General features: G+C 43.3%; 4 protein-coding genes and 1 long non-coding RNA gene across 10 annotated transcripts in view; 2 read left to right on the forward strand and 3 right to left on the reverse strand.

Moving 5' to 3' along the window:
• Positions 1-1,323: 1,323 nt before the first annotated feature.
• LOC139746800 (uncharacterized) lies at positions 1,324-24,099 on the forward strand. Its single transcript, XM_071658362.1, has 2 exons — positions 1,324-1,629; positions 23,683-24,099. The coding sequence occupies exon 2, from the start codon at positions 23,683-23,685 to the stop codon at positions 24,097-24,099; it is 417 nt and encodes a 138-aa protein (XP_071514463.1). The 5' UTR covers positions 1,324-1,629.
• On the reverse strand, positions 24,024-40,651 carry LOC139746801 (uncharacterized). The gene is made up of 3 exons (XR_011712233.1): positions 40,162-40,651; positions 34,503-34,961; positions 24,024-24,151 (listed from the first exon to the last, which is right to left on the reverse strand). It is a non-coding gene; the product is annotated as an uncharacterized lncRNA (long non-coding RNA).
• Positions 40,652-44,379: 3,728 nt separating this feature from the next.
• On the reverse strand, positions 44,380-81,561 carry LOC139746694 (metalloreductase STEAP4-like). Of its 3 annotated transcripts, none has more exons than XM_071658141.1 (12): positions 81,507-81,561; positions 55,178-55,378; positions 53,640-53,906; positions 52,490-52,613; positions 51,959-52,111; positions 49,112-49,250; positions 48,700-48,905; positions 48,249-48,397; positions 47,525-47,652; positions 45,731-45,809; positions 45,145-45,350; positions 44,380-44,945 (listed from the first exon to the last, which is right to left on the reverse strand). In XM_071658141.1, the coding sequence occupies exons 2-12, from the start codon at positions 55,362-55,364 to the stop codon at positions 44,820-44,822; spliced, it is 1,764 nt and encodes a 587-aa protein (XP_071514242.1). In that variant the 5' UTR covers positions 55,365-55,378; positions 81,507-81,561; the 3' UTR covers positions 44,380-44,819. The 3 variants fall into 3 exon arrangements, with proteins under 3 accessions (XP_071514242.1, XP_071514240.1, XP_071514241.1); XM_071658139.1 differs by lacking the exon at positions 81,507-81,561 and adding an exon at positions 56,960-57,098; XM_071658140.1 differs by lacking the exon at positions 81,507-81,561 and adding an exon at positions 56,335-56,354.
• Positions 81,562-114,898: 33,337 nt separating this feature from the next.
• Positions 114,899-144,179, forward strand: part of LOC139746684 (uncharacterized) — a 31,623-nt gene continuing 2,342 nt past the window's right edge. The window contains exons 1-2 of one of the 3 annotated variants that reach the window (XR_011712192.1): positions 114,899-115,010; positions 135,221-135,508. Coding sequence is in view for 1 of the 3 variants with exons in the window: in XM_071658128.1 (XP_071514229.1) it covers positions 130,131-130,205; positions 135,221-135,508 (363 nt within the window). In the remaining 2 variants the exon portion in view is untranslated. Of the gene's footprint in view, positions 115,016-129,742; positions 130,206-135,220; positions 135,509-144,179 lie in introns of those variants that run through there. The other 2 variants (XR_011712193.1, XM_071658128.1) reach the window with 2 other exon arrangements.
• The window catches only part of LOC139746683 (sialate:O-sulfotransferase 2-like), a 38,483-nt gene continuing 29,755 nt past the window's right edge, over positions 135,452-144,179 (reverse strand). For both annotated transcript variants that reach the window (XM_071658126.1, XM_071658127.1), the window contains exons 8-11: positions 139,158-139,303; positions 138,615-138,687; positions 137,257-137,430; positions 135,452-136,256 (exon numbers count right to left, since the gene is read on the reverse strand). In XM_071658126.1, coding sequence (XP_071514227.1) covers positions 135,875-136,256; positions 137,257-137,430; positions 138,615-138,687; positions 139,158-139,303 — 775 coding nt within the window. In that variant the 3' untranslated portion in view covers positions 135,452-135,874. The remainder of the gene's footprint in view (positions 136,257-137,256; positions 137,431-138,614; positions 138,688-139,157; positions 139,304-144,179) is intronic.

Genomic DNA, 144,179 nt, shown 5'->3' on the forward strand with positions numbered 1-144,179 from the left:
GGTTGGGCCATTTCTTTCGTCTGTTTCCTTGCGCTACCTCGCAAACGCGGGAGACAGCGACAAAGTATAAAAAAAAAAAAAAAAAAAAATATATATATATATATATATATATATATATATATATATATATATATATATATATATATATATATATATATTTTTTTTTTTTTTTTTTTTTATACTTTGATGTGAGAAGGAGATGGAGTGAGTATTTTGAAGGTTTGTTGAATGTGTTTGATGATAGAGTGGCAGATATAGGGTGTTTTGGTCGAGGTGGTGTGCAAAGTGAGAGGGTTAGGGAAAATGATTTGGTAAACAGAGAAGAGGTAGTGAAAGCTTTGCGGAAGATGAAAGCCGGCAAGGCAGCAGGTTTGGATGGTATTGCAGTGGAATTTATTAAAAAAGGGGGTGACTGTATTGTTGACTGGTTGGTATATATATATATACGAACAATGTGCATATGAACGCGCTTATATGTATAAGCTATTTCGAAATGTTCATGAACTGGGCTTACCCGTGTCATCTCGGCTGCTATAAACGTAATGAGTTTTGCTGGTGCTGGTGGGTGAGGACTGTGGGTCCTGGTGAATGATGGAGGCAACCCTAGTGTGTGGTGTAGGTCCTGACGGGAGGACATGGGGTGAACAGATAACAGGAGACCTAATGGTCTATGGTATATCGGGGACACCTATATCTGATAGAAATCTAAGCAGGAGGGCACCTCCCGCACCCATCCCTCATCCCTCCTGCTCAACTTCCAGCAGGTAAAAAGACCATAAAACACCGTGCAATATGGTGGTATAAGACTGCATTGGAAATTCTATGGGATAGTCTGGGCTGGGAAAAGTTCCCTGTCAATTTCGTGATGTCTGCTCTGCGGCAGGTGAAAAATAGACAAGTTAAAGGGAATGTTGTCGTGTTGGGTACTGCAGACCCCCAGTGAGTACTGGTAAACACCGCGAGACACTGTAGGTCTTCGTAGAGGCCCAGATCTCAAGCGGGAGAATAGGATCTGGGAGAATCCATGCATTTCCCTGGGATTAAGTGAGGTGCAGGGATGGTGTGTGTGTGTGTGAAGGAGCGAAATGCACATCCATCCCACGTAAGGACGACCCCGCATCACACACGCAAACCTGTTGCCGAGCAACAGCTGTTCCTCCTCAGCCAGTCGGAAGGTTCGGTTCTCGGCGGCCACGCCGCCGGAGATCCATAGGGGCGCTGTTAAAGGAGGCCTCACACCCCGCCGGAGGGGCAGTTTCTGAGAGCGGCAGACACGCGCGAAGTGACCCGTGTCAGGTAGAGGGGCAATATTCTTGCCAGTGGTCTCACGGTCGCCCGCGTGGATACACACACACACACACATATATACACACACACCTACACACCCCTGCCTCCTACCTACAGCGAGAGGCCGAGATCAAGCACCAGCCACCCTGAAGGTGCCTCCAGATCATCATACATAGTTACCACGTAACGACCACGACCAATTACACGCTGAAGTTCCTCATCTGTTCGACAGTTCTTAGCGTACTTTCTACCCACGCTCCTCGGATCTGGTCGCGGTCGGCGCGCGGTCATCTGCCACCTGCTTGTCTGGTTCGACGTAGTCTAGGATTCCTGAATCTACAGGTAAGTGTGTTGTACGTGGTTCGACATCATCCCACGACCGGAGGAGGTCCGGAGTGGCTACTCTTGTTATACCGGGTGTTGCTTACGTGGCGTCGAGAGACGTTTGTTAGGTGTGACCTGAGAGGGTGCATTTACAGTGTACGGTATGAAGCATCCCCATTCATCACCATAGCCCTCAGCTCTGGCCAATGTCGCCTAAGGAGGAACATGACATCAACAGTCACCACACTCATCATACCTACATTCAGCATTGCTTTAAACCGTGTAAAAAATAGATCACACTACCTCGCTCTCATACATCAACAACATGGTCTGATCAATGAAAACCTCGACTTCGCGAAGGCAATATAGACAAAGCACAAACGTTTCTTAGAACTGAAGTTATATATATATATATATATATATATATATATATATATATATATATATATATATATATATATATATATTTTCATACTATTCGCCATTTCCCGCGATAGCGAGGTAGCGTTAAGAACAGAGGACTGGGCCTTTGAGGGAGTATCCTCACCTGACCCCCTTCTCTGTTCCTTCTTTTGGAAAAAAAAAAAATGAGAGGGGAGGATTTCCAGCCCCCCGCTCCCTTCCCTTTTAGTCGCCTTCTACGACACGCAGGGAATACGTGGGAAGTATTCTTTCTCCCCTATCCCCAGGGATATATATATATATATATATATATATATATATATATATATATATATATATATATATATATATATATATATATATATATATATTCCTATGAGTCCACGGGGATATATATATATCCTGACCTTGTTTACATGTTCGTCTGTGATCATAATCATCCCAGTCTCATTGACAAGTGGAAAAAAAAACTCCTTTGATTATAACTGTGATATCTCGAGACAGATCCTGAGTTTACCAGCTGTGAACGATATAGACCTATAATACGTTGCCTAGAGTTACAATTGGTTGATATCAAACGTAAGGCAATGATAAAAGAACGAACGAAGCCGGCAAACAAAGCCCACTGTAATGGTATTGACCAAGGAACTCATAAAGAAACAATGTGAAGGTTAAAGATATAAGCAGTCTTGAGCTCTGGCTGTGTCTTGTGTTAATGTACGGGAAATCCTTATCAAACACATCATCAGTAAAGGATGATAAAAGACGTCATCTACGCCAGTAAAGTCTGGAAGGCTAGTGGACGTTGTGTACATTACTATCTATCTCAACAGCCTGAACGTTCGTGAGCAGTGCATGTCAAACCTGACCACGAAAATCATCCAAAAAAATAATCGAAAAGGAGAGATTGATGGATGCCACACACGATCAGTTTCCTTAAAATTCTGAATAATGCATTATGGACCAAAACCACAGCTCCGCCTATCCACAACCAGACCTTACAGACCTTTCTGTGGTTTTTCCCGACCGCTTCTTACGTCTTACTTCAACCCACTGACAGCACGTCGCCCCTTGTATACCACATCACTCCAATTCATTCTGTCGCATGCTCCCTTCACACCCTCCAGCGCGTTCAAGCCTCAGACACTCAAAGTTACTTACACTCATTCTTCTACCTCTTCCTCTGTTTTTCCATTTTCCTCGTTTCCTCCTCCTCAGTCACCCTCTCTTCACTCATCCTCCCCACATGTTCCAAACATTTCAGGATACCATCTTCAGCTCGCTTATACATTTTCCTCTTACTACCACACACCTCTCATGCCCTGCCGTTTCTTTTAACACAAACCTTCCTCATACCACACAGTGTTCTTAAACATTTCTTTCCCAGTATGTCTAACCAGTTATGAACAGTTTTCATCTAAGGCCCACGCCTTACATCCAGACAACACCGTTGGGACTACTATACCATCAAAACCCATCTTTATCCCCGAGACAGTGATTTCTCTTTCCACACATTCCCAATGTGCTTAAAGCCTTCGCCCCCTCACCCACCCTATGACGCACTTCAGCTTCCATGGTTCCATTCGCTGCCAGGTCCACTCCCAGATATCTAAAACACTTCACTTCCTTTAAATTTTCTCCATTCCATCTTATATCCCACCTAACCTAATAACCTTGCTCTTATTCACATCTCTCAACTTATATATATATATATAAGGCAAGTGAAAGGATATGGCCTCACAAAGAGGCACGGAATGACGCAACACACGAGAGAGAGAAAATAATAAGTTCCTCGCGTACTACGTCACCTTCTCCCTAGCGAGCCATAGAGCGCCTGTGGGAGCTCATATCCTCGATCGAAGTTTGGATGTAATTCCGTGTCTGATGATGAGTGTTGACAATTCCCGGTAATAACAGAGCCCTGTGTACGTGAGACCTGGACATATTGGACGTCTCCCTCCCTCCCTCTCTCCCTCTCTCTTTCTCTCTCTCCCTCTCTCGTCCTTTCAGTGACATATTGGTCTATAATGAAGCAATTTCTCCAGGCACTAGTGTGTGGTGGTGTCGGATGTAATCAACTCCCATGGTCGTCCGCCGTCGCCTTACCTCACCACCATCCATCCCCCTTAGTGACGAAAGCCACACCGTTTGCCACATTAACGACCTCTCTCTCGTTCCACGTGTTTGTGTGGGTTAGATGACAAGCCTGGGCTCTTTGCTGATTCCTTTCATCTAGATCATGGAGACCTGAGATGCTTTTCAGGACGTGAAAATACTCGGTTAATTCAAATAGATTCCGTTTTTTTTTTTTTTTTTCTAGGCTCAGTGGCTTTCTGGTTAGCTGAGTACCCCACAGAGGTTCCCGTGTTCGAGTCTCATACGATGCGTTATGAACGTGTTCTATAGGACGTGCAGGTGTTCCGCACTTAGTTCATGGTTTATATACTTAATTGTAGGTGGTGTCACCATGGCGGTTTAATCTCTTCATAGGCGAACGATGAGGTAAATGTGACGGTCTTTGGAGGGCGGGCCGAGTCTAAAGTATGCTTGGGGAAGGGAGGCGCCTGGGAGATGATGAGTCAATCGCTGTTTGCTTATGACACGGCTGTAGTGGTGACTCTGGAGAGAAATTCCAAAAGCCTGGTGTCCGAAGGTTCTGGGAGCGATGAAGAATGTGTGGAGAGAACGTTATCTCGGAGAGTAAAAGTGAGTATGTTTGAAGGAATAATGGCTCCAATAAGGTTAAATGGTTGCGAGGAGTGGGTTGTGCGGAGGAGGGTGGATGTGTTGGAGATGAAGACAATATGTGGAGTGAGGTGGTTTGATCGAGTAGGTAATGAATCGTCTACATCGCCTGGAGGGTTGGTCTGTTGTGTTAAAAAGCTAATCAGTCTCCTCAGTTAATAACTACTTCATCAAATCTGGATGACAGAACTTCGGAGCTCAAGATATATTTCTCGTTCATTCTTTCGCTTGTGTATGATCTCCCTTTCTCTATTTCTCTCTTCAACTTTCTCGCATCCGAATTTTGTCTACTATTCTATCATCTTACTTTCTCCGTTCCTTTCTCTTTCTCTAACCCTAATTCTGTCAATCATCTCTCTCTCTCTCTCTCTCTCTCTCTCTCTCTCTCTCTCGCTCAATACATCACTGCTGATGGCACTGCAAACACTTAAAGGACATACGTAAAAGGTTCAGATATCTTTCTGTTTGAAGCTACATGACAGATAGGCAGTCTGTTTTACAGAATGAAGACTACAGCTGAAGCTTTTACGTAACTGCTGTTGCTAAGTGGAGCAAAAAAAAAGAAAATGTTTTTTTTTGCCAATAGTTTGATTTAGTAACAATTACGACTGATTGTCTCTGCTCGTCTGTAAGTCTGAGTGATGCCTCAGTCATACACGCAGTCCAGAGCGAAGGCTGACACAGACGTCACTTCAACTAATACTTAAATAATGATATAGAGTCATTTGATAATGCTAGGGTGGTATACCCTGGCCATTAGAATCAGACTACCAAACAAAACCGATGAGAATAAGGAGAAGAAGAAGAAGACGAAGAAGACGAAGAAGAAGACGAAGAAGAAGAAGAAGAAGAAGACGAAGAAGACGAAGAAGAAGACGAAGAAGAAGACAAAGAAGAAGACGAAGAAGAAGACGAAGAAGAAGACGATGAAGAAGACGAAGAAGAAGACGATGAAGAAGAAGAAGAAGAAGCAGAAGAAGGAGAAGAAGAAGATGAAGACGAAGAAGAAGAAGCAGAAGAAGAAGAAGACGAAGAAGAAGAAGCAGAAGAAGGAAGAAGAAGGAGGAAGAATAGACAAGGTGACTGTAGAGGGTAAGGCTGACGGCTGAGCAGCTCAGAAGGGGAGGAAGAGAGGGGAAAGAGAGATAATAAGAAAGATAAGAGGAAGGGGAATGTGGAAGGGTCAAAGCAATAGAAAGTTATGAGATGAGAGAAAGATAACATTATCTGGATGTTTGAATAAGGCCAAGAAGAGGGAGGTGAATGAGGCAAGAGAGGAGAGGCAAGAGAGGAAGTGTGAAGGGAGGGGCAAAAGAGGAAGGAGTGAAGAGAGTGGCAAAAGAGAATAGGGTGAAGGGAAACGGCTAGAGGAGAGAGAGAGAGAGAGAGAGAGAGAGAGAGAGAGAGAGAGAGAGAGAGAGAGAGAGAGAGAGAGAGAGAGAGAGAGAGAGAGAGAGAGAGAGAGAGACGGAATATAACAGAGCACCTCGACGGGTGAACTGTTGCCCGGCATGAATCATACAACACCTCAACAATGCAAACCAAGTTTCGCGTCTGACTGCTTGACGACCCGGCCGTAAATCTTCCAGGCCCAGTATCCATTCAGCGTTTCCACCCACGGGACATACCGTCAGGGAGTGTGTGTGTGTGTGGTTGTGATCTGTGCGTTACTAGGAGAGAGAGAGAGAGAGAGAGAGAGAGAGAGAGAGAGAGAGAGAGAGAGAGAGAGAGAGAGAGAGAGAGAGAGAGAGAGAGAGAGAGAGTTCCTTACGCTCATGTTGCCTGTATGTACTACCGTGTCTTTGCTTGTATACACACACACACACATCCAAGCATAAGCCAGGTGCACATTCATTGACCAGCCTCGTGTGTGTGTGTGTGTGTGTGTGTGTGTCTGGGGGCCATCACCTCACCTTACTTCGCCAGGCACAAGGACAGAGCTCCCCTGTGGCCACAAGTGTCGGGGATATAGCGATATACGACCTCCCTGGGTCGGCAGGTGCCAGGCCTAGGCTCTTACCTCCCTCACTATAGTGTGGCCTGGGCTCTTACCTCCCTCACTATAGTGTGGCCTGGGGAGCAGACCTCATACCTCCCTCACTATAGTGTGGCCTGGGGAGCAGACCTCATACCTCCCTCACTATAGTGTGGCCTGGGGTGCAGACCTCTTACCTCCCTCACTATAGTGTGTCCTGGGGAATAGATCTCTTACCTCCCTTACTATAGTGTGGCCTGGGGTGCAGACCTCATACCTCCCTCACTATAGTGTGGCCTGGGGAGCAGACCTCTTACCTCCCTCACTATAGTGTGGCCTGGGGAGTAGACCTCTCACCCCCCTCACTATAGTGTGGCCTGGGGTGCAGACCTCTCACCTCCCTCACTATAGTGTGGCCTGGGGTGCAGACCTCTCACCTCCCTCACTATAGTGTGGCCTGGGGTGCAGACCTCTTACCTCCCTCACTATAGTGTGGCCTGTGATATGAGGTTCGAAACCAATTACTCGACTCATTAAAGTAGAAAAAAAATGGGTATCAAGGTCTCTTCTAGCTTCCTCAAAAATGAGGGGCGTCTTCCAGTGTTGCTCTGCGTGAGACGGGAGTTCGGGTGAGCCCTTGGAATTTGGGTAGATCCATAGGACCAGGGCATCTCATAGGGAGCTGGCCATGTTACGGAACACTGGGTTATGTTACTGGACTTGGGAACTGTTCCTGGACCTGACGCATACAATAGGACTTGAGGCTTGCTACTGGATGTGACGTATAGGGTTAAGTTACACGCCCCTCTGTTATGTTACTGAGGAGTGTTACTGGATGTAGAGTATGTTACTAGACCTTGGACAAGCTACTGTAACTACATGCAATGCCACTAGATCTCAACATACCCAGCCATACCACACATATCCTTAAATCCTATACGATGTTTCTAGCCTTGGAGTCCCGTGGTATATGACCTGGGGGCATACTTCAGAACCCTGAATTTACGACACGAACTCAAGAGTATGTTACGGGCATGAGGGTTATGCTAGAGGACCAAGAGTATGACCAAAAGACATAAGACCAGCGAGTTTTACACAACACCTCCACTGAAGTGTGACTAGTTCTGTCGTGCGTTGATACAAGTGTTGTTAATATGAGGAGGCTCAGCCATAGCCAGGGGTACATTACCATCGTCAGACACTCGACAAAGAGCCATGGAAAAAGAAGAAGAACTTCCCATCTTATACCAATTAAAGGAAAGAAAGCTTGCGTTAATCTGCTTAAGCTGGCGACGCAGCTTGCCGCTAACAAGCTTCAAGTATTCACAGATCTCTCCCTGACAGCGCAATTACAACTTTTAAAACACTGTAATGAGTTGGTGTCTCGCACGCCGCCCCTTGTGGAATTTTGCCTCTCTCGACGTCATCATCAGAGTGACGGAGGGTGAAGCGGGGACGAGATCGAGGCCACGCCAGTGGGGGTTGACGATGTAATGTTAGATCATAAGTTAATTTGTACCCTCGCCGTGCCGAACAGTATGACAAACTGGCGAACATTTGTGAACAATCGCTCGCGTCTGGGTTGCAAATTGGTAGGCCTGCTTTCCCTCATTTGGTGGCGTCGCTAACGACACGCTCTTCATGCCACTTGTCATACCACAGTGACGTCGCAATCACGCTTACCAACCCTATACTGACGACGGGAGACGTTGTGTTCAATGCGAAATCCATCGCACCCGAGGGTAAAGTTATTTATGATCTGACTGTATCATCACCATCGTGTATATGGTGCTGGATTCGATAATCCGTAAACAGATGAAGTTCATTCGTCCCAGTAGAATTCACGCCATACACCGAAATATACATCATACGGAGATTATATTGTTATGTCGCCTTAAACAAAGAGTCTATGAGAGAATCGAAGTTTCAGAGAACTTAGGTTTTAATCGCCCATCTAAAGATACGTCTGAAAAATGGCATTTCACGGGTAAACCCTTACTCTGAAAGCAGAAGTTCTTTGTGTTGATAAAGGCTTGTCTCCACTCGTCTCAAACAATGATACAATAAATGAATACGTCATGATCATCTAACTAATTATCGTACGTATGTCGTAAACCAACTGACGATCGTGGTACATAAACTGTGAATCTATATTTGGGTTCCATACGAAACAAAACGACCCACAAAAATATAAACTCTTTTTTTGTCCTCAATGAACCTCTCATAAGTATCTTACTCCAGAGACAAGGCCATACTCATCTCAGATTAAAATACATCTTTTACACGATACGATAACTTGACCACCATCGAATGTCGCTTGTCGAAGATACTTTTGACAGATAACTTCATCTCTGTCGAATGTCGCTAACTGATGACATTTTTTTCTTTTTTGAGACTATCTATTGAGCTGTTACTTTCAAAAGGTTCTCAATATATATATAGTCACCAGATATCTAGTACTGTCAGATGGTGTGTGGATCACGGGGTCATGTGGGAGAAACTGGTCCACGACTGTGACAAACGCCCCAAGGGAGAAGAAGACTTCCCTTTCCTCGCTCCCTAGCAGATCTCTGATCCTCGCTTCCCCACCTTCATAACACGTCTCCCCGCCAGTAGCAGTCGTCATCTTAACTTTATTATAGACATTACCATGTTATTCACATAGATCAAACAATGTTGACCTGTTTGTGGACTATTTTGTCCACTGTCCTCTTTCGCGACACCGCTCACAGGATGGGCACGGGTGCACAGTACAAGATCTCCAAATCAACATATATTCTAGTCTATCGAGGCTAATGCACACTCTGCCTGCAGGCGGGCGGTTGCACCGCGAATGATAGGTCAACTTTGACAAGGCTGTGTCATCATTAATGGACGGAGGGGGGGAATCCAATACTGCTGAGTGCCTCCTCGCTCAAGAGGAATCCATCATTTCCCTGCTCCGAGGGTGTAGGGACTGCGCCTTTGAATATGTATGGAACCCTACGTAAAGGGATCATGATTATGTCTACATTACACTACGTCTACTAACACTACCTCTTCTACCAAGAGTATTAATAACAACAGTGATATCTACCAACCTACCTCTGACTGGAAGGCAACAGCTGCATTACTCTAGCACTTCTCACATTATTTTCTTACATCAGTTTTCCTCAGGACAGACATTGTGTTGAGCACGCCCAATCACACACGCAAACAGAACCAGCGCGCCAGTCTTCCAGGGTTCGTCAACTGTACACGAAAAAGATGGCTCTGAGTGACTGACCCAGCTTTAAGCTGCCGCTAGACTGCCAGTATATCACGTTTGTTGAACTGCGTCAAAAAAAAAAAGACAAAAGATCCCTCCAAAAAAACGTACCTGGGTGTGCTCCTGGTTTTTAGGTCGTGAGAAAGAGTCGAGTGTAAAGGACTGTGGAACAATAAAACATTGAGCCAGGCTGGGTGAGGTCCATTACGATGTGATACAACGACGGTGGTGACGCCACTCACTGTCGTCAATCGTCACTGAAAATACCCGAGGTTCTCGGCCAAGACCCAGGCGCTGCTAAGGAAATCAAACAAATCACGTTTATAAGAATATGAAAATTACTTAAAGAAAGGGGGAATTAATCACTATCTAAAAAAAAAGAATGTTAAATACACCATACTTAAATCTAGTTGATCTACACGGCTTTACTTTTTATTTTGTATGAGTATCCTCAAAATGGTGTATTGATCTTGATTTGACCAAGGAAACTGGCGTAAGCCAATCAGGCGAAAACGGATCGTTTCGTCGGAGCGATACGTGCCATTGAAAAACGACAGAAAGCGAGAGAGTTGACGCGTAAAGTCCTTTAACTGAATGGGAACATTGTTCAAAACAACTTGAAATTAAATTTCTGTAACTTCCATTATAACTGTATATCGAACTATATCACATGTTGATGTTTGTGATACAATGACTTCTGTTCTGTCTCTCAGATTCTGTCAGCCCCATTCCTTGCGTCAAGAAGAGGGGGCTTCAGATAGCCAGTAACGCTAACCTCTACACCACAGAAGCCCGCGAAAATAAGGAGTTGAAGATGACATCCAAAAATCGCAAGCGTTCAGCATTCTTTAACGGCATATCGCTACACACACACACACCCAACCTCATTTTTAAGTACACTGTACCCTTCCTAGTGATACATTAGCCTCTCCTTCAACATTAGCTCCCCCCGTTATGGCCTTCCTATAATCTTCACAATTTCCAGCATGTCTCCCTTCTTCCATCATTACGGCAATCACTCATTTGTCCTCTCTCTCACTGGGGTTTTCCAAAAGGGTAACACATCACCATCAGCTTTAACCATGTGTTTCTTTCCCTCCCAACACCCTGGCTTGACCAGCTGCATCAACCCTCCTGCAGCAGCTGCACCGGCCCTCCTGCAACAGCTGCACCAGCCCTCCTAGAACAGCTGCACCGGCCCTCCTGCAACAGCTGCACCGGCCCTCCTGCAACAGCTGCACCAGTCCTCCTAGAGCAGCTGCACCAGCCCTTCTGCAGCAGCTGCACCAGCCCTCCTGCAGCAGCTGCACCAGCCCTCCTGCAGCAGCTGCAACAGCACTCTTGCTGCAGCTGCACCAACCTTCTTGCAGCAGTTGCACCAGCCCTCCTGCAGCAGCTGCACCAGCCCTTCTGCAGCAGCTGCACCAGCCCTTCTGCAGGAGCTGCACCAGCCCTTCTGCAGCAGCTGCACCAGCCCTCCTGCAGCAGCTGCACCAGCCCTCCTAGAGAAGCTGCACCAGACCTTCTGCAGCAGCTGCACCAGCCCTCCTGCAGCAGCTGCCACGGCACATGTTGAAGTTAATCAGTCTCCGGCGTAAATGCAATCAGTTGCCACCGTCCACAAAAAGAAGAAAAAGAGGGGAAAAATAAAATCAGATTTGCTCCTGGGTTTGAAAAGACGAGAATGAAATGCAATCAAGTTTACAGGTAGACTAAAGTCAATATCCCGAAGTAGAGAAATATAAGAATTGTGGGAAGTGGTAGAGTTACATCTCCGTCCTCACGAATTTTGGAATATATTTAGAATATGATTCGGATATTTCTGACCGGAATATTGTGTTTGAACGGACCGTAACCGATTCTCAATCTAAACTCATACCAATTTCCGTTACTTTCTACACGATTCGAGTCGATTTTTCTTCTATCGTTATCGACTCTGAATATGGTGGCTGAATGTGGTAAAGGGAAAGAAAACACATGAAAGATTAAACTGAATACAACGTAAAAAAAAGAAATGAAAAACTAATGGGTAGTAACAAGAAATGTTCGTTCGTACAGGATTTCGTTTATTACGTATAAAGTGAAGACGCACAGTTTTCAGAAAAGAATATTAAGGAAACTATGTTATAATATTGCAGTGATCGAGATGACAACAGGAGAGCGCATCATTAGTGTTATAGATCATTAACCAATGAAAATTTCATAAAGATTGGATTATTCTTTCCATGACTCCAGCCCAAAGCCAACCCCCACCCACCACCTCCAGCTCCTTAATGATCTCTGGTTCTCGATAACCATTAAACACAACAATATACATTCATATCCTTTGAGCTTTCGTAGTTATTCTATCATCCTATTCAGAAATGTATATATAATATATATATATATATATATATATATATATATATATATATATATATATATATATATATATATATATATCCGTCGCAGGTTCGAATTTTTTTTCTATATAATGTTCTCAATCATAAAAATCTTGAGGAACGCTGAAAAACAAACTCCAATTTAAACCAACGTCATATCGAGACAATTTATCTCACAAGTTTCGGTAGCAAATTGTATAAGATAACAGTTAGACAGGGGAAAAAAAAAAAAAGATGGCCTCTAATGTTTATAATCTTTGAGGCAGCTTTTAGGTCGATTAAAAAGTTTGGCAACACATGGCAGCGAGGTAATTCCTTCCCCTCGTCTCGAAATATTTTAGATCCAGTAATCATTAGTCAATGCTGTTCCCTTATTGCTGGAAGTTGTTCACCCTCCGGGGAAGGGGATGGTGATAGGGTCAAGTCATACTTGTTTGGAAAAAAATTTAGAAGGTAACAAGTTCCAGAGATGAGAGGTGTAAGTAACGAAACAAACTCTCGATTTAGAACACCTTTGAGTTGCCGACGGCCTCACAGACAGGACATCACAACAGAGGATCCCAGAGTTGCTAGCAACAGCAGAGACAGACACCCTTGTCTTGCTAACGACCATACAAACATCACCAAAGGCTCATCCTCGTGTTGCTACGCGCTTCATGAACACACATCACAACAGGGCAGCCTTGAGAAGCTAACGACTACACAAAAATACATCACATCATCAAATTCAAGATGCGACGGGAAAAAGAAGGCAAACTGCCCTTTCTTGATGTGCTGATAAATAAAGAATCTGATCCTTTGTCCTTTAAAAATCTACAGGAAGCCTACCAGTGCTGATTCTTTTATCAAAATGTCTGTAGTTATGTCTATATCTTTAAGAGCACTACGGATATGTGATCCCATAGGCCTGATAGACGAATGAAGTCATATAAGACGCATCTTTAGGCAGTTATATTATCCCAATTGTTTGTGAACAAAGCTTACTGGAAAGCTAAGAAGACATTTTATGCTTCTTGTAACAAAATGTGACAAATAAGTATGTCTAAATGTCTAGCGTTACCCTATTCTCCCAACTTAGCTGATCTAAGACATATTAAAGAAATGCTTGTAATATCTGTTTCCAGTACAATAACACCATCAGTAAGACTTTAGTAAATAGTAGGCAGAATCATGCAACAATTGGGAGAGTTTACGCCGTCAAATGCAAGGCATGTAAATATACTCACATAGGACAGACAGGTAAAACTGTAACGGAGAGGTGTTATTGGCACCGTCATGCAGTACGCAGGGATGACCACAAAAATGCGATCGCTAAACATTATCATGAAAATGATCATCCCATAGATCTTGAAAATCCCGTTATGCTATACCCCTCTGCTGATTATGCCACACGCAACGTCATTGAATCTGTCTTAACTGATAATACTAAGAACTTTAATTTGTCCCCAGGCAATTTTAAAGCCCATCCTAGTATTAACCAAATCATTATGAGAGAATTGACAAAACACGGAATCATTAAAAAAGTTGTTCAAGACACACCCAGCTACCCAGGTCAACCCCCGCCACGTGAGCCCCCCTTAATCACTCTCCCTTACAACGGTTACTGCCAGACAAAGCGGACAGTGGTTGGTCTGTACAGATTGGTGTTGGACGGCGGGACTCAAGTGTGATGTTGGGATTTAAACAACTTTGTTAAGTACTGGCACCTGATGAGGTGGATTGTCTCCATGAAACCTGTCGTGCCACATGTATAGAAAAATTACATGTTAGATATAATTATAAGAACTCTTACTGAAATACGATTTCACCTTCATATTAATATGACACGGGGTAACGAGTGAAAAACCCATTCCCAGCATTGTACATAGCAATCACATAGAGCAATATACTTAATAGCAACCACATATAGGAATCCCACATAGCAATATACTAACACTTTGATCGGATCACAGGGAATTATCTTTATACAGCAATACCCCGAATAGATGAATGGGAAGTAAAGGATCGACACAGGCTTAACTCAAACCCCATGTAACCATAACATTTAAAATGAACCCATCCTTCCCTAGTATTACTGAAATGGCGTTCATCAAGGTGGTGGTTTTGATAACCATGCCTGACTTACTTGGAGTTTCTAATTACGAGTAACGAATCCAATTTTGCAGTATGTCAGAGGTCGAGGTGCATGGGGGTAAGGGGGCGCGGCACGCACCTGGGCGAGGCGCTCTGAGGGATCAACAGAGCTTAATTATGAACGTGTTCGTTTGGTTACATTACGCCCACCCTTCTCAATACTGAGCTCAGGAACGAAATCATTAGTGTCATTATGATTCTCAAAATTATTACTATCATTATCATTATTACTATATCATTATGACGACTAATATCATTATTACGATTATCATTATTACTATTATTATTATAGTTATCATCATTATCATCATTATTACTATCATTATCATTATTACGACTATATCATTATTACGATTATCATTATTACTATTATTATTATTGTTATCATCATTATCATCATTACTATCATTATCATTATCACTATATCATTATTACGACTAATATCATTATTACGATTATCATTACCATTATCATTATTGTTATTATCATTAGTATCATTATCATTATTATCAACATTATCATCATCACTATCATGGCTATTATCATTATTATCATTATCATAGGCTAATGCTCGGCTCACACTGCTGCCTCATTGGCTGGTGCTGTGTGGAGACTGTTAAGATAAAGTATGGTGTTGTTAGGCTTGACTAAGTTCCAGTGGCAAAATGAATTAAAATGAACAAGTTTATTAGGAAAGGAACATTAGAAAACGTATTATTCATCATAATCAACTTGATGAATAATGCCATAAACGTTATATTCATTCGTCAAAAGTGTTTATGTAAAATCTATTTCGTAATTTCAAAAATATTTCTGCTTGAGCTATATGTTATAAACGTAACATTTATTCCTCAAAAGTGTTTATGTATATATATATATATATATATATATATATATATATATATATATATATATATATATATATATATATATATGGCGAGGTGGCGATGGGAATGAATAAAGGCAGAGAGTGTGAATTGTGTGCATGGGTATATATGTATGTGTCTGTGTGTGTATATATATGTGTACATTGAGATGTATAGGTATGTATATTTGCATGTGTGGACGTGTATGTATATACATTGTGTATGGGGGTGGGATGGGCCATTTCTTTCGTCTGTTTCCTTGCGCTACCTCGCAAACGTGGGAGACAGCGACAAAGCAAAATGAATAGATAAAAATATATATATATATATATATATATATATATATATATATATATATATATATATATATATATATATATATATTATTCTAAAACGACGATTTCATGTTTAAGGCGATATATAAAGTGAGTGGAATGAAACAGGGTGATGGGAGCCTTCTTTGAGAGGGTGGGAAACACGGAGTGAGAGTACCCACTCTGGTGCTGAGGGAGAGAGAGAGAGAGAGAGAGAGAGAGAGAGAGAGAGAGAGAGAGAGAGAGAGAGAGAGAGAGAGAGAGAAACGTGATGGTCAAAGTTTCTCACCTCATGATAAAGGTTTATAAACACACACACACCGGTCACCTCTGACCACTCATCAAAATGTAGTACAACTCATATGTAACCTGGACACTGTATTTTGTATGTCCTCAGAATTCCTCCTTTTTTAATGTGTGTGTGTGTGTGTGTGTGATCACTATTCGTGTGTTACGGTGAGAATGTTTTGCACTCGTGTTATATATATATATATATATATATATATATATATATATATATATATATATATATATATATATATATATATATATATATATTTTACCATGTCTTCACTCCAGTGCATGTATATGTATATACACACAAAACCCAGCCTAAACCAGATGTGTGTGTGTGTGTGTGTGTGTGTGTGTGTGTGTGTGTGTGTGTGTGTGTGTGTGTGTGAGTGTGTTTCGCTGGCTATATCAACAGTTCATCATAAAGCGACAGAAGAGCAGCTACGGCAAACTTAGGGAGCTGCCCCAGTCCTAGGGAAGAGGCCGGCCCTATGTGGGGCAAGAGCTCCCCTTCCTCAAGTGTGTTTAACGTTATCTTTTCCCAACACGGGAGAGGGCGAGCGAGTGAGCCCCGGCCCTGCTCACCGGCAGCCACGGTAAAGGGGATTTCCATTAAGTGAGTCCCACGTTCCTCCCCCCTTGTATTGTGATGAAGTACAAACACATGGAAGAGAGAGAGAGAGAGAGAGAGAGAGAGAGAGAGAGAGAGAGAGAGAGAGAGAGAGAGAGAGAGAGAGGCGGGGAGAAATGTGCAGCTGACAGAAGCTGGTAAGAGAGACGAAAGTCCAAATCGGAACATGATTTTGAGACGGAATACGTGTTTAAACAGTTGTTTTTGTTGCTGTTGTTGTGGTGGTGGTGTTCGATGAAGAAAGATTTGGTCTTCTTTTTCATACTTGTGGATAAGCGGAATGGAATCATAGGTTAGTGCAAGTGATGAGTGAGGGGCGGGGGGTCACTACGTGTGTCGTACGACACTCTGAACGGCTTGAATTGGCAGCAGGAGTCCGGTGGCGCCCCCGCTGCCCGTCGAGAAGTTCGTATCCGCACTGCCAGACGTTCAATCAGACCACAAGCTAGAAAACTAAATTTTTGATAGCAGACGAGTGACATCGACGGTTGATGATAAACATGGTCGTGAAAATACAATGGTTACACACACACACACACACACACACACACCTAAACTCACCTGGTCCTCCTCCCTCAGACCTACACAGAGAGACCAGCTGGAGAAAATGAGGAGAGGAAGGACCCTGTAGGATTTATCCTGGGCTCGTCTTACACCAAGAAGCCCTGTCCACCCTCAGCGACCAACACCGTCAGCTCACACGGCAGCTCGGTAGTAAACTGCAGACCCTCCCTCCCCCAAGACACCGAGACCCCCAACCCACAAGACGCCCCACCCTCACTGGAGCAACGTCCGTCCTCACAATCACCTGGTAGCAATCAGAGCTCGTACAGACGGACATATGAACAGTCCTGTACCTACTGTTGTAAACGTCGTAAACAATCCATGAACAAGTGATAGTAAACAGTAGACAATAGACAGTAAACAGCTCAGTTTTCTCTGAATCTATGTGATGTGTTTACTATCTTACTGTATGTTAATCATGTAACGACCCATCACTCAATATTCAGCCAATCATAACTATCAACCATGGTATTTACTCTGTTAGACTCCCTGTATGGCTAACAGTCTTGACAATGAATGGAATGACTGGGGACATGGTTGATGCAGACGCCATACATAGATTTAAGAATTTGTGTGATAGCAGACAATATTTAAGAGATGGGTGGCCTCCACAAGTGTAACAGTACCTCCCCTGTACAGTACGAATTGGTAATCACCAATAGGGAATTATACACTCTCCTCGTAATACGCAAAAAAAAAAAAAAAATCACATATACTCTCACATTCACAAATTTGAGCCTCCAATTTTTAAAACAGGTTGATGACGCAGACGGTGAACAGTTCATCGAGACATATAGAGACAGAACAACCAGGGGGCATGACATGAAATTCAGCAAGACACACGATGAAGGATGATGTAAATAAGTACTCTCATACGGATAGGAGTGATGGATGAATTGAATGAGGACACAGTAATTGCGGACAACAATGATTTTATTGTACGGATTAGTGTTGGACTGCGGGACTCAAGTGTTTACCAAATGACGTCCTAGCTACGTCTCTTCGTTATATATCAAGTGACTTATATTTCTCTCTTGTTTCTCCCCTGATGATGTGATTATTACACGAAAGTGCACTTGGGAACTTATCGTGTTTCATTTTTCCCGTGGACTCAGAGGAATATATATATATATATATATCTTTCTTCTTTTTCTTTCAAACTATTCGCCATTTCCCGCATTAGCGAGGTAGCGTTAAGAACAGAGGACTGGGCCTTGAGGGAATACCCTCACCTGGCCCAATTCTCTGTTCCTTCTTTTGGAAAATTAAAAAAAAAACGAGAGGGGAGGATTTCCAGCCCCCCGCTCCCTCCCCTTAAGTCGCCTTCTACGACACGTAGGGAATACGTGGGAAGTATTCTTTCTCCCCTATCCCCAGGGATAATATATATATATATATATATATATATATATATATATATATATATATATATATATATATATATATATATATATATATATATATATATATATTATCCCTGGGGATAGGGGAGAAAGAATATATATATATATATATATATATATATATATATATATATATATATATATATATATATATATATATATATATATATATATATATATATATATATAAGAATAGAGAGAGTGCCTACCTGCCTGTGAATATACAGGGAGAGATTTTTCCAGGAAGCAGGACTTAGCTCGTAGCGCTCGCATAAATCGCTTGTTTAACCATCCTGATGTTTGTGTGCCAACACGCACATTGCCTAGCTGTCACCCTTAGGGGACGGGTCATGTTGGACTTTCTGTAACCATTTTTCCAGACGTCTTTTGTAGTATCCTGCACTGTATTCATTCCTCATAATTTTCCTTCTATTTCATTCGCCAGGAGAGTTGCATAACCATCCCATCCTCGCTGACGTGTCACATATCTTTGTCTGACAACTTTTCGCTACGTTCCAAAAGGGATTGTAAGACCCGATTCATATTTTCTTCTTCTTATGACATTCTAATCTCAAAAATTTTGTTTTTAATTTACCTTAAGTTTTACTTTATCGTAGACTGCCATGTAGAGTGAATGCCAGCGGCCCACCTATGTGTGAGGCAGAATAGGTGAGGCAACTGCCGGAGCCCATAGCGTAACACTCGACAGCCAGGTAGGTGGAGCGTCGGTCATACGCCTCCCTGGTCGGTGGCTGCCTACCACGTACTACCCAGAGAGAGAGAGAGAGAGAGAGAGAGAGAGAGAGAGAGAGAGAGAGAGGACTGACTGGCCATATGATGAAAGGATCTCAACCAACAACAAGGACCTGAGGGTTCCTTTATCAAGGCGGCGGGGGGCCAATACCTGACGCGGCAGGTTGGCGACGCACAGTCATATGTTCCTGCCACTTGCAGTGGCTCGTGTGCCGGCTAACGGCTCCCTTTCCTCCGTAGCTCAGGTGCCGTAAGTCCCAATAGTGACGGTGTGCCTGTAGGTGACATGGCCAATATGATTGCATAACGACTGTTGTAACAATGTCAAGCTCTGTGGGTTACGTCAGACTTTTCAGCGACAGATATTACTGGAGATCAAAAGTGTCTCATGGACTGACTCTCTTCGATATGTCATTTGGACATGATGGCATTTAAAACAACGACATCATGTACATTAAATGTGACTAATTCATTGAAAACTTACAAAGAAGTAAAGAAGTTTTACTACATATACTCACAAAAAGTATTGTCCATGAGAATAAAGGAATGGGATTCTGTTCTCAAAGCCATCCAGGCGAAGCATAACAATAATATATTGTTCGTGTGTACTAGCGGCTCTCCAGAATCGAATCCCATGACGGTCTACAGGAGTTCTGTATAACATCCTCCACAACATTGACGAAAAAAGTGGTCGACATGCCAGAGTAGCACTCACAGTGGCTTCATCTCTAAAACACTTAAACTCTACAGTGGAGTCCCCCAAGGAGCAGTTCTATCTCCAACCCTCTACAGTCTCTTCCTACACCACCTCCCATTACCATCAGCAAATCATAGCTTCAAGGTCCTCTCATATGCGGACGACCTCACAATCACATCATAACACCCTAACTCCAGAGGACGAACAACAAACAAGCAGAGCTACAATACACAATTGGAACAATAGTTCATCTCGAACACCATCTGGTTGATTTCTCTCATCATGGGGAGGGTCACACGTGGTTGGTGTATCTTAGCTTTGACGGTTACCATCTGGACGTTAAATTAATCTCCCACTAATCCAGGTGGTGTGTCCCAGCTCGGGAGGGTGCCAGCTGGTTGAATTTACTTCCCTCTATAACCATCTGGCTCGTATGTCTTACCTGGTGAGCGTAACAGCTGGACGTTGAGTTTACCTCCCTCCACCACCATCTGGCTACCACGCCTTAGCATGAAAAGATACCAGCTGGACGTTGAGTTTACCTCCCTCTACCACCATCTGGCTACCACGCCTTAGCATGAAAAGATACCAGCTGTATGTTGAGTTTACCTCCCTCTACCACCATCTGGCTACCACGCCATAGCATGAAAAGATACCATCTGGACGTCGAGTTTACCTCCCTCTACCACCATCTGGCTACCACGCCATAGCATGAAAAGATACCATCTGGACGTCGAGTTTACCTCCCTCTACCACCATCAGGCTACTACGCCATAGCATGAAAAAATACCATCTGGACGTCGAGTTGACCTCCCTCTACCACCATCAGGCTACTACGCCATAGCATGAAAAAATACCATCTGGACGTCGAGTTTACCTCACCCTCAGTCGCATAAATCGTATAATAATGCGTAGCATATTCTTGAAGGATCTCCGGCCAATGCCAGATGAGGATGAAAAATGTACCTGAATTAAAAGTTCTTATTTACGTCATTCTCACTAAAGAGTCAGGGTAGGAAGCATTAAGAAATTAACTCACATTACGACTCAAAAATCTCCAGTGTCAGCTATTTTCATCTGCCCTTTTTCTCCTCTTTCAGAGTCTTGTCGTGTAGGAGGCAGTGAATAAGACTTATATTCCAGTGTTATCGTTTTTTTTTATTTTTTATTATACTTTGTCGCTGTCTCCCGCGTTTGCGAGGTAGCGCAAGGTAACAGACGAAAGAAATGGCCCAACCCCCCCCCCCCATACACATGTATATACATACGTCCACACACGCAAATATACATACCTACACAGCTTTCCATGGTTTACCCCAGACGCTTCACATGCCCTGATTCAATCCACTGACAGCACGTCAACCCCGGTATACCACATCGCTCCAATTCACTCTATTCCTTGCCCTCCTTTCACCCTCCTGCATGTTCAGGCCCCGATCACACAAAATCTTTTTCACTCCATCTTTCCACCTCCCAATTTGGTCTCCAGTGTTATCGTATACATACAAAAACAAAAACAAATAAGACACAGGAGGAGAAGAAAAAAAATGTTTGAGTGAGCAAAGACGACGTCCATTCATCAACTCCAGGAGCCATAATCACAAGGGAGTGAAATAACTGCGCGGACGTAACCACGGACGACCATCTCTCTCTCTCTCCCCACACTGACGCAGCCTCGCATTAGCCAAAGAAAATGACCCCTAATGGATCATATGAAATATAAGAGGAATAACCTGGTGAGGGAATGCATCGTCTTGACCTGGTAAGCTCGGTGTAAATTATCCGAACGCTGGGGGTGATCGGGAGACTTTCCGAGGGATTAATATTCTTTTGGCTTCTCCAAAACACGGCGACGCCGACAGATCAGTAAATCCTGGGTTGCCATTGATGGCTGGGGATTAGCCCTTGCCAGAGGTAGGTTGGGTATCCTGCAGCAGGGAGGATAGGGACACTGCACCAGGGACAGGTTGGGTATCCTGCAGCAGGACAGGACTAGAAATATCATAAGACCTAAGACAAGACCCTAAGGTACTCAATGAATTACTACCATTAACCGCTGAGGGAGCACTCGTACAGTACTTAGATTTCTCTCAGTTCCATGTACGAATACAGTAGAGTGTTTAAGCTTCTATGGATATCATGATTCTTATAACGAATAGAGTGTTCAAGCTTCTCTGGATCTCATGAATCCATATAAGAATAGAGTGCTTAAGCTTCTATAGATCTCATGGTTGACCATACTGAATGGCAATGCAAGTTCCAGAAATGAGTGAAGTACATGTCTGGTTGTACGATGCCTTGCGTTGTAGTCTTCGAAGTTCTCAAACTGAGTTTTGATGAGAAGGGGATTGTTATGGCAGTAGTTTGTTAACTCTTGGTACTCTGGTCTTCGTAAAACTTTACCTCATTGTGAGGAAAGTGCACACACGTAGCTGGGGAGTCAGTCACAAACACAGTGAATCAAAACGCGGATAGAGTGTCCACGGCTCTCTTAGTCAAATGTGTCGATATGATTTTGTACCTTAGTGAGGTCACTTATTCTTCAGTTTTTATATTGAACTTGATGTTCAGACGGGAAAAACTGTAACGGAGATGCGTCATTGGCACCGTCATGCAGTACGCAGGGAGGACCACAAAAATGCGATCGCTAAACATTGTCATGAAAATGATCACCCCATAGATCTTGAAAATCCCGTTATTCTATACCCCTCTGCTGATTATGCCACACGTAACGTCTTTGAATCTGTCTTAATTGCTAATACTAAGAACTTTAATTTGTCCCCAGGCAACGCTAAAGCCCATCGTAGCATAAACCAAATCATTATGAGAGAATTGACAAAACACGAAAACATAAAAGAAAGTTGTTCAAGACACACCCAGCTATCCAGGTCAACCCCCGCCACGTGACCCCCCTTAATCACTCTCCCTTACAACTGTTACTGCCAGACAAGGCGGACAGTGGTTGGTCTATACAGATTGGTGTTGGACGGCGGGACTCAAGTGTGATGTTGGGATTTGAATAACTTTGTTAAGTACTGGCATCGGATGAGGTGGAAACATGTCATGCCACATCTATAGAAAAATTGCATGTTAAATGAAATTGTATGAACTACTGAAGTGCGATTTTACCTTCATGCTATCATCACGGACTGGTGTGATCATCATCATCATCATCTCTCTCTCTCTCTTTATATATATATATATATATATATATATATATATATATATATATATATATATATATATATATATATATAATTATATGTGTGTGTGTGTGTGTGTGTGTGTACTTGTATAGTCTTAATGAGATGGTCAGGCATTCAGTTACATGTTCCGTCTCAGTTAACATAAAAAAAGAAAATTATTGGCTGGAATAACTGTCTCCTCAGGGAAGGGGATCATGCAAAAGCTAACTTTACTGTGATAATCTTTTTATGATGCGATAACACAGAGGGAGAGGCCTTGGAAAAGATTACACCTTTCGAGAAACAGTAATCGTCCAATATGATTCACAAGGGCCATTCACATACTCGCAGTCCATGATTACGTGAAACAAAAAGTTTGGTTTGTTAACGTAGCCATTTATACAGTCATATTGGATTTGTTGTGTATATACGTTATAAGAATACGTTGCCAATTACTTTTCACCCACTTCTTGTTCCACAGATGGAGAACCTGTCTGTAGCAGAACTATGGTGCGAGTGTCAGGGCAACGCTAGCGCCACGCCCCACCGCGTCCTCATCAACGAGCAAATGGTCAAGTTACACGCAGACGCCCAGAGGCACGCCCTCTGGTACGTGGCCGTGGTCCTCATACTCTACGTGCTGGGGCTGGTCTTGATCGTCAAGAGATCAGGCGAGAAGGAGTGCCACAGGGCGCTCTCCTGCATCTCCTCGCCAGCGCCACCGTCCGGAAGCAAGCGCAGAAGAAGGTCTTCGAGTCAGAGGCAGCAGGAGGCAGCGTGTCCCACGAACCCGTCCACGGACCACCGGTCATCTGGTGGTTCCTGCCCACAGGTGCTGCTCATGATACCCGAGACGGGCCAAGGGGAGGAGGAGTACTGCACAGCGACCTCCCTCTAGCTGCCAACGCCTCATCCCTCACCCTCGGGGACACGTAGCGAAGGTCATAGATCTGTAGATTACATTAAAATGGCTGAGTGTCACAATGTCCTCTACTACCCTTGCGTCTATACTTAACCCCATCCATAATATAAACACTATTACTTGAACCCTTTACTCAGTATAGTACCAGATCCAGGTTCGTATAATTTGCAGTTACACATTATATTCTCATTAAAGAATCAATCGTAGAATATATTAATGATCCTAAAGCTATTTATGACACTTTATGTATTTTTGAATCAGGGAAATTTACATAGCTGAGGTGAGCATGTGTCCACAGTACAAGATAATATATGAGAAGTATTCAGTAAAATTTAATTTGCTATTAAGTAAGCAGAAATATACATCAGTTACTCCTCAAGTCATCTATTCCTCAATCTACCAACGAAAATGTAAAGAACCGCAATGACAAAAGTGATAGTGATACATGATCAACATACACACACACACACACACACACACACACACACACACACACACACACACACACGGGCTTCCGTGGCGTAATGGTAAGCATTACTGCCCATGAGTCAGCATGGGCCAGCCTCTATTCGAACCAGCATGAGTTCGAATCCTGGGTGTGGCAGTCGGCCTACACCCAACCCAGGTGTAACTGACTTTTGACTAAGGTGTATGTGTATGTGTTCATACTCACAAAGGTGTAAAGACATGGTACATAAAAAGAGGTTAGGAGACAGGTGGCCAACACGAGTGTAAAACTCCTTCCCCTTGAACAAATTGTAGTCACACATTCAGACAGATATGAAACATTTTCCCCAACACATCTCCCTCAACAAAGACGCCACGAAGGGAAAAAGGATGAGTCAGAGCAGCTGCTTCCTGCCTCACTGTCTCTCAGTAGGCGAAAATGTCCCCTTCTCTGTCCTCACGTAGTCGTCTGTCACCCGCTACCAGCCAGGCCGGGAGAGTGGCGTCCCGGTCACTCCACAACATTCTAGATTAGGCTCATTATGGAAAATTGTCAGTCCCATTATGACGACGACCCAGAACGAGGGAGGAAAAAAAAACACACGTAATAACGTTACTGTAAGTTAATAGCCGTCCATCATCCTGGGTTATGGAATGGTGTGTTTACGATATTCCTCTATCGTTGGACGAGCGTTTGAGGAGGAGTGACTCCTGTTTAATGGTTAGGTTAGCTAGCTCCCTCCACCCTCAGAGGCACCGTGTGCCGCCCCTTCGCACACCAGCAGGAGAAAATGTCGTGGAGATGCGTCATGACGACCTCCTAGCCAGCCACACTCTGGTGATAGACTGTCCAAGTGCTCGACTTTCTCCTCCACCTGTTTCGTTCATCCTTTGACCGCTGTTCGTTTTGGATTATTGATCTTTTCACGAGTCTTGACTATGGTGTTAGGGGTTAGCGTTGCTGACCATGACACATTCACGGGCCGGCCAAGGGGTCGAGTTTGCATAGTTTTCGAATCCCTGGTTGCGACAATTTTCCACAGTCAACCCATAATTATGATTATCATTATTATCATTATCATTATTAACTTCATTATAGTAATGATGATAACGATGATCATTATCATCATTGTTATCATTATTATCATCATCATCATCATCATATTCTTATAATTACTTAGTCATGAGTATCATTATATTACTATTATCATTATCATTACTATCATTACTATCATTATCGTTATAATTGTTATCATTATCATTATTATTGTTATTATTATTACCGTTACAAAGAATGGAAGTATATTTCGCCCACTTTAAGAATGTCTCCTCTTTCGACCCCTGATTCAACCATAGCCGCTTGTGGGGGCCACATGAGCAACAGGTCTGGTCAGTGAGACCTGAAGAAAGCTCTTCCTCCTCCTCCTCCTCCTCCTTCAGACGCCTCATTCGACTCTTATCCTTGCGCGCACCACAAAATCGTTGCAGTTATGTGATGGAAAAGATGTAGGATTCCTTTGTCCAAAGGATAAAGAAAGGACGTGTCCAGTGTGTGTGTGTGTGTGTGTGTGTGTGTGTGTGCGTGTGTGTGTGTTAGATTGCAACATTTCGTACCATTTCAAGAAAGAGATTGTATCCTGCGTCACCCTGTTATAAGCTGCTTGCTTCCTGCACCTGTTCAGGCAGAGTGTTTTGAATCACATTTCATACCAGTTGAAAGAGAGAGATTGTGACTTGTGTCACAATAGGTTATTAAGCTGCTTCCTGCATCTGTTTCAGCAAAGTAATTTCATGTCGTACTCACTGAATTTGCTAAGTGCCTGTCATGATCTAGAATTACTAGAAGTTATTATGTGAAAATGTTAAGCTCCAGTAGGTGATTTAAGCTAAAGGAACGTGATGAATGGACACTCAGCCTATACGAACGTGGTTAGTAGTTTGTTACGGGCGAAAGACTGAGTTTTTATAGCTTCAGGTTCTCGTAGACAGTCGGTTATCTGTGATCACGCAGAGTCCATCTCCCTACTTGGAAAATACAGAGTCCAGTCCTTTCCTTCCCCATTGTATTCAAAAGCAGACCCTGGTTCCCTCTCCGAGTCCACTCGCTTCCCTCTCCCTTGTATTCAAAGCAGACCCTATTTCGCTCCTGAGCGAAGAATTTTTATGAAGCAGATTCAACTACGTCTTCAAACTTAGTTCGACAACTTCATACTCTTTTGTACGATTCCTTTCCTCTCCATCTACGTCAAAGGCCATTCTTTTTTCCTCCCCTCCGACACACTCAACAGAGCGACTGGTTGTACCCATAGCATTATACAGGCCACCGTAGCAGCGCTCTGCTGCCAAGATGAATCTCAAGTGGTACGTTGTTCCGAAGCTTTCTCGGAATTCGTGCGGCATACGACTCTCTCTCTCTCTCTCTCTCTCTCTCTCTCTCTCTCTCTCTCTCTCTCTCTCTCTCTCTCTCTCTCTCTATCTTCAAAGGGCCCCACTAACTCTCACCACATCACCACCCCCATCACGTCCACTTGAAGCCATGGCATCCACATCTGCTCCAGAATTCTCTCCAGCACCTTCAAAACCTTTCAAACTCTTCGAAACGTCAGATAACACTGATTCATTCCCCTTGCAAAAATGTACTCTGAACTTGTACCCTATCGTCGAAGTTTCTGTTGTCACCCTCGAGCACACATCATAAAATGCCTCACTTATGAGGCAGATATTTGATACGGTAGCAATGGAGACGCTGAAGCGAATCTTGGGGGACGCCAAATGCTTCGGGAGATATGAGATAGACCACAAAGCATTTCCAAGAAACGACAGCATCGCTCACAATGACCTCCTCTCTCCCCAAGCCAGGAGTTGTCGTGTAATAAATTTTTCATCTTTCGGTTCGCCAAGAGTTAGAGATACAATGCACAGAGAATTTCGTTACTTGAGGGGATGATGAAAGGAAAATGTGGTCGACTGGGTGATGGAGTCTTTTCAACAGAGGCAGAATTAATGGTGAATTGTGAGGTTTTCAGAGGAAGATGTGAACTTTGAAAAGGGAGTATTGTGTAGTCAGCGATCCTTAATATTTTCATTTGACAGAATAAAAGCGGAGTACTAAGAAAGTTGTAAGGGAGGTGACAAAATGTTTTATATATATATTGGAAAGGATCACAATTTTGCGCGTGATCAAGATATTCCTATGAGTCCACGGAGAAAATGAAACAAAAAGTTCCCAAGTGCACTTTCGTGTAATAATCACATCATCAGGGGAGACACAAGAGAGAAATATAACAGTCTCTTCGATGTATATCAACTGACTGTTATATTTCTCTCTTGTGTCCCCCCTGATGATGTGATTATTACACGAAAGTGCACTTGGGAACTCTTCGTGTTTCATTTTCCCCGTGGACTCATAGGAATATATATATATATATATATATATATATATATATATATATATATATATATATATATATATATTTTTTTTTTTTCCAAAAGAACGAACAGAGATGGGGCCCAGGTGAGGATATTCCCTCTATGGCCCAGTCCTCTGTTCTTAACGCTACCTCGCTAATGCGGGAAATGGCGAATAGTATGAAAGGAAAGGATATATTCTTTAGCTTTCTGGCCTTGCTGGAGTAATTGGAAATGAACTGGCTCCTACAGTGACAAAAGATGAGCAAAAGGAGAATGAGCAAGGATTTTCTACACCTACTGGCTGAAGGCAATTAAAAAGAACATGAATGAAAGTAGAGACAGATGTGAAGCTAAGGGAAAACAATGAAGAAAATGGTATAATAAACTGGCATGATGAAACAGGTCGAGTTGCTGGAGATACTGAAATAATGTGCACACATATAGATCATTATGTTATGATATCGAGAGGAAACTGGTCATTACTTCACCAGTTCGTACGAGAGGGTCACAACAGCTGACCTCTGGGGAGGTAGATAACCATTTGCAACGTTTAGTTATAAAAAGATAACGTTTCACGAGATGAGAAAAAAAAAGAGGTAGGAAATCTACCATAGTGGTGTAAAGGACCCAGGGGAATGTCAGTTGTGTTCGAGTGTCCATATATTGAATTGCTGTAATTCAAGACGCGTTTACCCTCAATTTACGATCCATCTTGTTGAACTTTAACCCGACGTCTGTTTAATGTTAGCATCAAGGTAGTGTTAGCCTATATGCACATGGGTTCATAATAATACCGTCACATATAACTGTATATTCAATATATACATATATGACACACACACACACACACACACACACACACACACACACACAAACACACACCGGCTGTAAACATTTACATGAAGAATAGTTAAAGCTAAAAGTGTCCATTTTTTTTTAATTTCTTATCGTAAATGAACAGCAATACAACTTTCCCCACAAATGTCTGTGCAAAAGCTAATCTTTACTTTTCATGAGAAACATTTCGCTGTTGTTTGACTCGCCAGGTCTCTCTCTGATTGGCACAGGCCATTGCCTTAATGACGGCCTAGAATCTGTTTGTTGTTCCCTGAAAAGACTTGGGTCTTAAAGACCAGAAAGAGAGTTGGGGTTTGTAAGAGAACATAGTATGCCATCATTAAGGCCAAGGACATGGGAGAATTTCATGCAAGGCGGTTGCTCATTCGTTCTGCAAATCATTTCTGATGTTTGACTTTTGCAAGTCCTTAAACTCCCAATCTTTTATCCTTCCGGAAATGTCTTATCTCTTTTATCATCCCTCATGATCTATATTGGTTAAGACATTATAATGACGCGGTAGTCAAAAGAGATCACGATAGTTGAGATGGATTAGCACAGAAGATGTATCATAGCTAAATGGTATGAGGTTATCTTGATCTAATCGCTTTATCATTGAAGAGAATCAGTGTAAAAATGATATCACCCATCACCATCCCATGTATGATATGTTGACTAAGGCGGCTCAGGCAGCAAAATACCTTAATGATTGTTCAGTAAACCCCGTCAATGAATATTATTCAATTTCACGCCCATATCATCTTTTCAAGTGATGAAAGAAAGGAGTCCTGGCGACCACGAGAGCTCAAAGACTACGATGGGCGACCACAAGAGCTCAAAGACTACGATAGGCGACCACAAGAGCTCAAAGACTACGACAGGCGACCACAAGAGCTCAAAGACTACGAAGGGCGACCACAAGAGCTCAAAGACTACGATAGGTGACCACAAGAGCTCAAAGACTACGATAGGCGACCACAAGAGCTCAAAGACTACGAAGGGCGACCACAAGAGCTCAAAGACTACGATGGGCGACCACAAGAGCTCAAAGACTACGATAGGCGGCCACTAGAGCTCAAAGACTACGATAGGCGACCACAAGAGCTCAAAGACCACGATAGGCGACCACAAGAGCTCAAAGGCTACGATAGACGACCACAAGAGCTCAAAGACTACGATATTAGTTTGCCCAGAGGGAGAACGACTACCAAAACACCAACACTTGCCCGTCCACAGGTGAAGTGGCGGGAAACTTCAGAATCCGAAACTCATCTTTTTTATTCCAAACTTCCGTGAACTCTCCCTGCAGCCTGTCCATAATTGCAGGCTGAGGCAGGAGGCGGGGATAAAGTTGCACGTAAACACACGTTGGCTGGTAGTATATAAAGAGGGTAACGTTCCCAGCCCAGACCAGCCCTAACATAGGGTGTTCCAGGACTCGCTCAAACGGTTCAGCGTCACGACTTGCATGAGTCGCGCCTCCTCAGTCACATATCGACCGTCCCTCTCTTTCTGTGTACTCCTCTCTGCTTCTACCACACTAACCTGTATAATCTCTGATCCTCTTCCCCACGATCACCACCACAAACAAAGCCCCTTGCATTCCAGTCAGACTGGTCCAGCAACGGGGGAGTCGCCATAGTAGTCTCATGTCATGTAGCCAGGTACTGAGACGGGTGGATGACGTCTCTCATAGCCAGGCCCACGAGACGGGTGGGTGACGTCTCTCACAGCCAGGCCCTGGAGACGGGTGGGTGACGTCTCTCACAGCCAGTCCCTGGAGACGGGTGGGTGACGTCTCTCACAGCCAGGCCCTGGAGACGGGTGGGTGACGTCTCTCACAGCCAGGCCCTGGAGACGGGTGGGTGACGTCTCTCACAGCCAGGCCCTGGAGACGGGTGGGTGACGTCTCTCACAGCCAGGCCCTGGAGACGGGTGGGTGACGTCTCTCACAGCCAGGCCCTGGAGACGGGTGGGTGGCGTCTCTCACAGCCAGGCCCTGGAGACGGGTGGGTGGCGTCTCTCACAGCCAGGCCCTGGAAACGGGTGGGTGACGTGTCTCGCTGCCAAGTATTGGAGATGGCAAGCATTAGATTTCACCATTACAACAATTAAATTCTCCACCACCAGCACTAAGCTCTCCCAGCTACCAGTATCCAACTCCCCACCACCACCAATAGTCTCCCCATCCTCCCTGCTTAACTCCCTACCTTCGGCAACAGAGGATCAGGGACTATCGGCTCGTCGGGTTGTTACACCATTGAACGAGGCCGTTGTCGTGCCGATATATCCGCCATCATTAACATAATGAGGTTGACACATTGTCCCAGGTCAACCAATTCACTATAATGAACCCAATTTCAGCAGCATGTGGAGCGGCCCCTTCTAAACTTCCATGTTGAGGCAATACCGTCATACGCCAACGAATCGAAAAAAAGGGGAAAAAAAAGGAAAATGAGAATCTTATTTTCGACACTTTTTCTTTTTTTATGAGGTCTTTTCAACAATTTCATTCAGGTCAGGGGAAAAAAGTGAGGTGGGAGGGGAATTGCGAATCGGTGACGACGATTATATCACGACGGCGTCAATAAAGCAGAGAGAGAGAGAGAGAGAGAGAGAGAGAGAGAAAGAGAGAGAGAGAGAGTAGCTTCCCTGACTGCGACCTAGCAACGAAACACAGTGAACACCACACGACGTCACGTTAAAATCATCCTCTCTCTCTCTCTCTCTCTCTCTCTCTCTCTCTCTCTCTCTCTATATATATATATATATATATATATATATATATATATATATATATATATATATATATACATGTATATATATCTATATATATATATATATATATATATATATATATATATATATATATATATATATATATCGGAAAGGATCACAATTTTGCGCGTGATCAAGATATTCCTATGAGTCCACGGGGAAAATGAAACACGATAAGTTCCCAAGTGCACTTTCGTGTAATAATCACATCATCAGGGAGACACAAGAGAGAAATATAACAGTCAGTTGATATACATCGAAGAGACGAAGTTAGGATGCCACTTGGTAAACATGCGTGTTTACCAAATGGCATCCTAGCTTCGTCTATAAATGTGGCACAACATATTTCGTGGAGACAATCCACATCAGGTGCCAGCACTTAACAAAGTTATTTAAATCCCAACATCACACTTGAGTCCCGCCGTCCAACACCAATCTGTACAGAGCAACCACTGTCTGCTTTGTCTGGCAGTAACCGTTGTAAGGGAGAGTGATTAAGGGGGGTCACGTGGCGGGGGTTGACCTGGGTAGCTGGGTGTGTCTTGAACAACTTTTTTTTCTTATGTTTTCGTGTTCTGTCAATTCTCTCATAATAATTTGGTTAATGCTAGGACAGGCTTTAGAATTGCCTAGGGACAAAATAAGGCAGATTCAATAACGTTGCGTGTGGCATAATCAGTAGAGGGGTATAGAATAACGGGATTTTCAAGATCTATGGGATGATCATTTTCATGACAATGTTTAGCGACCGCATTTTTGTGGTCATCCCTGCGTAGTGCATGACGGTGCCAATAACACCTCTCCGTTACAGTTTACCTGTCTGGCCTATATAAATAATTTACATGCCTTGCATTTGACGACGTAAACACTCCCAATTGTTGCATGATTTGGCCTACTTTTTATTAAGGTCTTACTGATGGTGTTATTGTACTGGAAAGCAACCTTACAAGCACTGTTTTTTAGAACATGTCTTAGATCAGCTAAGTTGGGAGAATAGAGCAACACTAAACATTTAGACTTATCCTTATTTGTCACATTTCTTCACAGCTTTCCAGTAAGCTTTGTTCACAAACCAGTTGGGATAATATAATTGCCTAAAGATACGTCTTATATGACTGCATTCTTCTACCAGGCCTATGGGATCACATATCTGCTCTTACAAACATAGACATAACTACAGACATTTGTATAGAAGAATCATGTACTGAGAAATAATGAATATAACTCTCAGAGTTGGTAGGCTTCCTGTAGATTTTAAAGAACAAATGATCAGAATCTCTATTTATCAACGCATCAAGAAAGTGCAATTGACCTTCTTTTTCCCATTCCATCTTGATTTTGGTCGTGAGGTGGATGTTATTTACTTCATTAAAGAAAACATCGCAAGGTAAAGGGAAACAAACTTGGATTTCGTTATAAAATCTATATTAACACGTTTCTGAAATGTTACATCAAAATAGAAATGTATGTCGTCATACGAAATGAAGCATTTTCATCATTACATGCATTGCACTCTTCTAAAGGTGTTTTTAGATGGAGATGAAAACTGTCTGTGTGAAAAATACTGCATAAGCGTGTGCAAATGACCTTCTTGTGTGCATAAACATGTGTGACTCTGAAATGGACAATAAGTATGACTTAGCTATAGTTTTACATACTAATGTGTCGTATATTCATCTATACACAGCATAACTCTCATACCACAAGTGACTATCTCACAGACAGCATAAGTCTCAGCAGTCCTTCTGGCCCTCATTGCCCCCAGAGTCACCCTGGAGAGACTACATCTGTCTTACTATCACCCGGGGAAACCCTCACACAAGTGTATCATGTTGCACTTGGATGTATTACGTGGGTGGGTCGAATGCTGATGACCTACATGTTTACATCATGTGGGTACAAATCTTTATTCTATAGCTCAGATTTGTCTCAGTCACTAGCACTGTAAGACACTGGACGACTCCAAGATTGCCAGACGACATGAAGGGATGATCTGGCACTGTCATATGACATACGGGGATTACGCACGACTGTCACGTACATAAGGGGATGAGTTGGCACTGTCACATGACTCATGGGGATGACGCATGACTGTCTCACGACGTGCTGGGACGACCTAGGATTCTCGCATGAGACACGGGATGACCCAGGGTTGTCACATGACATACTGGGATGGCCTGGCACTATCACATGACATACAGGGAAATCCTGACACTGTTACATGACATATAGAGGCGACCCAGGACTGTAATGGGTCGTACTAGAGGGATGACTCAGGACTGTTATGGGTCGTACTAGATGGATGACTCACGACTGCTATGGGTCGTACTAGAGGGATGATTCAAGACTGTTATGGGTCGTACTAGATGGATGACTCAGGACTGTTATGGGTCGTACTAGATGGATGACTCAGACTGTTATGGGTCGTACTAGAGGGATGACTCAGGACTGTTATGGTCGTACTAGAGCATGACTCAGGACTGTTATGGGTCGTACTAGAGGGATGACTCAAGACTGTTATGGGTCGTACTAGAGGGATGACTCAAGACTGTTATGGGTCGTACTAGAGCAATGACTCAGGACTGTTATGGGTCGTACTAGAGGGATGACTCAAGACTGTTATGGGTCGTACTAGAGGGATGACTCAGGACTGTTATGGGTCGTACTAGAGGGATGACTCAAGACTGTTATGGGTCGTACTAGAGGGATGACTCAAGACTGCCATGGGTCGTACTAGAGCAATGACTCAGGACTGTTATGGGTCGTACTAGAGGGATGACTCAGGACTGTTATGGGTCGTACTAAAGGGATGACTCAAGACTGTTATGGGTCGTACTAGATGGATGGTAGGGTTTACCAAGGCCAGTGTGGCGGTAGTGAAGAGGAAGCAACAAGGTATCATGCACCTGTAGGGTGTCCAGGCAGGACGAGAGTCGAGTGTCACAAGTCGCTACGGTCCACGTCTTCCTGGCTACAGTCATGACAGATATCATCATCCACGTCGGTGTGGCTGTTCCCTCCACTATGACGGACGCGCACCATACGCCTCCTGAAGGATGGGGTATAAGGGGGGGCGGGCAGCACTAGTGCTGGTTCCTGCCACGTACGATGGAGGAGAGCGCCTGGGAGCAGCAGAAGGAGAGGGCGGAGACGGCGGTGTGGCGCTCGGAGCTCCCCGACTTCCTGATGATGAGGACCAGGCCAAGCAGGTAGAGCGCCAGCACCAGGAACACGTACCAGAGGGCGTGGTGCCTGGCCTCCTCGTGCATCTTGGACACCTGCTGGTGTATGAGGAGCTGGTGGGGCGTGGCGCTAGCGTTGCCCTGGCACTGGCACCACAACACCTCCAAGGGCACGCCTCCCATCTGAAAGACACCAGCGGCTCGTCAGGAGTCGTCACCTCACACTTTATGGACACCAGTCATTGGTTATTACGATATTCACACACACACACAGACACACACACACACACACACACACACACACACACACACACACACACACATGATACAGCTGTTTTCTATGCGAGCATCACAATGGGAGGATAACATCATCAGAGGGCGCCGTGTTTAGTGTGTGGGGGGGAAATAATCTGCCACATGTATAGAGAGAAGCGTAAGGAACAATGGCCTCATACAGATGATGCCTGGCTGCCGGCAATTATATGTATATGACTATTATGCCGTACAATAGTCGGTTACCGGTATTTGTTACAGCATTCATTTATACTTTACGGATCCAAATATAAAACTATATATATATATATATATATATATATATATATATATATATATATATATATATATATATATATATATTTATTCATTTTGCTTTGTCGCTGTCTCCCGCATTTGCGAGGTAGCGCAAGGAAACAGAAGAAAGAAATGGCCCAACCCACCCCCATACACATGTATATACACACACGTCCACACACGCAAATATACATACCTATACATCTCAATGTACACATATATATACACACACAGACACATACATATATACCCATGCACACAATTCACACTGTCTTCCCCCATTCACTCCCATCGCCACCTCGCCACACATGGAATACCATCCCCCTCCCCCCTCATGTGTACGAGGTAGCGCTAGGAAAAGATAACAAAGGCCCCATTCGTTCACACTCAGTCTCTAGCTGTCATGCAATAATGCCCGAAACCACAGCTCCCTTTCCACATCCATGCCCCACACAACTTTCCATGGTTTACCCCAGACGCTTCACATGCCCTGATTCAATCCACTGACAGCACGTCAACCCCGGTATACCACATCGATCCAATTCAATCTATTCCTTGCCCTCCTTTCACCCTCCTGCATGTTCAGGCCCCGATCACTCAGAATCTTTTTCACTCCATCTTTCCACCTCCAATTTGGTCTCCCACTTCTCCTCGTTCCCTCCACCTCCGACACATATATCCTCTTGGTCAATCTTTCCTCACTCATTCTCTCCATGTGCCCAAACCATTTCAAAACACCCTCTTCTGCTCTCTCAACCACGCTCTTTTTATTTCCACACATCTCTCTTACCCTTACATTACTTACTCGATCAAACCACCTCACACCACACATTGTCCTCAAACATCTCATTTCCAGCACATCCACCCTCCTGCGCACAACTCTATCCACAGCCCACGCCTCGCAGCCATACAACATTGTTGGAACCACTATTCCTTCAAACATACCCATTTTTGCTTTCCGAGATAATGTTCTCGACTCCCACACCTTCTTCAAGGCTCCTAGGATTTTCGCCCCCTCCCCCACCCTATGATTCACTTCCGCTTCCATGGTTCCATCTGCTGCCAGATCCACTCCCAGATATCTAAAACACTTTACTTCCTCCAGCTTTTCTCCATTCAAACTTACCTCCCAATTGACTTGACCCTCAACCCTACTGTACCTAATTACCTTGCTCTTATTCACATTTACTCTTAACTTTCTTCTTTCACACACTTCACCAAACTCAGTCACCAGCTTCTGTAGTTTCTCACATGAATCAGCCACCAGCGCTGTATCATCAGCGAACAACAACTGACTCACTTCCCAAGCTCTCTCATCCACAACAGACTTCATACTTGCCCCTCTTTCCAAAACTCTTGCATTCACCTCCCTAACAACCCCATCCATAAACAAATTAAACAACCATGGAGACATCACACACCCCTGCCGCAAACCTACATTCACTGAGAACCAATCACTTTCCTCTCTTCCTACACGTACACATGCCTTACATCCTCGATAAAGACTTTTCACTGCTTCTAACAACTTGCCTCCCACACCATATATTCTTAATACCTTCCACAGAGCATCTCTATCAACTCTATCATATATACATACATATATATATATATATATATATATATATATATATATATATATATATATATATATATATATATATATGATGACACTTGTCCGTGCTGGTAGTATGGAGGAGTTCATATAATTTCATTTAGCATGTAATTTTTCTATACATTTTCTATACACCGTCATGCAGTACGCAGGGATGACTACAAAAATGCGATCGCTAAACATTGTCATGAAAATGATCACCCCATAGATCTTGAAAATCCCGTTGTTCTATACCCCTCTGCTGATTATGCCACACGCAGTCATTGAATCTGTCTTAATTGCTAATACCAACAACTTTAGTTTGTCCTCAGACAATTCTAAAGCCCATCCTAGCATTAACCAAATCATTACAAGAGAACTGACAAAACACGAAAACAAAAAAAGTTGTTCAAGACACACCCAGCTACCCAGGTCAACCTCCGCCACGTGACCCCCCCTTAATCACTCTCCCTTACAACGGTTATGGCCAGACAAAGCGGACAGTGGTTGGTCTGTACAGATTGGTGTTGGACGGCGGGACTCAAGTGTGATGTTGGGATTTAAATAACTTTGTTAAGTACTGGCACCTGATGAGGTGGATTGTCTCCACGAAACATGTCGTGCCACACGTATAGAAAAATTACATGGTAAATATAATTGTATGAACTACTGAAGTGAGATTTCACCCGACAACCACATTCTTTTATATATATATATATATATATATATATATATATATATATATATATATATATATATTATTCCTGGGGATAGGGGATTAAGAATACTTCCCACGTATTCCCTGCGTGTCGTAGAAGGCGACTAAAAGGGGAGGGAGCGAGGGGCTGGAAATCCTCCCCTTTCGTTTTTTTTTTTTTTTTCCAAAAGAAGGAACAGAGGGGGCCAGGTGAGGATATTCCAAAAAAGGCCCAGTCCTATGTTCTTAACGCTACCTCGCTAACGCGGGAAATGGCGAATAGTTTAAAATAAATAAATAAATATATATATATATATATATATATATATATATATATATATATATATATATATATATATATATATATATTCCCCACCTAGAAAGTAAAAGGACGAGAGAGAGAGAGAGAGAGAGAGAGAGAGAGAGAGAGAGAGAGAGAGAGAGAGAGAGAGAGGCCGCGTGGCAGGTCTCTGAAAGGGTGTAGGGTGTGGACGGAAAGTTAACCTTACAACAGGGTGTAGGGTGAGGAACGAGTGGTAGCTCCCTGGCAGGGTGTAGGGTGAGGAACGAGAGGTAGGTCCCTGGCAGGGTGTAGGGTGAGGAACGAGAGGTAGCTCCCTGGCAGGGTGTAGGGTGAGGAACGAGAGGTAGCTCCCTGGCAGGGTGTAGGGTGAGGAACGAGAGGTAGCTCCCTGGCAGGGTGTAGGGTGAGGAACGAGAGGTAGCTCCCTGGCAGGGTGCAGTGTGAGGAACGAGAGGTAGCTCCCTGGCAGGGTGTAGTGTGAGGAACGAGAGGTAGCTCCCTAGCAGGGTGTAGTGTGAGGAACGAGAGGTAGCTCCCTGGCAGGGTGTAGGGTGAGGAACGAGAGGTAGCTCCCTGGCAGGGTGTAGGGTGAGGAACGAGAGGTAGCTCCCTGGCAGGGTGTAGTGTGAGGAACGAGAGGTAGCTCCCTGGCAGAGTGTAGTGTGAGGAACGAGAGGTAGCTCCCTGGCAGGGTGTAGGGTGAGGAACGAGTGGTAGCTCCCTGGCAGGGTGTAGGGTGAGGAACGAGAGGTAGCTCCCTGGCAGAGTGTAGTGTGAGGAACGAGAGGTAGCTCCCTGGCAGGGTGTAGGGTGAGGAACGAGAGGTAGCTCCCTGGCAGGGTGTAGTGTGAGGAACGAGAGGTAGCTCCCTAGCAGGGTGTAGTGTGAGGAACGAGAGGTAGCTCCCTGGCAGGGTGTAGGGTGAGGAACGAGAGGTAGCTCCCTGGCAGGGTGTAGTGTGAGGAACGAGAGGTAGCTCCCTGGCAGGGTGTAGGGTGAGGAACGAGTGGTAGCTCCCTGGCAGGGTGTAGGGTGAGGAACGAGAGGTAGCTCCCTGGCAGGGTGTAGTGTGAGGAACGAGAGGTAGCTCCCTGGCAGGGTGCAGGGTGAGGAACGAGAGGTAGCTCCCTGGCAGGGTGTAGTGTGAGGAACGAGAGGTAGCTCCCTGGCAGGGTGCAGGGTGAGGAACGAGAGGTAGCTCCCTGGCAGGGTGCAGGGTGAGGAACGAGAGGTAGCTCCCTGGCAGAGTGTAGGGTGAGGAACGAGAGGTAGCTCCCTGGCAGGGTGTAGAGTGAGGAACGAGAGGTAGCTCCCTGGCAGAGTGTAGGGTGAGGAACGAGAGGTAGCTCCCTGGCAGAGTGTAGTGTGAGGAACGAGAGGTAGCTCCCTGGCAGAGTGTAGGGTGAGGAACGAGAGGTAGCTCCCTGGCAGGGTGTAGGGTGAGGAACGAGAGGTAGGTCCCTGGCAGGGTGCAGGGTGAGGAACGAGAGGTAGGTCCCTGGCAGAGTGTAGTGTGAGGAACGAGAGGTAGCTCCCTGGCAGGGTGTAGTGTGAGGAACGAGAGGTAGCTCCCTGGCAGGGTGTAGGGTGAGGAACGAGAGGTAGCTCCCTGGCAGGGTGTAGTGTGAGGAACGAGAGGTAGCTCCCTGGCAGGGTGTAGTGTGAGGAACGAGAGGTAGCTCCCTGGCAGGGTGTAGGGTGAGGAACGAGAGGTAGCTCCCTGGCAGGGTGTAGTGTGAGGAACGAGAGGTAGCTCCCTGGCAGGGTGTAGGGTGAGGAACGAGAGGTAGCTCCCTGGCAGGGTGTAGTGTGAGGAACGAGAGGTAGCTCCCTGGCAGGGTGTAGGGTTAGAACCCTCCCTGGTAACAGGCCAACAGGTGGTTTATGTTGAGTACGCCTAGTAAGTATTGCCCTTCAGGTCAGCTGCTTACGCAAACGCGTAGCACTTACCACATTGAGAGAGAAAGTACTATGAACAGACTTGACTAACGGATATGATAAAGTATATATCAAGAACAGGTATAGGATATGAGTGACGCGCCTAGTCATACGACATATAACAGAAGCCTATGAAAAAAAAAAAATGACTTTACTAATTCATAAACACCAATTTCACCTTCGACATCCTACGTTACAGTTCACTTTGAGAGATGCCAACCTCGTCCACTGCCTCTTGTGGAATTAGATCTCTTAACGAAATACCTATTCACATATTTCTTACCTTATAGTGTTGGAGGAGGTGCAGATAACCTTCCCATTATAATCGCATCGATAATCGTCCTCTTGTGGAATCGAATGGTATTTAGAAATCAACAGACGGGAGCTCCTGATCAATGCCGAAGTCAGTAGACACTGAGAGAGAGAGAGAGAGAGAGAGAGAGAGAGAGAGAGAGAGAGAGAGAGAGAGATTTATATTTTCCTGTCGAGTTAATTCCTGGTGGACGCGTGTAGGGAGGGTGGGTGAAGCTGGCTGAGTCGAGGAGAGGCGTCAGCTGTTCGTCCTTCTGCTGCCGCGTCTGGGGCGCCACTGATGGTGTTTGCGGCCAATCCCGACCTCTGCTGCCAAGGCTGGGGCCGCCACTGGCCGTGATGGCGGTGACCAGCCCTGACCTACGTATGCTGCCTCGTTCGGTGATCCCAGTGTGGAAGGGTGATCCCACCGTGGAAGAGTTCCTTTACTGTTTTATATTTTCGTCTTTTTTTTTCATATATCATTTTGAGTGTCTTTCTTCGTCCTTGTGAGCAGTAGCTCATGTACGCCACAAAGTCATCAACCCCCTGCCTGACCAGGACCTTGCTCAGAAGTTCCCAGTCGACCGCTCATCACGACCAGTTTCAAACATCTAAGCCAACTCCCCCGGGCCATAACCGTCCCCACAACAACAACATTAAACACAGTTGATCATTTTACGTTAAGTCTCCTCTTGCCACAAGGGCGTGACCCACCTGTTGGTGGAACACGATTATACTTTAGCCAATGAAAGGAGATAAGCTAGGGTGACCATTAGCACTTATCACAAAAGATATATTTAGACAACTTTCATCATAGAGCTCAATGTGAGTATGTTCCTTCCTCCCTGGAATCTCTCGTGCTGACGAATTGCTATTCATCCTCCCGCAAACGCCATCGACACGGAATGTACTAAAATGACAATTGGGGTTTGTTGCAAAAGGTCTACTTGTGTTACGTTCGTCACAGAGCTCAGAGAGAGAGAGAGAGAGAGAGAGAGAGAGAGAGAGAGAGAGAGAGAGTGTATGTTGTCTCCTTTTTTGAACCTCTCGTCTTTACGAATTACCATTTCTTATCCCCATATAACCACAACACCCTTGACACCACAAAAAAAGACGTCTGCTGTGGCGTCGCCACCACCACCACCACAAGGTGCGTTGGTTCATGATTATCTTTAGCCCCAGCACCTTTGACGGAGAAAGTTTTATCCTCGCGACTCACTGTTGTGTTGACAATGCCCTTTGACCAAGTTAATCACATTAGACCTTGTTACAAATGGTTCTGGGGACGACTGAAGGAAAACTTTTATGCTGGCGACTGTGTTGTTGATCCCACCAATCCAAAATCGAAGCTGGAGTCGGAAATGTTATCTGAGAAGGATGATACACGAGAACGAAAACATTTAGTGGTTATTATTCGTAACTCTGTTGTGAAGATAACACTGGGGTCCTTCTTGATGGCTCTCTCTTTTTCTTTCTTGGCGGAGACGATCGTGCTTCAAAGATGAGTTACACCGCTGGAATATGTGTGAGTTGTTGATATATCTTCATCGTCCAGTAATGACGCAGCTGAGGAGGGAATTTCATCTTCCCATCTCCAGTGTCTCAGACACATAGGGACATTCAGCGACTGTGGCTCTGTCGCATCCGACATTCAAAGCAAGTTGTCGTGCAGTTATGAGGGTCAGGAAGTCTGGATAAAGACATATGAGCGAGTGAATAATGAGATTAATATGGAGATTAACAATACACTTGTGAGAAATAGCAAACTGACGACTGGAAATTAGATTTCCACGAACAGATAAAAATTGTGAGAAAAGCAAAGTACAGATTCCCTCAGCCGATCGTGGAATAGTGGAGAAAATCTGAACCCATGGTAAGTAAATGAAAATGATTATGACTATTGTGTGTGTGTGTGTGTGTGTGTGTGTGTGTGTGTGTGTGTGTAGGAATAAAGACACAGTACATACATACAAGGTTAGGAGACGGGGCAACACGAGTGTACAACTCCCTTTCCATACACACATAAGTAGTGATCATACACACACACACATGTGTATATTCACTTATCTCCCTTACCTCCACACACACACACACACACACACACACACACAGGCACGTATCCTATAAGCGCTCCACCACACCCAAACACGAACACCACCACTTATCCCCACGCACTCCACACACTCGTCTGAACGCGCACGAAGCGCCTGACTGACGTGTTTGTGTTATAACGCACACACACTCCACCTTAAATAGCCCCAATCCTTCGTACTGCACAGATTCTGAGTATAAGAAAAGATCCAGCCAAACCTTAATTGGATGGCAGCGACATCAGTTACCCAGCGAGATTAAAAGTGACATCGAAGTGGTGGTCCACAGAGGATATTTTGATCTGGAGGTCATGAGTGTTGGCGAAGTAAATAAAGATAGAGGCGGGTCCTCGCACAGCAACCGAGCCGAGTCCACACTCCCGCCGTCAGGAGAGTCAACATGAAGCTCGCAGGGCGTCATTTACCCCCTCGACGCCAGGTGCTGAGGGTGACAGACGGACAAACAGAGAGGTCATCTGAATATCTCACGATATCAAGGGCTCTTACTGAGCGCAGAGGACGCGAGCGTGAGGGGAAGATTCTTCGTCGTCCATTGTATGTGAAAAGGAGGAGGAGGACGAGGAGGAGGAGGATTTACATCAGGTTTACCCGTTTTGTTTATGCATGTTGAGGAAAACGGTAAGACCATACGTACAGTACTTACACTATTTCCTCTTCCATATACACACAGACCTAATTCCCCTTTCCCTTATCAAACTCGCATCTATTTCCAAAACAAGCAGTATTACTACCTGAGCGAGGCTCTCTCCACCCAGCTCCCCAATAGTCGTCTCTGGGGAGACTTATCCCTCACGAAGTCTTTACATGTTGACTTGAGTGTGGCTGGAAGGACATCAACCCGCATAACAAGTGGACGGAGACATCCGACGCTGATGAATGGGCCAATGGAAGAAAAACAGAAAAGGAAAAGTCCTTGATCGAGATGACCCACCACCTCAAAGTGCCTGATCGAGTGACCCTCCACCTCAAAGTGCTTGATCGAGATGACCCACTACCTTAAAGTTCTTGATCGAGATGACCCACCACCTCAAAGTGCTTGATCGAGATGACCCACCACCTTAAAGTTCTTGATCGAGATGACCCAACACCCCAAAGTGCTTGATCGAGATGACCCACCACCTCAAAGTGCTTGATCGAGATGACCCACCACCTCAAAGTGCTTGATCGAGATGACCCACCACCTCAAAGTGCTTGCTCGAGATGACCCACCACCTCGTGTACTAAATAAATGTACGTAACTCTGAGTTGACTGAGAGACTTCCAGACTTATTCTTTTCCCTGTCTCAAAAAACTCGACAAACCAGATAATACTTTATGATCGAGATATGTTGACAACATCTTATGTAAGATTTGGTGTCGCTATGGACAGTCTCTCAAAACCCACACTACCAAATGTCATATGGAATAATTCGATACCAGACCGTCATGTAATATCTAAACCAGACTACGTTGTATGGTTTAGGATATGTTGATGACGTCTTATGTTTTCGGTGAACCCTCTCTCTCTCAGTGAGTGTGAACTGATAAGGGAGAATGACTAGTTTCCTGCTACAAACGCCACTGTAGAAGAAGAAGTTTACAATGCTTCACCCTTCTTGGATACACAGATGATAACAAACTTAAGTATGCTAAGAATTAAAGTGTACCAGAAATTCTCCGATACCTTATGCAGTGCTCATCATATATATTTCAGTCAACGTGATAAAGGAATCTGTGTACATGTTAATGTTTTTGCAAGCTTATAAGAGTTTTTGAGTCGTAGAATTCAAGTCATATGCGACGTATGAACTTCAGCACCAAGCTCAGGACACAGCCAAAAAGTGATTCTATTATTATTCTTAACAAAGGTAAGACAATAGACCTGAGACTCTATTTACCACTATTCCATGACACTTTTGTTGCTGTTCTTCAAACTTTCAGAAAACCTGACTTCTAGGTGTACAAAGAAAAAAGAAACTAAAACATTTCTCGAAGGACGTGACTGGTAATGTGTACAGCTTTCCATGTACAGGTTGTAATAAGTTTTATGTTGGTCAGGCTAGTAAAGAGTTTGAAACACATATAAGCTAACCGAAATATGGTGTAAAAAGCGGACAGCATAAGTATCCTTTATTCTTGCACAAGGTTTCTTGTAGTCACCATGGAGATTGGAGAAACATTTCCTCCATCAGATATATACAAACTCATGAGACTGGTGTGGTGTCTACCCCGCTCGCAGTCAGTTTCAAGTCAAATCTTAATACGTGACAGAAGAGTATATCTCCTGGTGTATTCATAGGTAAAAAAAAGCCTTTGTTGTGATGGTTCCTCTTCCAGCATCGGCAGGAGCTGTGGCGAGAGATGCCTGTAGGAAGCCAGTTCTTCCCTAAACACTGGCGGAGACAGAAGCCCTCTCGTGGCCCTGTCGTACGCCTGTGGTGATGGGTGACTGAAGGGAGCCAGATCCTTCACCACAATGAGGAGGATGAGGAGTTGTGCAGGGCGCCAATAGGAGAAATCATGATGTTAGGTGCCTGGAGGTAGCCAGTCCTTTTCCCTATACATTGGCAGAGACAGAGACCCTCTCGTAGCCCTGGCGTATGCTGGTGAGTGCCGAGTCCACGCAAGGTAGTAGCAATGGCAGCTTCAGTACTAGAGTCAACAGTGGTATCACCATCAAAAACTGCAGGGGAGAGACAAGAAACAATGCATCACTGGATCTTTCTCTCCATTCATGAAACAAATGAATCATACTCGAATATATCTTATGTTTTGATACCTTCGTCCATTACAGTTATGAGTGTCTTCTCTTGCCGTTGTTTCTTTACGTTATCACATCTATCATCCTGCTTCTCTCATTCATTATGGCTTCGTCTACTCACCTGACCAACGGAGGGAAAGTAGCAAGTGAAGTGAGGAGTGAAGAGAGCATCCCAGCCTTTGAAGATGAGGTGGAAGGAAGCCAGGAGGAGAGTCAACCATCCCAGACGACTCTGAACGAAGGAGAACTCCCTCCACGTCATGGAAGCGGCCACAGAAGGCAGGGAGGCTATGCCCAACACTCCGGACAAGGTGAAGGCCAGAGCTCCTGTAGGGAAGATGACCAGCAGCTGGGTGAGTGGCAGGGGATATGGTGGCTTTTGATAGTCAATCTCTCTCTCTCTCTCTCTCTCTCTCTCTCTCTCTCTCTCTCTCTCTCTCTCTCTCTCTCTCTCTCTCTCTCTCTCTCTCTCTCTCTCTTATCCTCCCACTTAATCTAACGTCCATCATTCTACCCTCATCTCCCCCTTTTCTCTTAAATCTCTTATCTACTCTTTCTTTGGCCACTTCAATCTTCAGTCATCACTGCAGCCGATGGTCCCTTATCCATGGCTGCATCGTCTTCCCTCCCCTCCCTCTCCCTTCATCTACACCACCTGCCTCTTCCTCTTCCTCTTTCTCCACCTTGACTCATGTCCTCAGACTCACCGCAGGCTAAGAAGGTTGGTCCTCTCCAGTCGTATGTACCTCCTCCAAATTCAGTGCCCTTACTCAGCTCCAGCAGCACCTGAAATGCCCAAACGTGAGGTAAGATGTCAGTTCACTCCACTACTGCAAGCTCCCCTCCGTATGGCCATCATCATCTCCCCTAATCCCTTGGTTTAGGGAGGCTGGTTGGATCATGAGGTCCACAGCCTACCTTACCAGGTAAGCTCCTTTGACTACCAACTCCGGCAGCCAAACTCACCTGACATTTCCAGCTTTGTGCACCTCAACTCTGCACACACACACAGAGGAGCCACCTGGGGTACCCTCTGCCCACACAGAAGGACCACCTGGGGTACCCTCTGCCCACACAGAGGGGCCACCTGGGGTACCCTCTGCCCACACAGAGGAGCCACCTGGGGTACCCTCTGCCCACACAGAGGAGCCACCTGGGGTACCTTCTGCCCACACAGAGGAGCCACCTGGGGTACCCTCTGCCCACACAGAAGGACCACCTGGGGTACCCTCTGCCCACACAGAGGAGCCACCTGGGGTACCCTCTGCCCACACAGAGGAGCCACATGGGGTACCCTCTGCCCACACAGAGGAGCCACCTGGGGTACCCTCTGCCCACACAGAGGAGCCACCTGGGGTACCCTCTGCCCACACAGAGGAGCCACCTGGGGGTACCCTCTGCCCACACAGAGGAGCCACCTGGGGTACCCTCTGCCCACACAGAGGAGCCACCTGGGGGTACCCTCTGCCCACTACCTCTTCTCAAGAACTCTTCAGCCAAAGCCCAAGCAATCACCGCCAAAACATGCACAAGTCTACAGGAAATGAGTCTGCCCAGGATTTACACACATGTCACGATCACATCCATTTCCAAAGAAGTTCGTCTTATACAATTTCTCATCCTCTTCACCATCCCACACTTCACTGATATATCCACCCACCAAGCCAATAAGCCTATACCAGGCCATAGAGAAAAATATGACCCTGAATTTAACCCCTCCCAAATAATTGCACCCTCACTACCCTAATCGCTGGAAAGAAGACAGCAAACTAGTGTTTATCCCTGACTCTTCTGGACCGCAAACACAGAGGCAAACAATTGTGGCGAACGGCAAACAAAATCTTACATCTCCCATACCACCCAAATCACGCCAGAGAAAATGGGTCGTGAGGTAAACACTCTCCCGTAAAACACAAGTCGTAATCACAAGTCGTAATTGCAAACAATGATCACAAGAAGTGATCAAAACCAGTAATCACAGTAATCATAACCAGTAACCACAAGTAATCACAAACAGTAATCACAAGTAGTAATAACAACCAGTAATCACAAGTAGTAATCACAAGTCGTAATTGCAAACAATGATCACAAGAAGTGATCAAAACCAGTAATCACAGTAATCATAACCAGTAACCACAAGTAATCACAAACAGTAATCACAAGTAGTAATAACAACCAGTAATCACAAGTAGTAATCATAAACAGTAATCAAAAACAATAATCACAAACGTGTAATCACAGATGGTAATCACAGGTAGTAAGCACAAAGTACTCACAAATAATCACAAACGTGTAATCACAAATATTAATCACAACCAGTAATCACAGTAATAACAACCAGTAATCACAGTAATTACAACCAGTAATCACACGTAGTAATCACAACCAGTAATCACAGTAATCACAACCAGTAATCACAAGTAGTAATCACAACCAGTAATCACAAGTAGTAATCACAACCAGTGTAATCACAATCAGTAATCACACAGGTGATATCTCACATGGATAGAGGCATTGACAAGCATGAGGATGCCTAAGTGTTTTCTTCCCTTGAGCCATCTGTCCAACCATCTGGGGAACTCAGAGTACTTGGTACCTCGCACCAGCTGCACGTACGCCGCTATCACACCTGTCAACACGTGCGCAAGTATCTTTATCACACCTGCTAACATGTGCAAAAATATCTTCATGACACGTGCCAACACGTATGTAAAAGGATCTTTATCATAATTGACTACACATGCAAAAGTAACTTTATAACACCTGCCAACACGTGCAAAGGTAACTTTATAACACCTGCCAACACGTGCAAAGGTAACTTTATGACACCTGCCAACACGTGCAAAGGTAACTTTATGACACCTGCCAACACGTGCAAAGGTAACTTTATGACACCTGCCAACACATGCAAAAGTAACTTTATAACACCTGCCAACACGTGCAAAGGTAACTTTATGACACCTGCCAACACGTGCAGAAGTAACTTTAAGACACCTGCCAACACGTGCAGAAGTAACTTTATAACACCTGCCAACACGTGCAGAAGTAACTTTATAACACCTGCCAACACGTGCAGAAGTAACTTTATAACACCTGCCAACACGCACTTATTATATACGAAACATTCCCTCACTAACTGCCTTCGATTCACCCAGTAAAGATTTTCAACAAACATGCCAAGCATTTATGAGTCGTCTAGATACCTGTCTATCGTCTTTCACTCACCTGGTAGATAACAGAGAGCTAAAAGGATGAGTGCAGTGCCGGCACAAGACATGGAGACATTACTTCTTGCAACGGTGTCGAAGGTGCTCCAGTCGAAGGACCTGCTGCTGGACGTGTGTTTACTCCTTTCGCCCCCGCATAGCTGCCGCCTGTCGAGAAAATGCGGCAATTGTGTTACCAAGTGATGCGTGACGTCACGGTTTGTTGTGGTCTGTCAGATGTCTCGTGACGTCAAGATTGGGATGTTAGCCGTCAGGTGACTTAATGTTATGATGAAACAGCTGACTGGTTGGCGAACGTGAGGGCATGGATGGTCTCCCTCCCTTACCATGTTCCCAACAAGGCCCCAGAGACACGCATAACTGTCAGAGAGAGAGAGAGAGAGAGAGAGAGAGAGAGAGAGAGAGAGAGAGAGAGAGAGAGAGAGAGAGAGAGAGAGAGAGAGACTTACTCGTATAGTGTGATGAAGAACACGAGGATCCAGACGATGACAGACACCACGAAGCCGAACCTCCACTCTGGGAAGAAGGTGAACGGGATCTCTTCCACCTGTCGGGCGTTGTGGAGTCGACCTCGGTCTACGGGATCGAATCCCAGGTCCCTGACGATGACGCAGACCACAGCTCGGGCCAGGTCGTTGTCGCTACACACCGGCACCTGAAATGAGGACTCTCTCTCAAGTGGTTGTAAAATGATATCTATCTATCTACCTCTCTGTTTATCTCTATCTATCAATCTACAACTATATTCGTATTCACACATGCCTATCCAGGAAAGAAAAGGTGCATTTCCTTCTCATTTCCTTTCCCTCATTTTCCTTTCCCTTATTTTCTCCTCGCACTCCATCTTCTCCTGTGTCTTACCTCCTTGCTTCCCCTGATGCCTCGGGACAGGGTGTATGCGGAGAGGACATTGAAGGCCTTCACAACCCTGGCTGTCGGAACCAACGCTTGGAGATGCTCTGCCTGGCTGCGCTGGGAAGGATCCCTCGTCTTCGGGTTCCTGAAGGAGTACGACGCTTCTTATTGTGTACAAGAATTCATCTAACGTGTACGAAGTTCTATCTTAGGCATGCTACTATTCGTATCATGTGTACGATAGTTTACCTGAAGTGTACGACGATTCAAGTGTATGAGATTCATCTCATGTTTACGACAATTCATCTCAGGTTTACATTGACGTACCTCAAGTGTACGAAGATTCGTCTCGAGTGGACGTCGATTTAACTTGCGTTTTCGACGATTTGACTTTCACAAGAATGATTTTGATTTGCGACATGACAATCATGAACCTGTGACACGGTAACGAATCTCTCTCTCTCTCTCTCTCTCTCTCTCTCTCTCTCTCTCTCTCCCTCACGCACACACACACCAGTGACTTGTGATAAGGGAGGGAAGGAGGCTGCAGCAAAGTCCTCGGGACTAATGAAGAGAAACAGAGCGTAACACCTGATGCAGTGGAACAGAGATACCTGGGAAACACTGACACACAGGCGCACAGGGAATGGTGACGCGAGAGTGGAGAGAGAGAGAGAGAGAGAGAGAGAGAGAGAGAGAGAGAGAGAGAGAGAGAGAGAGAGAGAGAGAGAGAGAGAGAGAGAGAGAGAGAGAGCTATGCACTGTTAGAGACAGAGCAATCACGGAGATCTATGGTCCGTTCGGTGGAAGGCTTAAGAAAGTGCAGACCGTTGAGGAACGGTGTCTGTTGGCAAGAGAGGAAAATCTTAGATAAAGCTAAGAGACATGTAGGCTTTACGAACCAACACTGAAGGAGGAATTGTAGCAGACAAGAAGACCGCTCTAAGATCTAGTGAAGCAGGAGGCTCGTAACCGTAAATCGTTGATGGTATCTTTGCGCTGGAAGGAGGCCATATCCCAGAGAAAGAGGAAAGGGTGGGAAAGGATTGGATGGTAGTCAAACAACTAGAGGCTTTAGATAGGCTTGCCAAAGGCAGTGTCTCTTGATATGAAGATCCTTGAAGTTTACATCTATAGTTGACTGTATTCAAAATCACAAACTGGCTAGTCTTATCGGATTTGATGATGTGTGTATCTTCGTTTCTCTTAAGATCTTAAATGGCTCTCTGGAATCTTTGTGGCATGTTCCTACACTTAGAAACACTTTCACTGGTCAGGTGTTTCAAAATGTAAACTTCAGGAGCTTTTAAATGATATTGATACATATGAAAGATTAACATACAATCCCCTTAGCAATAGATGAAAGACCTTGAACTATAGACTCAACCAATCGTTGAATAAGCACCACGACATTCTGAAGTCACTTACGATGGTCAATCCTTCTCTTCTTTATATATATATGGTTTCAAAACTCACAAAGATGGATGTCCCTTCAGACCAATTATACCAACTGTTAATTCCCTTAGTTATAAGTTATCTAAATGGTTAGCAAAACATCTTAGCAGTGTTCAAGGAAAAACTACCCTTTCTTCATGTGTTGATAAATAGAGAATCTGATCATTTGTCCTTTAAAATCTACAGGACACCTACCAACTCTAAGTTATATTCATTATTTCTCTGTACATGATTCCTCTATAAAAATGTCTGTAGTTATATGTCTACATTTTAAAGAGCACAACGGATATGTGATCCCATAGGCCTGGTAGATGAATGTAGTCATATAAGACGTATCTTTAGGCTGTTATATTATCCCAATTGGTTTGTGAACAAAGCTTACTGGAAAGCTAAGAAGACATTTTATGCTTCTTGTAACAAAAATATGACAAATAAGGATAAGTCTAAATGTTTAGTGTTGCTCTACTCTCCCAACTCAGCTAATCTAAGACATGTTCTAAAATCAGTGCTTGCAATTTTGCTTTCCATTACAATAACACCATCAGTAAGACCTTGATAAATAGTAGGGCAAATTATGCAACAATTGGGAGTGTTTACGCCGTCAGATGCAAGGCATGTGAAGATATCTATATAGGCCAAACAGGTAAAACTGTAACGGGGAGGTGTTATAGGCACCGTCATGCAGTACGCAGGGATGACCACGAAAATGCGATCGCTAAACATTGTCATGAAAATGATCATCCCATAGATCTTGAAAATCAAGTTATTCTATACCCCTCTGCTGATTATGTCACACGCAACGTCATTGAATCTGCCTTATTTTGTCCCTAGGCAATTCTAAAGCCTGTCCTAGCATTAACCAAATCATTATGAGAGAATTGACAAAACACGAAAACATAAAAAGCTGTTCAAGACACATCCAGCCACGTGACACTCCTTAATCACTCTCCCTTACAACGGTTACGACCAGACAAAACGGACAGTGGTTGGTCTGTACAGATTGGTGTTGGACGGCGGGACTCAAGTGTGATGTTGGAATTTAAATAACTTCGTTAGATGCTGGCACCTGATGAGGTGGATTACCTCCACGAAACATGTGCCACATGTATAGAAAAATTACATGCTAGATAGAATTGTATGAACTACTGAAGTGAGATTTCACCATCATGCTATCATCAAGGACAACTGTGATCATATATATATATATATACATATATATATATATATATATATATATATATATATATATATATATATATAATATATATATATATATATATATATATATATATATATACAAAGTTAGGAGACCGGGCAACACGAATGTAAAACTTAGTCCCAGTGACAGACTGCAAATCGTAATCACACACACACACACACACACACACACACACACACCTGTTACTGACGTCGACGAGGATCTTGTTGCTGAGGACAGAGAGAGGCAAGGAACTGACGTGCTGGAAGGGCACTGCCACCACCACCAGGTTGCTCTGCTGCATGGCCTCCGCCTGCGTCATGATCATGCCACCGGCATCGTTCACCTTGGACCTGAAACGCCCAGAATACAACGTTATGTCATGTTAACCATTATAACGTACATCATCCAATGGGGCTTGTGAAATCTGGGCTACTTTTTATCATACATATGATAAATGATGATGGTGGGTTATGATTATGATAGAAAACTTGAGGTTTTAGCTATGGTAGGAGATGGTGTTGTATTTCTGATAAAAGACTGAGTTTGATTTGATACAGAATGAGGTTTTTAGCTATGAGAGAATATGACATTGTGAGCAGTATGACAGTTGAGAAAGTTCATGAGATGGGGTATCGTCCGAGTTTAAACACTACAAACAGGTAGTGACACACACACACATCCAGTCTGCCCACCAACCAGACCTTTCCTTCGTCAGTAGCAGCACTTACCTGTTCTTCTCAGGGTTCCTGCTGGCGACGACGACGCTGTAGTTGGCCTGCACCAGGCGTGCTGTGAGGGCCAGCCCGAAGTCCCCACTGCCCAGCACCACCAGCCTCTTCTTCCCGTCCTCTCCTGTAGAAGAAGGGAAGTGTGCCCAGTGGAAGTGAGGGGAAAGAGGGAGAGAGGGGGATGGACATTCTCTGAAATGGTCCCTGTCTAAGATGTGGTCCTTCTTAACGTGGGGTGTTCATTCTTAGGGAGGGAGAACAAAGGCTTAATCTGGGTCGGAAGAAGGAGGCCTTATGCATAAGTCAGAGGGAAATTATTCTGTAGTTGGCTAGAAGGCTCTTCTAGTGCAGACCCGTCTTGTCTTTGAGAGGTGATCGAGCTGGGATCTGACTGATCATGGAACTCCCTCAGCGGGCAGAGGTTCTTTCACTGGGTAGGACATAATCTTGAGGGATGACGGGTGTTTGTTACTGGATGGGACTTGACATTAAACTGAGCTGCCGTTCTTAGAGATAGTGTCTTTATGGAGGAAAAAGATCTTTTCGTGAGTAGCCACGATGTATCGTGGGAGGGAGGGAAAAGGTGTTTTCTATGAGGCTAAAGAATATACTGTTCACGAGGACGGATCTTACTTGCCCCTGAGGATGGAAGCTCCTTGTAGAAGATCTCTCTGAGGGTTGGGTTGGGAGAACTATCTCATGTAAAGCGATCTATTACGGGGTACGGATATTTTTCCCACACAGGGAAAAGTTTTTCTGTTTTTTTCTCCGTCGGGGGGAAATCATGTTACGTAAGGAAGGCGGGTTTCATTCAGAAGTATGTATTATCTAAGAAGGATACACAGTTAATTTAGATACGTACCATCTAGTGGTAAGCAAGGAACACACCGGCTGCACCAGTCACTAACCTAACCTATAACCCGTTCTCGATAAGTAGTCTCATTAAAAATGAAGACCTAGACATTAGAAATATTGGCAGAATCTCCGAAGCTCAAAAAGTGGCCTCATCATTGAACCATATTGTGAGAAATGCCATCGTGGCTTCAGGACTTACGTCAAAGACTGGACCACCAGAAGGAACACCACCTTCGTATACTCTACGCCCAGATTCTACACACCCTTTGAAAAATTGTGCCTGTAAGAGTCTCACCGATAGGCAGGGTGCTGTACCCATGCAAGCTGTAGGAGGCGCTGAGGGAGTACCTCGGGTCGTAAGGGGAGAAAGCCGTAGTGGCTAAGCTGAAGCCATCGCCTGTGGTGGGTCTCGACTCCCGGCCGTCGTCATCCCGGGGTTCGACGTCCCAGCTGATGCGAGGATTGGCGTCCTCTTGGGCATCCTGGGACGAGGGGTTCCACTCTGCGCTCCAGCTGGACGAGGTGGTGGTAGACGAGGCCTGGCTCAGCCTGGGGTCGCTGTCTGCTGGACACAAGTTGGTGTGAGTGAATGTTGGTCGACCTCGTCCACATACACTGGTCATTCTGCTGCTATGACAGGTAGCACAAAACACTGTTGGTTTACGTCCAGGCTATTTGCCCAAAGTAATTACAAAGTAATTATGAGCTAATTAAAGTTCTTGATTAGTCGTGATTACAGAGACAGCTCTAAACATTACAGAACCTCTTCAACACACCTTCGACCCATATCAGTAAAGAAGAGAAGTTTTGAAATTTGTCTTCACATGGACTAAAAAAAAAGCAATTTGTATATGGATGAATCCAGCTATACTTATTTCTCAAAAAAGTTTTATAAGGAAGGTAAAATGCTGCATTTGTTATGGAGTGGGGGTGGTTCTTGATCGTACAGAAGCAATAGCATATCATTTGAAATTCTTCTAAAAGTCCAATACTTTCTTTTTTGGAGCTTTCCCCAAAGCCGCAAAGATAAGGCAAATCAGACACAGATTAAGCAAATTAGTATATATTACTCAGCATCAGTGAATCTGTCGCAAATGTGTCATAGACCATGATAAAAGATAAGACTCCAATGCATAGATATGAATATCTCCGTCCCTCACTATCTACGAACATCGTGATAAAACTTTTCAGGCCGGCGGGGGGGTGCTTCAGAGGAACGAAAGGGGTGCGTTGGGGAATGGATGGAGGGGAGGGGGAGAGTGCGTTGGGGGAATGGAGGGGAGGGATGCGCTGGGGAATGGAGGGGGGGAGGGGGAGAGTGCGTTGGGGTAATGGGGGAGGGGTGAGTTGGGGAAAGGAGCGGGGGAGGGGAGAGTGCGTTGGGGGAATGGAGGGAGGGGTGCGTTGGGGAATGGAGGGGGGGAGGGGGAGAGTGCGTTGGGGAATGGGGGGGGGAGAGTGCGTTGGAGGAATGGGGGAAGGGGTGCGTTGGGGGAATGAATCTCATCCTAAAGCACAAGTCTTGTCTAAAGGTACAGGTGTTGTAGTCGGAGTTATAGACATATGAATGAATGAGTACACCAGAGAGAGAGAGAGAGAGAGAGAGAGAGAGAGAGAGAGAGAGAATATTGAGCTACGTACATCATGTTGATGTCCCGAAAGTTAACGTGTTTTGAGGAAGTTTTGTGAAGGAAGTGACAAAAATTTTTGTAATCCAGCGAAAATTTAGCACACACACACACACACACACACACACACACACACACACACACACACACACACACACAATGACAGAGCACTCAGTCTAGAGAGTTTATATAGCGTCTGACTTACCTTTATCATATACATGCAAGGTGATGTTGCCCAGGTTCAGCGGTACAGGGGGCGTCCTGCAGCCGAGCTCGTCATTGTCTCCTACAGGGGTGGGAGGACGTCCCTCCGCCTGCTGCTCCACCTCACTGTCCTGACCCTCCACTTGTGCGTCTTCCTCAGTGGGATGGAGTTCCTCCTTTTCGTCCATCGTCTTGGGCTCTCCTGTGGTGCATTCGAAGCGTGAGGTAAAACATTATTCGCCATCTCGATGTTATAGAGATGTTATCGTAAATTTCAGTCTTAATTCATACCCACCTCACTTGATGATACACCACATGAGATTATAGAACAGATCATGAAGCGACACATGCCAACGGCAGCACTGTCAGTTACTACGTATAATTGGTCATTTGAGGGTCATTGGCCCATCGACTGCCAGAATCATGGAGGTCGCTTGAGATCAAATCATAACCACCAGTCGAAAATCTCGAACACCTTCCTCACTGTTTAGATAATAACGTCAGCCACTGAACGAACGATCTTATACCCTGTGTCAGTACTTGGTTAAGGACCTATTGGAAGATGACCATGTTCCTCCCCTCCTCCTTCGTATTACCTCGATGTGACTGTAAAGTGTCCTGCACCACTGCGGTACGCTATCTACCACAGACTCAAACACTATCTCTCTCCGTCTCTCTCTCGCCTTTACTGACCTCAGCAATGCACATAGAGCGATCCAGCTCACGACACAATCTTCAGCAAAACCTTTCGAATCAGTCAGCTAAACCACAGTCGTTCATAAAGACATCAACTCTAGATTGCGGTGGAGTGTCCTATCATAGTTTTACAGCCTTCGCTCAATGAGCCTTGCCGAGCTGTGAGCCTCCGAGGAGCCAGCCGACTCCTCCTTTATAAGCCCCTCACCTGAGGACGGGCCACAGGACACGAAGATGCGCTTCCTTCATCCTGATGGATGCCCTGGTCGATGAAAGCAGGTCAAAGACCCTACCATCCCTTCTCAGCTAGTTTAGCTCATCACAACATCCTTTATAGGCTACAGAATAGATCCGTCTTTAACTCAGTCATTGTCAACCCTATCAAAATCTTGCTCATTGTACATAAGCCTCGTTTCCAACCCAATCCCACCCTACTGTCTTCACTGGTCCTCCAACACCCACCTGAAGTTGTTCAGTGAGGCATTCATCACGCTACTCCTTTCCATCTGTGTCCAACCATCCCCTGTGCCTCATCCAACAGTTGGGGAAAAAAGCTACGGCACTAAGTCTCGCCACCTTTACCTCATGCCATATGAGATCCTTCGTTCCTAAGCTGCAAGTTCGGCACCAATAAGTGCATCGAGCCCACCGGAGCTATCTCGTTCAGACCGCTACAACCATACCACGACCATTGTGAGCATCATCAATACAATCAGTAGGCTGCCTACCCCAGGACCTGTGTGAAAACTATCAGTTTTGACTCCCTCCCCCCAAACCTCATGTCGGAGTTCAACGATCTATGATGTGGGTGAAAATAAAGATCAAATGTTATTCTAGCCACAGTAAAAGCGCTGGATACGAAAGACACTCACGGGACTGAATTACGAATAAAAAAAAGAAGTAAAAGACTATATCATTCGTCTTCTGCTTCACTTAGCGATCGGGTGTAAAAAAGAAGAAAAAAAAACGAAACATTACGGTTGAAAGGTTTCGTTGAACAGAGCAATATGATAACTAGCGATGTTGAAGCCGACCCAGGAAACACACAGAGTTAACACAGAACCTACCTAGTTCCTTCCCTCCTTACCTGCAGGTGATGACGGAGCGGGACCTGCTACCCTGGTATACACACTCACTATACTGAGCACCGAGGTTTTCCTGGTAGCTAACTAAACGTGAATGTCATCATCATTTCCCCACCAGTTACTCACTATGACACCCTGGTTCAGTCATACATTAGGCAAGACGGTGTCAAACCAGGGTATGCATGTATGTAGAGGTCATAGTCCCCTCGACGTGTATCATGAATTGTGTCCTTAACACGCCTGTGATGTGAATCGTTTCTGTCCGAAAGGGTCGCTTTGGTTGTGGCCGATTGCTTCAACTGACTTACTGTTGACAGATGATAAGGTGATACGGGATATATGTATGTCTGGATAACAGTTGGCCATAGTGTCATGACACGACACATACACAGGCGCGTGTGGTGTGATGCTGAGCTTTGCTGACCATGAGTCACCACGGGCTCGCTCCGGGTGGCGCCCACCTAAGTTTGATTGAATCTTGATGGAGGAAGTATACACACAAGCATTCCAAGTTTTCTTCTTCCTCCCTTGAGGCTGGTCGACAGATGGGTAACTGGCTTAGGATGGTGTGTGTACGTGTGTGTGTGTGTCTGTGTGTGTACACACACGTAGTTGTAAAGAAATGGTGCATATATATAATGTTGTGAAACAGGGCAACGCGAGCGTTGACCTCACTGTGTGTAAAACCCAAATCATAATCACAAGCAGCAGCCACACACACACACACACACACACACACACACACATTATATATATATATATATATATATATTTCCCGCGTTAGGGAGGTAGCGTTAAGAACAGAGGACTGAGCCTTTGAGGGAATATCCTCACCTGGCCCCCTTCTCTGTTCCTTCTTTTGGAAAATTAAAACCAAGAGGGGAGGATTTCCAGTCCCCCGCTCGCTCCCCTTATGGTTGCCTTCTACGACACACAGGGAATACGTGGGAAGTATTCTTTCTCCCCTATCCCCAGGGATAATATATATATATATATATATATATATATATATATATATATATATATATATGAGATGATGATGATCATACTAGTCCGTAATGATAGTATGAAGGTGAAATCGCACTTCAGTAGGACTTCATACAATTTGTTCAGCATGTAATTTTTCTATACATGTGGCACGACATGTTTCGTGGAGACAATCCACCTCATCAGGTGCCAGTACTTAACAAAGTTATTCAAATCCCAACATCACACTTGAGTCCCGCCATCCAGCTCCAAACTTTATAGACCAACCACTGTCCGCTTTGTCTGGCAGTAACCGCTTTAAGGGTAGAGAGAGAGAGAGAGAGAGAGAGAGAGAGAGAGAGAGAGAGAGAGAGAGAGAGAGAGAGACAGTCCCCACTACCCTCTCATAGACAGTCCCATTACTGCCTTCCCCTATACTGTCCCTACTACTACACAACTCTCATCTGTCCTCTCTCTCTCTCTCTCTCTCTCTCTCTCTCTCTCTCTCTCTCTCTCTCTCTCTCTCTCTCAGACAGCCGAGCATCATGGGCGTCAGGTCATATAACATCCTGAGGGCTATTGACAAACTCATTAGTTTCTGTGACGACCCCCATCAAGGCGGGCCAGTCAATATTGACGGCATTACCAAGGGTTTTCTGTTGAAGGTAAATGAGCCGTGGACGCAATATTAGCCAGCTCGCTCCTCCCTCTTTCTCTCTCTCTCTCTCTCTCTTTTCTCTCCTCCTACCTTGTGGATCGCATCCAAACAGCGTGGGCTGTGCCACACCTAACCTTCTATACTTCAAAGCTATGGTCCAGGATGTATAATACGCCGCAGATCAGTCCCCTTTGTGCTGGATTTTGCAGAAAAGCACTCAAAGAATAGCGTGTCTTTGCATACCATCAGCTGGGAGCGAAGAGAATTATAGATAAGTGGCACCACAAAGTTGACTGGTGTTTTGAACGTCATTTCGCTTGGTTGTGGTACAGAGGATGTACGTAAGCGGGATCAAAGCCTCCTGATGATGCGTAAAATCTCCTTCTTTCGTTTCCCGGATGGTAAACCCATGGCAAGGCAGACGCCGCCAGAGTCTATTGGCAGGTCGATACGGGAGTCCATCCCTTTTCCTAGGGGATTAAGTGACAAAAGAGCACTTAAGAATGACCTCTGGGGAACCTATCGTCGTCCTCTTGCTCTCGCTCTTTGATCTTACTTCCACCAACGGAACCCTTCCACGTCCTAGAGTTCCACATCCCTTTGATCAAGAACCAAGAGGAATGTCTATAGCTTTACCTCCCACCCTTCCTGGAATGATGGTCAGTTCCAGGTGGCTGGAGATGAGTTATGAAGATCTTATACGACTGTTGAGTGGAGGAGACGAAGGGGGGGTTCTTGGGAGACGAATTTAAACGGGATTGAAGTGACAGTGGGAGTGCGGTGATCTGGTGGGACAACGGAATGACTGGTGGTCATCACCGTCTAAGACCGAGTGTCATTACTAACGTCCATTTGCTCTATGTAGAGAAGATGAAGACTGAGTCAGACTCCACCCAACATACCTCTGGTCCGCTGCTCCGACGCCAGCGGCCCACATTGTATAGTAACGAGACAAGTGTCCACTCAACCTCCTCTCCCTGCCACCTACGAATATTCAACGGTTCATTGCCATCAGCGTAGCTCTGCCAACAGTGCATATTCACTGTAAGCTTGTTACCAATATATACTGCATTCAGTGTGGCCCCGTCAACAGCCTAACCTTGCCACCAATTCATACTCATCGCTGCTCTGCCACCAAAAATCGACCTGGCCTTTTCTCAGACGTCTGCTCAGTACAACCCACCCAACATATATGTTCCATCATTCTTGACACCGGCACACACTCAGCATAACCCTGACACCAGTACACACACTCAGCATAACCCTGACACCAGTACACACACTCAGCATAACCCTGACACCAGTACACACACTCAGCATAACCCTGACACCAGTACACACACTCAGCATAACCCTGACACCAGTACACACACTCAGCATAACCCTGACACCAGTACACACACTCAGCATAACCCTGACACCAGTACACACACTCAGCATAACCCTGACACCAGTACACACACTCAGCATAACCCTGACACCAGTACACACACTCAGCATAACCCTGACACCAGTACACACACTCAGCATAACACTGACACCAGTATACTGATGCCAGTGCACACTCTTGTTCAGCAACGTGAGGTTTCACCAGTACTCACATCATCTCGTGTACAGCACCAGCAGGCCTTACACACTACCAGTCTGTGTGCGTCACTTCCCCTGTACACACCGTGTGTACACCACCCTCCGACCCCATCACCCGGTGAGTGTTGACCAACTGTCGCCCATCACTTTGTAAGCACACAATATAAACGCTCCCGGACACCTGACTGGCTTTAGCCCAGGTGTATACATAGAGCCTACACTGTATAATACTGCTCTACCCCGACGCCATCACTCACCATTCTATAATCCTTCGGGAAGACATGGTTTTGATTTCCGATTCATCTCGGCCCCCTACGGAAGCTACAGGATAACAACGAATGGAAATAGGAGACTCATATGACCTGGTCGCTCGAGCGATCGCTGATAAGCTGGAAGAAAAAAAAAAAGAAAATCAGAGAGAAAAAAAAGGAGATAAGGCCTTTTATGGAACGTGATAATGTTACCAGCTGTGTCATCCATGGTAGGCATGGCTCATCCATGGCCTTTGAACTGTCATACAGGGGATGACACAGTCATGCGCTCATGACGAGTGTTGAGCTAGGCGGCAAAAGACGGCATTGGAGACGTTTCGCATGTCTGAAAAAAAAAAAAATAAGAGAAAATCGGCTATAAATCTATGAATTATAAGTTTTATGTTCCTTATTATTCTATATACGAATGAATTATAAGAATTAGTTGTGTGAACTGGAAAATAGCAAACCACTACATATACCAGGGTTACCATAGCACCAAAGGTATAAAAAGTGTTCAGTATGTCATAATGTATCAATATACATTTTACTGGGTACTGTACAGCCCACGGTGCAGAAATATACTAATTAAATTAGAGTGTACAATACCTTTTGTGGGGTGCCATAAGACCTCTGGTACAGTGAGAAGGTGTTCAGTATATCAGAACACATTAAAATACAAGATCGAAGTCGATATGAGAGAATCTAGCTGGTTCGTGTGAAGATACTGTAACCTTAAGTAAGATAGGGGGGAAGCAGAGACGATGGAGGTGTTAACACATAGGTCGAACATGTGTTTGTCGTCCATTTGTCATAAGCATTTCGTCTCCAGCCGACTCATACACTTATACATCTTCGTTCGTGTGTGCGTGTGTGTGTGTGTGTGTATGTGTGTGTGTGTGTGTGTGTGTGTGTGTGTGTGTGTGTGTGTGTGTTACGAATGTTTCGTCTCACGACGTCGTACCTTACCGATGTGTCGTCGCTAACTCCCCGAGCACGACGGGACGACTCGTGTGAGCAAACGTGCGAGATGGCGAGACTATATACAAGACTTGGAGAGAGGCAGCAACTTTGGGGTAAAAGGTGATGAAACTTGACAGCCTCTGAAGTGATGGCTCGCTGCGCAGCTGCCTCTGCTAACCCTACCTTCCCTACCCTCTGCCCAGGGAATGCACCTCCCTGGTCGGTGGACGTGCCTTCCAGACCCACGGAGAGAGAGAGAGAGAGAGAGAGAGAGAGAGAGAGAGAGAGAGAGAGAGAGAGAGAGAGAGAGAGAGAGAGAGAGCCTTCCTGAGTGTTCTTAATGACGGCATTTCTCTCTCTTGTGTGTGTGTGTGTGTGTGTGTGTGTGTGTGTGTGTGTGTGTGTGTGACCTTAACCTTCCCTCCCCAACACTTTCCAGGATTCCAAAAATCACTTAAAAGTTTTAATTCTCCCGCCGTCAGGCTGCCAGAGCTGAGGTCGTTAAGTCTAATGGTCGTAATCCTTATTTTCCTGCGGGGCGAAACTCCATGTTCGTTTTCCTTACCCCACTTCTTCTATTTTCCTCTCGACTTAGTATACAGTTTCCTTCCCTTAAGTGTGAAGACAGATGTCCATCGTCTTTACTGAAGTCAATTTCTTTTATGTCTCGTCACCTCTTGCTCTCTCTCTCTCTCTCTCTCTCTCTCTCTCTCTCTCTCTCTCTCTCTCTCTCTCTCTCTCTCTCTCTCTCTCCTGACGCCGTCAGGTTAAACATGGGTTTTTTGATCTCCACTCAACTTTCGTTCCCATTTTCAATGACCATTTTCTATGTTTTCTCTTTTCCTTGACCATTTTCTATGTTTTCTCTTTTCCTTGACCATTTTCTATGTTTTCTCTTTCCTTGACCATTCTCTATTAATGTTTTCTCTTTTCCTTGACTAAAGTTGTCCTCAAATCCTCATTTTTTTTCATAATTCTAACAATATTGCATTTCGTTCTCTTACAATTGGTACTTGTTTTTAGATCATTAATTGTGATAGTGATAAGAATGGCAATAATGGCAATAGTAATGATGATAATGAGGAATAATGATAATGATGATAATAATAATGGTACTAATAATAGTAATAATGATAACAACAATAATAATAATGATAATAATAATAATAATAACAATAATAATAATAATAATGATAATAATAATAATAATAATAATAATAATAATAATAATAATAATAATAATAATGATAATAATAATGATAATGGTAATAATATTAATGATAATGATAATATAATAATAGTAATAGTTGTAATAATAGTAATAACAATAATAATAATAATAATGATAATTATAATAATAATGATAATGGTAATAATAATAATAATATTAATAATAATGATAATAATAATAATAATAATAATAATAATAATAATAATAATAATAATAATAATGATAAGATGAATAAGAAGAGATTTCCAGTTTCTCAAAAGGTAATACGAAATCAGGTTGAATTTGTGCACTTATGAGAAGGAAATAACTCTGTCAGTGATGCAAAGAAGTAGAGGAAAAAAAAAGGGGGGGGCGGAATAAGAATGGATGGGTGAACCTGTTGCAGAGATAGCATGAAGATTACTTTGCAGCTCCCGCCTTTGTTGTCTCTGTTATTGCATTTCACTTCGGCTTTTGAAGTTCCTGAAATCGTTTTCAACTTCAGCCACGAAAAAGTTGTAGATTTTCACGTAAAACGTTTCACTTTAGACCTTTATAAGAAAAAATGGGCTTTCCGAGGAACTATTTCCAGTGAGCTCTATCTATCTATCTATTCATGTCTCTATATCTCCATATACATTTATCTATCTGTATACCTATCTCTCTATCTACCCGCACCTTACATACATATATGATTCCAAAGTCGAACTCAGTTCCTTTCTAGTCTATATAATTCTTTTCAGCCATGTGAAATTACTGATTATCCTGGCCATCTTCAGCACAGGGATGAGGCAGACGTGTTCCAATTTTTCCCCCGCCTTAGAGAACTGAATCATCCTCGTCTTATCGTCTGTTTGGGCACATCTCGACTGAGGTCGATGTTTCATCTCCTCACCTGTCCATCTTCGCTCACAACACTCAATTTATATACGATACTGGGGTCGAGGCAAAGGCTAAATCAGAACCAACATAATCAAGTTGGGTTGACGTCTTGCTCTTTAGCTTTCAACATATTTCATCCCCTTTTCTTTTTTTTGTATGGCATGTATGAAAAAATACGGTAACGGAGAGGTGCTATTGGCACCGTCATCAGTACGCAGGGATGACCACAAAAATGCGATCGCTAAACATTATCATGAAAATGATCACCCCATAGATCTTGAACATCCAGTTATTCTATACTCCTCTGCTGATTATGCCACACGCAACGTCATTGAATCTGTCTTGATTGCTAATACCAACAACTTTAGTTTGTCCTCAGACAATTCTAAAGCCCATCCTCGCATTAACCAAATCATTATGAGAGAATTGACAAAACACGAAAACAAAAAATATGTTGTTCAAGACACATCCAGCTACCCAGGTCAACCCCCGCCACGTGACCCCCCTTAATCACTCTCCCTTACAACGGTTACTGCCAGACAAAGCAGACAGTGGTTGGTCTGCACAGATTGGTGTTGGACGGCGGGACTCAAGTGTGATGTTGGGATTTAAATAACTTTGTTAAGTACTGGCACCTGATGAGGTGGATTGTCGCCACGAAACATGTCGTGCCACATGTATAGAAAAATTACATGTTAGATATAATTGTATGAACTACTGAAGTGCGATTTCATCTTCATGCTATCATTACAGACTGGTGTGATCATTATCTCTCTCTCTCTCTCTCTCTCTCTCTCTCTCTCTCTCTCTCTCTATATATATATATATATATATATATATATATATATATATACATACATATATATATATATATATATATATATATATATATATATATATATATATATATATATATATATATATATATATATATATATACATACATACATATATATATATATATATATATATATATATATATATATATATATATATATATATATATTCCCACTGAAACATCCTTTCTACCCCATTCATACGCTGCTTGCCTGAGACAATACATTTTCCAGGTGCAGCCAACAGTCAAAACAGAAACGCATCTGATCCCGGAGTCACACAAGGTCTGCAAGAGGCCGTCTTGGAGGAGTGGATAAGTACGTGTTTTGTGTGTGTGTGTGGCTCCACATGCTCGTCGGGTCGCCACGCCACGCCTCCGCCTCGCTCGCCTCCTCCTGGGTAAACACACCGCAGATGGAGATGCAAATTCTCTGTTGACTCAAGGATTAAACGGAGTGATGTCCACATATACCGCCCCGCATAAAGCTCCTTCTCTTCAAGTAATGTTTACTGACCTGGGGATCTTCAGAGTTGCACAAAAACTTGATCACTGAGTGCTGATACTTGGCTCTCACTTACAACAACAGCTGATGTATATATACACCAAGAATTCCTAATCTTACTATAGAAAGACGACAATTTACGGTGAGACTCTAACCTGGGCTACGCCAGACGAAGTTGTTTGTAAGTTCCCGGATTGTAACGAAGGGAAAGCGAGCTAATCTTGTCATCAACTTTGTAAGTTAGAGTGATTACTGTTTGTGTGTTACGGGCGGAGGGAGAGTTTTCACACTGGTGTTGCCACCATCTCTTAACCATGTGACTGTGTGTACCATGTCTTTACTCTGGGGTCGGTCCGTGTTGGTTCGAATCTTCAGGTCGGTCAAACCTGAGACTTGATATCAGTCGTGGCCACCAGAGGCGCTATTAACTGTTTACGTTTTCCTCCCCTTATCAAACCTCGATGGAATCGTCGATAGTTGTGTTTAAGACTAAATCATGGAAGACATCAATAGGCAATTTGTCCCTATTTACTATACATATGATCTACGGAAATTCCAAAGTTTGTGTTATTACAATATACAGTAAATACTTTTCACTGAAACTGGTAGTCTCGCTCAGACATGTTTCCTCATCTGAACAGCTGATTCGATCATACACAACAGGACTGACGTGTCCTCTTGATGGAGTACTGCTCTCACATCTGGGGAGATTCTAAGTCTACATACGTTCTCAAATAGATTCAGATCCATTGCATTCCTACTTGTCATCTCTTCCTCAAAGTCTGACTAACTTCCTCAACGCTCCCGCGTCTTTTCTCTTTCTTGCTCTTCTGTAGATATGACCCAGGTTTTTTGCTTCCAGAATCAGGTTGCTTGTGTGAACCACGTAAAACTCGGGAGGCCACTGTATCACACTGATGAACGGATAGCCAGCAATGGTTACTCAACAGTGGGCCATTGGTATATATATATATATATATATATATATATATATATATATATATATATATATATATATATATATATATATATATATATATCCCTTTTATTTTGCGCTAGAAATCTACCCACTCACAATTTTTCGAAATGCTACAACCTATCCCTTTCTGTAGAGCAGGTTTTCCATATCTCCCAGGACTATTCATTAGTTAACCTGTTTCTCTAACTTCCCTACTTTTAAGTCTCGTTTGGACCCTTTTCATGATTCATTTCAGACCGGATTCTGTTGAGGACTTTCACCCGCAACTGAAGAAATGAGAGAGAGAGAGAGAGAGAGAGAGAGAGAGAGAGAGAGAGAGAGAGAGAGAGAGAGAGAGAGAGAGAGAGAGAGAGAGATGATGATAAGGTCTCAAGTCGAAGTGCCATCACACGCACCTCTATTTTACATCAATATCTCGTCACACACATTCTCACCACTCCTTGTCCTCCTGTCATCTATTGCTTGATTTTACCGACCAACCAGATGTTACAATGAGAGGTAATAGACCTAATCAAATAGATAAGTGCCAACCACCGGCTTGGCGAGACAAAACAAGCACACCAACTTTCCTGCGGGACATCGATCGACCCCGAGGTCTGGGTCCTGTGATGTGTGTTAACGTGTGCAGAGATCAGACATCAGAATTGTTCGCTGGTGCGTCGAGTGCAACAGGGCGAGTGGGGTAAGACTGCTGTGAGCTTAGTGAGAGCGAGGAGTGTGGCGGTAGTAGTGATGATGAGGGGGGTGTGTCACAAATGGTGTATCTATTTCACACCACCGAGGCCTCAGTCAGTGCACAAGATTGTTGTAGAGCGGGAGCTGTGTCTCGTGAGGAGATACCTCCACGCGAGAGGAAAGAGTATCACATGCTGTCTTCTGCTCCAAGGAGACATGTCTGTCGCAACCATTCAAATGTCACACGGTTTTCTTTGAGACAGTATTTTTTGAGAATTGACTTCAGTCAAACTAAAACTAACATACCTACCGTCCAATCAATTTACAGTCATCACTATGTGTCTCATATAGACAGAAATTCGTGCAGATTTGGCAAGCAACGCTTCATCCCCAAATCTGGTCGACCGGGTCAGTCTCCACCGCTTTGAAGCAAGGTTCCCACACTTCCCAAGACGACCAAGACATCCTCCTCCTGCGCATCCTTACCTATGGCCTGTGTCTCTCTCACTACTCATCCACCCACAATGCGTGCTTAAAACCAGGCATCAACAGAACACACGGGTGCATCCCCAAGCTCCCCTCTTCACTCCACTACACCTGACACCAACATACGAATGGAATGGAGGTGAATATTTAGCAGACTGAAGGTAAACACCTCATATTGAAGAGAATCGATATAATTTTATTCTTTTTTCATGAAAAGAGTCTTTGTCACAACAATCTATATTCAATTTTTTTTGTTCACCCGGTCATTGTTGTGTTTTATGCTCAGGAAAGTCCTGTGCGCTTATGAAACGAAGATGTTTGATGATGATTTTTTCCCATCAACCCCCATGAACCGAAAATCGAGTAGGTTAGGTAGAAAATAAAGGCCGGACATAACCCAAAATCGTGTCGTTATACGAACGTCTACCTCAACGGGATTGGTGACCACACACTCTCAAAAAAGACCCACGAGAAGTGGTCTCCCTGATAGCGAGTATCGAGGGATATAGAAACTCATTTACCCTCTGTGACACTACTGGAAAGACGAGGCCTATCTAGGTGCATTGGCAAACGCCATCAGGCAATGAGGAACCAGTGTGAGGAGGAGCAACGGAGAGAATATAACGGGAGGCACGGCTCCCAGATGGAGGAGGACCGACTATTGACGCAATCAGGAGCCTGAGAAGACGAACCTCTCGATTCACTGCAAGTGCAGGGATGGTCGGCTGAGCAACCATGACCGCAGAAAGAGTTCCTGATTCTTTAGACGTCGTAGGGAAAGGTTGGCGGAGCAGCCACGACTCCTTGAAGTGATCTTTGGGTGTTGAGTGGACGGCGAAACTCCAAGCAGATCCAAGACAAAGTGTACCAGGAATTTTTTTTCTAGTGATTGCTGGGGTGTCACCATCTAAGCAACCATCTCCCTCTCGACGGATGTCCTGATTTTGGGGACGGAAAACGGAATGGTTTTTAGGAGACACTCATGGTGTGTGAGAGCCATGGTGTGACGGCCTACTCTTGTTAACGAATGTAACAAAATACAGTCATTCTTGGAGGACAGAGTTTCACCCACATATACCCCGCTGGCACACTTTTCCGTGATGAAGGTGAAATCGCACTTCAGTAGGAGGTCATACAGCTTTATTCAACACGTAATTTTTGTGTACTTGTGGCACGACATGTTTCGTGGAGACAATCCACCTCATCAGGTGCCAGTAATCAAGAAAGTTATCTAAATCCCAAAATCACACTTGATTCCAGCCGTCCAATACCAATTTTTATAGACCAACCACTGTCTGCTTTGTCTGGCCATAACCATTGCCAGGGAGAGTGATTAAGGGGGGTCACGTGACGGGGGTTGACCTGGGTAGTTGGTGTGTCTTGAACAACGTTTTCTTTGTTTTTGTTTTCGTGTTTTGTCAATTCTCATAAGGATTTGGTTAATGCTAGGATGGGCTTTAAAATTGCCTGGGGACAAATTAAATTTCTTTGTAAAGCAATTAAGACATTTAATGACGTTGCGTGTGGCATAATCAGCAGAGGAGTATAGAATAACGGGATTTTCAAGATCTATGGGATGATCATTTTCATGACAATGTTTAGCGATCGCATTTTTTTTGTGGTCATCCCTGCGTACTGCATGACGGTGCCAATAACACCTCTCCGTTAGAATTTTACCTGTCTGGCCTATAAAGATATATTCACATGCCTTGCATTTGACTGCGTAAACACTCTCAATTGTTGTATGATTTGGCCTACTCTGTTCCTCGGCAAGTTGGAGTGCGCTTAAGTGAAGCCCTTGCAAGGGTGGAGGCGTGACTTTGGCTGCAGCAATTTAGGAACAAATGACGCCCCAGAGTATGTTAGATCAGGCGAGTTGATTTCGGCGGTGGCTGATACGTTAGTTGAAGTGTCACTCCTACACTGAAGCAACAGCAGTACTACGACATTGCAGTGGGAACCGACCCGTAAGGGAGAATCAGCATCAGCATCCAATAAGATTTCCTGTGGCAGCATTACTCTAACCATACTATACTGTGACACTTCTGAGTTTCTTATATTGCCAGTTGTTGAGCCAGAGGGAGCGGTGGGTGGAGATGTGCCATTTCTCTCTCTCTCTCTCTCTCTCTCTCTCTCTCTCTCTCTCTCTCTCTCTCTCTCTCTCTCTCTCAAATATCATTGTGACCTCAGTAGATGTCCTTGTCAATTTGACCATCAGGTCTCCTGTTATCTATCCTTCCCATCTACATCACCCCACATCCTCGTTAACATCCCTACTTTAATATCCTCTCCACACCATCACTAACCTCCGTAAGTCCACACTATCCTTTCCACATCATCATTACTCTTTCCACATTCTTACTACGCTCCCCATGTACTCTTTACCCTCGGCACATCCATCCTCACTGACTTTCCTACATCTTCACTATCCATCCAACATCCTCAGTATCGTTTCTTCGTTCTCACATACCACCCTCCTTCCTTCTTCATATCTCCACTACCCCCTCCACATCTTCACTACCCTCCACAAATCATTGTCTTTCCCATCTCTATCCATTCCACATTCTCACGACCTCCCTCAGATCCTCAATACCCTTCCCACATCTTCACTACAGTCCTAATATCACTGTACTTCCCATATCCCCAATCCAACACCGCCATTACCCTCCCATTTATCATTTGCCATCCTCCCCATATCTTCACTACGGTCTCCAAATCATCATTAATCCACAAATCATTGTCTTTCCCATCTCTATCCATTCCACATCCTCACTACCTCCCTCAGATCCTCAATACCCTTCCCACATCTTCACTACAGTCCTAGCATCACTGTACTTCCGATATCCTCAATACAACATCCCCATTACCCTCCCATTTATCATTTGCCATCCTCCCCATATCTTCACTACGGTCTCCAAATCATCATTAATCCAATTTTCTCCTTACCCTCTTTCTTATTCCAAAGGCCTCACTAAACTTTCCACATTTTGTTTTCGGCAGATCTTCACTACCTTCCTAAATCCTCACTACTCTCCCCACACCAGGATTACCCCACGCATATGATATAGCGAGGGTGACGACAACGCTTCAATGGCTCAGATAGGTATCTCTTTTCTGCCTCAAGCACACGTGGGATGCTGGCTTTCAGTCCCTTCCCCCCTTATCCTCCCTTCCCCCCCCCCCCATATTCTCCTACCCTCGCCATGTGCTCCCTACTTCACTTCTTTCTCTAACTGCACTTTCCTCCCCACACCTGTGCTATCTTCCCCCACACAGCAACAACCCCGTCACAAGTATCCTCCCTACGCCAGCACAATTGCCGATACTCTAAACGTACCTACAGCCTTCCTAACAGCCTGCGTAAGCTATATTGTACATAGCAATGGTGCATGTGGTTCCTGATGTTGATGTTCACGGGACACCACACACACACACACACACACACACACACACACACACAACTAGAACCGTTATCATCTGAGAAGCAACACGCTTCTCAGGGAAAATGGGTTGGGGGTGGGGGATCATGTGTAATGAAAGATTTCTAAAGGAGAGTGAGTTCGGTCTTAGACACGGGTTGGTGGTTGGATTGGTTGGTTGGGTTATAGGCCTGTCAACCGCCAGGATCATGAAGGCCGTCAACGTGAGTTACATCCATCAACTGAAAAATAACACCTTCGGGTGTTAAAGATGATTCTAAGATCACATACACTCTCACTATGCACGTGGCCCATGGACAGAGGAAGTCTTGTAGAGAATGATGTAAAGATTCATAAGGAACTGAAACAAGATCGGAGAGGGTTTTCACCGTGAATGTAAATCCCTTACAGCAATGAGACAGAATGGAATGGAAGGACTGACTCCGTCTTCCGGTAAGCCAGATCCAGGATCTGGACGGCACAGAGGAACGGTAAAGTGACAAGCGAGATGGATAGATTACCTCAGTGAACGAAAACCAAGGACGGACGTCGGAGGACTTATGTATATGATGCCAAAGTCATGGAGGACGTGGAAAGAGACGAAAAGCTCATTAATTTTTTCCAAAGGAACCTAACCTAAACTTGAACGTTTATCTGAGGCATAATTTGTTATGAAACAGATAGGAATTCTAGCCCTATTTACAGGAGACTAGAAGGGCGCTGTTGCCCGAACGAGACATTCAGATGATTAAGGAGTGGAACAAGGTGGTGAACTTACATTCTCCATCCCCTCTTTATCTTCCTGAGCGTCCAATACCCACCACCCTTTCCCCCTCACCACTTCATCATCATCCCCCACATCACCATTTACTATCCAGCCTAATCCGCACTACACCCCCCCCCAATCATCACTAACCCCCCCACATCATCACTACTCCCCCCCCCCCCACACACACACACACACACACACACACATCATCACTACCCTCCTCGCACCAACACTATCTTTAACCTCCACATTACCAAACAACACTGAACAAGTTACACACGCCCTCACTATCATTTCCTCCACATAACATAACTACACTGGGTAACATATATGCCCTCTCACTTATTTTCCTACATTACAGTCGCTTTTATCTAGGTTACCAAAGTCGATATCCACAGTCATCAATCACCCTTTCAGTGAGTGATTCATAAAATGCATATAAACATAATTCATTTCTTCTTGACTGCTGGGGTAAACCCCATGATAGAAGGTCAAACTGTCCGGTTGAATGACGATGTCGAGGAGGAGCAAAGTGACGTCGTGGCCGACGTCTGTGAGGCCGAGGCTGCGACAGGTGTTGCTGAGGCCGTTGACTCGGTGGCGGTACCTTTAGAATCTAGCATCATCATCCATGCTCAAGAGGACCCGCAACCGAAGTTCAAGCTTATGACTGAAGACCCGAGTGTCAGAGATGCTATCAGAAGATACTGGAGGAACAGAGCGAAGAGATCTAACATGACGCTCTCTCCACCTACGCAATCTCCTGTTGTGAGCCATGCCTTTCCCTCAATGCCCGTATCTGGCCTGAAGACCGGAGGGGAAGTCTTGGCTGTAGATGCTGACGAGGAGGTACCTTCACCATCCAGCACCGCCAGGGCTCCTTTGATCCCCAGACTTATGACTAAAGGACAGAGTTTCTTGGACGCTCTAAAGAGGTACTGTTTACTCAGCCGCACGCATCACACGAGTGTCGCAAACCTAGTCTCGCTTTCACTGCTTGTCGCCATCCGAAAGAATACCGACGACAAAGACGAGATGGAGGACTCGGATGCGTCCTCACTCGAGTCCCTTGTAATAAACAATCCTGACAAACTGAATGAATACAAGAAATGTTTGGGTAAGTTGTTGTTGGACACTTGTGTCCAAAATGATAACTTCATTAAAAAAGAGCCCGCCCAGGAGGCACATTTTCCCACCACCAAACGGACGACACCAACTGCATCCGTATGCGAGCCCCATGTGATACACAGTCCTAAGAAACTGAGAGAATATAAGAAGAACTTGGAGGAGATGTTCTCCAAAATGTATTGTCAAGGCTCTCCCGCCGTCAGTGAACCCAGCTCGATATAGACGACTGGACCCAAAGACGAACAAGCCTCCGCCGTATCTGAATGTTCTTCTACTACAGGTGTCGGGGATGAAAAAGCGTCCACGCCTGTCGCCACACACACCTATACCTACCACCATCATCATTACTTCCATAAAACGTCGTGCCCAAACCACGACCAACAGGTGTCTGTGGCTACTACCCCAGACACGGCTGAATTGCCTGCAGCTACAGTTATAAGCCACACCCACTCCTACCACCATTCCCAGGAATCCCAAGACTTACTCTATTATCGACATTGCGGGGAGGCTACAGTATGTACCACCACGCACGTCAAGGATGAAAACCGCACCTTTCATCACCACCATTACTACCATGGACCACCGCCGCCACACCACTCCCCTCCACCCACTGCCGTGCCTGCTGTGTCCACCGCTGACCCTCCCACGACAGATATATCCACGGATGTATCCCTACAGTCCGCCACACCCACTATCACGAACCTCTCCAAACCCCAAAAGCAGATGCCCACGGGACGCCTCCCGCCAGGGATGCTCGCCTGCATCCAGAGGTACTGTTTCATCTCTGGGGGTAAAGGGGGCACTTGTGTGGTTCCTCTCTCGAACGGGTCGAGCGTAGAGTTGCAGGGCACCTTTGGATACTCATTATACACATTCGATGGGGTCTTCCTAGTCAAGAAAGACATGGAGCAAATGATTGAAAAGTTCAGACACTCACTGTCGTGCATAAGCCGTGACAAAAATGTGTGCGTCATCATCTGTGGGCCGCTGCAGCCCGAGAGAGCAACACTGGTGTGCAGTCTGTTCAAAGAGACCGTAAAACAAATCCTGAAAAAAGTCGACGAGGTCACCGTCTCGGCCTCTCATATATACATAAACAGGATGAAAATGATCTACTCGCTGAATCTGACACGGGGATCCGAGATGAACATCCGTTCTTGCATGCGCCAGGTGAAGAAACTCAGGAAACCGAAGCTCCAGTTGCTCTTGAAGGCGGAGGTCCACAAAGGCGGGAGCTTCGTCCTCATTGATCTGGCTGCCACAGAACAACTGGATCGGTTACATGGCATAGTCCTTAGTGCCCTGCAGGGATAGGAACACGATCAGTGCTTCCTGCTCCGCTTGCTGTACACTTACCTCCGGGACCGGAAGTGCACGACTCATGTGATCGCCTGCGTGAGTCAAGATTATCGCCAGGACAACGTCGACACCGTCAGGGCCACGGGGAAACTCATGGTCCACGAGCGAGCCCCGAAGATGAGTCGCATCGGGTTTCTGAAGTCGCCAAGTTCTCTTCCATCATACCCACAGACAAGGAAATCTCCCACAGTAACAGCCTCTGCTCGCATCACAGAGTCTCCCCGTACTACGCCAACCACAACAGAAATTCCCCAGAAAGCGGCGTCAGCCTCTACCCCAACCACAGAAGCCTCCCAAACTACGCCAGACACCACCCAGACTACGCTAGACACCACCCAGACTACAGGATCTCTCCCAAAAACAGCATCGGCCTCTACCCTAATCACAGAAACTTCCCAGACTTCAGCCACTACCAGGCAGACCACAAAAATCCCCAAGATACCTGAGCTTCGAGGAATTCTAAAGACATTGCTCATAGCAACATTTGCCCTTACACTTGGTGCGTTGTTTCTTTGGTGGTTCATTAGTCTGCTCCAGATCTATCTTGACGGGCAACATTCAAAACTGGAGAAATCCGTTATCCACAAGCACTACATTCGCGAGCTGCTGCACAGGCTGCCGCTAGTGGGGAAACTGATCTCTGGACCCCTGGACCTGCGACCGGCAGACTACTATGACCCAGACTCAGCGTGGGCCAAGGTACCGGTAGTGGGACACTTCCGGACCATCATCAACACCTACAAGCAGGTCCAATGGATGGAGGCAAAGTTAGGAATGGCGGTTTATGGGTTTTCCACCCCATAGGTCATGTGTATTGCCGCTGTGCTTTACATCAGTGTTGTAACGCTCGTCTACTGGCAATGCCAGTGCTTGTTGAAAATACCATGGTTCTCTCCCACAAGACCAGAGTGAGAAGGGACTGGAGGAAGGCAAGCAACATTGACCGTCAGCAAGAAAAGAGTGTATGCATAATTTTGATTACAGGTGAACTATCAAAAGAGATCACCAATATATTCTTATTGTATGTTTGATGCGTATAACTATTCCATTTACAATGTATATAGTTACGATACATACATTTCTTGCGTCTTTTGACGCTGATAAAACCGTAAACTGTTTGATGCAGTGGACACCTATAGGTTCTCTCTCAAAAAATTTCCAGGTCAGATATTTTACTTGACATCACAACAAAACATGCAGAAACTGAAACTAGGTATAAACTAACCTTCAAACACTGGAGAAGGCTCGTGAAAAGTTTAACTCCTTCAAAAACACAACAGGAAACGCCAAGAGAATAATGAGCTCAAGATTCTCGAAGAATCCAGCCTGGGAGTCTAGTGAGGCGCTGTCATCAGACCAGAGTGCACGTAGGACTAATGAGGAAGAACACGCCATGAACTGCCTTCGTCAGGGCTTCGAAGAGCCTTAAAGAGAGTCTTAGCCCCACAAAAAATAATTAGCAGCTACACTGACGACTAGTTTTAGGCACAACAACCACACTGGGAAATCAATTCCAAGCACAGGAACCATACAGCAAAGACGCGTTCCAGGCACAACAGCCAATTTGGAAACTAGCTCCAGATACAAACGCTGCATCGGAGACACAGCCACAATAGTAACCAGCTCCAGGACGAACATTTGCACTGGGAGCAGTTCCAGGCAATACGGACACGCTTCATAAACACCGTGGACCACCTCACCTTGAGCTATACAGACACCGAAGATCCTGACTAACGAATCAAGAACACTGTCGGACATCGTTTTTTGGTGAAATTCAACTACAATCCCATCCACTCCAGTCGCCATGTGCTACATTCCATTTTCCATATGGTTTACACGGCGTTTTCTTGTGCCAAACTATTCGCCGTGACTCGTTTCGCATATGCGTCCCATCTAAAACGATACTCTTTCACACTGAACACACCCTCTGCTGCCTCCATATGAAATACCCTCGCCCCTCCATAACCACTTACTCGTACATTCAAACCTCACATCAGCAATCCTCGAACTTGCAAAAGAGGCGGAAGAAGAAGAAGAAGAAGAAGAATGCTCATTCACTGGTCTCAGTTCCTTCTGAATAACCCGGCTCACTTGCCTCCCTCCCCTTCACTACCAGGTCTATAAACGCTGCCCAGTTTATAAAGAAATATACACATATTCACTCGCTTCTTATATGAAATTTACTGGATAAACCTAGCGACGGAAAATCACACCAAAGGGAAATCTGAGACCGGGGATCAAAGCACTTTCCACCGAAGCCAAAAATAGTCGTGAATAAGGTCAATGAAACATTGCAAGGTTTTCCCCTCCGTGGCATCAGCATTGATCTCTGCGGTAATTACCAAGAAATACACCAGAGCTTAGAGGGGTCGTATGAGGACTCGGGGGTTGTAATTACCGAGTGTGTTTATATACGTGAGAGGATCACGTGACCCCTTACTGAATTACAGGGCGTTGTTGGGGTGGCGGGGGAGAAGATTAGCAGGAGTCGTTCTGATGCTTCTGTTGGTTTATCATATTGTGAGATGTTTACCCAATGGCGTCCTAGCTTCGTCTCTTCGATGTATATCAACTGACTTATATTTCTCCCTTGTGTCTCCCCTGATGATGTGATTATTACACGAAAGTGCACTTGGGAACTTTTCGTGTTTCATTTTCCCCGTGGACTCATAGGAATATCTTGATCACGCGCAAAATTGTGATCCTTTCCAATATATATATATATATATATATATATATATATATATATATATATATATAATTGCACTAGTCCATGATGATAGGATAAAGGTGAAATCGCACTTCAGTAGAAATTCATAAAATTATATTGAACATAATTTTTCTATACATGTGGCACGACATGTTTCGTGGAAGCAATCCACCTCATCAGGTGCCAGTACTTAACAAAGTTATTTAAATCCCAACATCACACTTGAGTCCCGCCGTCCAACACCAATCTGTATAGACCAACCACTGTCTGCTTTCTCTGGCAGTAACCGTTGTAAGGGAGAGTGATTAAGGGGGGGTCACGTGGCGGCGGTTGACCTGGGTAGCTGGATGTGTCTTGAACAACATATTTTTTGTTTTCGTGTTTTGTCAATTCTTCTCATAATGATTTGGTTAATGCCAGGATGAGCTTTAAAATTGCCTGGGGATAAATTAAAGTTCTTAGTATTAGCAATTATGTGACGTTGCGTGTGGCATAATCAGCAGAGAGGTATAGAATAACGGGATTTTCAAGATCTATGGGGTGATCATTTTCATGACAATGTTTAGCGATCGCATTTTTGTGGTCATCCCTGCGTACTGCATGACGGTGCCAATAACTTTTTTAAGTACTGGCACCTGATGAGGTGGATTGTGTCCACGAAAAGTGCCACACGTATAGGAAAATTACATGTTTATAATTGTACGAACTACTGAAGTGCGATTTCACCTTCATATATATATATATATATATATATATATATATATATATATATATATATATTATCCCTGGGGATAGGGGATTAAGAATATTTCCCACGTATTCCCTGCGTGTCGTAGAAGGCGACTAAAAGGGAAGGGAGCGGGGGGCTGGAAATCCTCCCCTTTTTTTTTTTCTTTGATGTTTTAAAAGAAGGAACAGAGTGGGGCCAGGTGAGGATATGCAACAAAGGCCCAGGCCTCTGTTCTTAACGCTACCTCGCTAACGCGGGAAATGGCGAATAGTTTAAAAGAAGAAATATATAAATATACATATATGATGATAATAATAATAATAATAATAATAATAATAATAATAATATTACATCCAAAGGACCCAAGGCTAACTTAACAGGAAAGACTTTCCAGATATTCATGGATGTATTCATGACGGCAGCCAAGTCACACAGTCGCCGTAGCAACACGCACCCTCAGGACTCCTCGTCTTGGTAAAGTACGAGCATATGTTCCAGGGATAAACATTACGTGGAAGTCATACAAGATGAAGCAATCACATCGCCCAATCTCTTCCCATAATAGGATGGTGTTTGGTACTCTCTCTCTCTCTCTCTCTCTCTCTCTCTCTCTCTCTCTCTCTCTTGACGAGTGGCGTAGAGAGGAGGGCATATTTGCTAAAAGCATGTAAGAAGTGGACTCAGTCGGTATCCTTATCTATCTATCTATATATATATATATATATATATATATATATATATATATATATATATATATATATATATACATATATATATATATTTTCTTTTCTTTTTTTCAAACTATTCGCCATTGCCCGCGTTAGCAGGTAGCGGTAAGAACAGAGGACTGGGCCTCTGAGGGAATATCCTCACCTGGCCTCGTTCTCTAGTCCTTCTTTTGGAAAATCAAAAAAAAAAAAAAAACGAGAGGGGAGGATTTCCAGCTCCAAGCTCCCTCCCCTTTTAGTCGCCTTCTACGACACGCAGGGAATACGTGGGAAGTATTCTTTCTCCCCTATCCCCAGGGATATATATATATATATATATATATATATATATATATATATATATATATATATATATTCATACATATTCGCCATTTTCCGCGTTAGCGAGGTAGCGTTAGAACAGGGGACTGAGCCTTAGAGGAGTGTACTCACTTGGCCCCCTTCTCTGTTCATTCTTTTGGAAAACTTAAAAAAGGGAGGGGAGGGGATTTCCAGCCCCCCGCTCCCTTCCCTTTTAGTCGCCTACGACACGAAGGGATCAGATACCATAAACATGATATGATCTTGATCTCATTTGTCGTAAATGTGCCGTATCGGATTCTCTATACGCTGCTGGTGACTGGGACAATATACATTACTGGGGAAACAATAACGAATGATGCCCACGCATCCATAAATAGATTCACATTGTTGTCAATGTATCTATGCACTTATGTATAGACGGGATGACTTTTCCACGTACGAACGAACAATACGGGAATGAAAGAATTACTGGAAATCATGTGATTTTACAATATTTTTCTTTCAAACATAATAAATTCAATTAAGTTTCTTTTTTACATAGTTTTACACTGTTAGCATCTCATGGATATGAACTGGATATAAGTCTGTACAAAGTCCAGTTTGAACATTCTGAAAAACACTCTTTTTTATATCAAAAATAGTAACAATCATCGTCTCGTATTTTTAGATAGGGGAGAAAGAATACTTCCCACGTATTCCCTGCGTGTCGTAGAAGGCGACTAAAAGGGAAGGGAGCGGGTAGCTGGAAATCCTCCCCTCTTGGTTTTTTCAATCTTCCAAAAGAAGGAACAGAGAAGGGGGCCAGGTGAAGATACTCCCTCAAAGGTCCAGTCCTCTGTTCTTAACGCTACCTCGCTAATGCGGGAAATGGCGAATAGTATGAAAAAAAAAAAGAAAAATACGAAAAATTATATCATTACTGCGAGTATATTAGAACTGATGAACGCCAAGGTTATGGTCAATGTTATTGAATCCTATGATGAATATTATGTTCATTTCTTTGTTCTGGTGTTAAGAACAGGGGGTGAACGTTGACTATGCCAGAGCACAAAGATTATTTTATGATCATAGCTGGAAAAACGGGAGCGCCAGACCTGTGATTATCATGATACGAGACGATACAAGAGAGTCCTAGTCATAGATCGTGATCAAAGAACACGTTAAGTGGAAAAAATGATGGCCTTTTTTTTTTTTTTTAAACGTTCATTAACTCATAATCGACATCAACTCAGAGCTTATCAACAGGTTGAATACGAGAGCACGACCTTCAAACACGAGGGTACGACCTTTGAACACGAGGGCACGATCTATGAACACGAGGGCACGACCAATGAACACGAGGGCATGATCTCTGAACACGAGGGCACGATCTATGAACACGAGGGCACGATCTTTGAACACGAGGGCACGACCAATGAACACGAGGGCATGATCTCTGAACACGAGGGCACGATCTTTGAACACGAGGGCACGACCAATGAACACGAGGGCATGATCTCTGAACACGAGAGCACGACCTTCAAACACGAGGTCACGACCTTCAAACACGAGGGCATGATCTATGAACACGAGGGTACGACTAATGAACACGAGGGCACGACCTTTGAACACGAGGGCACGACCTTTGAACACGAGGGTACGACTAATTAACACGAGGGCATGATCTATGAAACACGAGGGTACGACCAATGAACACGAGGTCACAACCTTTGAACACGAGGGCACGACCTTTGAACACGAGGGCACGACCAATGAACACGACGGCACGATCTATGAACACGAGGGCACGACCTTTGAACACGAGGGCACGATCAATGAACACGAGGTCACGATCTATGAACAAGAGGGCACGACTTTTGAACACGAGGGCACGACCAATGAACACGAGGGCACGACCTTTTGACTCGTAGGCACGGCCCTTGGGGAGTAATAACGCTTTCTTTGAGCCGATCCATAAGGTACAAGCCCTTGCGTCACGCCACAACACCCAAGGGCATAGGAACATGTGACGACGACACAGCTATATAAGGGATCTGGTGTTAAACCTGAAGGCTGGTGCTGTGTGGTGGATTGGACGAAGTAGTACGCAACCCTGGGACTATCCGACCACCCAACTACCAGCGACGCCCCGGACGCGTCAGTAGTAGAGGTCGGGGCTGGTCACCCAACCACCATCACCACCAGTGACGCCCCTGGCGCGTCAGCAGTAGAGGTCGGGGCTGGTCACCCAACCACCATCACCACCAGTGACGCCCCTGGCGCGTCAGGAGTACAGGTCGGGTCTGGTCACCCAACCACTATCACCACCAGTGACGCCCCGGACGCGTCAGTAGTAGAGGTCGGGGCTGGTCACCCAACCACCATCACCACCAGTGACGCCCCTGACGCGTCAGCAGTAGAGGTCGGGGCTGGTCACCCAACCACCATCACCACCAGTGACGCCCCTGGCGCGTCAGCAGTACAGGTCGGGGCTGGTCACCCAACCACTATCACCACCAGTGGCGCCCCAGACGCGGCAGGAGGAGGACGTACGGCAGAACGCCTCCACTTCGCCTCAGTCAGCCTCATCCACCCCCTCCCTACACGCCGCCTCCGGGAATAAACTCAGCAGAAAACTGTGAATCTTTCTCAGTGTTTACTAACATTATACCATCTATGAACCTCCTTTCCTCTGGTGATTTATGAATATACCTCTTTTTTTCCACCCTCAAAAGTTGATATAGAAGCGATAATTATGGCAAGAGTATTTGCAGTATATCCAACAATATAAGGTAAGACACAGTGGAACAGGTATTTTTTGATAGACAATCTGATCCTATGATATATAGTAGACGAGGCTCTTATCATATCACGAAGGACCTATGATGTAAGATGTGCCTGGGAAACTTTGGTGCCAACGAATTCGTGTGATAGAGTTCTGCACAGCATACCGCTGTCTGGTGGTATGTTATGTATCACCACACTATATCACTCCTGACCTGTATCGATCTTCAGTATACGATAGTGTCTCATGCACGTCTGCCTACTACATAACTCTCTCTCCCTCGGTGCGGTGAGCGCTGCGCGATAGCTTTACCTCATGTCGAAAGAGCTTGTCGAACGAACATGAAGATGAGTATACACTCTCTCTCTCTCTCTCTCTCTAGCTGGGTTGGGGGGGTGGGGGTTGTTGTTGAGGTGGGAGACAAACATCCACAACCTTTATGAGTGAGGTGGCTGAAGGCCTAACCTTAAAAGTCCATCTCGAATCTCAGCCAACCATATGTAACTGTTTCACTCTCACAAGAACGAGTCTCTTCACAGCATGATTGTCACGAAGTGACTTGAGGGATCATCTTAAACCCACAGGCAGGACACATTGATTCTATATCCTCTTGCTTGACCAGTATTGATATTGCTTACATACCTTCGTCAAATACGTCCAGAAACTTGGTCTAGCTCTGGGGCACCCACCGCTGCGTTCTGTGGTCCTTAAGACTCGCCTGTTCTCTGATGGGCAGCCAGCCTAGCAGGCCTACCACGTTAGTGTTGCAACAGCGCGGCAAATGTCCACAATGGACAGTTTGTACCCATTTCAACGACCAGTTGGATATTCGAACCCTTCAACAGAGATAATCGTGTTTCTTTCACCCTCACAGTCGTCGTAGCATCCGCGTTCTTCAGAAGTTGCTACCGGGCTGCCATGATCCCCAGGCTGCTACTTTTACGTGTGTGTGTGTGTGAAAACAAGTTTGTTTTATTCGATAAAATCCGTATCTTTTTTTTTTGTTACACTGTCTTCCGCGTACTGTGCCTTTGTCTAATATGGGTCTGAGTAAGTGTGGGCAGGTCAGCCACGTCAATGTAATTCAGAGTGCGTTTCAAAATGTTACTGACGCCTGTTTGCGAAATACTCGTTGCCAAAATGGGATTGAGAGCCAGGCATATATAACTGTTGCCTACAGACAATGAAGAATACCTTGAAAATCACTGGAATTTGATATATTTAATTCTTCTACCCAAGGGTAAAGTCCTTTGGCCTCAGGATCGTAGAGATGTTAATATAATCATTGTAATCTCAAGGATGTGAGGCTCGGGAGCTCAGTGATCGATGGATGAGGGTAATGATTCCAGGAAAAAAACGGGTTCTAAGAAATTATCTACTGAAGAAGATATAATCGTATAATCTGTTATCTATTATTGTTTTTTATTAGGTAGATTCAGGGAAGGAGGAGAAAACCTGAGCATCTATAGGTATAATCTTTTATCTTTTATTGTTTTTTTCTATTAGGTAGATTCAGGGAAGGAGGAGCAAGCCTGAGCATCTATAGGTATAATCTTTATCTTTTATTGTTTTTTTCTATTAGGTAGATTCAGGGAAGGAGGAGAAAACCTGAGCATCTATACGTATAATCTTTTATCTTTTATTGTTTTTTCTATTAAGTAGATTCAGGGAAGGAGGAGAAAACCTGAGCATCTATAGTTATAATCTTTTATCTTTTATTGTTTTTTCTATTAAGTAGATTCAGGGAAGGAGGAGAAAACCTGAGCATCTATACGTATAATCTTTTATCTTTTATTGTTTTTTCTATTAAGTAGATTCAGGGAAGGAGGAGAAAACCTGAGCATCTATACGTATAATCTTTTATCTTTTATTGTTTTTTCTATTAAGTAGATTCAGGGAAGGAGGAGAAAGCCTGAGCATCTATAGGTATAATCTTTATCTTTTATTGTTTTTTTCTATTAAGTAGATTCAGGGAAAGAGGAGAAAACCTGAGCATCTATAGGTATAATCTTTTATCTTTTCTTGTTTTTTTTTTCTATTAAGTAGATTCAGGGAAGGAGGAGAAAACCTGAGCATCTATACGTATAATCTTTTATCTTTTATTGTTTTTTTCTATTAAATAGATTCAGGGAAGGAGGAGAAAACCTGAGCATCTATAGGTAATGTGGAAATGCCCGAGAGTCGTTACTAATCAGGGCGAGACGTATGAAAATACTGACCAACACATTCCTTTCCAAACCCCCACTCCCTCTGTCGGTGGTGTGGCAAAGTGTCAAGCTCAGAGTGCCACAGTACCGAGAGTGTTACTAGACACCCTCAATGCGGTGGTGGCGGAGGCCATAACACACCATCTGTCGTGTGCAACTGTCAACAATATCGTGGCACAAGGTGAAGGGTTGTTTACGGTGGTGTTCCACTCGTAAGGCCACACCGTGAACTCGGGTGTTGTTTCCAACCTCATACTTTTACATCCACGGCTGAGAGAGTATTGGTGAAGCTCAATCGAACTGAAATGTCATACGTGAATTAACTTTTTTCGGAGCAAACGCGCGCTGGAATCGTACCAAACATCGAAGTACAATAATGATGGTTAATGATTAAATGAAAACAAAAGGCAAGCGAATGTATTCTCAGGTCTCAGAATTCCTTAGCTCTTATAACATAATGGTATTACCCTTGAACACTATGGGTTACGAACCTTCAGGTATGATGGCTAGCCTTAGTTTTTCACCTCCCTTGAAAGATTCGTGCTCCAGGGTCGGCCACTGTATTGGAAGATTCTAGTTTGGTCCCCTCTTGTATTCTTTTCTTTTATCTATCGAACATGAGTGCATGGTACTTTCATGGCCTCCTATTGATTTGTCGTCCTGGTTTCGAAGACGAGTCCTTGGTATGTTCATGGGCATGTATTCCTCCTCACTGACCTATCGACGAGTCATATGAGCACGAAAGAAACACACGACTGTGGACTTCATCGTTACACATGTGGGCAGTGACTGAGCATACAGTTTGGGCGTCCCCGGGGCCAGAGTGTGGGCGGACTGTATCACCCTACAGGTCCACAGTGAGTAGGCGGGGCCCTGGAGCTGTAGACAGCAGTTCCAGAGAAATAGGTTTTTTCTCATAGGTGGTTCAGCGGTACGCTGGCCGCCTGCTCTTCTCGGTAGCCTGGATTCGACTCTCGGGCGCGTAATGGTGAAATTGTTTACTTTGATCTATATGTGAACATTACACGTTCTGATATATATATATATATATATATATATATATATATATATATATATATATATACTTTTTATCAAATGCTAAACGTTCCGGAGAGCTAAAATGTTGGCTTCTGTTGCTCTGTGCTGACAAGACAACAGAAGCCGAATGTATTTCTGAGCAACACTTTTACATCTATATGGAATAGAAACACACACTCCCACACCCACTATTTCCTATGAGACTAAACGAGATGGAATGATCTACGCTTAACATTTATAACTCTTGACTTTCATTTCACCATGGATTTCAAGATAGATATCATTATTGATAAGCAGAGGAGTGGCTGTCCACCTGGAGTGAATGATAAACATCATATCTGGGAGGGGCCAGAGATAACCAGGAGGTGGTGGCATGCCCCACCACCACCGCTGCAGGCTCCTGGAAGAGAGAGCCACCAGTGCTGGACCACAACACCACACGTGTGTACGAGAGCTATAGTCATGCAAGACGCAAGACACAGTCCATAAGGAAGTCTTAGGAATGCAAGTTAACCTTCGAGATAGCGTCAACAGCGCATTCTGCTTCGTGAAAGGCTTGGAAAGATAACCAGGGAGACAATGGATGCCCACGTGCAAAAAGGAAGACATTTTATGTTTCTTGTAACAAAATAATGTGACAAATGAGGATAAGTCTAAATGTGTCTTCTACCAACCTACATAATCTAAGACTTGTTAAAAAAAAAAGTGCTTGTAATGTTGCTTTCCAGTACAATAACACCATCAATAAGACCTTAATGAATTGCAGGCCAAATCATGCAACAGCTTAGAGTGTTTACGGCGTCAAATGCAGGGCATGTAAAAATATTCCTATAGGCCAGACCGGAAAAACTGTAATGGAGAGGTGTTATTGGCACCGTCATGCAGTACGCAGGGATGGCCACAAAAATGCGATCGCTAAACATTGTCATGAAAATGATCATCCCATAGATCTTGAAAATCCCTTCATTCTATACCCCTCTGCTGATTATGCTACACGTAACGTTATTGAATCTGTCATAATTGCTAATACTAAGAACTTTAATTTGTCCCCAGGCAATTTTAAAGCTCATCCTGGCATTAACCAAGTCATTATGAGAGAATTGGCAAAACAAGAAAACATGAAAAAAATTGTTCGACACATCCAGCTACCCAGGTCAACCCCCGCCACGTGAACCTCCCTTAATCACTCTCGCTAACAATGGTTACTGCCAGACAAAGCGGACAGTGGTTGGTCTGTACAGATTGGTGCTGGATGGCGGGAATCAAGTGTGATGTTGGGATTTAAACAACTTTGTTAAGTACTGGTGCATGATGAGGTGGATTGTTTTACGAAACATGTGCCGCATTGTATAGAAAAAATTACGTGTTGAATAAAACTGTATGAACTACTGAAGTGCGATTTCACCTTCATATATTTTTTTTTTTTTTTTCATACTATTTGCCATTTCCCACATTAGCGAGGTAGCGTTAAGAACAGAGGACTGAGCCTTTGAGGAAATATCCTCACTTTAGCCCCCCTTGTCTGTTCCTTGTGTGTGTTGGTGACAATGACGTAGTCAACGTAGCGAGAAGTATCGGGTCCACCTGGAGGCGTGTAAGAATTTGTGTCGATGGAATTACTAGATACTGCTAAATTTTCCTGTCGTCTGCCATCTGTTACAATTGAAACTTTTGTTTTCTTCTTTGTTTGTTAGTACGATATACCTGAATTTTTTCATATTTGTTAGAAACAAAAGATATGATTAAATTTAGATTAAATATACCAATAGATCTGGCCTCTCGACTGCTCGCTCATGTGAAGGGCTACCCACACCCTCTCTCTTTCCACCACAACACACTCCCTCCCTGGCCACCACTCTCTCCTTCACACTTTCCCATCCCTCCCCCCTAGCCTACCATACCCTCCTTTTTACCACCAACACACCCGCCCTCCCTCGTCACCACAGCCTGAACGGCGCAATGACATTGTTCAGTGGTTTAACCATTCACTCTTTTTATACTTCGTAGACTTTCGGCACAATCTTACTGCTCAGCTATGTAATCATACAATGTAATATTTACCCGAAAAATGTGTCACCCCAGCAGGCAGCAAATTTCTATCCCGTTAAGGAAACTAACGAATTATTGCCATGTATGTCTGGCAACTTCCTTGGGGCGTCTACACACTGGAGACGGACAGACAGATTAGACCATCATTTTCTAATTCAGAAAATAATGAAAGATTATTAAGAAAAAAATATGTGTCGGTGCTGCACGTCACAAAGACACTGCAGATAATACATCAGCGCTGTCACTGTAATTCAGACACGTCCCATTTGAAGTGTTCTCATTATTTCTGCTTTCTAGGAATGGCTGCAACAGCCAAGAATGAATTTCTAGTCTGATTTAATCATACATGTTTCAAGCCAGGACTCGTATTATCTGAAAATTTATGGCCATGCATGTTTGAAAGTGCTGCCATGAAAATACAACTTCTATGCATTTATTTGATAAGAATCCCACTAACAAATTCCACTAACAAGGTATAGATGTGTTGATAGTACGTGTCTTATTGTCGACCAAGTGGAGTTTTCACCAGCATAAGTATCTTTTATTTTCCAATTATATTAATCGACCCTTATTGTCTTACCGTTTTCTTTTATAGCCATTTAATATTTGGTAAACTGCAACTTATCTGTTTTGCTTTTTGGGATGATTCTTAAATTGAATACCACCAAAGTAGTAAATTACACTGAAGTAATGAATTGTACTTGCTTGCCCTATCTTAATGAGTAGAAAGATTTCATTTATGTTACTTCATAGACTTAAGCCAAAGAATATAGCGCCAGGAAGGGATCTTATAATGTAAAAGATATGCTAAAAGAAAATATATAATCAGAAGTACCAACCATCCCACAAGAAATGGAGCAGTAATTTGCTCATTTGTGATACCATCACACCTAAAATGATATCGATTTTTTTTTTTTTAGTTCTTACATTTGTCATACTAAAGCAGACCAGTATGTATGATTACTGACAATCCAATTCCTTTTTATTCTATCTAACTTCTGTTTATATTTTTCAGGAAATTTTCTCTATCTTTTCTAAAGGAAATTATATTATTGGTGTGTGTGTGAGGTGACGACTCCTGACGAGCCGCTGGTGTGTTTCAGATGGGAGGCGTGCCCTTGGAGGTGTTGTGGTGCCAGTGCCAGGGCAACGCTAGCGCCACGCCCCACCAGCTCCTCATACACCAGCAGGTGTCCAAGATGCACGAGGAGGCCAGGCACCACGCCCTCTGGTACGTGTTCCTGGTGCTGGCGCTCTACCTGCTTGGCCTGGTCCTCATCATCAGGAAGTCGGGGAGCTCTGAGCGCCACACCGCCGTCTCCGCCCTCTCCTTCTGCTGCTCCCAGGCGCTCTCCTCCATCGTACGCGGCAGGAACCAGCACTAGTGCTGCCCGCCCCCCTTATACCACATCCTTCAGGAGGCGTATGGTGCGCGTCCGTCATAGTGGAGGGAACAGCCACACCGACGTGGATGATGATATCTGTCATGACTGTAGCCAGGAAGACGTGGACCGTAGCGACTTGTGACACTCGACCCTCGTCCTGCCTGGACACCCTACAGGTGCATGATACCTTGTTGCTTCCTCTTCACTACCGCCACACTGGCCTTGGTAAACCCTACCATCCATCTAGTACGACCCATAACAGTCTTGAGTCATCCCTCTAGTACGACCCATAACAGTCCTGAGTCATCCCTCTAGTACGACCCATAATAGTCTTGAGTCATCCCTCTAGTACGACCCATAACAGTCCTGAGTCATTCCTCTAGTACGACCCATAACAGTCTTGAGTCATCCCTCTAGTACGACCCATAACAGTCCTGAGTCATTCCTCTAGTACGACCCATAACAGTCCTGAGTCATCCCTCTAGTACGACCCATAGCAGTCTTGAGTCACCCATCTAGTACGACCCATAACAGTCCTGAGTCATCCCTCTAGTACGACCCACAACAGTCCTGAGTCATCCCTCTAGTACGACCCATAACAGTCCTGAGTCATCCCTCTAGTACGACCCATAACAGTCCTGAGTCATCCCTCTAGTACGACCCATAACAGTCGTGAGAGTCATATCTCTGAGTTCGTGTGACAGACAGTGTCATGTTATTCTTTTATGCCATATGGCAGGCTTTGGTCATCCTAATATGTCATGTGACAGACTTTGATCATTGCACTATGTCACTTGGCAGTCCTGGGTCATCCCTGTATATTATGTAATAGTGGTAGGACTTCCCTGTACGTCATGTGACAATGCATGGTCATCCCTGTATGTCATGCAATAATAGTGCCAGGACTTTAAGTCATGTGACAGTCCTGGCTCAACCCATTATATCATATGATTGTGTCAGGACTTCCCTATACATCATATGACAGTCTCGTGTCATTCCCATATGTCACATCAATATCACGTCCTCTTGCTTCCCTATGTAAAGTAGCAGTCGTTGGTCATCTCCATGTTACGTGACAAGTCCCCCGTTACCCCATGCTGTACACGTACCTGTGAATGAAGCGTCTCTGAGCTACTACAGGGTCGGGAGAGACCTGGCACAATTAAAACTGCGACCCGTGTATTCACTGCATTCGATAATGGGATTGTACACCTTTGTTTGGAGTCCCTCTAGCCTGTTTGAGGCACGGGAAGCCATCAACTGATGCGAGTGAAACTACGACCTGTGTTCTTTGTATTCGATAATGAGATTGTTCTCCTTTGTTTCGTGTCATCACTGTTTGGTGAGGCACAGGTGGCCGTCTAGTGGTGCCAAGATGCCAATCTCCATGAAAGAGTCACTTAGACATATGTCAGTGTGACGAGCTACGTAATGATGACACAACCAGCTTATCTGTCATACTTAAATGTAATTCTCCATGCAACCCAGTCACTTATATGTATCAATTAGAACCGGCTCTGTAGCAGTGTATGTGTATTCAAGACGAAGAAAGTACTGGCTAGATTTCGTATGAATTTAACAGAAATATTTTTTGATGTAACGTCAGAGAAATGTCTTAATAAATGTTTTGTAATGAAAGTAAATCTATTCTTCTGTACCTGCACTTCCAGTGATGTTTTGAGGCTATCTGGATGTAGTCCCGTGTGGTAGTGTTGCCGGGGTGGAGAACTAGGCCACGTCTCTTTCACCTAGATGGGTGGGGGGACGCCTCGTTCGCTAGAATTAGGTCACGACTCACTTGGATGGAGTCACGACTCACCTGGACGGGGGCCACGTCTCTCCCTGTCACCTGGATGGGGTTACGTCTCACCTGGATGGGTGCCACGTCTCTCATATTGGGACGGAGCCTAGTCTCAGCTGGACGAGGAGGGTAGCCTCACCTGGCGAAATGGGAGTGGTCGACCCTGGGACAAGAAGGGATGAGAGACACCTGACTGGTAGGGGAAAGACCAAACCCAACTAGGAGTGGCAGAGGCTCATGGTTTAGAGCGAAGGGTGACCGAACACAGAGGAGCCTTAATGAACAATAGATCATCGAATTCTCTCGTGGTACATGTGGATGAGAAGAGACATCTACCCAAGTGGAACGGAGTCCCTGGTGTTGTATCATGGTGTTGAAAGGCAGGGCGAGGAAGGCCATAGAAGCAGCGCACATATGAGTGAAAGCTTTCATTAGGACTAGTTTGGGCATTGTCATTTTCAGGGAGATTTCAGGTCATGTTGCGACGAGGAAAAGGCCCACTCTTCTGAATTTTCAAGCGTATTAGGCATAGAGGGAGAGTATGCCTGAAGGGAGGAGTATTAATGATCTCACCATACCAGGCATCTTTATCCTTAAAGAAAATAGGAGCTGCCAGGCGCTCCTCTATCCTCACACCTTGGTCGTCATACTCCATACTTCTCTCTCATCCATCTCACTTCTGGTGTCCTCCTGTCCTTTCATTCGCCTCGTGTATCCACACACTCTCAGCCAACAGTTTTCTCTCACATTTCCTCTCCGAATATTCACATCATCATCACAGTTAACAAATCAGTTCGCTCCATCCGCCATTCCTCACTGTCTTCAGTTCTCATTTCATCCAGGTATCTCTTCATACACCCGATTCTGGGCAAATTCATCTCCAAAATTCAATCACTGCACAGTACAGGTGGTTGAGCTATTTCTTTTCTCTTTCCCTCGACACATTCCGCTGGACATGCGTAACTTCACGCTACACGTACGTAACTCTCTCCCCTTTACGACTATCCCTATATGTTTCATGTGAACTGAATCATTCATCCCTAATTTGTGTTCCAGTGGTGTCTCTCGTTGTCATATATATACCCTGGGGTCTCCACGATCCATGTCTCTACCGTAGTAGATCCACGTAAATCGTTGCCTTGATCTCTCTTCGTCACTCTTCCCTCACAAATTTCCTCACGACTTGTAGAATGAGGTTTCTTACACTGTCCTCTTGTCATTTCCTTCCCCATGTCATTACAATAATGCCTTGAATATCGTTTCTTCAAAAGATTCATGTTGTGGTCGACCCTTCTATGAGAGCTAGTGAGTTTCTCCTATGAGGCTTCAGAATCACTACTCCTCTGATCTCTAATTTGGGTCTTTGGTGCCTCATAAACACGCAGCCAGAGGCCAAGATTTACCCACCTCCCGCGTCGTGTTCTCTGATGTCGAGGACTGAGACACAATAATCAGATCAGTCCTTTCATCTTGATTGCGTAGAACCCCACGTCTAACATCCTCTCTGCAAGCTGCAGACACACTACGTTAAGCAAGAAATCCGAGAAAAGTCAGTCTCTCTATCGATATTACAGATCCATTCCGTCCGCAGCTGGAGACCGTGCAGCAGAGCAGGGCACGGCTTGCACAGGAACCCTCCTGCAGGTCCTGATTCGCAAGCCGTGTGTTGACATAGCAGGAGACATGACGGGAGAGGTCATCAGCAGCAAGATATAGACGACAAAGTTGCTTACAGTATGACCGAAGCGCAAGTCAACATGACGAACAGCATTGTCTTTCAGTCACTTGCTGTTTTCTTTTTCTTCCTTAGCCTGTCTTGATGGGTCGTCTGTCCTGTGAAGACGGAATGATGACACTACAAAGAAAAGCTATACGAGAATTCTGCCTCCCAAAACGCAAGGTAGAGTCAGATGAGAGATATCGTTGCATGCACAAGAATACAGCCATACCCCTCCAGTCCTCCCCCATACACTGAACACAGATTTACCCATCTAGTCCTCCCTCATACACACCTATACACAACAGGAGACAAGATACATACCCTCTCTTCACTCCTGTCCTCCTCATACACACATATATAAGAAAGGAGACAAAATACACCTACTTCTCCTGTTCCTTCAGCTCTTATGCACAAGACAGTAATATTGTTCGACGGAGGAAGGAAAATGTGGAGTGCTAGGTGCTGCTCCTCCTCTGGCGGGATGATCTCTCTCTCTCTCTCTCTCTCTCTCTCTCTCTCTCTCTCTCTCTCTCTCTCTCTCTCTCTCTCTCTCTCGCCACAGAGATGCGGTCTTCCCACCCACAAGTTGCCAGCAGCTCATGAATGATTTAAACTTCTGCTTCAGATATCTCAAAACTTCTGTATAGAAGTTCTGACGTAAAAGAAATACTGGGGAGGACTCGAGATAGATTGTGTATTCTTAGTAGAATTTTGTGAAGCGTATGGTTATATCTCGCTGGGTTCGTTGGCTGAGGTTATATGTGCGCACACACACACACACACACACACACACACACACACACACATATATATATATATATATATATATATATATATATATATATATATATATATATATATATATATATATATATATATATATATATATATATATATATATATATATATATATATCCATAAACAAATTAAAAGGGAGGTAAATGCAAGAGTCCTGGAAAGAGGGGCAAGTATGAAGTCTGTTGGGGATGAGAGAGCTTGGGAAGTGAGTCAGTTGTTGTTCGCTGATGATACAGCGCTGGTGGCTGATTCATGTGAGAAACTGCAGAAGCTGGTGACTGAGTTTGGTAAAGTGTGTGGAAGAAGAAAGTTGAGAGTAAATGTGAATAAGAGCAAGGTTATTAGGTACAGTAGGGGTGAGGGTCAAGTCAATTGGGAGGTGAGTTTGAATGGAGAAAAACTGGAGGAAGTGAAGTGTTTTAGATATCTGGGAGTGGATCTGTCAGCGGATGGAACCATGGAAGCGGAAGTGGATCATAGGGTGGGGGAGGGGGCGAAAATTTTGGGAGCCTTGAAAAATGTGTGGAAGTCGAGAACATTATCTCGGAAAGCAAAAATGGGTATGTTTGAGGGAATAGTGGTTCCAACAATGTTGTATGGTTGCGAGGCGTGGGCTATGGATAGAGATGTGCGCAGGAGGATGGATGTGCTGGAAATGAGATGTTTGAGGACAATGTGTGGTGTGAGGTGGTTTGATCGAGTAAGTAACGTAATGGTGAGAGAGATGTGTGGAAATAAAAAGAGCGTGGTTGAGAGAGCAGAAGAGGGTGTTTTGAAATGGTTTGGGCACATGGAGAGAATGAGTGAGGAGAGATTGACCAAGAGGATATATGTGTCGGAGGTGGAGGGAACGAGGAGAAGAGGGAGACCAAATTGGAGGTGGAAAGATGGAGTGAAAAAGATTTTGTGTGATCGGGGCCTGAACATGCAGGAGGGTGAAAGGAGGGCAAGAAATAGAGTGAATTGGAGTCATGTGGTATACAGGGGTTGACGTGCTGTCAGTGGATTGAAGCAAGGCATGTGAAGCGTCTGGGGTAAACCATGGAAAGCTGTGTAGGTATGTATATTTGCGTGTGTGGACGAGTGTATGTACATGTGTATGGGGGGGGGGGGGCCATTTCTTTCGTCTGTTTCCTTGCGCTACCTCGCAAACGCGGGAGACAGCGACAAAGTATAAAAAAAAAAAAAAAAAAAAAAAAAAAATATATATATATATATATATATATATATATATATATATATATATATATATATATATATATATATATATATATATATATATATATATATATATATATATATATGTGTGTGTGTGTGTGTGTGTGTGTGTGTGGGTGGGTTGGGCCATTCTTTCGTCTGTTTCCTTACGCTACCTCGCTGATGCGGGACACAGCGACAAGTATAATGACATAATGATAATGATAATAATATATATATATATATATATATATATATATATATATATATATATATATATATATATATATATATATATATATATATATATACATATATATATATATGGTGAACTGTCATTGATCACTGTGTTTAGTCATGAGGAACCTCTGGAGCCATGATCACGTAAGGCGATTAATCTTTTTAATATGTATTTATGTCCGAAAAGACGACCAAGAACCAAAAATGGATCATGCGAATACAATGACAGAGAAGCTTTCCTTTAAAAGTCTGGTAATAAGAAGAGTGTGACTGAAAAAGCGTGTACTGAAATGATTTGGACATATGGAGAGGATGAGTGAGGAGAGGTTGACAGAGAGGATGTATGTGTCGGAAGAGGGAAGAAGGAAAAGAGTGAGACCAAATTAGATGTGGAAGGATGGAATGAATAAGATTTTGTGTACCCGGGGCCTAAACAAATAGGAGGGTGAAAGGCGTGCACGGGATAGAGTGCTCTCCCGTATTCATGGTAGATGAGTTTGAAGTTATATTTGGTATTTGAATAAAGATAAACTATTCTAGATCTTTCACTCACAAAATTCTTAATCTGGAATAGAAATCTTTTATAGAATTAACCCCAAACCTGCTTATGATACCAAGAATCCAAATCTCTAGCTCTGCGCTTGAGTTCTTAATATACTCACACCTTCAAGCCATCAGCAATACTGATAACGTTACGAATACTCCAATCACCAGACAGTACAGTTGGCTGTGTTTACAAAGTACCTTACAACAGACTGCAACTATCACTGTACACAGGAAAAGTTGGTCCAGAGCTTCCTGCTCGACTTGAAGAACAGAAATATTGTTTGAGGACAGGACACGTTTCCAGTGCCTTATACACACACATTCGAAATAATGACCAGTGTATTGAGTTAGACGAATGCCTCCTCTGTTAAGTCTACTGACTCTCCCATTACGAGAGATATCACTGAAGCGTCTCTCACTAAGCATACAAGGACTCGTGACCTGGGTATTCGTGAAGGAACGTATGAGCTCGACAGCTTTGTCGCTGGCAAAATTTTGTAAACAGCTTAATTTGTTGTGATCGTGTAATGAAATTTTATGACAGGCGAATTTATCCAGCTTCATGCTAGAGGCCAGGCACATGTGACCTGAAACATCACATTTTCCTCTTGTCCATATATATATATATATATATATATATATATATATATATATATATATATATATATATATATAGCATCAACAAAATTATCATGAGAGAAATAACAAAACACGAAAACATAGAAATAATTGTTCAAGACACATCCAGCTATCCAGGTCAACCCCCGCCACGTGACCCCCCTTAATCACTCTCCCTTACAACAGTTACTGCCAGACAAAGCGGACACAGTGCTTGGGCTATAAAGATTGGTGCTGGACGGCGGAAATCAAGTATGATGCTGGGATCTAAATAACTTTGTTAAGTACTGGAACCTGATGAGGTGAATTGTCTCCACGAAACATGTCGTGGCATATGTATAGAAAAATTACATGTTAAATGTAATCTTATGAACTACTAAAGAGCGATTTCACCTTCATATATATATATATATATATATATATATATATATATATATATATATATATATATATATATATTTTTTTTTTTTTTTTTTTCAAACTATTCACCATTTCCCGCGTTAGCAAGGTAGCGTTAAGAACAGAGGACTAGGCCTTTGGGGGAATATCCTCACCTGGCCCCCTTCTCTGTTCCCTCTTTTGGAAAATTAAAAAAAAGAAAAAAAAAAACGAGAGGGGAGGATTTCCAGCCCCCCGCTCCCTCCTCTTTTAGTCGCCTTCTACGACACGCAGGGAATACGTGGGAAGTATTCTTTCTCCCCTATCCCCAGGGATAATATATATATATATATATATATATATATATATATATATATATATATATATATATATATATATATATATATATATATATATATTCTATTTATCTATTATACTTAGTCGCTGTTTCTTGTGTTAGCGAGGTAACGCAAGGAAACAGACGAAAGAATGGCTCAACCCATCCACATACACATGTATATACAAAAACGCCCACACACACACACACACACACACACACACACTGTGTGTGTGCATTTGCCTTTTCAGACCGGTTTATTGCTGCCTTTTTTTTCAACTATAAGTAAAAATAGTCAGATGACTGATCTGGGCTGTATTCCACATCCTATGTGCAGAAATCACCTTACACACATAACAGATGATTGGATCCTAAGCGTCACACCACGTTACCCCTCTAGACTCATAACAACATGGGTATAGGAATACTCCTCCTGCGTAAAATGAAAGAATATTTTTCGTAGGTCTCTTTCTCCTGCACACTCGAGGATAGCCTCTTTTTTTTCCCACACACGGGAGGTGAAGTGTGTGTGTGTGTGTGTGTGTCCCTCGCACTACACGACCCAGTAGAACCCCCATCATCAGCATTACCCGCCCTCATCAACATCTGGGAAACAGGCCATAGAGGCTGTGATAACAGAGGCCACACAGCTTTAGTGTTGAGTTCACCTCGAGCATCAGCATAACTGAGGTCTGACACACTGGTTGTCCCCCCGCCTCAAGCAATATGACACGAACCATCCACCACCACAAGGGTCTGTCCTTTGTGGTTTGTCCTCCGCCTCAAGCAATATGACACGAACCATCCACCACCACAAGGGTCTGTCCTTTGTGGTTTGTCTCCCGCCTCAAGCAAAATGACACGAACCATCCACCACCTTGTACAAGGGTCTGTCCTTTGTGGGTTGTCTCCCGCCTCAAGCAATATGACACGAACCATCCACCACCACAAGGGTCTGTCCTTTGTGGGTTGTCTCCCGCCTCAAGCAATATGACACGAACCATCCACCACCACAAGGGTCTGTCCTTTGTGGGTTGTCTCCCGCCTCAAGCAATATGACACGAACCATCCACCACCAGCGAACTGTCCCTATGGTTGGTGGTGGGTCATCGGGGATTATATTTGAAAAAGAAGAGAGAACGAAGAATGAGTTTTTCATATTGCTTCCGTGACCAATTTCGAGCGATACCCTGTGAAAACAATTTAGATACGTTTATGTGGATGAATATCTGAAGATGAGTTTCTTGTACAGTAAAATGCCTCACATGTGTTCAATTGGTCGTGTTGTTTCACGCCTATATTTGTGGTTCTGTGTGGAATTGCATATCTGTAATTACGCTCGTGGGGTCCACATCTTGTCTGTGTTTATGTGCACGATCACCATCTGCGTCTTACAAGGGTAGAGAGCTTTTCCACTCATGTTGTCCCGTCTCTTAACATTGTATGTATCTATATAGTATGTGTGTTCTCCTATGTGTTTATATATATATCTACACACACACCCATTAACCTTCGTCATTTTGTGTGTGTGTGTGTGTGTGTGTGTGTGTGTGTGTGTGTGTGTGTGTGTGTGTCTACATTGTGTGGGTATGCAACGGCCAATTCGTAATGACCTTTGCTTTCAGTATAGGGAAGGAGTTCTTACATTTGTGGAGCCTCATCTTTTGAACTTCTCGAGTGTCATGCAACGTGTTCAAACCTTTGTTCACTGTCAGCCTCCACAGTCTCAGTGCTCAGCTGATATCATACATCCGCTACTCTAGTGCAGCAAAAGGACTCCTTTACATCTTCTCTAACATATTTCTTGCTTAGTCTCCTGTTCTGGCCTATGACCGCCCCATTTCTGCAGCTCTCTAAGAACCGCTCACTACCGACATCATCAAACTGGTTTAGAAAACTGTGGGTTGTGATCGTGTCTCCTCCAAACTCTTTTCTTCTACACGGTAGGTCAGTTTATGGTCTGTAATCTTTCCCTATGACTTAGCCCTCTTATCTAAGGAACGCTCGTTGACATCCTCTTCTGGACCTTCTCTACTATTTCTTCTGTGTTTCATTAAGTCCAGTGACCAGATGCCTTCCTCATACTGTGGATAGCTTATTGAACGTCCCTGTATCGATGTTCTTCAAAGGAGTTTCAATATTTTCCCATTGTAACAATAGGCCTCCTTGACGTCATGATTCTGACTCCAGTTTGCGAACAATGTCAAATCCCTGTGTCCCTCCCACACACATAAGCCTGTAGCTACAGGCTTCCTGAACGATTATATTCACACCGAAGTCTGTTTCCACTGCATCTTCCCCCCACTTTGTATATACCAAGGATGAACCTCAACATCCACTGTATCATACCAACTCTGAAAGAGCTTGTCTCAGTCCATTCGTAAAGTGAGGCAACCCTGGTCATCTTTCCTTTATGACGGCATCATCAGCAAACATTTACAGGCACGAGTCCAATCCTCCTGGTAAGCCACTTATATGAGGAACGAACAGAGACGACCACAGGTTCTGCACCCCAGGCCACACTGTAGTGAGGGAGGTATGAGGTCTGCACCCCAGGCCACACTATAGTGAGGGTGGTCTGCACCCCAGGCCACACTATAGTGAGGGAGGTATGAGGTCTGCACCCCAGGCCACACTATAGTGAGGGAGGTATGAGGTCTACACCCCAGGCCACACTGTAGTGAGGGAGGTATGAGGTCTGCACCCCAGGCCACACTATAGTGAGGGTGGTCTGCACCCCAGGCCACACTATAGTGAGGGAGGTATGAGGTCTGCACCCCAGGCCACACTATAGTGAGGGAGGTATGAGGTCTACACCCCAGGCCACACTGTAGTGAGGGAGGTATGAGGTCTGCACCCCAGGCCACACTATAGTGAGGGAGGTATGAGGTCTACACCCCAGGCCACACTGTAGTGAGGGAGGTATGAGGTCTACACCCCAGGCCACACTGTAGTGAGGGAGGTATGAGGTCTGCACCCCAGGCCACACTATAGTGAGGGAGGTATGAGGTCTGCACCCCAGGCCACACTATAGTGAGGGAGGTATGAGGTCTGCTCCTCAGGCCACACTATAGTGAGGGTGGTATGAGGTCTACACCCCAGGCCACACTATAGTGAGGGTGGTATGAGGTCTACACCCCAGGCCACACTATAGTGAGGGAGGTATGAGGTCTACACCCCAGGCCACACTATAGTGAGGGAGGTAAGAGCCCAGGCCACACTATAGCGAGGGAGGTAAGAGCCCAGGCCATACTATAGTGAGGGAGGTAAGAGCCCAGGCCACACTATAGTGAGGGAGGTAAAAGCCCAGGCCATACTATAGTGAGGGAGGTAAGAGCCCAGGCCTGGCACCTGCCGACCCAGGGAGGTCGTATATCGCTATATCCCCGACACTTGTGGCCACAGGGGAGCTCTGTCCTTGTGCCTGGCGAAGTAAGGTGAGGTGATGGCCCCCAGACACACACACACACACACACACACACACACACACACACAACCTAACGGTGTCACGAGGAAATATATTACATGTATACTTACCGTACGGATATATTACATGGATATACTACATGTATACTTACCGTATGGATATATTACATGGATATATTACATGTATACTTACCGTATGGATATATTACATGGATATATTACATGGATATATTACATGTATACTTACCGTATGGATATATTACATGGATATACTACATGTATACTTACCGTATGGATATATTACATGGATATATTACATGTATACTTACCGTATGGATATATTACATGGATATATTGCATGTATACTTACCGTATGGATATATTACATGGATATATTACATGTATACTTACCGTATGGATATATTACATGGATATATTACATGTATACTTACCGTATGGATATATTACATGGATATATTACATGTATACTTACCGTATGGATATATTACATGGATATATTACATGTATACTTACCGTATGGATATATTACATGGATATATTACATGTATACTTACCGTATGGATATATCTTCTGGGTCACTATGGACCCTCTTTTCTGAGTAGGTGTTTAAAGGTTAAGTTTTTCCTTTTCGTGTATGCAGAATATGGTGGCCAGTGATATTCACTATTTGATTTTTTTCCTTCATCAAGTTCAACATTTTCAGGTGTCAAAATTACAGTGTAGGATCGTGGTAAAATAGAGCAGAAATTCTGGTTTGGGTTTAAAAGTTATGCTATATTGAAGGTCCTAAATATTAGCATATGCGCACGTCATAAGTAGATATTAATATTATAGGCGCACCGAACATAAAAGTTTTGTACCATTTTGGACAACATTTTTATTCTGTCTGTCTCTCTCTCTCTCTCTCTCTCTCTCTCTCTCTCTCTCTCTCTCTCTCTCTCTCTCTCTCTCTCTCTCTCTCTCTCTCTCTCACACACACACACACATACATACACACATGTTCTCCAATAGGATGATATTAACCGCCTCCACCAGTGCAGAGAACTGGTTCTATTAGCCACAAACCAATGGAGACCACAGTACAGAAATGACTCTTCCATTACAAGTGGCATCCCGTGCGTCTCACATGGATGATGGGTCAATCACCATAATGGGTCACCAACAGCTTACTGCCTATCATACCCGACCATCAAAGTAGAGGCAGCGGGTCGTACTTACTGCCTACTTACTGCCTACCATACCCGACCATCAAAGTAGAGGCAGCGGGTCGTACTTACTGCCTACTTACTGCCTACCATACCCGACCATCAAAGTAGAGGCATCGGGTCGTACTTACAGTCGGGAAAATTTTGTATATCCGTAGAAACCTCGCTGTCGATGTCTCGCTATAGAAGCCTCGCTATAGTAGCCTTGCTATAGGAGCCTTGATAGAGAAGCCTCGATATAAAAGCCTCGCTATAGGATCCTCGCTATAGGAGCCTCGATATAGAAGCTTCGCTATAGAAGTCTCGCTATAGAAGCCTCGATATCATAGCCTTGGTATAGAAGCCTCGATATCATAGCCTTGCTATAGAAGCCTTGATATCATAGTCTTGCTATAGAAGCCTCGCTATAGAAGCCTTGATGCAATAGCCTCGCTATAGAAGCCTCGCTATAGTAGCCTTGATACAATAGCCTCGCTATAGAAGCCTCGCTATAGTAGCCTTGATGCAATAGCCTCGCTATAGAAGCCTCGCTATAGTAGCCTTGATACAATAGCCTCGCTATAGAAGCCTCGCTATAGTAGCCTTGATACAATAGCCTCGCTATAGAAGCCTCGCTATAGTAGCCTCGCTATAGTAGCCTTGCTATAGGAGCCTTGATATAGAAGCCTCGATATAAAAGCCTCGCTATAGGATCCTCGCTATAGGAGCCTCGATATAGAAGCTTCGCTATAGAAGTCTCGCTATAGAAGCCTCGATATCATAGCCTTGGTATAGAAGCCTCGATATCATAGCCTTGCTATAGAAGCCTTGATATCATAGTCTTGCTATAGAAGCCTCGCTATAGAAGCCTCTCTATAGGAGCCTCGATATAGAAGCCTCGATATAGAAGCCTCTCTATAGGAGCCTCGATATAGAAGCCTCGATATAGAAGCCTCGCTTTAGAAACCTCGCAACAACGCTCTATATTCGTTACCTTCTTCCTCCTAGTGCCTACCTGTCTCTCTACCTACTTACCTACTTAACGAGAGATAGATAGATAGATAGATAGAGAGGAGAGAGAGAGAGAGAGAGAGAGAGAGAGAGAGAGAGAGAGAGAGAGAGAGAGAGAGAGAGAGAGAGAGAATCAACATACTCAAAACCAGGCTCACAGTCGAACCAGCCCCCCGGACCCACCCTTGTTGTGAGGGCGAATATGGGTATTGAATATATTCTGAGAATTCTTGACATATCGTCACATTCAACAGGCATTCCTGCTTCCCTCCCCCTCTGCGCCCAGTATGATGCTGGGGGAAACGCACGTCTCTATATTGCAGCGCTGAGGCCACTGGGATCCTTCTGCTGTATCATCCAGCTGTAAAGCGTGGGTTAGAGAGAGAGAGAGAGAGAGAGAGAGAGAGAGAGAGAGAGAGAGAGAGAGAGAGAGAGAGAGAGAGAGTATCTCTATCTGTAGTCGTCATTGAGAAGCAAGGGTTGCAGAGAGAGAGAGAGTATCTCTATCTGTAGTCGTCACGGCGAAGCAAGGGTTGCAGAGAGAGAGAGAGAGAGAGAGAGAGAGAGAGAGAGAGGGAGAGAGAGAGAGAGAGAGAGCGAGAGAGAGAGAGAGAGAGAGAGAGAGAGAGAGAGAGAGAGAGAGAGAGAGAGAGAGAGAGAGAGAGAGAGAGAGAGAGAGAGAGAGAGAGAGAGAGAGAGAGACGAGGTCCCTACCCATGGTCGTCCCTGTGAAGAGAGGGCTAGAGAAAGACGACCTCTCTTTCTTGCTCATCCCTGTAAAGCGGGGGTTAGAGAGAGAGAGAGAAAGAGAGAGAGAGAGAGAGAGAGAGAGAGAGAGAGAGAGAGAGAGAGAGAGAGAGAGAGAGAGAGAGAGAGAGAGAGAGACGGCGTGTCTTCCTTCGGTTGTACGACTTATGAATCCATTTTCTTTCTCAGCAGCAGCAGCAGCAGCAGCAGCGGTGATGGTGTGATACGGATCCTTTTGACGAAGACTAATGGTTCCTCCCCTGCTGGCCCCGGTGAAGTGTGGTAAGTGATCTCGTCTTTCGGGGCGTATCTTCGCTCCATGAGCAGCTCCCGTCTGTCAAAAAATACTTCTAAGGACGTGTCAGAGTCCTAGCCTTTTACCAACGTCTCTTCGTTGTGTATCTACTGACTGTTACATTTCTTTCTTGTATCTCCCCTCATGATGTGATTATTACACAAAAGTGCACTTGGGAACTTATTGTGTTTCATTTCCCCGCGGACTATTAATATATATGTATATATATATATATATATATATATATATATATATATATATATATCATGTTTTTTCCCCCAACGAAATATAAGGAGGGACAGTCCATTTTCTCGTAGCCATGTTGTTCCCATATCTGATGATCAAGTGCTGATATAACTACCCTTAATAACAGAGCCTCGTGCGTCAGGCCTGCACATATTGGACGTCTCTGGTCCTTTCAGTGACATACTGGCCTAAAATGAAGCAATTTCTCCAAGCACTAAAAATAGTGAGTGTGTGGCAAGGGGAGGTGGAAGTAATCAACACGGCGGCGTCCGTCTAGAGACCCCCTACCCTCACCCTATTAATTAGAGTCACACTCTTCACGCAGTCGAGTTCTCGTCCTCCCCCTCCACACCGCCGCCACCACCGCCGCTGCCACCATCATACCGCCACCGCCACCACCGCCGCTGCCACCAGCATACCGCCACCGCCAATACCACAGGACACCTCCATCAAACTACGTCACTAAAAACACCAGAACGACTGTTACCCATGTCGAACTACCACTATCGCCAGAGCTCCACCTCCACACGCGTCCTCCCCACCAGAAGCAGTAGTACAGACACCAGCACTCCCGTCACCAACACTATCACCATCAATATCACCACCGCTTCCAGCACCACACGCGCCATCAACACTTTCCCCAAGTATGACATACATAATCACGTTTGTCATATGTTGAAGTATCACGTATCTATCAATTGTCTTTCGTTCGCAGTGAGAGGGTGTGCTGAAAGGTTTGAACATAGGGAGATGATGAGTGAAGAGAGTTGACAAAAGAGGATATATATATATATATATATATATATATATATATATATGCGTTAGAAATAGTGGGGACTAGGGAAGAAAAGACCAAATTGAAAAGGGAAGGATATGGAGTGAAAATGTCTTGAATGTCCTTGGCCTAAAAGTTCCGGAGGGTGAAAGGCGTGCACGGGATAGATAAAGTTGGAGTGACGTAGCATACAGGGGACCACCTGCTTTTCAGTGGACTCGACCAGGGAATATGGAGCTGTCACAGAAAAGTCTGTTGGGTCTGGTTGTGGATGGGGAGCTGTGGTTTCGGCGCATTACAGATGATAGCCAGAGTGAATGTGAGCAAATGGGACCTTCCTTCGTCTGTTCCTCCCTACATAAATATATTCATTTGTATATAAACCATAGATTTTCTAGGATATTTCCTCGTGACATGATCCATAACCAATTCCGCTCATAATCTGTGCGAGTCCCATGGACTAATTACTGGAGTGAATGTCTTTAATCGTCGTGATAAAAGTGTTACAAAATTAGAAATGGGAAAACTTGCGTCAACCTGGAGTAACATCTGACACTAAAACCCTGGTGTTCTGTTTTCTCAGCTCTTTCATCTTTCCCTAAGAGGAAACAAAGGAGTACTCGACAAAGATAATCATGTCATCATAGGAGGATATTGAAAGTCAGGGGAAAAAAAGAAATTAGTTTTCTTTACGTAAAACAAGTGGAAAGGTGATGTTAATGAATTCCCTGAACTTCGGGGAGGGGAGCGTTCGTAGGAAAGAGAAATTTGACGGTGTTCAAACATGGCTTTGATGATGTCGGGAGGGAAGGAGGGAGAGAGATCGAGGCCCTGCCTTCTCTCAGGGACGAGACTCACAGGAGCTGGTGCTCACGAGGAAGAGGTGCCACTCAAGACCCATCCTTAGGTGCGCTTAATGAAAAGGGGGACACGAGACTGATCATCCTCGTTAAAATCCTTTCATTTTCGTACCATTGATAAAGTCATGTTGCACTCTGGGGGGGTAATAAAGTCACCCGGATTCTTATGTCATATGTCAGCTGCACGTATCTACTTGCCTCCAAGGCATTATAGGGCAGTTGCCGATCTCCTACGAGCTATATGGGAAGCCACATTGGAGTCATCTGCCTCTAAGGATCAGCCTGCTTACCTCCCCATCCCACCAGCCAAAGGCAGATCCATTCATCCCCCTCTACCCGAGTGTCCCTCACAGTAGGGACCTACTTACGTTCTACTACCCACACGGGCAACATCCTACCTTCCACCATCCAAGGTGGGGAGGTACTTATCTTTTACTAGGCACACGGAGAACTACCTACCTCCCATCATCTCACACTGGGACCTACTTACCTTTCACCAGCCACACGGAGAACTACCTACCTCCCATCATCTCACACCGGGACCTACTTACCTTTCACCAGCCACACGGAGAAGTACCTACCTCCCATCATCTCACACTGGGACCTACTTACCGTTCACCAGCCACACGGAGAAGTACCTACCTCCCATCATCTCACACTGGGACCTACTTACCGTTCACCAGCCACACGGAGAAGTACCTACCTCCCATCATCTCACACTGGGACCTACTTACCGTTCACCAGCCACACGGAGAAGTACCTACCTCCCATCATCTCACACTGGGACCTACTTACCGTTCACCAGCCACACGGAGAACTACCTACCTCCCATCATCTCACACTGGGACCTACTTACCGTTCACCAGCCACACGGAGAACTACCTACCTCCCATCATCTCACACGGAAAGTTGTGTGTGCTGTCTGCACTAACCACGCCCTTAGTCAGTCTGTTCCAATCATCCAACACTCTCATACTATAAGTCTTCAAATCCTTTTTAGATTTCACGTTATGTCTTCTGATTGCTCCTTCCTACATGTCTCAAAGAAGTAGATGTTATCTCTTCTGACGTCCCGATAGGGTTAGAAATCATGAGGGCGAAGTCATTTTCCTTATACATGTTTTTCGAGGCGCTCGAATTATATTTCGAAACGTACTTATGAGTTCAAACACAGGAATTTACATTTTGGCAAGTGACTGAGATCATGCCACTGATGACTGACCACATATTCCCTTAAAGGAAATCAAACGCAAAATCTTTGGATCGATGGATTTATTTCTTTTTCGTCAGCTTGTCATATTCTTAGACATCGAAGGGGTAAGAGTAATATTGGTCTGAGTGTTCATGACTTAAGTAATATCCCGGGTCTTCCCAGATAGTACCCATAGCCCCTTACCCCATCATCAACATAAGCAACACAGGTATTCTGTATCGATCACACTCGATCGTTCGTGTCAAATAACTCGATGACTTATATACTTAACATCGACTTGAACTTCTTTTGAAACCTCTTGTCTTTCAAAAGAATTCCAGACCTTCCTTTGTGTACTCACCTGTACCATTTCTATGTTCACACACACACACACACACACACACACATATATATATATATATATATATATATATATATATATCTATACCGCTCCGTCCCCACCTCCAGAGAAAAAAAATTATACAATTCCGGCAAAGTTCCATTAATTTCCAACATTGTAAAACTCTCCATATATAATTAATTTTACTGCCGAACTGCTGGATCCCAGAGCAATCATTTTAACCTGATCCAGAGGAGTAAAAAAAAAAAAAAAAAAGAGTTTCTATTTTTTTCCATTTGCTGGAACGATTGGCGTTCGTATACCGGACGAAAATGAATTTTGAAATTTCCTGTATTTCCTCAGCGTTGCACAGCTCTGTGCTTCGGGGGCGAGAATATATATTTTTTTTCCCCACTGGTAGTATGGGAGGCAGAGAGACTCTATCACATTACCCCGACACTAAGCTGTGATGTACAGAGAAAAGAGAAATTTTTCTCTTTTTTTTACGTGACAGGAATAAAAAAAAATGAGCCTTTGAGAAGATCTTTATTGCCGAGGCAACATTTTTGTGATAGGGAATAAAAGGGCTGAATATGCGTATTGGTGTGTCGACTCACACACACTCTCTCTCTCTGGCAACTCCCGGGAGTTAAAAGGTTTATACATACGCCTCAGCGTTATACGCTCACACGTTGGTCCGTACGCACATCCGCTAGATGGTAGTCGTACTCATACACACACACACACACACACACACACACACACATTAAGACGTCACTGGAGAGAGAGAGGCGTAGAATCCTAAGGGAATGGAAGAAGGGCCCCAAGGGAATGGAAGAAGGGCCCCAAGGGAATGGGAGAAGGGCCCTAAGGGAATGGGAGAAGGGCCCCAAGGGAATGGAAGAAGGGCCCTAAGGGAATGGGAGAAGGGCCCTAAGGGAATGGGAGAAGGGCCCCAAGGGAATGGAAGAAGGGCCCTAAGGGAATGGGAGAAGGGCCCCAAGGGAATGGGAGAAGGGCCCCAAGGGAATGGAAGAAGGGCCCCAAGGGAATGGGAGAAGGGCCCCAGGGGAATGGGAGAAGGGCAACCCTTAAATCTATATATCTGACAAGAGACGGGGAACACGCGCTGAACTACCACAGACCGGGGTCTTACGAACGACTTTGGCGTGTAAGGTTCTGGGAGAAGATTAGTAGAAAGCGAGTGGAGGACATCCTGCGGAGGAGAAATGCCCTGAGAGAGAGAGAGAGAGAGAGAGAGAGAGAGAGAGAGAGAGAGAGAGAGAGAGAGAGAGAGAGAGAGAGAGAGAGAGAGGATGGCCTTTGGGGAGAAGGAGGTCATGTGTCACTAACCTCCTACAGTTTTACGAGAAGTTGAGATCAGTCTTGGACCCAAAAAGGGGAATTCTAGGTAGATTGAATCTGTCTTGACGGACAGTTAAGGGATCTTTCTGTTAGACTTGAAGAACGTAAATTGTGTATAAGGACAGGACAGGTTTCCAATACCTTGTTTTATTCACGTTTAAAATCATGACCAAATGGCTGTGGCTGGATTAATGGTACTTTAGCTATAACCTGTAACTCCCTGATCAAGAGATGTATCATTGCATTTTCTCTTGTCAGATACACAGAGAATTGTGACATGAGTAATACTGAAGGTCTGTACAAACTGGACGAGTTCTGTCGAAGGCAGAATGTGTTAGCAGCTCAATCTTTCTTGACCGAGCAATAAAATTTTATGACGGGCACGGTGCCAGACCCCGACAACCACATGCCGCGCTCATGTGAACGGAAATGCCATATTTTCGCTCCAATATATATATAGTATGAAGGTGAAATCGCACTTCTGTAGGAGTTCTACAGTTATATTTAACATGTAATTTTTCTATACTTGTGGCACGACATGTTTCGTGGAGACATTCCACCTCATCAGGTGCTGGTACTTAAAGTTACTTAAATCCCAACATCACACCTGATTCCCGCCGTCCAACGCCAATCTTGATCGACCAAGCACTGTCTGCTTTGTCTGGCAGTAACTGTTGTAAGGGAGAGTGATTAAGGGGGGTCACGTGGCGGGGGTTGACTGGGTAGCTGGATGTGTCTTGAACAACTTTTTCTTTTCATGTTTTCGTGTTTTGTCAATTTTCTCATAATGATTTGGTTAATGCTAGGATGGGCCTTAAAATTGCCTGGGGAAAATAAGAATTCTTAATTTTATCAATTAAGACAGATTCAATGACGTTGCGTGTGACATAATCAGCAGAGGGGTATAGAATGACGGGATTTTCAAGATCTATGGGATGATCATTTTCATGACAATGTTTAGCGATCGCATTTTTGTGGTCATCCCTGCGTACTGCATGACAGTGCCAATAACACCTCTCCGTTACAGTTGCTCCCGTCTATCCTATATAGATATCTTTACATGCCTTGCATTTGACGACGTAAACACTCCCAAGTGTCGCACGATTTGGTCTTAAGCACCTTTGAGGGTCTAATGATACCCTGTGGAGGTCCTGTGGACAGAGATGGTACTTAATGGCGGCTAAGAATTTCTTTATTTACCCATTCTCAGAGCCATCATGCCAGAGGACCATCTGTCCTCATCTATAAGGCGGTTTGCCTCACCAACCTGTGGCACTGCTTTCAAAATGGGCATCGTATTGCTGGGCCACTACTGGCAAATCAGACTACTCTCTCACAACATCTTAACTATTCTGTACCGATCGTCTGTGGATTGACCGTATCGAACTCTCTGTTTGAATACTTAAAGTCACATGAAAACACACAAAACAGCTACAAAAACATGTACCTACACATAAACACACAGTTACATACACACATACATAGAAACACACAGTTACAGGCTCACGTATACACACATAAACATACAATTACATACACACGTGCATGTACACGCCATACAGACATGTCCTCAATATTCAGTAATGAACTAATAAGTAATCAGCTAATGCTCACACGAGTCAATTTCTCTATCACGTAACAATGAAATGATATTGAATAGCAACTTTTTTTTTCGTCAGTAATGTAACGCAGCTCTGATGAACTGTGTTTTTCTTATGAGCGTTGTGTGCTGTGTATCAAAACACCGTGAGGTTGGTAAGGGACATTGTGAATTGTCCTGGCTTAGACTAAACACGTATTGACGAAAGAATACTAACTTAATCAACAAACTATATCAGTAAATCAGGATAATTGTTCTTGTATTCAGTCATCTACTTTCTGAAGTACGTGGTTCTGAGATGCGTACTAGCAATACGTACCTTCCCTCATGGGGTTGTGTGTGTAAGAGAGGAAATGTACACACCTCATGTTCATAAGCACCAGCAATACGTGTCGTCTCTCGTGGGGTTGTGTGTGTGTGTGAGAGGAAAGGTACACACCTAATGTTCATAAGCACCAGGAGGTAAGGGAAGGACTATGATGCGCCACGTCCTGACGTCCTTTTAGCCCGTATGTCTTATTAGGCGTAGTGTGTGTGTGTGTATACAATGGTCTGGCCAGGTAGAGTGTTTGAGGAAGGGGCGGTGGTGGCGGAGGCGGGAGAGAGAGTATCTCTGTTCTCTCGTATATCTGAAGGTCTATTGCACTGAGGACACATCAGCTTAGGCAGGAGTTGTTTTCGATATCAGAGGCAAAGTGGTGGTGTGGGGAAATCATTAAGCAGGAGAGGGAACAAGTTTTGTCTCTAAGAGGGTGAAGCTCTTTGTAGCAGCACTTTTGAAACGTTTGAAGAGAGAGAGAGAGAGAGAGAGAGAGAGAGAGAGAGAGAGAGAGAGAGAGAGAGAGAGAGAGAGAGAGAGAGAGAGAGAGAGAGAGAGAGACCCATGTGAGAACTCGCAGTCGTCAGTGCTAACCGCTATACCACGGAAGCCCATGAAATATTATGGGCATTGGTCATACTTTCCTTGACAGTGTTATAGGGTGATTCATCTCAGCCCATAAGTATTCAAATCAAGTTGAATCTCCACCACACTAAGACTTCCCCTACATTGCCACTTACCTTGGCTCTGAATCGTCTGATTCGCCACGGTTTTGAATCACCTGCTTCGCGTGTATGTCAGGAAGTGTTCCATATCATGGATCCTCCTGTCTCATTATGACAGGGAATCTGAGGATTCACTATGGTTCAGAACCCCTGGCTTCACTCGCTGTGATGTGCAGCATCTTATATATGGTCTCGGGTGGATGATATCTTTCTTTCCTGTCCTGATGGGGGGGACTCACTGCTTCACAGTGAGTCGAAACCTGGTTTACCTCTCACCTCGGCACGATTCGAAACCTGCTTCCTCCTGGTGATGAACTTTCCCGGGGGTCATCCTACTGCCTCGTTGGAATTGATTAAGAGCCTCCTCCCTGGCTTGGGTTACGAACCCCCTTTCTTTCTGGGGTTCAGACGACCACCCCTGCCTCGCTTGAGTTAAGAGCCTCCTGCCTCGCTGGAGTTAAGAGCCTCCTGCCTCACTAAGGTTGAAAACCTCCTGTCTCACTGAGGCTAAGAGCCCTTTCTTCGTTGGGGTTAAGAACCTCCTGCCTCACTGAGTTTGGGAACCCCCTGCCTCACTGAGGTTAGAAACTCCCTTACCTCACTGGAGTTAAGAACCTCTTGCCTCGTTGGGGCTTAAAAAAAAAAAAAAAAACCTCCTGCCTCCAAATCTCTCTTACTTTATAACACTGGCTCCAAAACCTCATCCCTCACTTAGCTCCTAACGTCCCGCCTCCTGCGACTCAGTACCAACTTTCCCTTTCCGTCAGTCGAAACCCATCTCGCCGTTGTCGCCTCGGGATCAGCCCTTCCCATCTTCTTCCGTGGTTCAGATCCTACACACACACACACACACACACACACACACACATGAAAAAGGCGTATAGCGTTCGAATCAATTCTCTCTCTCTCTCTCTCTCTCTCTCTCTCTCTCTCTCTCTCTCTCTCTCTCTCTCTCTCTCTCTCTCTCTCTCTCTCTCTCCCCTTTTCTTCCCCCTTCCAGCAGCCTCTTAACCTGGCGCGCCAGTCCCTGTGTGGGGGGGAAGGAATGAAAATGACAATGAACGTTATAATCAGCTTTTCCATGCAACGTTACCAGGCCTGGCGGATCCGAGACCTGATCTCCCTTCACAGAGGCAATGGGTAGTTATGACCCGAATGAAATGGTGTTGTAAAGAGAGATAGATTCCAGTGACTACCCACTCCTCCTCTTTTATGGTCATTTGTTATCATTTCACGTTTAATGATCATGTGAAGATCAACGCGCGATTAAGGCTAATGTAATGAACTTAGCTAAACGAAAACAGTGATAATAGTCATGATGATGATAATGATACTAATGATAATGATAATGATGATAATGATAATAATACTAATGATAATGATAATGATGATAATGATAATGATATTAATAATGATATTAATAATGATAATAATGATAATAATGATAAAATAATGATGATAATAATGATGATAATGATAATGATAGTAATGATGATAATAATGATAAGAGAAGTCATTCTATCTCCGCATTTCATGTGTGTCGTAAAAGCCGACCAAGAGGGACGGGGAAGGGGGGCCGGAATCCAAACCCCATCTTTTCTTGTATTTCATTTTCTAGAAGATGGAACAGAAGAATGAGTCAGGAGGGGAGTGCTCATCCTCCTCGAAGGCTCAGACTGGGGCGTCTAAATGTGTGTGGGTGTAGCCAAGATGAGGAAAAAGGAGAAAGAGGTAGAATGTTTGAGGAAAGCATTGTGGATGATCTGGCTCTGAGTGAATCAAAGCTTAAGGGAAGAATGGTTTGGAAATATCTAGGGAGTAAAGTCAGAGGTTGGTGAGAGGACAAGAGCTAAGGAAGGGGTAGCACTACTGCTGAAGCAGGAGTTGTGGGAATGTGGGAAAGAACGTAAAGAAGTGAGCTCTAGACTTATGTAGGTAAAAATGAAAGTGAATTTTGGGATATGGGTATATATATGTATATGTCTATATATGTGTGTGTATATGTATATGTGTATATGTTGATATGTGTATGCATATGTGCGTATGGGCGTTTATGTATATATATGTGTATATGAGTGGATGGGCCATCTTCATCTGTTTCCTGGCGCTACCTCGCTGATGCGGGAAACGATGATCGAGTATAATAATGAAAATAATAATAATGATAACAATAATGATGATAATAGTGATAACAATAATTCTGCAACTGTGAAAAGATAATCTCATATCTAACTACAGTAGCAAAATGCATCACAGAATTCCACCAGTGACAAGCACAACAAATAGTCTTATAACGTTGGAACTAACAAGTGGAATAACGCGCTAAAGGCAGAGTAAAAATCACCCAGAGAACAGTATACCGCGTCCTTATTCCACATTTATTGCGCGTAGACAAATTCTATCTTATTTGGCGTTCTTAAACCTTTATATTTTTACCCTTTCTGCTATTTTGTTTGATAGAAAGCTACACGAGAACTTTCTCTCGATAAAAGTGTATGTAGATAGTACTAGATCCCTGTTTACAATAGTCGCCTCGTTAGTTAAAGGCGAGAGCCTTCGTCAGCTGCAGGTCCGGACGGCAGCGCGTCTCTCGGGAAGGGTCGCTGGTCCGTCATACGATACAGCCCTTGTTATTACTGTCCTCTTGCGTCCTTCTCAGTTGGGATCAGAGGTTTTGTGCCCTCAGCGGCAAAAATATTTGGGAAACAAGGATATGTCATATGCAGATTTTTGTCATTTTTCCCTGTATATTTCCGAGACAGAGGATAAAAAAAGAAAGTTAGACGGAATTGCATACACTTTCATATACCTAGGAACAAATTACACACACACACACGTATTAAGCAAACTATATATACCCTTAGAACACTTATGTCTACAGCCATAGACGAGGGATAGGAATTTCTCTGTATCCTTTACAATTGAATAAGATCATCGGCTCCATCCTAAATTACGCCTCACCTGCCTAGTCGCCCAGGCTTTCAAAGCAAACATAATGGAACTACAGTCCACACCAGACACAAGAGTCTCATCAATTACCGGTTGCTATTCAACCAGAAAATATTCAACAAAGGCACAGTGGCTCTATCTCAACATGCCCGATACTCAGTTGTGTGGAAGAGCACTCGATCCCTCCTACTCGAAATCACTACAGAATCACCCACACCAAACCCCCAGACAGCAATGATATACTTATTCTTGCCACACACTTACACAACCTATGCTCGCAGGTTCGCACTTCCCCGATAAACATAACGCTGACCAAATTGTTATGTCCTTCTCACATATTGCCATGTCTTTCTGACAGGATTATAGTTACAGCCTGGCCTCATTTCCCTGTGTCTCATCTTCACCACTCTAGCTGCTGGTTAGGTGAGACGTCATCACCCATTTCTCTGATTATCATATGAAGGCAATGTCTCTTTGTAGGCTGTCACAATGCTTAGTATCACTTACGCCTCTCATGAATACAACAGCATCATTTCCAAACTCAGGGATAATTCAACGTCTCGTAAGTCTTTGATATATAAATAAGGGGAAAACGGTAGCCTTATGGATGAGAGAGACTTACAGAATTACCACTGACTTCTTGAAGAGAGAAAATGAATAACACTGTCATGAATAGGGGCTCATAGGTTGTGTCATTCCGGCAATAGACACCCCTTCTTGTCGTACCCATGCAACACAAATGAGCACTGAAGAATTATTTCCTCGAACGACAGGAAAGTATTTGGTATAACTAAGCTCATATGTTCATATGTTTATCATAGAGAAACTACCTATTCAACCAGCCGAAATGATATATATTAATGTCAAAATATATTACAGAGAGAGGGATTAATCTTCATCTTAATCCCCTGCAGACATTTCCACTTAGCCTTATGAAGGCGAAGTGGGTGTTGATAGGTTGCGAGGCAACAGAATGCTATGTGAATAGTATATCCACAGGTATAGAACGGATCTTCCGACACATTCTAACTGAACTTGTCACCTTCTTTAACCTTAACAGGTTCTACGTCTCAAATCCATAGCTGGATAGGTTATATAGGGAAAAGGCCTATGAACTTTGTAGGCTATAATACAATCCTAATACATTATATATATAGGTGGAGAATAAATGAAAAATCTGAATCAATTATCACTTTTCAAATCGAAGCATGAAGTGAGGGCTCGTGTGACGTACATACGTTTAGATTTCCTCATTTTCTAAAACTCTTAACCAAGGTATGTATGTCTGGCCACTCCTCTGGTGCTATCTATCCCCGGGAGAGCGTCCGTGGGAACTGGAAATTGCTTCACCCACCTCCGCTCATATACTTCCCCTTATTACACAGTGGACTACATACACCTGCCTCCAACTCTCGTGGTTCTCAGGGCTGCTCAGACAACCACCGCAGCTGAGCACCGACAGACAACTTAGTTCACGAGGGAGCCCTCTGTGACGATGGCTCAAAGGTGGCTGGGGCCTCACACCTCAAGGGTGACATAGTCTTGTAATTGTTATGATTAATACGACATGAGAGTCAGGTTTCATACCCGCCTATTGAAGGCCATGACTTCGGGGACAATTTAATCAGGAGTGAGACGGTTGCAGGGAAGTGGTTAGATGAGCAGGTGTGTGTGTGTGTGTGTGTGACGGAGAGAGAGCCGTCACCAGAGCCAAAATGGCTTGCATGGAAGCTGAATTAGCTTATATCTGTTCTGGAAGCTACGAACATTCTAACGCTTGAATATCATTTCCTGTAAGACTATATATATATATATATATATACGAATAAAGTGTATATGAACGCGCACCTTCATAGAACATACAAACCTCCAACAGCCAGGATCGAACCTGGGACCCCTTGTGCAAGAGGCAGGCATGCTAACCGCTAGGCTAAGGGACTGTATAATAGGAAACAACTATTCGAAATAGTAAACATGTGATTACCAAATGGCGTCCTAGCTTCGTCTCTTCGATGTATATCAACTGACTGTTATATTCCTCTCTTGTGTCTCCCCTGATGATGTGATTATTACACGAAAGTGCACTTGGGAACTTTTCGTGTTTCATTTTCCCCGTGGACTCATAGGAATATATATATATATATATATATATATATATATATATATATATATATATATATATATATATATATATATATATATATATCATCATGGATACAGGATGCCCATGTTAACTTATTCTATATATTTAAACTGATTAAAGTTCATACTAGTTGTTCTCTCACAAATGATGACCTACATGTTGATCGCTCGTATCAATTTGAATTGGAATATGTCCTGCTCAAACCATGCCGACGCCCTAGTGATTTCCTATCCATACGCTAGAGGGCAGGTCTGTCTTAGGGATTTGCTATGGCCGTTGCCCAAATCACTGACTCTATTTTATATATTCCATTGTGTCTTCCAGGACCTAAAGTCATTGTTAGGTAGACACCTCATGTCTCTATGTCTTGTGTCATATTTGAGCTAGACGGATCACTTTCATTTAATGTAACAGTTATTGTCTAAGTGTTCATTCTTAAATGGAGTACTTGGTGACCCCGTTTAACTCGGGGGTCGGCCCGTGAAGCCCGGCAGTGTGATCCACCTCACTTCGGGTCCAGTCGTCATACTCTCTGGACGCTTAGCTCTTGGTTTGTTTAGCCGGCCCCGTGTAGAAGCCAAGCAGGTTCGTCCCTGGGTGTCCTTAGTGATGCTTCTTACTAGGGTATAATATGGTAAGGTATGTTCTGTGGTGTAGGTCAGAGCTTCGTGAGTTTGACACTCGTGGTGGAAGGCGGACAGTCCACCGTACTCTTTCTCGACGGCAGGTCACCACGCCGAACCTCCCACCAATAGAGAGCGGAACTGGCAACGAAGCTGCGTGATTCGAAGATTCGTCAAAAACAGAGATGGAAGGGATATTCAGTGTGAATATCGTCCAACGTTACTGCTGCTAGGTTGTGTCAATATCCCGTTTACGTGAACAAAATCATAGTGAGTATTCATGCGAATATCGTCGAAAAATGGAGAGAATGTTTCGAATGAACCCACAAGTGTCTGAACGTAGCTCATAATATCGTCTTCATTGTTTCCAGTACTTGAAGTTTTCCATGTAATTCTCTAGGTGATCTTGGAATTATTTTTAACACCCAAGGTGTTAGATAATTTTCGGTTGGTGATTGTAGCTTACATTGACGGCCTTAACGACCCTGGCAGTTGTTTGGGGTAAAGAGCAAACAACCAATCGACGTACTCTAGGAAATGCTTGTACGTGTGTGCGCAATCTTATACGAAAAAGGAATATGTGGTGGGGAATAACATTGCTTCATATGAACGGACGGATGTCTTCAACCTCGCGTATCATAGACACAAAACTGAAGCACCCCGACGCAGTTGGGTTGTGCGCCCATCTGTGTGTGTGCGCGCGTGTGTGTAACACTTGGATTGTGTCGTTACCCCACTGCTGATATGGCATCAGAGGCTCCATTAAACCGAGATGAAACGGAGAGACGAGAGGTACGTGCTTAGGGATCACATTATCACTGTGATAATAGGCTCTCTGTACGGGGCATAGCACATGTAGATGGCCCGTCTTCCAACACGGTGATGAAGTGGATCGGATGACGGGCGGGGAGCGGTAGCCTTGACGACTTAATGCGAGTTATGTGTGTGTTGATAGTAGACTAAGTAGCATTAAGGAATAGTGGATAGAGAACGAGACCTGCATCAGAGTTAGATTATCAACAGCCAGATTTAAGTCGTCCTTGTTTGCGGGCAGATATGTATAGGGTAACGCTAGGTTATGATGGTAACGGAATGGGTTATATATCTGGAAATGTAGTCATTGCTGTGACCACAGTCATAAAGAAAACATTTAGGATATGTGGGAGGGTTAGGAAATTAGGCATACAAATATTGAACTATAATCATGATTGAAATGTACATTAAGAATGTTAAATTTACTATGAATGTGATGGTAGAGAGAACGGAAGCCCCTCTGAGAACCACCCGTGGCAGACGACGCTGCAAGCAAGGTGGCGGCAAGAGCGATCCCCCTAGCTAACGTTGTAGCCACAATAGACAACCAGCAGTTGGACGATGCGCGTCGCGTTGAGCGTCAGGCCAAGACTGCTGGAGGCGGAAACAACAACACCCGGTATGAAGTTAATGATTAAGAACTTCTTAATGTTCACAGACGTCATAGTTATGGAACGTCATAGTTATAGGAGTAAGAGATCAATACGGATAATAAAGTATGAATATGTGAGGGTTAATACACCACAAAAATAAATTCTGATGAATACTGCAATAAAAATCAAAATCGTGTAATGTTTCTCACGCAGATAACGACCGGGTCAACATTAGCGAAGGGTCACGTTGAGGTCATGTTACCTGAAGCTCGTGTCGTCCACCGCTGGTTCCAAGACTTCCCTCAGCTCTTGGACTGGCCCAGCTAAGGAGCGGACCTCGAGTGTCACTGAACACATTTGGGCAGAAATGGTGAACACCTGGGAGCCAGGAGACGAGAGGACCAGCCATCATCTCTCGAACCACGACGTCCAGTGGTAACGCTGCAGGTGTAGGTAGACCTGGTCTCCTCCATGACTGATATAGGTTTGTGGTCGCTGAGAAGGGCGTGGGAGGCTGAACGGGGTATCAGTGATGTGTAGTAATTGGATTTTCATTCGTATTTGGTGAAAGGTTTATCATTGTGTGTGCGTGATACAAGGTGAACACCACCAGTAATATGGAGCAATAATAGTCATTCCTTTTGATTCCATATCACACACAATTTCCTACACTGGGTTGACTGGTGGTTTGCACTTTAGTCCTAACAACTGCCAGGGTCATTAAGGTCGTTAGCATAAGCTACGTTCACCAACTGTTGAATTATTAACCACCTACGTCGTGTGGTAAAAATATAATCTTATCACATTTTCATTATGCAAGTGGCCTGTGATGTAGGGTATTATAAAGAAAACTTTAATTGATATACTGAAGACTTTATATATGTTATGGTACTTCGCATCGGGTTCATTCGAAACGAGGTTTCCCCATTGTACTACGTTATTAGCAATGATAGTCCTATCACTATGGTTTTGTTCTTCACGTAAGCAGAATGTTGACACGTACTCATCTTTCAGCAGTAATGTTTGACGATATTCATATTAATATCCTTCCCATCTCTTCTTGACGCGTCTTCGTTCGAATCGCACTGCTTCGTTGCCAGCAACACTCGGGTGTTGGAGGGGGGTTTTCGGTATAGTGACCTGTCGTCCATAAAGAGTGCAATGGCCTATCCGTCCTCCGGAGTTGTATATATTATACACAATCATCATTTCCCAACCCCCACTGCCAGGGATGTCATGAATTAATGTAAAAAACACAATTTGTTAGTTAGCAATTCAATCTTTAGTTTTTCTTCCACTTCGAGTCTTGGAATCCACCCAATTCTAGATTAAGAAGTTCAAAACTTAGTTTTAAACTCTTATTGGGATTAGACTCGGGCATTCATGGAGTTTTATTTTGCGTTCTTTTAAGTAAACTAAACACGTTTATTCCTCGGGAGATATAAAGTAGGAAGACGAGCAGGATTGCTTACAGATGCTCCAGGAATCTTTGGCACACAGCGAGAGCGTAATATATGTGCAAAAACACTTTTAAGAGATCTATCGTATATCGCATCTTAAGCGTAAATCGCATATAGTTACGTCAGAAACGGTGTACATCCTAAAAGGACGGTACACACTGGAGGTGGTAGCGAGGTCATCTTGGGGTCACCCAAGGGTCAGAGAACCTCACTTGACCTAGTCTTATCAACCTTAGGTCACAAAGGAGAGAAAATTTTCACACGTCAGGCCTGTCAACATTTTAAAATGGTCTTAGCTTAAACTGACGTTTTCTTTAAGGTATAGATGATTAAACAAAACTTTATACTATTTCTTTTCAGTAGTTTGAGATCATGATAATGAATGTTTATGTAATCTGTGGTGATCAAACTAAGCTCTTTTTTGTTGGAATAAGACACTTATTATGTTGGCAGCACCTGAATATACATTTCATGTTGGCGAAAATGTTTTATCTGGTCCATAGGGGTCTGTGGTTTCGGTGCTTTGCATATGACAGCTAGAGAATGGATGCGATAGAATGCAGCTTCTCCAAGTCTGTTCCAGAGGCTATCTCGCTATCTCTGGAAACTGTGAGCAAGTATGGAAAGTGTTACCAACTTTTTTTTCTTGCCATATTGCTCGTGAAGGCCAGCAGGCCATCGTTGCCTGAGCTTTGTAAAACGGTCTGTGAAATTTTAAAGCAATGGTAGAAAAAATCTTTTGTTTTCTGTGTGCTGGGTATCCATTTGTTTTTCTATTTTACTCGAGTTTGGTTTTTGAATTTTAGTATATTGGAGCTGTTTGCTTTGAGATGATTTTCAAACCGTTCTTGACTCGCCTTCCAGGCACCTGTCCTCGACCGATTCCATCCATACCTGGCCTATAAACTGATCTTAGACTTAGCAACATAGCAGCTACCCAGCCGCAGACCGTACTTCACCCGAGACTGCCACCCTCCTATCTTCGTACTCGTATATATGAAGTTGAAATCGCACTTCAGTGGTTCATGCAATTTTAACATGTAATGTTTCTATAAGACATGTTTCGTAGAGACAATCCACCTCATCAGGTGCCAGTACTTAACAAAGTTGTTTAAATCCAACATCTCACTTGAGTCCCGCCGTCCACCCTACAACCAATCAGTACAGACCAACCACTGTCCGCTTTGTCTGGCAGTCAGTAACTGTGTAATGGCGGGAGGGGCATACTGGGGGCGATTAAGTGATTAAGTGGGGTATATATCTATATATATATATATATATATATATATATATATATATATATATATATATATATATATATATATATATATATATATATATATATATATATATATATATATATATATATATATATATATATATATATATATATATATATATATATATATATATATATATATATATATATATATATATATATATATATATATATATATATATATATATATATATATATATATATATATATATATATATATATATATATATATATATATATATATATATATATATATATATATATATATATATATATATATATATATATATATATATATATATATATATATATATATATATATATATATATATATATATATATATATATATATATATATATATATATATATATATATATATATATATATATATATATATATATATATATATATATATATATATATATATATATATATATATATATATATATATATATATATATATATATATATATATATATATATATATATATATATATATATATATATATATATATATATATATATATATATATATATATATATATATATATATATATATATATATATATATATATATATATATATATATATATATATATATATATATATATTATATATATATATATATTATATATATATATATATATATATATATATATATATATATATATATATATATATATATATATATATATATATATATATATATATATATATATATATATATATATATATATATATATATATATATATATATATATATATATTATATATATATATATATATATATATATATATATATATATATATATATATATATATATATATATATATATATATATATATATATATATATATATATATATATATATATATATATATATATATATATATATATATATATATATATATATATATATATATATATATATATATATATATATATATATATATATATATATATATATATATATATATTATATATATATATATATATATATATATATATATATATATATATATATATATATATATATATATATATATATATATATATATATATATATATATATATATATATATATATATATATATATATATATATATATATATATATATATATATATATATATATATATATATATATATATATATATATATATATATATATATATATATATATATATATATATATATATATATATATATATATATATATATATATATATATATATATATATATATATATATATATATATATATATATATATATATATATATATATATATATATATATATATATATATATATATATATATATATATATATATATATATATATATATATATATATATATATATATATATATATATATATATATATATATATATATATATATATATATATATATATATATATATATATATATATATATATATATATATATATATATATATATATATATATATATATATATATATATATATATATATATATATATATATATATATATATATATATATATATATATATATATATATATATATATATATATATATATATATATATATATATATATATATATATATATATATATATATATATATATATATATATATATATATATATATATATATATATATATATATATATATATATATATATATATATATATATATATATATATATATATATATATATATATATATATATATATATATATATATATATATATATATATATATATATATATATATATATATATATATATATATATATATATATATATATATATATATATATATATATATATATATATATATATATATATATATATATATATATATATATATATATATATATATATATATATATATATATATATATATATATATATATATATATATATATATATATATATATATATATATATATATATATATATATATATATATATATATATATATATATATATATATATATATATATATATATATATATATATATATATATATATATATATATATATATATATATATATATATATATATATATATATATATATATATATATATATATATATATATATATATATATATATATATATATATATATATATATATATATATATATATATATATATATATATATATATATATATATATATATATATATATATATATATATATATATATATATATATATATATATATATATATATATATATATATATATATATATATATATATATATATATATATATATATATATATATATATATATATATATATATATATATATATATATATATATATATATATATATATATATATATATATATATATATATATATATATATATATATATATATATATATATATATATATATATATATATATATATATATATATATATATATATATATATATATATATATATATATATATATATATATATATATATATATATATATATATATATATATATATATATATATATATATATATATATATATATATATATATATATATATATATATATATATATATATATATATATATATATATATATATATATATATATATATATATATATATATATATATATATATATATATATATATATATATATATATATATATATATATATATATATATATATATATATATATATATATATATATATATATATATATATATATATATATATATATATATATATATATATATATATATATATATATATATATATATATATATATATATATATATATATATATATATATATATATATATATATATATATATATATATATATATATATATATATATATATATATATATATATATATATATATATATATATATATATATATATATATATATATATATATATATATATATATATATATATATATATATATATATATATATATATATATATATATATATATATATATATATATATATATATATATATATATATATATATATATATATATATATATATATATATATATATATATATATATATATATATATATATATATATATATATATATATATATATATATATATATATATATATATATATATATATATATATATATATATATATATATATATATATATATATATATATATATATATATATATATATATATATATATATATATATTATATATATATATATATATATATATATATATATATATTTTCTCGCAGAGTGATTTGAAATTATACCGACCAATCTTGACTATATATAGAATATGAAACTCACGAGACTAATTGTAAATGACTGTGCCACGTAGTCCGGATCCTCGTAATTAAACAGATCAAGGCATTATCCGTAGTGTTGCATCATCGTAATCATAAACTGATGTGCAGATATATTGAAATATGAACAGTGCACTCTGGACACTTGATTCATCCATCACGCTTTCTAGCACTCTGGACACTTGATTCATCCATCACGCTTTCTAGCACTCTGGACACTTGATTCATCCATCACGCTTTCTAGCACTCTGGACACTTGATTCATCCATCACGCTTTCTAGCACTCTGGACACTTGATTCATCCATCACGCTTTCTAGCACTCTGGACACTTGATTCATCCATCACGCTTTCTAGCACTCTGGACACTTGATTCATCCATCACGCTTTCTAGCACTCTGGACACTTGATTCATCCATCACGCTTTCTAGCACTCTGGACACTTGATTCATCCCTCACGCTTTCTAGCACTCTGGACACTTGATTCATCCCTCACGCTTTCTAGCACTCTGGACACTTGATTCATCCATCACGCTTTCTAGCACTCTGGACACTTGATTCATCCCTCACGCTTTCTAGCACTCTGGACACTTGATTCATCCCTCACGCTTTCTAGCACTCTGGACACTTGATTCATCCATCACGCTTTCTAGCACTCTGGACACTTGATTCATCCATCACGCTTTCTAGCACTCTGGACACTTGATTCATCCCTCACGCTTTCTAGCACTCTGGACACTTGATTCATCCATCACGCTTTCTAGCACTCTGGACACTTGATTCATCCCTCACGCTTTCTAGCACTCTGGACACTTGATTCATCCATCACGCTTTCTAGCACTCTGGACACTTGATTCATCCATCACGCTTTCTAGCACTCTGGACACTTGATTCATCCATCACGCTTTCTAGCACTCTGGACACTTGATTCATCCCTCACGCTTTCTAGCACTCTGGACACTTGATTCATCCATCACGCTTTCTAGCACTCTGGACACTTGATTCATCCATCACGCTTTCTAGCACTCTGGACACTTGATTCATCCATCACGCTTTCTAGCACTCTGGACACTTGATTCATCCTCACGCTTTCTAGCACTCTGGACACTTGATTCATCCATCACGCTTTCTAGCACTCTGGACACTTGATTCATCCCTCACGCTTTCTAGCACTCTGGACACTTGATTCATCCATCACGCTTTCTAGCACTCTGGACACTTGATTCATCCATCACGCTTTCTAGCACTCTGGACACTTGATTCATCCATCACGCTTTCTAGCACTCTGGACACTTGATTCATCCCTCACGCTTTCTAGCACTCTGGACACTTGATTCATCCATCACGCTTTCTAGCACTCTGGACACTTGATTCATCCTCACGCTTTCTAGCACTCTGGACACTTGATTCATCCATCACGCTTTCTAGCACTCTGGACACTTGATTCATCCATCACGCTTTCTAGCACTCTGGACACTTGATTCATCCATCACGCTTTCTAGCACTCTGGACACTTGATTCATCCATCACGCTTTCTAGCACTCTGGACACTTGATTCATCCCTCACGCTTTCTAGCACTCTGGACACTTGATTCATCCATCACGCTTTCTAGCACTCTGGACACTTGATTCATCCATCACGCTTTCTAGCACTCTGGACACTTGATTCATCCCTCACGCTTTCTAGCACTCTGGACACTTGATTCATCCCTCACGCTTTCTAGCACTCTGGACACTTGATTCATCCATCACGCTTTCTAGCACTCTGGACACTTGATTCATCCATCACGCTTTCTAGCACTCTGGACACTTGATTCATCCATCACGCTTTCTAGCACTCTGGACACTTGATTCATCCATCACGCTTTCTAGCACTCTGGACACTTGATTCATCCATCACGCTTTCTAGCACTCTGGACACTTGATTCATCCCTCACGCTTTCTAGCACTCTGGACACTTGATTCATCCATCACGCTTTCTAGCACTCTGGACACTTGATTCATCCTCACGCTTTCTAGCACTCTGGACACTTGATTCATCCATCACGCTTTCTAGCACTCTGGACACTTGATTCATCCATCACGCTTTCTAGCACTCTGGACACTTGATTCATCCATCACGCTTTCTAGCACTCTGGACACTTGATTCATCCATCACGCTTTCTAGCACTCTGGACACTTGATTCATCCATCACGCTTTCTAGCACTCTGGACACTTGATTCATCCATCACGCTTTCTAGCACTCTGGACACTTGATTCATCCATCACGCTTTCTAGCACTCTGGACACTTGATTCATCCATCACGCTTTCTAGCACTCTGGACACTTGATTCATCCATCACGCTTTCTAGCACTCTGGACACTTGATTCATCCCTCACGCTTTCTAGCACTCTGGACACTTGATTCATCCCTCACGCTTTCTAGCACTCTGGACACTTGATTCATCCATCACGCTTTCTAGCACTCTGGACACTTGATTCATCCATCACGCTTTCTAGCACTCTGGACACTTGATTCATCCATCACGCTTTCTAGCACTCTGGACACTTGATTCATCCCTCACGCTTTCTAGCACTCTGGACACTTGATTCATCCATCACGCTTTCTAGCACTCTGGACACTTGATTCATCCCTCACGCTTTCTAGCACTCTGGACACTTGATTCATCCATCACGCTTTCTAGCACTCTGGACACTTGATTCATCCATCACGCTTTCTAGCACTCTGGACACTTGATTCATCCATCACGCTTTCTAGCACTCTGGACACTTGATTCATCCTCACGCTTTCTAGCACTCTGGACACTTGATTCATCCCTCACGCTTTCTAGCACTCTGGACACTTGATTCATCCATCACGCTTTCTAGCACTCTGGACACTTGATTCATCCTCACGCTTTCTAGCACTCTGGACACTTGATTCATCCCTCACGCTTTCTAGCACTCTGGACACTTGATTCATCCATCACGCTTTCTAGCACTCTGGACACTTGATTCATCCCTCACGCTTTCTAGCACTCTGGACACTTGATTCATCCATCACGCTTTCTAGCACTCTGGACACTTGATTCATCCCTCACGCTTTCTAGCACTCTGGACACTTGATTCATCCATCACGCTTTCTAGCACTCTGGACACTTGATTCATCCATCACGCTTTCTAGCACTCTGGACACTTGATTCATCCTCACGCTTTCTAGCACTCTGGACACTTGATTCATCCATCACGCTTTCTAGCACTCTGGACACTTGATTCATCCCTCACGCTTTCTAGCACTCTGGACACTTGATTCATCCCTCACGCTTTCTAGCACTCTGGACACTTGATTCATCCCTCACGCTTTCTAGCACTCTGGACACTTGATTCATCCATCACGCTTTCTAGCACTCTGGACACTTGATTCATCCCTCACGCTTTCTAGCACTCTGGACACTTGATTCATCCATCACGCTTTCTAGCACTCTGGACACTTGATTCATCCATCACGCTTTCTAGCACTCTGGACACTTGATTCATCCATCACGCTTTCTAGCACTCTGGACACTTGATTCATCCCTCACGCTTTCTAGCACTCTGGACACTTGATTCATCCATCACGCTTTCTAGCACTCTGGACACTTGATTCATCCATCACGCTTTCTAGCACTCTGGACACTTGATTCATCCATCACGCTTTCTAGCACTCTGGACACTTGATTCATCCATCACGCTTTCTAGCACTCTGGACACTTGATTCATCCATCACGCTTTCTAGCACTCTGGACACTTGATTCATCCCTCACGCTTTCTAGCACTCTGGACACTTGATTCATCCATCACGCTTTCTAGCACTCTGGACACTTGATTCATCCATCACGCTTTCTAGCACTCTGGACACTTGATTCATCCCTCACGCTTTCTAGCACTCTGGACACTTGATTCATCCATCACGCTTTCTAGCACTCTGGACACTTGATTCATCCCTCACGCTTTCTAGCACTCTGGACACTTGATTCATCCATCACGCTTTCTAGCACTCTGGACACTTGATTCATCCATCACGCTTTCTAGCACTCTGGACACTTGATTCATCCATCACGCTTTCTAGCACTCTGGACACTTGATTCATCCATCACGCTTTCTAGCACTCTGGACACTTGATTCATCCATCACGCTTTCTAGCACTCTGGACACTTGATTCATCCTCACGCTTTCTAGCACTCTGGACACTTGATTCATCCCTCACGCTTTCTAGCACTCTGGACACTTGATTCATCCATCACGCTTTCTAGCACTCTGGACACTTGATTCATCCATCACGCTTTCTAGCACTCTGGACACTTGATTCATCCATCACGCTTTCTAGCACTCTGGACACTTGATTCATCCATCACGCTTTCTAGCACTCTGGACACTTGATTCATCCCTCACGCTTTCTAGCACTCTGGACACTTGATTCATCCATCACGCTTTCTAGCACTCTGGACACTTGATTCATCCATCACGCTTTCTAGCACTCTGGACACTTGATTCATCCATCACGCTTTCTAGCACTCTGGACACTTGATTCATCCCTCACGCTTTCTAGCACTCTGGACACTTGATTCATCCATCACGCTTTCTAGCACTCTGGACACTTGATTCATCCATCACGCTTTCTAGCACTCTGGACACTTGATTCATCCATCACGCTTTCTAGCACTCTGGACACTTGATTCATCCATCACGCTTTCTAGCACTCTGGACACTTGATTCATCCCTCACGCTTTCTAGCACTCTGGACACTTGATTCATCCTCACGCTTTCTAGCACTCTGGACACTTGATTCATCCATCACGCTTTCTAGCACTCTGGACACTTGATTCATCCCTCACGCTTTCTAGCACTCTGGACACTTGATTCATCCATCACGCTTTCTAGCACTCTGGACACTTGATTCATCCATCACGCTTTCTAGCACTCTGGACACTTGATTCATCCATCACGCTTTCTAGCACTCTGGACACTTGATTCATCCATCACGCTTTCTAGCACTCTGGACACTTGATTCATCCATCACGCTTTCTAGCACTCTGGACACTTGATTCATCCCTCACGCTTTCTAGCACTCTGGACACTTGATTCATCCCTCACGCTTTCTAGCACTCTGGACACTTGATTCATCCCTCACGCTTTCTAGCACTCTGGACACTTGATTCATCCATCACGCTTTCTAGCACTCTGGACACTTGATTCATCCATCACGCTTTCTAGCACTCTGGACACTTGATTCATCCTCACGCTTTCTAGCACTCTGGACACTTGATTCATCCATCACGCTTTCTAGCACTCTGGACACTTGATTCATCCCTCACGCTTTCTAGCACTCTGGACACTTGATTCATCCATCACGCTTTCTAGCACTCTGGACACTTGATTCATCCCTCACGCTTTCTAGCACTCTGGACACTTGATTCATCCATCACGCTTTCTAGCACTCTGGACACTTGATTCATCCATCACGCTTTCTAGCACTCTGGACACTTGATTCATCCATCACGCTTTCTAGCACTCTGGACACTTGATTCATCCATCACGCTTTCTAGCACTCTGGACACTTGATTCATCCATCACGCTTTCTAGCACTCTGGACACTTGATTCATCCCTCACGCTTTCTAGCACTCTGGACACTTGATTCATCCATCACGCTTTCTAGCACTCTGGACACTTGATTCATCCATCACGCTTTCTAGCACTCTGGACACTTGATTCATCCATCACGCTTTCTAGCACTCTGGACACTTGATTCATCCATCACGCTTTCTAGCACTCTGGACACTTGATTCATCCCTCACGCTTTCTAGCACTCTGGACACTTGATTCATCCCTCACGCTTTCTAGCACTCTGGACACTTGATTCATCCCTCACGCTTTCTAGCACTCTGGACACTTGATTCATCCCTCACGCTTTCTAGCACTCTGGACACTTGATTCATCCCTCACGCTTTCTAGCACTCTGGACACTTGATTCATCCCTCACGCTTTCTAGCACTCTGGACACTTGATTCATCCATCACGCTTTCTAGCACTCTGGACACTTGATTCATCCATCACGCTTTCTAGCACTCTGGACACTTGATTCATCCCTCACGCTTTCTAGCACTCTGGACACTTGATTCATCCCTCACGCTTTCTAGCACTCTGGACACTTGATTCATCCATCACGCTTTCTAGCACTCTGGACACTTGATTCATCCCTCACGCTTTCTAGCACTCTGGACACTTGATTCATCCCTCACGCTTTCTAGCACTCTGGACACTTGATTCATCCCTCACGCTTTCTAGCACTCTGGACACTTGATTCATCCCTCACGCTTTCTAGCACTCTGGACACTTGATTCATCCATCACGCTTTCTAGCACTCTGGACACTTGATTCATCCCTCACGCTTTCTAGCACTCTGGACACTTGATTCATCCATCACGCTTTCTAGCACTCTGGACACTTGATTCATCCATCACGCTTTCTAGCACTCTGGACACTTGATTCATCCATCACGCTTTCTAGCACTCTGGACACTTGATTCATCCCTCACGCTTTCTAGCACTCTGGACACTTGATTCATCCATCACGCTTTCTAGCACTCTGGACACTTGATTCATCCATCACGCTTTCTAGCACTCTGGACACTTGATTCATCCATCACGCTTTCTAGCACTCTGGACACTTGATTCATCCCTCACGCTTTCTAGCACTCTGGACACTTGATTCATCCCTCACGCTTTCTAGCACTCTGGACACTTGATTCATCCATCACGCTTTCTAGCACTCTGGACACTTGATTCATCCATCACGCTTTCTAGCACTCTGGACACTTGATTCATCCATCACGCTTTCTAGCACTCTGGACACTTGATTCATCCCTCACGCTTTCTAGCACTCTGGACACTTGATTCACCCCTCACGCTTTCTAGTACTCTGGACACTTGACTCATCCCTCACGCTTTCTAGCACTCTGGACACTTGATTCATCCCTCACGCTTTCTAGCACTCTGGACACTTGATTCATCCCTCACGCTTTCTAGCACTCTGGACACTTGATTCATCCCTCACGCTTTCTAGCACTCTGGACACTTGATTCATCCCTCACGCTTTCTAGCACTCTGGACACTTGATTCATCCCTCACGCTTTCTAGCACTCTGGACACTTGATTCATCCATCACGCTTTCTAGCACTCTGGACACTTGATTCTAACGCTCCATTTATACAAGCATTTTCGTGAACGAAGCCTTCACGAACGCGAGTACGGATCTCTCCAGGCGGGAGGCCACATGACAAATTGTCAGATGGGGTCTAGGTGATGGTTGGAGAGAGGTGGGTGGACCAGTGTGTTTAATGTGTTATAGTCTGTGATATTCTATGCCTGCATCTGCACTTGTGATACTCCATTTTTGGTGCTGAATAATGAAGAGGATCTGGCATGGGAAGCATACGTGTGTCTAGGAAGAATGAGTTACGTAGATGCTCCTGATGAATGGGGAATCTGTGCTTTGAATCTATTAAGAATGTCGAGGATAAGACTGGAGGATTTGATGACTGATGCTGACGTGTTCCTTCCAGTTTTAGTGGTGCTTGTGAATTCATGGAGCGGCTGAATCTCCTGGGGACATGTCTCACGAGGAACCGGAAGCCTAAAGGTACCATCTTTACGTCCTGTGCGTCGCCAGAGATAAGGGGACTGGAAGGTGGAGATGTCCCCGAGGAAGCACAAGAGCATTGAAAACTGCGCGCTGAGGAAGGAGACGACATCCACAGATGGCCTCCCTGTAAGACTGTGTTTTACTGTGTTTGATTAGTCTTGAAAGTTTTGGTGAAGTCATTTATGGAAGAAACGTATAGATCTTGTGTCTCCTTTAGACTGCGACAATTAAAAGTCTGGAAAGCCGAAAAGGCAATGGGTGGTAATGGAAGTTTGTCTTCATATTACCAAACAATTGAGCCTCTCTAGAACTCGTAACGCGAGTGTGGGATTCGGTAACGTACGAAACCTTCACAAGGCTGGGGTTGAAGCTGATGGGATTGGGTGGTAAGTCAGAGAGAGGATCTTAAGTCTATTGACTTCAGTATTGGGGAGGGTTATAGAGATTACGAACCAGTGGGACATACTGACTGGTGGAAGAAAGTACTGATGGTGGAGCATAAGGGTCTGGCTGGCTCTGGCTTTACGGAAGTGTCTTGTGAGGGTTGAAGGGAGTTGAATTGGTGTGTTCAGTGGTTGCTGACCGGAGTTGGGCTCGTGTGTTCAGTGGTTGCTGACCGGAGTTGGGCTCGTGTGTTCAGTGGTTGCTGACCGGAGTTAGGCTCGTGTGTTCAGTGGCTGCTGACCGGAGTTAGGCTCGTGTGTTCAGTGGTTGCTGACCGGAGTTAGGCTAGTGTGTTCAGTGGTTGCTGACCGGAGTTAGGCTAGTGTGTTCAGTGGTTGCTGACCGGAGTTGAGCAAGTGTGTTCAGTGGTTGCTGTCCGGAGTTAGGCTCGTGTGTTCAGTGGTTGCTGTCCGGAGTTAGGCTCGTGTGTTCAGTGGTTGCTGACCAGAGTTAGGCTCGTGTGTTCATTGGTTGCTGTCCGGAGTTAGGCGTGTTCATTGGTTGCTGTCCGGAGTTAGGCTCGTGTGTTCAGTGGTTGCTGACCAGAGTTAGGCTCGTGTGTTCAGTGGTTGCTAAAGGGAGTTAATCGCCTCAAGGGTGACCAATGACTGATAAAGATAATCAAGTGTGTCTGATGACTGATGTCTTCCGATGAACAGTGGAAAATAAAATGAGAACAAATAGTTATCAACTTTTATATACATATTTCAGTTACAGTAAACCAAAGCTCTGAACACGACAGACAGCAAGTGGGCCGTGTGGTACGACGGAATGAAACGCCCGTACCTAATATTGGTACAACTCGCTCTCTCTCTCGACAGTAGAGTTCATCTAGATACTAGATAAGAGAGAGACAAATCTTTAAAGTTTCGTGCCGACTTCACACTACAGTGTGTAACTATAGCTGCACACTGTGACTATTTACTAAAGTGGAACACTTATATACATAATACATACAATATATATATATATATATATATATATATATATATATATATATATATATAATATATATATCATATATATATGTATATATATATATATATATATATATATATATATATATATATATATATTATATCTAGCACAAGCCAGGTACCCAGTTTGTCGACCATTTCCAACGGGAGGATGAACAGCTAGGTGGACTGTGGACAGAGTGCCGCGACCAAATTTTGAACCTAGGAGAGCACTACCTCGGTCGGCCTGGGAATGCTTTACCGTTAAGAATAGGAACGCTAAGCGCTACACACACACACACACACACACACACACACGCTTTTACTGAAATGACCAGTTTACTGGCTTTTATCATATTCCTTCTGATTTGCTTGTTTAATCTCTACACGGAGAGGGAGGATGTGTAAGATATCTCCAAAAGTTTGTCTCTACATTTCTATCTAAAAAAGATATCTTCAGGAGCTTGTGAAAAATTTAGTGGATCAGGTAAGAACTAATTGCAGGTAACAGGGTGGGTCTGGGTAATACCTATAGGAGAAAGTGTAGTATGTAGCTATGCGGGCTCATTGGCTGTTATTTGGTGCTGGGGCATGTAGTTATAGTCGTAACTACATGCCCCAGCATCATGTAACAGCCAATGAACACGTAGGACTATATGCACCTACGTCTTAAAGTTTTACCCACCATAACTCTGCTACCAGCATTCATTTCCACTTGCACCACTGACTTCTCGACACGCTTCTAAAGGTGATTTGATGGATTTAAATCGATACGTCGAGACAACTCTTGTCAGGTATTTCAAACAACCTCCTCAGCCACATAGAGACGTACAGGACAACTCGAAACATAACAAAAAGAATCGAAAAAGCCAGTTGATCTGATCACGTTCACGGAATATCTTTTAGTGGAAGTGTTGCAGCCGAGAAATTGAAATCCTTACATCATGCAGGAGAGACGAGACTAAGATACCCGACAGCACCTCTCTCTCCTGTAAGGTGTTGGAATGTATATCGGGTAAACTATATTCGGAATCGGGTTCGATACCTGTCTGTGAAAACACCATAACAAGAGCTTTATGTAGTCTGCCGTGATATAGGGGATCGGAACAACATAACATATCCCCCTTGGTTCAGACAGTTGCTCTACATACACACGCATATCTTAGGAATGTCTAATGATATGTTAGGATCTGCAACTACACACAGCTCGAGTTAGACGTGTTTGCCCACTCAATGGTCCTCGGGTGTCAGCCCTTCCACACAAGGGGATCACATCAGGCTTAGCTTCAGTAGCGTAAACACAAAAGAATAACAGTTGCTATGTGACGGGGTCGTAGCAAAGTTCAGACGCTCACTCATTTATGATCTACCTTACTGCCTTGTTGGTAAGGATGCTAATCACTCTCTCGGGTGGTGGGAATATCGACCACATTGTATCTGTAGTGAGATAATTTCTCCCTATTTTGGCCCAAGTACAAAAATAACAGCTCGCTCTATCAACGCCACGAGCACTTGTCGCTACTTCACTTAGCGCCTCTAACGCTATCGCAGCGCCAGGAGCTTCTATCATGGCATCTATGCTGGCAACACCTATCATTGTATCAGCACCTTGAACGCTTACCTATCATCCAAGCGCCTATAACACCTATCACTATCTCTGCACCTGGAACGCCTATCACTTATCTCAGCGCCTATAACACCTATCTCTATCTCAGCGCCTATAACGCCTATCTCTATCTCAGCGCCTATAACGCCTATCACTATCTCAGCGCCTATAGCACCTATCACTATCTCAGCGCCTATAACGCCTATCACTATCTCAGCGCCTATAACGCCTATCGCTATCTCAGCGCCTATAACGCCTATCGCTATCTCAGCGCCTATAACGCCTATCACTATCTCAGCGCCTATAACGCCTATCGCTATCTCAGCGCCTATAGCACCTATCACTATCTCAGCGCCTATAACGCCTATCACTTATCTCAGCGCCTATAACGCCTATCACTTATCTCAGCGCCTGTAACGCCTATCACTATCTCAGCGCCTATAACGCCTATCACTATCTCAGCGCCTATAACGCCTATCACTATCTCAGCGCCTATAACGCCTATCACTATCTCAGCGCCTATAACGCCTATCACTATCTCAGCGCCTATAGCACCTATCACTATCTCAGCGCCTATAGCACCTATCACTATCTCAGCGCCTATAGCACCTATCACTATCTCAGCGCCTATAACGCCTATCACTATCTCAGCGCCTACACCACCTATCATTACTCCGTCACTAATAACAAATATGCAGACCCCCTTTCCCTTCCCCTTCCTCCGTGGTCTGCGGGTGTCAGAGCGGCTCTGGCGAGGTGTTCGTGAGTGTAGCCAACGACGACGCCTTCAACAACGGAGAGGTGAAGCCAAGATCTGTCGGATGACTTTGGCCCAGACGTGTTTCCAATATGAGGCGAGTTCAATCGGACATTCTCTTACTTTTTTTTTTCCATTTAAAGTTTTAGGTGAGGCATAGTAGAAGGTGGTATATATGTTGTTTTGCTCGAGTGTATATGAGATGTGTGCCTTTAGGTGGAAGAAGTCGTGGGCAGATGTGTGCGAGTGTGTGATATTACTGTGAATATTTGTGTTATAGAGAGGAGAGTTTTACACTTGTGTCGCTCCATCTTTAAACCTTGTATATATGTACGGTATTCTTACTCCTCTGTGCTCGTAGACACACTAACCTGAGCCAGGTACCCATATATCGACCAATGGGGAGGGAGGATGAAGAGCGAGGGTAAGTTATGGGCCGACTTCCTCATCCGAGATTCTAACCTGTGTGTGTGTATGCTTGTGTTTCCTTGTATGTATAAGGTGGATCATCCATGCATACTTCAGTGTAGCTATCTATACATTCTACATAAACCTATTCGAACTGAATGAGAAGGGAGTTCAACACCCTGGGAACCCCAGCTCTTGAACCTTTCCCTTTGTCTATCATAACACTTCTTTCCGTTCATCACTTAGTAATTCTGATGTTAAGAATATACTCGTTTTTTACATCTTGCCCAAAACTATTCTCATTTGACGTTTTGCCAACAACTTAGGTTGTCCTTCCTAAGCATTTCTGAGAACCCTCTTCGTTGTGGGTTTGTGTGTAATGTGCACCTAGAAACTTGGAACTTTTATGCTCAATTTTCCCCTTTTTCTCGTCTCCCACGATGGACAGAGTCGTATCCACTAACCTGGCCCCTGTAACACTCTTATTTCAGGCACTATCATTCTTGCTGATCTCCAGACTTCAAAATACGTTGCATTTATAATATCAGTTCAGGAAACCCGTGATTTTACAAGCTTGTATCCCCACGAGAATTTGAATTCCTCTTTCCTATTTCACAAGTGCAATCTCCCATTATTTGAACTCTGCCATCTCTACAGTCACTTCTTTTCCAAACAATAGGCCACAGTCACCCGGGTTTTCACTATCACTTTGACAGTAATCAGCTTATCTCGAGCCTCTATGTGCTGCCTACCGTATGTGCTGCCTATCGTATGTGCTGCCTATCGTATGTGCTGCCTATCGTATGTGCTGCCTACCGTATGCGCTGCCTACCGTAAGTCACATGCAGCAAAAGCCCTGACTTGAGCCAAGCCGTTGACGCAACTATGCTACACATGTGGCAGTGTCTTGCACCACCACCAAGCAATGTATGCCTACCACACTCAAAGCAATTTTCTTTCACGTCCACAGAACACCTCGTCCAGAGTCTTAAGCCAAAGGGTCAGGTGGTGTGGACGAGAGGCGCGCCCGTGCTGGTGTGTGACTGAAGCTCTGATGAAGTATGAGTATACCACACCCCTGGTAGGATCATCTAAGCCTGTCATTGAGGGCTTACGTCCCAGGCAAGGGATTACACCCTATGGGCACAACTCGAGCCGAGTTATAAGTAGCCTACTGGATCCCTTTGATGGAGCTGTGGTGATGCTATTTTCTCCCACACGGGGGTTTAGTATCCTCTTCTATTCAGCTAACTTAAAGGTGAGAGTATCAAACTTTTTTCTTTTCTTTTTGGCGGGAATCGATATTCACAGTGGAAGAAACTATCTCGAACAGAGTTTTCTAAATTCCATTTGATACTTGAGTCTAAACCAACTTATGTTCAGCTAGGTGGTTTGCACGTTTCGGTTCGACTATAATTTTCGAAAGATTTTTAGACCGATCTCCCCTGAATAGGAATCATCAGAGTCTGAAAAACAGACTCGTTCGCTAAATGACGTTGGATAATACATATACGAATCAATAGATTCGAAGCGTATCTTCGACTCCCGCTTGATACATTACACTGTCACTTGCATTCATCCCACACACTGACGTACTTAACCTCTGGGGAACGAGACACGGTCTTCATCTCGTCTTCATCCAGGGACTGAGTTTCAAAACCTTCGTATCGTCTGACTTATGTCGACCAGGATCCTTTACCTTCGTCTTTCTCTTGTGTTCTTCGCTCGTTCTTTTTCCTGTGGTCGTCCGTTTTTTGTCGCCTTTCTTCCTGTATGATTTGGCTTCGGCGTTTTCCTTCTCCTTCCCGGCCTCCAAGGCTGTCCCCTTGGCCACGTCTTTGGCGTCCGCGGTGGAAGCGAAGGCGGCGGCGGTGGTAGAGTTGAGATCATAGTGGTAGCTGTAGAGCTGCAAGGGTAGCAGGGGCCAGTCGTGCTCCCGTAGAGCAGAGTCCACGTCCCTCATCGCCGTCTCCACCACTTCGTGCAACTCCTTTGTGTAGGGATCACTGTCAACAAACAATAAGAATCAGTTCACTGTGGATAGAAGAACCGTCAGAAAACACGTACATATACTCGAACATGAAAAGAAAACTTCAGCTTGTGTCTTGGTGTATGAAGAGAGACTATTAAGTCACTTTGTGCCTCCTGAGTGTATAGTTGCAACTGCTATAGTGCTGAAGAACTGCGTCCGGAGATCAAACTCGAACCTCTACTAAACACTTAGAGGTCTGAGGCTGAGTTGCTCCTAAACCTAAGTCTTAAGTCGAGCCTCTGTTGCTCCTCGTCCGACAGTCACTTACGAGTGATGCTCTCGGGTTCTTAGATGTACTCGAAGTCTGAGGATTGTGTGTGACCGACGTGACACAGGCAAAACACGCCCCAGCCAATGGTCAGTTTTCGAGTCGTGGAAACACAGTGAGAGGAAGAGAGCAAGACATTGATCAAGGCTGCTGAGGGTGTGTGTAGACCCGACACTAAAAGGCAAAAACGTTATGCAAAGATGGAAAGACAAAGAGAATTCTGAAGCCATGCTGTTCGAGGGAAGGAAGAGGAGGAGGAGAAGCATTGTGACAGTCAGGTCGCAAGTGGCCAGCCCACTTGATGATTTTTGATGTCGGAAAAAGCGAGAAATTTAACAGGCAAGTCACAGCCCCCTGACCCCTCATGAAAATGTAGGGACTGGAAGAACTTAATCTAAGCTCTACATTCTAGCATTCTACTGATCATCAGTCAGTTGTCTGTATATGGCAAAAGCTATAATAATCAGCTTCAAGTTGCGATTCTTAACACTCGTATATAATGTATCCCTATTCCCGGTGAATCCTTCCAATGAAGTTCTTTAATATTTCTTATATCTCTATCTTCCCCCTACCTGTTCCTCTAAGATCATCTATAGCATGAGTCACGTCCAGGCTCAGCCTACCTCCTCACCTAGGTACAGGCATTCATCAGAGCTCTGTAATCCCCGAGAGGGTATCCTCTCCTCCCGTGGCCGTTCATCCTTACCGCAGTCTATAGGAGATCTTGTCCGGGGTGACCCGTCTGAAAGCACCGTTGAGGTTGGCCATGACACACTGCAGACGGTGCCTATCGACTCGAAGTCGAAGGAACTGAAGGATCCTGAGGAGCTCCCGTTGTGGGTCTTGCAGCAGGTGCTCGTAGTGGACGACCAACACATTCCTGCAGAGGTTTAGATGTATGATGCATGTGAATCATGATCTACCAATGTGTTTAGAGCAGGAGAGAAAAAAGTGTGAATATTTGTGATCTGCACTACACGATTGTTATAGGCGATAGTGTCAAAGTCCAAGATTATAATTACTCATAAAGCATATGACAAAACTTGAAAATCCTCCTAGTTTTTGGTGTAGTAAAAATTTAGAAAGAGGTGTGGTAATAAGAACATCATGGCTGAGAGTGCTGAAGATATCATGAAATGGTTTGGACATATGGAGATGATGAGTGAGGAGAGGTTAACAGGATATATTTGTCAGAAGTGGAGGGGTCAAGGAGAAGGGAGAGACCGAATTAGAGACAAGAATAGTGAGAAAGATTTAACTGCTCGGGACCTGAACATACATGAGGGTGAAAGGCATACACGGGATAGTGGATTGGGGCGAAGTGGCACACAGGGGTCGACGTGCTGTCAGCAGACTAAACTAGCGAATATGAAACAGTCTGGTTGTAGACAAGGGGCTGTAGTTTCGGTGCATTATACACGACTGATAGAAAATGGATATGAGCGAATGAGGCCTTTTCTCCGTCTGTTCCCAGCGCTACATCGCTAACACAAGAAACTGCGAAGAAGTATGAAACAAAAGTACATATGAATGTACATGTACATTTATGAATAGATAATGTCTATCTTTTCTATGTGATTCATTTCTTTTCAGTATGTCATTGACAGTCTTGTCTAGTGTACAGCCATGGCTAATGTTAAGAAGTGTACGGCTATGGTAAATGTACAACAGTGATGTGTACAGCCATGGCAATCATAGAGCCATGGGAATTCCACAGCCATGGTCAATATAACACCATGGCAAGTGTATAGCAAAGGTTTGAGTACAGCCATGGCAAAAGTAAGGCCATGGCAAGTGTAAAGCCAAGACTTGTGTACAATCAAGGCAACTGTAGAAATAACTCAGGTTTGTAAACATAAGTGTACAGACATGGCAAGTGTTGGTCCATGGCAAGTGTAGAGCCATGGCAAGCGTAAAGCCATGGCAAGTGTAGAACCATGGCAAGTGTAGAACCATGGCAAGTGTTGACCCATGGCCAGTGTTGAACCATGGCCAGTTGAACCATGGCAATTGTCGAGCCATGGCAAGTGTTGAGCCATGACAAGTGATGAGTGGCTCTCTCACCTGCCCATAGTGATCCAGTCTAAGGCATATGCCCGCCACACCTCCATCTGCCCACGCACGAACCTCGCCCACTCTGTCGGGATGAGCTCCGTGTTAATCGCATTATATATATATATATATATATATAATGTAGACAAAAGTAGAAAAGGGAACTCGTATATCATATAGGAATATGTATATCACTTACTTTCGTTGAATTAATCATCTGTTTGTAAAGATTATACACCATTCATGAAAAATGAATGAAACGTATACAAGAGAAGCATAGAGGTATGGTGTTATTCGCGTTTACGTTAACTTTGAATGAAAGCATTAGGTACAAGTGTTAAATACATTATCTGCTAATGTTATGAATTTATTCTAAAATCCGATTGCGAGAACGAGGGAAAAAGTCATAAACTAAATGAAATTTAATTTGAGCTTCGGCGGATGGCATCAAGGGGCAGCCTTACCTGCCCCCTGATCCACGAAGGGTGATAGCAGGCAGCAGTCTTACGTGCACCCTGAACCTCAGTGAGTGGCATCAAGGTGCAGCAGTCTTACCTGCACCGCGGAAGGCCACAGGTCCAGCCACCCCCAGGTGGCCGGCCGACAGGTAGTTGCGATAGGCGATGAGGGTGTCGTATGGGTTCCTCAGGAGCAAGAGGCCTCGCCCGTAGAACTTGTTAATGTCCTTCAGACGCTGGTTCCTGCAAGAAAGAAAGTTGGACTCTTGAGTTCTTAGCTTCTCGCTTTTACACACACACACACACACACACACACACACACACACACAAAATCAAATTTGCGAAAACCTAAAATATGTGGGCTGTCAGAATACATTATATTGAGGTGTCAGTTTTGATTTTGAGAAGTGTTAAAGCATCCTTTATGTATAAAATGCTCAATCACCACTGGCTAGAGAAAATGTGAACAGTGAGAACTTTCGTTTGACATCCTCAGACAGAGTTGGGGAGATACAAGTATTAGAGTCCTTAAAAGCACATCGGTAACAATGAAACGGGGTTTCATACTCCCAGTGGAGAGCAGGTGGGCACTAATTATGTGACCTGACGTGTCTGACTTTCCTCCTCTTACATGGTGTGTGGACAGGGTTATTCTGGGGGAAACTTCTTGATATTCATTTTAGTTAAGTTTGTCATATCTAAAACTTCTTGATATTCATTTTAGTTAAGTTTGTCATATTTAGAATGGCCAGAGAACATAGGACGTATTTGCATTATGATCGAATGTGCCAGAGATCAAACATGATTCGATTACATTTCTCTCGCTGCAACGATTTGATTTAGCTGTGGTGCTTAGCTCCTTCCCAATCGATATGATCAAAGGCAGCTTGATGTTGGAATATATCGCTGCTCTGTTGGGCTATTCTAACACTATACTCATGTTGTGAGATCCTAGTCTCCTCCAAATCTTACCCTGATTGTCCAATATGAAATTGGTTAGTCTTTACATGGGACTTTATAAACACCACCTGTATTATTTCAATGGGCTATTCAAATATGACAACACCACCAAGAAAGCCATCATTAGAAATAGTCCATCAAATTATACAGGTGGTTGTTATAAAGTCTCGTGTAAAGATTGTAACCAGTTGTATACTGGGCAATCTGGGAAAGATTGTGAGACAGGATCTCACAAAATAAGTTGTGTTAGGATAGACCAACAGAGCAGCGGTTTATTCGAACATAAAGCTACCCTTGATCATCATATCGACTGGGAAGTAGCTAACACCACAGCTAAATCAAATTGTTTCAGTGAAAGATATGTAATTGAATCATGTTTGATCTCTGGCACATTTGATCATAATGTGAATATGTTCTCTGGCCATTCTAAATGTGACAAACTGTTAACTAAAATAATTACTGAGAAGTTTCCCCCAGAATAACCCTGTCTACACACCATGTAAGGGGAGGAAGGTCAGACACGTCACACAAGTGCCCAGCTGCTCTCTCACTATTGTCTATGTGCATTTAACGACTTCAACACCTGTATCTGACACTCCTCTGTCTGATGATGTAATAAACGAAAGTACTTACTGTTCTCATTTTCTCTTAACAGAGGTGTGCTTGTACATACTTCACGGTTGAAGCGAAGGTTCTGTATATATACAATGGTGAAAATAGCACTGCAGTAGTTCATACAATTTCATTTAACATGTAGTTTTTCTATACATGTGGCAACATGTTTCGTGGAGACGATCCACCTCATCAGGTTCCAGTACTAAAGTTATGTAAAACCCAACATCACACTTGTCCCGCCGTCCAACACCAATCTGTACAGACCAACCACTGTCCTGCTTTGTCTGGCAGTAACCGTTGTAAGGGAGAGTGATTAAGTGGGGTCACGTGGCGGGGGTTGACCTGGGTAGCTGGATGTGTCTTGAACAACTTTTTTGTTTTCGTGTTTTGTCAGTTCTCTCAATGATTTGGTTAATGCTAGGATGGGCTTTAATACTGTCTGGGGACAAAATAAAGTTCTTAGTATTAGCAAGTAAGACAGATTCAATGACGTTGTGTGTGGCATAATCAGCAGAGAGGTATAGAATAACGGGATTTTCAAGATCTATGGGATGATCATTTTCATGACAATGTTTAGTGATTGCATGTTTGTGGTCATCCCTGCGTACTGCATGACGGTGCCAATATCAGCGAAAAACTGTAAGGTAGAGGTGATATTGGCACCGTCATGCAGTACGCAGGGATGACCACAAACATGCAATCACTAAACATTGTCATGAAAATGATCATCCCATAGATCTTGAAAATCCCGTTATTCTATACCCCTCTGCTGATTATACCACACGCAACGTTATTGAATCTGTCTTACTTGCTAATACTAAGAACTTTATTTTGTCCCCAGACAGTTTTAAAGCCCATCCTAGCATTAACCAAATCATTGAAAGAACTGACAAAACACGAAAACGTCAAAAAGTTGTTCAAGACACACCCAGCTACCCAGGTCAACCCCCGCCACGTGACCCCCCTTAATCACTCTCCCGTACAACGGTTACTGCCAGAGAAAGCGAACAGTGGTTGGTCTGTACAGATTGGTGCTGGACGGCGGGACTCAAGTGTGATGTTGGGATTTAAATAACTTTAAGTACTGGCACCTGATGAGGTGGATTGTCTCCACGAAACATGTCGTGCCACATGCATAGAAAAATTACGTTAAATGAAATTGTATTCACTACTGAAGTGCGATTTCACCATGCTATCAACATGGACTAGTGTGATCATATATATATATATATATATATATATATATATATATATATATATATATATATATATATATATATATATATATATGCTCCATTCTTCTCACCTCTGTATGTACATATGAATGTGTGTAATTACTGCTGCATTTGTGCTACGGCGTTGGAGTTTTTCAATCGTATTGTCCCCTCGTATGTGTACAATGGGTTTCAATCTAAGGTACATTACTCTGCCCACACTCAACTATAGTGGCTTCGTCCTCCCCTTGCTGCTGGTCGCCTGTGTGAGTACTTGGCATTTACAGAGGTGTGTGTATGTGCGCGAATACTTTTTACTGTTTACTGTGTTTGTATGTGTGTATAGACATATGAGTAAAAGCATGGGACACATGATACAAGGTTAAGAAAAGGAGCAACACGAGTGTAGAACTCTTTCCCCGAAACACACAGTTATCACAAATAGTCACTTAAACATAGCCTAAGCCAGGTGCCAGTTCTTTAACCGGCTTCTTATGAGCTGGTCAATATCGAAGTCATAAAGCATGATTTAGATTGGTTATGTGATGAAAAATGAATTTACTAAAGAGTATAATATACACTAGTCATACCTAAAATATTAACATAGAAAACTTATCAGAGCAAGATTCTCATTTTCTTTGATGGTTTCACTAACCCTATTGACTACCCGGTATTGAGCAAGGAAGGTGCATGTTCTTGGCACCTTCTTTAATGCCGAATATTGCAACACATGCCACGAAATGCATCACAAGGATCATAAGTTGGCTTGCCGCGAGGCTTGCAACAACTGGCAACCATTGCTATTACTGATAGATAAGGTTAGGACGTCACCTAACTTGGATATATAGAAGGCATTTCCCTTCCCTAGACTGTGAGGGATTGTAGTCTATTAAGCTCACATTGGTCACAGTCACGGTACATGTAATTGGTGGTTGTGTGTGACTTGCCGCAGACTGCCTTATTGACCCTGGCCATTCTTAGGCCTAAACCTCAGCCAACTTAGTCGAAAATCCGGTCTTAGACTCGACCAGTGCCAGAAATGGTAGGGACGAGAGAACACATACACACACGCACTCGACCAGTGCCAGAAATGGTACGGACGAGAACACAAACACTCGACCTGTGCCAATAATGGCACCTCCGAGAACAGGTTATTGACATTATCCCATGTCAGGGTTAGGCCCTTCTAATCTTAGACACACACATTAACTCCACATACGTGGAAAAACGTATGATGATAATTCTCTCTCTCTCTCTCTCTCTCTCTCTCTCTCTCTCTCTCTCTCTCTCTCTGACACACACACACAACAGAAGACAACAAAAATTTATGAGAATCTTGAAGTAACAATGTTAATGATTTCTTTCAGACTCTTAAATGAAGGTCTCAGCTTTAAGATAGGTGCGGTGTGCGGCCCCCTTCGGTAACATCGACCCCCCCCCCCCCCCACACACACACACACACAACCATGCACACACCCCAACCCACACACCACCCCCACATCCACACTCCCACCCCACATCCACACACCCCACACCCACACTCCCATCCCAACCCATGTTGTAACTACGCTGCTATAGAGGGGACGAACAACCCCTCCCCCGATGCAGAACTCGAGGTAATTGATGGTTTGGCCAACAAATGCACAACTGTCTTGACATGTATTCAATAAAAACTGTTTTCAATCATTAATATACACCAACTACAAATAGTTACATTACTGCCACTTTGGATACATGGTCTGCCATTTAAATTAACTGCCTATCTTCAATACACACTCACTACGACAGGTAGTTTAAAACGACGGCTGTTTATGCTCAAAATCTGTAAAATGCACAAGGCAGTGTTGAGGGAAGGTGGTGATAAAACTCGAGAGAAATATTCATTACCGATACATAACCTCTTGACAAACGTATGAGTTAAGACCTCTGGTGTATGTGTAGCGAAGTTAGAATGTCTTTGTGTTAGTTTTTGTGACGAGATTCTAGTTGATAAAAGTCGAGTGTGTTTTATAGACATAACTTCGATATATATATATATATATATATATATATATATATATATATATATATATATATATATATAATATCGGTGTATGTGTGTGTGTGTATCAATACAATCGTACCTCACCACAGTTGTCCCTCACTCTACTAGCCCTTCACCTATCCTGCTGTAGTCTTTTTCCTCGCCTATCCACCTTGGCCTCCAGGTGGCCACCACTTCGCATGTCCTGCCCGCCAGTGTAAGCCTCATTTCGGTCTGGCTTGCGTCCGCTCACCTCACGCACACTAAAACTCTCTCCATTACAAACCTGGTCCGACTGCTTGCATGA

Source organism: Panulirus ornatus, chromosome 66 (assembly GCF_036320965.1).
Source record: "Panulirus ornatus isolate Po-2019 chromosome 66, ASM3632096v1, whole genome shotgun sequence".
Taxonomy (NCBI): domain Eukaryota; kingdom Metazoa; phylum Arthropoda; class Malacostraca; order Decapoda; family Palinuridae; genus Panulirus; species Panulirus ornatus.

Coding starts and splice junctions, on each gene's coding strand:
- LOC139746800 (XM_071658362.1), top strand. CDS start 23,683: ATGGAGAACCTGTCTGTAGCAGAACTATGGTGCGAGTGTCAGGGCAAC.
- LOC139746694 (XM_071658141.1), bottom strand. CDS start 55,364: ATGGACGAAAAGGAGGAACTCCATCCCACTGAGGAAGACGCACAAGTG. Junction 49,251..51,958: donor CTCGTCGACGTCAGTAACAG/GTGTGTGTGTGT, acceptor GTACTCCTTCAG/GAACCCGAAGACGAGGGATC. Junction 48,906..49,111: donor GCATCAGGGGAAGCAAGGAG/GTAAGACACAGG, acceptor TCCTCATTTCAG/GTGCCGGTGTGTAGCGACAA.